We start from the raw sequence: 140,695 nt of genomic DNA on the forward strand, positions 1-140,695 counted from the left end.
GTTACCATGACTCCACGAGGCCGTGTTCTAACACAATGGAATTTTCCGGTGCAGACAAGCTCTCAGGGTGCAATATGTGCGTCAAAGGAAATGCAACCCAGTCTGCACTTTATGGCTTGGCAGCATCTCAGACAGAGTCCTTGGGACCCAAGCTCAGAGCGCTCAGCACCAGGATCAGACCTTTTGTCCTTCCAGATTCTTTAGTTTAATGTATGGGGGGTGGGGGTGGATAGAGGTTGTTTCTGGAATCCATCTTCATTCCTCTCTCCTCCCTGGGACACTCCCCAAGGGAAATCAGGAAGGCTTCTTTGTGTTATTGTGCAGCTGGCAAGAATCCTGGGGGCTGCTGCTGCCCCCGCCCTCTGCCTCCTGAAAGCCCAGAGGGTGGGGAAATCAGGTTCGTTTCCATTTCAATGGCTGGGTGGAATGGAGTGAACTGCACTTCTTTGCAGGCTCTCAAGTGCGCTTTGTCAAGGCAATGGCAGTAAAACAGAGGCCATCTGAAAAAGGCCCCTATTGACAGGCTGCAAGGCGTGAACAATCTTCTCTACCATAAAGGCACCAGCTCGCTGCATGGCCCACGGGAGACAAAGGGAATGAACCAGCCCAGAAAATGCTATTCACCCCTTTTACTTGCAGTGATTAAAACCCATATCCAACCCTGTCTCCCTCCCTCCCCCGCTAAACTCCTGACCACTGCCACCCCTTACACACCAGCCCTGCAAACTCTCCGAGCAACAGACATGCTCACACTCCGTTCCCACATCAACAGCAATCCCCCAGACCACCACGGACCTCTCCATGCCCAGAGTCACTTTCACACCTCTGTGTCTCTATCCTTCCCCACAAGCCCAGCCCTACCGCCCTCCCCATTCAGGTCCTTGGCAAGGCTGGCTAGGGACATTTCCCCAAACCGGGCATAAAAATCAATTGGCCTGCAGGTAAGACCACTTGTGCATAGCAGTGTAACCCACCGAGAGCTGACTAGTGCCCACCCTCTGCTAGTCAGTGCTCAATTTACAGTCACCGCCAGCACTGCCCCAGTCACACACACTCCAAGCCTGGCTCACCACTGCCCTGTGGCTTGCACTTACCCTAGTGCAAAAGGCTGCCTCTGCCTGGCATTCTGATTGGGCAGCATTTTGCACAGGCTGTGCAAGGCGCAGAGCAAGGGAGGAATTGGACCCTCCCAGTCCACTCTTCTGCCTCCTCCACACCGAGACAGGCAGCAACCATCCAAGCTAGCCTCTGCTGGCCTCTCCACTCCAGAGGCTCCACCTTTGCTCTTCTTCTGGCCTCTGGAGCCTCACAGCAAATCCCCCTCTGCCTAACCCACACCAACCTCTGCCACCCACACTGTGCAAAGAGGCCCTGAGCTCATGTTGGCTGCAGAAAGATTAGCCAGATGAGCAGAAGAGATCCATCTGAGGCATGACAAGAATGGCTGTGTGATTACTAGGATGGGGGGGGGAGAGAGGAAGGTGTAAGTGAGCCCGTTTCTGCAGAGACTAGCAGGAACCTCTTCCTGCCCCATTTTGGGAAAGCCTGGAGACCACACTAGCAGCTGTAGGAACTGGAAGGCCGGGAGAGCAGAGGGGAAGGGGGCGGAGAGATGGAGGGGGCTCTGGGAAGGGGCTGCAACAGGAGGGGAAAGGGAACAATGGGTCTGCAACTGCCTGGAAGATGAATGGAAAAGATTTCCCCCGTCACTGGGTGTGGGGGTCCCCCCGCCCCCCACCCAGAGGGATGGTAGAAGCGCAGCGCCAGCACTTTGTACCGGGGATCTGACCGCGGAGTGCACCGGGACCGGGGGGAACATGCACCCGGGGGCCTGACTGCACTGCAAAGTGGGGGCGTGCAACCGGGCATCTGACTGCACCGTGAACCGGATAGCGGGGCAAGCAACCGGGCACCTGACTGCACAGGTCAGCCGGGCGTGCACCGGGCATCTGACTACAGCGGTCACCGAGGCGTGCAACCGGGCACCTGACTGCACCGTGCACCGGACAGCGGGTCTGCGCCAGCCCAACTTGTGACTGGGATCCGACGGCCACTTGCTCTAGGACGGGGGAGCCCGCCACCGGAACCAGCACTGGGCCCTTCGAGTCACCTGGGGACGGCCCGCTCGGACTGCAGTCGAGCTGTGCCTGGCGGAGCAGGCGGCAGCTGTTGCCTGGCCCCGGGGTAGGAGCGCAGGCTGGAGGCGGAGCCGGGCGCTGGAGCGCATGGAGCCTGGGGCGCCGCTCGCTCCATGTGGCTGTTCCTGCCGCTGCTGCTGTGTTGGGGCCGCGCTGGCGGCGGCGCCCCGGGGGAGCCCTGCTGGGAAGCGCTGCTCCGCTGCCAGGACGAGCCGGACTGCGGCTCCGCCTATAGCCAGTCGCAGGCGGCCTGCGAGCCGGTGCTGGCCGGAGCCGGAGGAGGGGAGCCCCCCGGCGGCTGCCCCAGCCACTGCATCGGGGCGCTGGTGCGGCTGAACCGCAGCCGGAGCGGCCCGGCCCTGGAGCGCTGCGAGTGCGGGCAGGACGCGCGCTGCCGCCGGCTGAAGGCGGCCATCGAGCCGTGCCTGCCCCGGCCCTCCCGCAGCGGCCTGGGCTGCACGGCCGCCCGCTTCCGCTGTCAGCAGGAGCCCGCCTGCCGGGAGCCGCTGGACGCCTACTTGGCCCGCTGCGGGCAGCTCTTCAACGGGCGGCGCTGCACGGCCGCCTGCCGGGCCGCCATGGGGCAGCTGCTGGCCGCGCCGGGGGGCCCCGCGCTGGAGCGCTGCGTTTGCGACGGGCCCGAGCGCCCCTTCTGCCAGGTGCTCAAGGCCAACATGGGCCGCCTGTGCTCCGGGCCGCCCGCCGAGCCGGGCCCGGATGAGGACTACCGGGACGAGGAGCGGCTCCTGCGGGAAGAGGACGAGGGGCCGGGCGCGGGCGGCGCCTGGGTGCGCTCCGGGAGCCGCTCTCGGGACGCGCCGGCCTGGCGCGCCCTGGCACTGGGGGCCCTGCCGCTGGGGCTCCGGCTCCTCTCCTGGCCCTAGGCCGGGCTGCTCGGAGCCTGGCCCGGGGCTGACTCAGGGGGGGTCGAAGCGAGCTGGTGAGCAGCACCACGCGGAGGGGCCCCCTAGCGTTGGAGGTGGCTGCCATGAGCTGGAGCAGGGGTCCCGGCTGACACTCAGGGTCGCTAGCCACCCGGAGGGCCCCGTTTAGAGGCGCCTTTCCCGGCACTGGGACTCTGGGTGCTTGTCCAGCATTTCTCCACGGGCTGAGGTTTCCATAGGGGTAGAGGTGGCTGGAGGGGCCGAGATGCCTTTTCCTTGGACCCCGGAAACATCATTTTCTCTTTCACCGGAGGAGAGATGCGGCAGGTGACTAGAGCCTACCAGGGGAGCCCAGCCAGGGACTGAGTCTGTTCTCTATATACTGCTCACCCTAAATTCTCAGTTCCAGGGGAAGAGCTAGTTTGAGGGACACTAGAGGGATCAGAAAATGCTGTAATCCCCATTCTTGCTCTTGTGTGTGGTTCATACCTGTGGACATAGGTATTCACCCAGAGGGGAGCTCTCCATTCCAAACACTAGGGCTAACAGAAGCCAGGAAATCTTCAAACATCTGGTTACAAAGCATTGAATTGAGGATGGCCCCACACTGTCCCAGCTGTTCAGGGCTCATGAGTCAGGCTCCAAGAAATTGAGACTGGCTAGAAAAAATTGTGAGATTTAAAAAACTAGGAGTTATTTTTCTTTGCCTTTGGGTTTTGAGCCTTTCGAGGGTCGTGTTTTTACACCCAGCCACAAGGGCAAGACATTTCCTTCATTAAAGAAATGAAAGTTTGGAGTCTTATGTGATGACAGATTTAAGTACAGCGCAAGACTTGCAATAGTTTTGCAATGAGTTGGCAATACTGTGTTGGGAAGAGAGGGTCTTGTCTAATGCTTAGAGCAGAAGATGAGGAATCTGGATGCTTGGATTCTATTTCTAGCATTTCACTGGGTGAACTTAAGCAAAATTACATAAATTGCACACCAAGATTGAGAGTGGCTTTCAAAGCACATGGCAGCAAAACAGAGTTAGCAGAGGCACATTTTCCAGGCACAGGTTTGCAGTGTCCATAAGGCCCGGCCCTCTCTCTCTGCCTTAGTTTACCCCATCTGTGAAATGGGTTTAATAATAATAATTCCTATCTCACAGAAGTATTGGCAGAATGAACCAAAATAATTGACAAAGCCCTGGCTGAGATGATTTAGTTGAGATTGGTCCTGCTTTGAGCAGGAGGTTGGACTAGATGGCCTCCTGAGGTCCCTTCCAACCCTAATCTTCTATGATTCTAATTACCTGGTTGATCCCCACTAGCAGCCTATGGCAAACATGCTCTCGCAACCTCCTAGTTGCTGGGACCTACAGGGCATGGCATGAAGGGAGCTGAAAGCCCATCAGTGGTGGGCAGCCCCTGACCCCTGTTTGGCCATCACAGACCTAGGGAAATAGGGGAAAGAGGAATCCAATAGCCCAGGGTGAATGTGAGCGCCCTTTTGCCATCCAAGCTGAGCACTTCACTTCTTATTCCCTCCTGCTCCCTATAGTCCATAGCCAGGAAACTTATCGGTATAAATTAATTTTAGCAGAATTTTTATAACCCTGACAATAACTACAGTGATCATGCCAAGGCCTGCAGGTCTATGTAGTAAACCTAGTCTCTGGTACCGTACACCCCCGTGCAAGCCCACTGGGATTGCTTTCTCTCTGTAGCATGCTTCTTCCTTGTAGGCCTGAGCTTTCCAATGACTTCAGATTGGACCCTGGGTGTACAAGTGATACTCTCCTGTGGCTCACATCCTGATGTGCCAGAACAGGGACATCCAGACATGCGGACCCCCAAGTATGCTGGGAAGTCTTAGGGTTACACCTAACATCTGTATAAGCTCACAATTTGTTTTAACTAAAAACCAAATGCAGTGAGTCTCAGAGCCTGGGTCAGTTGACTGAGGTTCGCAGGGCTCGGCTGTGGGGCTCAAAATAGCAGTGTAGACCTTTGGGCTCGGGGTGGAGCCCATGCTCTGAGACCTACCTGCGCTCACAGGCTCTTAGAGCCCAAATGTCTACACTGCAATCTTCAGTCCCACAGACCAAGCCCTGGGAGCCCAAGTCAGCTGACCCAGGCCAGGCCCAGCCATCTGGTGGGGCTTTTAGTGCAGTGTAGACGTATCCATAGCCTCTAGAGCATGCCATAGGGTTGAGCTGGTCCAAGGGTCACCCTCTGGTTACTCATGTTTTGGAGCTACTTAAAAAAACATTTGCCCTCTCTTCTAGGTGCTCCATTGCTTTTAATGCATGCAAAGCCGCAGATCCTCAACTGCAACCAGACTTTGGCTAACCATTGTGAATATGTATATTGCTTGGAACTTCTTTTCCTGCACACATATTTTGTACAGAAAGTAGGGGGCTAACCTGAGGTTATTTAAATTGTAAAATAAGCATAACCCTGTCACTGTAAAATCTTTACTTTTTTCTAATTCATCATTAGAACATGTATTTTTGGTACAATTTCGATAAAAGTTTTTGACAAAGTTACAATATTGGCTTGGGTATCTTGAATCTCCTTAGAATTCTTCTGGAGCTGTGGGAGCGGGGAGTGGACACAGATTAATTGCAGGTGCCCAAGACTGGCTTTTTTTTTTAAGGGGTTCCCCTGGCAAAGTTATTCTTGGAGGCTGACAGCAAATGTGGGCTGGTGGGTTCACTGTTCCCTCCCCAGCTCACAGAGCAGGGGCTGGGTCAGTACTGGGAACAGGGGCTGCAAGGTTCATTAATCAGACCCTGTGTGAACAGAGACGCTCGTCACCTACAAACTGTAATATCTGGTCTGTGTCCAGCTGAATAAATGATAGTTCGGTGTCTGAGCCGGCCACTGAAGAAAGGAACCGGGGACTGGAGTATTTGGAAAGTTATTTAATAAAGCCAACAATAAATTACATTTTCTTTATACGCAGCAGACTTTGAGAAAAGCTCTGAGCAGTGCTGGGCCCATTCACACAGCGCTGCCTCCTGCCAAGCAACTACTGCAATTTACATTCCCTCCCCTACATTTAAAACAAACAGTGCACAGAGCCAGAGGAGCTCACTCAGCGACCCAGCCGTCTACAAGCAGAACAGAAAGAAAAACCAGAATCAAAAATAAGAGCTGAGGTGAGGGTCAGTTCAGTCCAAAATAACGTTGGGGGTTTCAGGGTTAAGTGATGTCTATAAGTAAAGATTGTCACAGGGAGGAAAGGATCAGTCAGGATTGTGGCTCAAAGCAGCTCCAAACAAAAAGACCCAATAAACCCAGTGCTAGAGAGGAACTGGTGGTTAGCAATTCAGCACCCAGTTATTTGGGCATAAGAATAAGGCCAAAGCCTGATCCCAATCAGAATTTTGTCATGACCTCCAGTGGGATGAATTTGGCCCAGAGGCCTGCAGCATTTCAGGGGAGTGCAAGAGGGGGGCAAAGTTGTCAGCATATAGAACATTATATGTGATTAGATTGTATCCTGCAAAGTTGGTGGGGGGGGGGAATGGAATAGAAAGACCTATGAAAAGTTGGGACGGAGAGGCAAATCAAGGTCTGGGAGGGGTAACGGCCCCCTTTGCCCCATAGCAAATGGCTCCCCTTGTCTGGGATAGTCCAGGATCTACAGAAGTAGACAGAAATAAAGGGCATGAAAATTAGTCAGGCTAAATTCAAGCTGGCGTATTTGGCTTCAGACAATAAAGTGCACAGAGGTAGGACCAATGCTCTTAGGGTTGATATGAATCCTTCTGGTCCCCTAGCTTGCTTAATCTCTCCCCAGCCATTTCAGGACAGTGTTGCTACAGCCTGAGAGAATGCTGGTTAGGGACACAGTATTACAGAAAGAGATTGGAGAGGGCACACGGTGAAATTCTGTTCCAAAACGGAGCAACTGGACTGATTGAGAGATCTGATGTAGGAGCAGGGAGCTGACTGATTCATTGATGAAGGCACATCTACAGTACTCGAGTCAGCACTACAGCTGGGCAAATAGATTTTTTTGGTTCACTGGCAAGTTTGGAAGGTCAACAAAAAAATTGTTTTGGGGCAAATGAGATTTTGTTTTGACAAAATCAAACCATTATATTTTGATTTTGACCACGTTCTAATAAAATTAAGAGACAGTTTAGAACTAAAAGCAGTTTCAAACCCATCCCCCCATTTTTTTAAAAAGACCAAAACAATTCAGCAGAATCACCATGAATTCGTGAAACAATTCAGCGTTGCCGAAACTGCATTTTTAACTGGAAAAAATATAAGTTTCTTCGCCCAGCTCTAGTCACGCCCGACCTGGAGTGCTGCACACGTCAGTGCTCTGTACGGCATGGCACATCAGCCTCCACTCAGAGCTCCATTGCTCACAAAAGCATCCAGATCATGGATCTGACCCCAGCCCTCAGGAGCAAACTTGCACCTACTCGACTGCAGTTTTAGCTGTGGTTCGGCTTTCCCACACCGTTGAGCGTTTTCTAAGCAACTGGCTGGATTTCCAATCCAGTCAGTCTTAAAAACAAGCTACTACAGACGTGTCTGCTTAACAGTCAGCTTAGGATCCAATTAAAAAAATAGAGCCCTGAATAATTAAAACAGAATTGGTAAAAGCACAACCACAGAGATCCCAGTCATTGGGAGATGCTCTGGTGTGGCTTTTACCAAGATTAAAGGTGCATAGTAGATAATACTTAGACTATGGGCCTGGTCCATTGATTTGGATCAGGCCCTTCTAAGTGTTTTTCTTCCATAGATCCCCAGGGCCTGATCCTGCAAGTTGCTGAGTGTTCTCAGCTCTCGCTGATTTCAGGAAAGATACCAAGACTCTCACAAGAGGTGCTCAGCTCCTTGGGGCCCCAGGGAGGCGAGCTATATTTGTATACCCCACCCCCACTTCTCTTCCCTCAGGTTGTGGACAGAGAGCCAAGCGCTGGCTGCACTTCACCGGCCAATCAGGAGACAGGATTTTTTTTAAAAATGTGTCCTAGACGAGGATTTGCAAGGAGAAAGGAACATGTATGGCCCAAAGGAAAGATGAGCACATGGTCTGCAGGGGATGATGAAGAGTTTACAGAGGGGGACAGGGGAGGAATCTGCAGGAGTTAAAATTAAGAAAACAATATTTATCCCACTTTTTAAATAGTGAAGGAGATTCGAGGGTGGAATAGGCCATCTGCCGCAGTCACGGAGCCCCTGACTGGAGGGATCGAAGCGTGCGACTGGGGATTAGGCAGAAATACATTCATACCATCCTGCAGCCAGGGGGATGGGACTCAGACCCTTTTCTCAGATCCCCCTCAGCCCCTTCCCAGCCCCTCTATCCACGACTCTCTTGTGGAGAGGCAGTGAGTGTGGAAGGAGCAGCCGCAGGGAGCGAATCCTTAAGGAAGGTAGCGCTAAAGCCCCCTGCCTTCTGTTATCATGTCCCTCACCGGATCCCTAAAGGCCAGTAGTCTACCGCAACACATACAAATGCCCTGTTTGTATGATCAGCCCTTTAAGCTCTAAATCTTGCCATTATCCCCTAGCTCCCCAGGCAGGGGTCAGTAATGGAGCTAGGGTTGTTCCTTGACATTAAATACTAAAAGCTCTTTTTTAATTCTCTCTTTGCTTAACATGTGATGACAGCACATACCCATTTTTTACAATGATTTGTACATATATACTGTGTATATACATACGTAAAATCATCAGACAGTGCATATAAGTGAAACCCTCTAGATAAACTCGTGTTCTGTAACTAACGTGACAGCATGTATATAAACCATCCATGTGTCTGTTAATACACGTACGCAAACCGCCATGCATGCACATGATTCCTGGATGGGAAGTCAGATGAGGAGGCTGGTGCTGAGGAGGTCTGTCAGTATCTGTTGCCTTGGGTGCTGTACTGATCCCTCAGGGGTCCATGCTCACCTGGGTGTTACTGCAGAGTACAGGCTGTGACACAGGAAACAAAGGAGGGTGGGGGGAGAATGGAAGATTATTTGCTTAGCTTGTGAATGCTTCAAGTGCAGGCACTGGGGTGTCACATTGGGGCCATGATTGCTACCATGGAACAACGAAATAATAAATGACATGGCTGAGACAGCAGACTGAATATTTGTTCACTCCTGACCTGCTGGACTCCATGACAATTATTAATCATGTTTATCATGGTACTGCCTACAGACCAACCGAGATTGGGGCCCCATTGTGCTAGACAATGTACAGACAGTGCTTCTCTGAATTACAGAACTCAAAACTGTCTACAGGTTGTATGGATCTGGATTTTTAGCGAGGCACCAGAAAACACAGGCAAGCAAGGAGGTTTTAAAACCAAACAACATCAGGGCCTTTCTATATTATTTCCCAGTCTTGCTGATCATGGAGAGATCTATCTGCAATCAGAAGCCATTGCCTTTAAAACTTAACCTCCAGCCCAACTACTTCAGGAAGAACGATTCTCAGAGCTACTCTTAAGCCTAGCTGTGCTCCCTGATAATGTGGGGAAGGGAGCAGGAACTGGGATGTGAGAAACTGGACAGAGTGACATGCTGCATTCTTCTCCTCCTTTCCATTTTGTAGGGATAGGGGTTCACAGTCAGGAAGGCAGTGGGAGATAAGGACCAGGGAAAGCCATCCCACCACAAGGTTTAGTAGTATCCAAATTAAAGTAAACCCAAGTGCAAGCCACGCTGGTGCTCAAAGGGCCCACTGATTAAGGACCTTTGGAATGAACTAACTTTGATGTTTCTTCATCCAGCATTGAACGGTGCAGGCTGCTAAACCGACAGGAAGAGCGACTCCGCTGCAAAACTGTCAGGAGCTCAAAGGTTATTGCTTGTGCAACGCAATTCACCGCTTTCCATAAAAACACAGCTAATTTCTATCCAGGCCCCACTCACCTCATTTCAGAATCCGAAGGGCCTGGTCCAATGAGCGTCTGCGCTCTGGCTTCAGCGGGTGTTGGATCAGACCCCAGATTTTCTAGGGCAGAAGGGAGAGCCTGGCCAGGGTTGCAGCTGCCCTCAATGACATGCTCACAGCCTGGCCAATAGCCACCTTAACTCAGCTCCTCTCTGGGCACCAGGGGGATTTGTGAGCAAAGGAAGCTGCAGCCCCACAGCAAGCAGATCTTTGCAGAGATAGCTGGCTTGTTGCTCTCTGACAGCACAGCTTCTGCCATTTGCTCTTCCTTCTGCCCTAGGAAATCCGGGGTCTGATCCAACAACACCTACTGAAGCCAGAGCAAAGACTCATTTGCTTCAATGGCCACTGGATCAGGCCCTTAGTATCCTGAAATGGGGCGGAATGTAAATGCAGTGAGCTGGGTTTGGATTGCCACGCCCCCTCAATGGGAACAATCCCAGGAAACTCTGGAAGATTGACCCACTAGAGTTGGGTTAAATCCAAATCATATGGGGCTTTTCCACTGATCTCACTGGGCTTTAGATCAGGTCAACTGCGCTGTTCTTCTTTCGAAAAGGACATCAACATTAAAAAACATCACTTCTGTTGGAAATTGGTTTACTTGCAATTGTAAGTAATGTTTTGGAGTGACAGCTACATTCCAACGAGGCTTGGTGGAATTCAATTTTAGATTTTGATCATTTTGATAGATGTTTATTTTAAAGGTTTTTCAAAGATTTTTTAATCTATTTTTAAATGTTCTCACTTGCGCAAAATTACAGGTTTTCATTTTTTATTTTTTTTTAAACTTTTATCAATTTAAATTGTCCACGTTTTGGGAAATTAGGGGGGGGGGGAGAGGAGAGGACAGTAATTACTGAAGGACAGGAGATGTTGAGATTCAAAAAGTTAATGATTTAGAACTGTGAAAACACAAATTGTCAACATCACATTGAAATATACAAAGTAAATATCCTGGAGTCAAACTAACAATTTCTCAAGCAGCATTTTTTATTTACTTTGCCTATCTATACATTTTGATTATGATTGATGGAAATATTTTTTTGGTTTGTGTGTGTATGGTAAAATCGACATATTTCAACATTTACCAATAAAATCTAACCCTTCCAAGACTATTTCTTATAAGAAAAGGGGGGGAGGGATAGCTCAGTGGTTTGAGTATTGGCCTGCTAAAACCCAGAGTTGTGAGTTCAATCCTTGGGGGGGCCACTTGGGGATCCGGGGCAAAATCAGTACTTGGTCCTGCTAATAAAGGTAGGGGGCTGGACTCAATGACCTTTCAAGGTCCCTTCCAGTTCTAGGAGATGGGATATCTCCATTTATTTCTAAGAGAGATTAGAGAGAAATATCATTCTCTGTTTTTGTCTTCACTTTGCATATTGTGAATAGTCAAATTCACTCTTTAACCTGTTTGGTCAGACAGATTCCTCTGTTTATGTGGGTCTCACACAGCAAAGGGAGGGGAAAAAACAACTTAAATTGGGTTGTATGATTATTAACCAATCACAAAATCTGGCCGTAGGGACTAGGGGCAGGACCTGAAACTACTAAGTCACTTGAAAAAAAAACCAAAAAAAACAGACAAGATTTCAAGCTGACAGTGCTCCTGTAGGAAGTGAATATTTAAGGGTGGTGAAAGGAAACAGAACACCAGCCCTGAAGTCCTCTGTTTATCTATAGAGCAGGTACATCACATGCAGTGCAAACTTCCAACACCCTGTTCCAAAGGGATTCCTGTAGGAGTGACTGGATCATTCGGGTTTCTTAAACCATTCGATTCTTACTAAGGCTGCCAACGAGGCTGCTGAAGCCAATCGCAAAGGCAGGCTCCTGTCATACGGAGACCTATCTGTTAAGAACAGGACTGGAACCAACTTACTTCAGGATATGTAACCAGCTACCCATCAGGTGGAAAATGCTTTTGATCACTTCACCACTGGGCTGAAGATCAAGTGATCTTGAGCTTTAGTGATCAGGAGGGCAGGGAAAGACTCCATCTCTTCTTACCAAGCCTGGGGCTCCCTGGTTCTTTGCTTTTAACTCTCCACACTGCATGTAAAAACATGCAGATCCATCCATACTGATGAGACTAGGCAGTAGAAGATACCCCTATAATACAGCATCATTTTACCAGCTGCCGAGCGGCACTGACCTGAGTTTGCTAAGTAGTGCACCCAGGGGGCAGAGAGCTCTTGTGCACGGATTACCTCAGAGAGAAAGGTGGACGGTCACTTGGAGTCAGTATGCCTGACACACACAACTATTCCCACAGCTGCTGCAAGAGGAGCCTGGTTTATGGCACCATGCCCACTGCAGAGCAGGAACGCCGGAATCCCATGGCTACCCCATTTGACTCCGCTCAAGAGCTTACTGGGGGGAAGATGTAGGATTAAAATCATCATCATAAAATGCACCCTCCAGGCAGGATTTTTATGTCAAATGTGGTGAGCTGAGCCCTTCATTTCCTACCCATCCTAACCTTATAATATACAAATCAAATCCCCACTCCCCATCTGCTCCCGTATGAGGAGAGCTGGCGGTACAGGGCCTGCAGCCGAAAAACTACTCTGCTCGCAAGCTCCATTAGCCCCTGACCTCCTTCCTCCGTCAGCATGTCAGTAAGGAGAGATGGAAGGAGAAAGAGACAGAAGTAGAGGGAGAGGGGAAAATGCACTTCCCTCCCTCCATTCAGTGTTAAATCCACACGCCCCCACTTCTAGGTGCTGATCAATGGCCTGGTCACATGGGGATTGAGGGGTGGTGCACAGAAAGGCTACAGCCCCATTTGGAAGCCCAGCCTCCCATTTTGCAGGTGCAAATAATTGTGGGTGCAAACACATGGGAGCCACAAACATCGTCACGTGAGCATCTCCAGGGTCACTAGTGGTTTTGGGTGCCAGACTCGATGCACTTGAAAGGGATCAGATTTTCAGAGGAGATGCTTAGCACTTCCAGAAAATCCCTTTAAAGGGGTCTCAAGTCTGACACCCACCAAAATGTCACTAGTCCCTCTGAAAATCCTGGCCTTCACTCGTGTCTTCAGATCGGGTAACAGACATCTAAGAGACCTCCACTGAGGGTCAAGCCCCTGTTCGGGTGGGCAAGATGCCACTTTCCTCACTGCACATACTGCAAGGACAACACCTGGGTCCTGCCATTTATATGGCACCCTTCCTTGGCCAAGGAACCCAGAGCACTTCACAGACCATATATATACAATTTACCATTAAATGCAGCCACCTCTGGGGTGGACAGCAGCAACCAACTAGCACGAGCACATTGCACAGTAGCTGGGAGGGGACATTTTGGCAAGAATGTCATTTGATGTAAACAGGAGGCCAAGAATTCATCCTGTGTCATTAAAATATAGAGAAACTCAGGCTGGCAGGCACAGACAGGGCCTGGAAAATCGACAAAAAGCAAGTAACGTGAGTGTGTCACACTAGTGAAGTCAAAGCACATTAGGGCTTGCACTTTCTTCCTCCTACAGGGGTCAGGCTGGGAAAATAAGCGCTGGCAGCCTCCCAAGCTCTGCCCGCTGGTCACTGAAAGAAGATGCCACTTGCAGCAAATTGTGCAGGTCTTCCCTCTCTCTCAGCTGCTTTGATCAGTGGCGTAATAGTTAACAACATGGACACATAAGCCAACATTAGGTTTCAGAGTCAACATCCCCACAGAATTGAATGGGAGCATTCACACTTCTCAGAGCTATTGTTTCAGGCTGCTTGAAGACTCAGGCATACATCGCTACACCTGTTTACACACACTTCACATGGTGAAGGTTTATACCCATAAGGAGTAGAGACTATTTTTCAGCTCATTAAGCCACCAAGAGCTGGCCGAGCAATGGGAGTCCAGGGAGCATGGATCCCTGTTTTGATGTTAGAGTTAGCAGGGTCACAGACTGGAGCAGGGGGAAGCAGCCTACGACCTCAGGCCTTGGCAGAGAACTGAGGAGAGAACTGACCTGTCTGAGCCTGGATCCCATCACGCAGCTGGGATCTTAGACCTGGGGTGAGGGGTGGGGATAGGGTATTTAAAAGATTTCAGTTCACCTCTATCAAAAATATAAATAATTTTAAAAGAGTGCGGACAAGTATCTGCACAGAGCCCGACTCCCAACATGGGAGCATGAGGTGGGAACCAACTAAACATTAAAGGGTTAAATCCTCTTGACACCCAGCCAGGCTTCCCGGACTACTCCTGGGCTGGAGCAGAACTCTCCCTCTGCCGTGCCAGGCTGTCACGCATCTCACAGGCCCACAGCCCCCCTCTTCCCCGCAGCCTGGGGAGCAGCAAGGGAGAAAGGAGCTCGGGGGGTGGGGGGTGGGGGGCGCCAGGTTTGCTGGCCATGTGACTGCGCAGAGCAGGGAGGAGAATCTGTGGGAAGGAGCTCCGGGGTAAACAGGGGGAGAGTGAGTCTCCTCCTGGCTCTCCACACTGCATCCTGGCAGGGAGAACACAGCTCTGATTTTCCAGCTCAGCAGATCACACAGATTTGCTGGACTCCAAGTGCTGAAAAATCTGGACGACGGGTCAGATCAGCCAGTGCAGATACTTGTAGGGACAGCACCCTGCTCGCCCCATCCCAGTCCCAACACATCACCTGGGCATGCAGAAGCCCTGAGCCATCCATGTCCCTTAGCTTCTGCCACTGCCCTGTTGGATCTGGTCCATGCCCAGTGGCCAGTGCAGGCAGGGTCCCTTCCTTATAGTACATTCTCTGGAGCACCGTCCTTTCCAATGGGCCCCTCCCATGGAGACACAGAGCCAAGCGCCTCATGTCCATTTCAATTCAAAGGGCTGCCTCTGGGGGCGCCTCTGAACACCTGCCTGTCCCCCTCCGCCCATCCCCTGTGCCTGACAGGACAAAGGGAGAGGGCATCCCCCTGTGATCTGTCAAGCGTAGGAGAGGGACGCAGGACAGACAGATCCCTGCCTCTCCTTATGGCTCCAGATCTGTTCAAGAAGAAATAAAAGGATCCCCACAGCAGCCTCCTGCCCCCACGGGAAGCTAACAGCCTCTGGGGCAGAGAAATGGTCCCACACGGCATCTTATTCCAATTAAGCAGCCAAGCACAAAGGGGATGGGGATTAGCAGCTACCTGTGGATTCTCCCAAGCTGCAGAGAGATGACACAAAGGCCTGCTTCTACCCCACTCAAACGGGGAGGGGACGATCGCTCCACCTTCCCCATCAAACCGATCCAAATTCAGAGGGGGACAAGCACCAAGATCTTCCCTACACCATCCCCACGCATAGGGATGCCCGCCCTACCCCACTGAACAGAGGGGAGAGCCACAGCCCCTTCCCCACCTCTGATCCCAGGCAGCCAGGAGCGGGGAGACACTGAGCATTCAGCCTCTTCTCTATTCCTGGCTCTGGGTATTGCCGCTTCTCCTGATTCCAACGTAAGGATCCCAGGGTGGGATTTTGAAAAGTGACACGGCGAGTCAGGAGCCTGGAGGGGCGGGGTTGGCCGGGCGCCAGCTCTTAACTCACTATGGGGGCTACTGAAAAATCTGGCCATTCTTTGCCCCCTGGGCTGGTTGTACAGCAGCACAAGGGAGGCGTGGCATTTTAAAGCCAGGTACAGACAACCGTCTCTTTCCCACAGAGCGCACAGTCTCGATTAGATGGAACAGCCTGGGAGGAGACGTCGGAAGGGGCACGGGAACGGTCAGGGGACGTGCCAATTGCTACATGTGCATCTCGCATGCCAGGCGAGATGGATAAAGGGAGAGGAATGGCTTAAGCAGCATTAAGACATTTGAATTTTTGTGCGTGACGTATGAACTGGGACAGTCGGGCGAGGGGCTGAGAGGGATGGACAGCGCTGAAGCTGTGTCTGGAGGCTGCAGAGAGCCCAGGCCGAATCCAGGCTATTCCTGGCCTAGTGGGTGGTGCACGAGGACGTGTGGCGCCACTAGGGGGCGAAGGAGATCTCAGGGACAGCAAGCCGAGGATCTGGCCAGGCAGCAGGTGGGAGTAGGGGGCAGCAGGATCAGACAGGCAGTGGGCAGGATGAACACACATGGGGATAGGGCCCAGAGCAGGAACTATGGGAGTGGCAGATGCAGGGCTGAACGGGGGAGCAGAGGCATATTTGGAAGTTGTTAGCAAGGAGATGGCAATTGGTGGCGTGAGAGCGGATGGGGTCGCCCAGGGACGGAGCATGGCGGGAGCAGGAGGGGACTGAGGATGGAGCCTGACAGGACACTGATGGACAGCAGGACATGGGACCACAGAGAGAGACACTGAAGGAGCATCTGGACAGGCCCAGAGAACTGGCCAGGAGCAGGTCACTGGCTGTCTCAGTGAGAGCTGGGCCAGCGGGGGCGGAAGCTGGACTGCAGAGGATGCAGGAGAGAGCTGGGAGGGGGTCAGGAGCAGGCAGTAGGTTCGAGAAGGGGACAAGGAGGAGGAGAGCGGGTAGTAGCTGGAGAGACAGGAGGGGCTGTGGGAGGACTTTAAGGAACCATTCAGAAGTAGAAGGGAGACGGGAGAGAGGTGAAGATGGCGGGCGGGGGTGGGTCCGTAGTAGGAACAAGCGCAGCCGAGGCGAGACAGCCAGGAGATGGCAGTGGGGTGAGAGGAGCCAAAATCAAATGCTGAGCAGAGGAATCAGGAGCCTGAGACGTGCAGAGGGGCTTAGCCAGGGAGATGGCAGAGGACAGTCACACGGGCCCTGCACGTTCTCCACAGAGACTCCACGGGGTGGGAGGCAGAACGGAGGGAAGGGATGGGAAGGGAGACCCCACGGGAGGTGTTAGCGGGGCAGACACAGCAGTGAGAAGCCAGCAGAGCTGAAGGAGACACAGCCAGGTGGAGAAGGGAGGGCAGTTGGCGTGGAGCTGAGTGCCGCAGAGGGACTGGAAATGTTGCATGGGGAGGGGGGGGGGGGAGGACAATGCTAATGGGAGGCGGTGGGGGGAGCTGGCAGTGGGGACTGGCAGTAGGGAACAGCGAGGGGGAGAGGCCAGTGCTGTGTAAAGCACAATCACACTCACAGCTCCGGACAGACTCCGACAGCATCTCCTTGCCCATGGATTGCGCGTCCCTCATCTGGAACACAGAGGGGAGTTCTCATCACGCTGTGGCCACGGACCGATTGCTGTCTAATCCCCAGACACCCAATTTATCGCCCCCACCTTCCCACACCTGGCAAGTGCCCCAACGCTTCCCCCCCCCATCCCACCCAGGCCATTCTCTTATGTTCCCAAGTATCCATTTACATCCCAGCCCCCACCCCATGCATGAATCCTCCCCAATTCACCCCTCAGCCCTGCTGTACCTTGATCTGCTCTTTCAGGTACTCAGCCCGGCCCATCAGAGTCTGAATCTGCTGGCAAGACACAAACAATCACTCGTCCGGCTCGGTGACCAGGAGTCACAGCTGAGCATGAGCCGGCAGCTAAATGATGCCAGCTCAGGAAGTGGGGAAAGGCTGGCCTGGCAGCTTAGCGGCAGGGAGTCTGGTTTGGGTTCCCTGGGAGAAGGCAACATGGTTAGCCTCAGGAGAGAGCTGGGTCTGACCTTCCTCAGCCAGAAGGGTCACCTGGGAAGGAATTGGGGAGTGGGGGAAGGACAGCTGGGATCTCGGCAACTCTACCAGTGGCTTCGAGGACCACCATGGGAGTGCAGCTGGGAGGTGAAGAGTCAGTGTTAAGGAGGCTGATTTGGACTAATCGAGCTTGTTTAGTCCAAGGGAGGCAGCACTGTCTAGTGGTTAGGGCACCAGCCTGGCACATGGGGGCCTGGGTTCTGTTCCCAGCTCAGCTGCAGACTAACTATATGATTTCATCCCGCCTCAGTTTCCCCATTCATAAAATGGGACGGAACGTGCTCTAGAACAGGTGCTAAGTACTATTATAATCCAGTCCAGAGCATTGCTTTTTATCTGAAGACAACAACAAAAAATCGTCCCACAACCCACCATATCCCACAGTCCTTTGCAGCTGCCAAGGTTTGTGGGCTTGGGGTCCCAGGAGGAAACCAGGGAAGGTGACGGAGGGCTGCTGCTGTGCTGTGGGGCTGTTCCTCCTTCTCTCCACCACTCTAAGAGGCGGAGGCGAGATGGAGCCTATGCGGCTGTTCTAGAACTGAATAGCAGGTAGGAGAGGCAGCAGCCCCAAGTGAGTTCTTCCTTCCATCTCCTGCCCAGGTTCCTGCTAAATCTTCCTGAGCCAGGGATATTGCTGCTTTCTCACCTATTTATCCTCAGAGCTCATGTTTTCTAGACCGTTAATCATTTTTGTTGCTCTTCTCTGGACTTTCTCCAATTTGTTCACATCTTTCCTGAAGTGTGGGGCCCAGAATAGGATACAGTCCTATGATCCACTGAGCTCCCCCTGCAAACCCACCCCTGGCTTACACCCCACCAGCTGAAAGCCCAATCTAGCCTGTTCCCAGGGAGGTCAGAGCAGGATTGTCCCTGACCCAGAACTTGGTCTGGAGTAATGAAACTTCTGCCACTCCCCTTGGCAGAGATCTTGCCACTGGCAAAGGGCTCTCAGTATCCAGCCGTGGGTCATCTCCTCAGCCCTAGCAGGAAGGAATGGAGGCAAATGCTAAAACCAAGGGAGCCTGTAACTGAAATCCCCATTGGGCTGCTCCTCCGGGAGACAGGTGAAGGGAACGACCCCATTGCATACCTCAGAGTGAAGCAGCTCCCGTCTCCTGCCCACAGGCTCTGCTGGAAAGAGAGCAGGCAGCGTTAGCCTCCAGCGCTGCACAGAATAGCAGCATGTACGGTCTCTGTTGCTAAGCAAGATTCCAGCAGCACCAGCTGGAATCCCACTGCAGGCTGTAACTCACCAGCTAACATAAGCAGCAGCTCCCCCAGACTCTGCTGGTAGAGATCGAGTGTGTCAGAGTCATCCTTGCCCTCCTCCTCCTGGAACAGAGATCCCAGGAGGTTACAGACAAGCTCCCAGACACTGCATAACAACAGTGAGGAGAGGCAGGAGAGAAAGCGCATACAATGGTGGTACCAAGCTCTTATCTAGCACTATTCAGCAGTAGACCTCAAAGCACTTTACAAAGGGAGGGCTGGATCATTATTCCCATTCACAGATGGGGAAACTGAGGCACGGGGCGATGATGTAGCTTGCCCAAGGTCACCCAGCACGTCTCCTGAGTCCTGGAGAGAGAAATCCTCAAACAGACAGGGATATGAGCACAGGCCATTCACCTCTGTGAGCACGTGTAAAGGATGATGCCTGTAATATTACATGGCTATTATGTGTCTGTTTGTTTTATGATTACAAAGGGTTAATTCAGGCCTTAGTTTGCCCCCTCGGCAGGAAAGCAGACAGACATGTGTGATAGCCCTCCATTCCCTGACACTTAAAGGGACAATGCAGTTATCAGTCCCTTTGAAGTTTGCCTCTGACCATGCTGAGTTCAACAGTCTCTGGACTGGTAAAGGGGAGAGGGAAATCCAGATGGGAAACGGAAACAAAGAAACTTGGAGTGGATAAAAACTGAGCCCCTGGGGCATAGGGAGAGACAGAGGGCTATGAGGAAGCAGATTGAACCCCAGTTTGAGAAATGGGGGTGTCTGGAGAAGCTAGGCCTACCTAAGCCTTAGCTAAGACAGATATGCACATAAATGGTTCCTTGTCCTTTCTCTTGGTACCCTTTGTTCCTGCTGTTAAGATTAAACAATACTTTGTTTTGAAAAGGCTGCTTTGAGGCTCTGTTTTCACCACAGCTCCCGAAGGGAAGTCCTGCACGTCGCCAAACCCAATCGGGCTTGCTGAGCAATGCCAGCTGGTACACGGGGGGCTGCAGCTGAGATCTGGTCTGAGTAGGAGACTCCAGGAATTCCACCCCAGCCCCGGTGCCGGGAAGAGGCCTGATGCCGGAGCGAGGTGCACGCAGCCAGAATGAGAGGGATCAAAGGTGCAGCTAGCCCTGAACCACGACACTACGTAACACAGCGGCCAGGTGCCCACAGGTCTCAGCAGGGTTCAGACCTGGGATCTTCAGCATCAAACACCCACCAGTAGTGTAGCTAGGGGGGAGTGAGGGAGTGGCTGCTCCCCCACTGAGCACAAGTGGCGCCTTGTCAATTTCTTGGCACTTTTTTACTCACCTGGAGGAGCGATTAAAAAAAAAAAGGCGCCACCTGCTGCGGCGCTTAATTTTACTCACCCGGCGGCGCTCCGGGTCTTCGGTGGCGGGACCTTCACTCACTCCGGGTCTTCGGTGGCGGGACCTTCACTCACTCCGGGTCTTCGGCGGCAGGACCTTCAGTGCCACCGAAGACCGGGAGCGCCGCCGGGTGAGTAAAAGCGCCGCAGCGGGTGGCACCTTTTTTTTTTTTTTTTTTTATTGCTCCCCCTGTTCCCTCCACCTGGCTACGCCACTGACACCCACCTCTCTGCTACTCAAGCTAAAGGAAAGCTTCTCTAACTGTGAGTAAGGACCAGGCTGCCGCAAATGCTTGGGAAGCCACTAGAGGGAGACATTGCTTTCACACACATCTCCCATCCAATGGGAGCTCTGGGGTAGAATAACTAACTGGGTGGTCTCAGCTCTCTTTCTTTCTCCAGTCCAGAAAAATAAGACACAAATCAGTCTGTGCTGCAAGATTAAGTTCAGAGAGGCTCAGATGGCTGTCACCTGGAGTGCACCAATCATGGAAGCTGCACTTCTGTTTCTGCCCCCTCCCAAATTTACCTGGTTTGATATTTTGCAAAGGGCTCTCTGAGGTCAACGCCAAGTGTTGCTGCGTTAAGGGTGGAGCATAAGGTCTGTTGAGTGGCAACTGATTCCCCCACCTGCCATATAACCAACCAGCAATTCTGGGGGAGGGACCAATGGATGCCTTTTAAAGTGTAGCTTATACAATATTTGATATGAAACAATAGCTGCAGCAAGACAATGGGCTGAAAGAGGTCTGCAGGCAAGACAGCAGTTTGTGGCTCTCAAAGCTGATCAGTTTTCCCAAAGCATGGAATACATGGGAGGGAGGTCGCCTTTCGGCTGGACATTGTTGTGAACCCTACAAGAGGAAGCGATGTAGTGGATGATGTCACAGGAAGGGAATTTTCCCTATTGACTGGAGGACTGGGCATTAGAACTCTTAGGTTCTTTTCCTGACTTTGCCACTTATTCACTAGGTTACGCTGGGCGATTTCTTTCACCACCCTGTGCCTTAGTTTCTCCATCTGTAAAATGGGGATAGTGATATGGCTGCTTTGTAAAGTGCTGCATACATTATTATTACTCAAATGCTTAAAGAACCCACCTATGCCCCTCACTGATTTGGGATCCCAGTTCCCACTAATTCCTTCCAAGCAGTGATCTTCTTGCCCAAGCTGGTTCCTAGCTTTGCCCCTATCCGTGTAGAGGTCTTAACTCTGTCTCTAGCCTCCTCCGCTGCCAGTGTATCAGGTGACTAAGGAGGGACAGCAATGATCCTGGCACTCTGCTGCTACCCAGAGCAACAATCCCTGTCCCTTAAGCCCGGGACTCACCTTAGTGATGGCTGCAGATGCCACCTCCAGCGCAGCATACAGGCGGGGCTTGTCCCTGGACATCTCTGTAACGAGAAGTTCCAAGAAAGGGTGAGGCCTCAGAGCAGCACGGGTAGAGGGAATACCCCGCTAGGGGAGGGAAGCTAGGATTCACTACTGCAAGGCAAGGGGGAACTGAGCAGCACTCTCTCCTATGTGCTACAAGCATCCCTGCAAGCCCCGCTCTCCCAGGTGGAGTCAGCATTCTCTCCCCATTTTAAGCCCCACCCCATGCACTCTGGTCACATGGTACAGCCTACATGGGATTCCCCCCAGTCAAGCCATCTTGGGCCCATTCCTGGGGGTGGAAGGGAGGTTTTGCCCATCCAGGGCATTACCTTTGAGGATGTCCCTGGCGGGGTTGCCTTGCTGCAGGAGGGTCTTGTTGTTGGATGTCACCAGCGTCTTTAGTTCCTCCGCTCGTGAGATGTATTGACCCACCTGAGGAAAACAGAAGCAGCAGCAAGCCTTAGAGGTGCCCTAGCATGTTACCCCCCCAGGCTGGCTCCAAGGGCACAGCACCGATAGCTGGCTCTCACAGGAGGGTTGTGTGGAGCAGAACGGAGGCAGCAGGAGACCCCCATACAGAGAATCCCACATGAGGTGCCAGATGTACCCGCACATAGTGCTGGGCCCACTGTTCTGTTAGCCAACCCTCCCTTCTCACCCTCACATAACTCCCAGCCCAGCCCACCCTCCCCATCCATCCCTGGATGTTCCCTCTCACCTTCATGCCAGTTCCCAACCATCTCCAGCCTGAGCTCCCATGAGACCTACCTCCCCTGCCAGCCTCACCCATCCAAGCTGGAAAGATCTATGTAGCTAAGGAAATGGTACAGCCCTCATCACCGCAGTATCTGAGCATCTCACAGTCTTTGGTGTATTTATCCTCACACCCACCTGGGAGGTAGGGCAGCGCTGTTATCCCCACTGTGCAGCGGGGGAAACTGAGGCAAAGAGAGGCTAAGTGACTTGCCCAACGTCACACAGAGTCTGGCTGAACAGGGACTTGAACCCTGGTCTCCCTAGTCTCCGGTTAGCACTCTAACCACTGGACGGACCAACCTTGCTCTAGTGTGGTCTGTCACTGACCTTCGACCGGATCGCTTCCTTCCTGCGAGCGTCAGTTTCATCTGCAGAAGATAAGATGGGGGAGGAGTTCACACTGACAGCTCCAACCCCCAGCCCAGGGAGTCAGTCTCCCCCCTAGATCTAATGACCCTCAGAACATGACCCCCAACCCCCACCCCATGCAGAACACTTGGGGGTCAGGAAGCCCAGCCAACACCTTGGCCTTTTCCGGCCTGCACGGAGCTCCTTTACTTAAGGTGGTTTCCAGGCCTGGGGTGAGTGAGTGTGAGGGCGGGGAGGGGGAGAGGGAGGGAGAAGGAGACCCACACACTAATCAGCCCCATCTGCTTCCAGCTCTCTCCCAACCCCGAATAAGAGTTGCAGCAATCCTCAAATCCCCACTCTTCCCCTGAGAGACCATTCCCAGACCGGTGGGGTGGGGCGGTGATAAAGGCCCCAGAGAAGAAGGGATTCAGGTGGGGGATCACTTTACAGTGAGGATACTTGCACTGGTGACATCATGCAACAGGTGAGCCCTTGTTGCCAGCAACTGCTGTTGGCAGTGTCCCCATGGGGCCCGGTACCGTTCCCACCAGCCACGTGGAACAAGAGGCAGATGGGGGAGAAACAGGTTTAGTCACTCACAGTGCAGGGCAGGGACAAAAAACTCCAGGGCCTTGCAGTAGAGAGAGAGGGCAGCCGAGGGGTCTCCCTGCTGATCCTTCTTTACAGCTTCCACTACCAGGGCAGTCTGGCACAGAGAAGAGGGCAGGGGAGGGGGTTAGAGAGGTGGACAAGGCTAGAATCTGTACTACACCAGCAGAAAGATCAGGCTCAGATCTTGTATACACCAGGTCTACTGCACTGCGACCTCCTCTCACCGCAGTGCCCCGGGTCAGTGCCTGGCAGATCCACAGGGGGCTCCCCTCAGAGCAGTGCCACGAGTGATCTCTCAAAGTCAGTCAGACTCACCGCTTTGCGCAGGCTCTCTGCGCTGGGCATGTGCTCCATGTCCACGAAGGGGTGGGCGAAGAACTCCTCGAAAGAGATGCGCTGCAGCGGGTCCCTCTCCAGGAGGCGCTGCAAGAGATCCCGGCACTCCTGGGAAAGCCGGGGCCGGCTGGGCAGCTGGGGGACAGAGGGATACAACAGGCAGCTACATACAGCGACTTTGAATGGCTGAGGCCTGGACAGCTTGAAAGAGCCAGGGTTACACCTGCAGATACTATTGCCCTTGTACGGGGGCCCAGTGGGGACAGGAGGCCCCCTAGGAGATCTCCCAGCCAGTCCGCTGCTGCCCCTCCACCGATCACTTCTCACACCTGGACACGGTTCTCCAAGGTTACCAGTGTCTCCATCATCAGAGGGAGGGAACAGATCGGGGCATGACAACCTTGCAGTGGTGCCTGACGCAGACGCTGAATCCCCAAAGCCCAGGCCTGCGGATGGCCCTCCCCTTGCTCCGGGCAGGGCCTCTGGAGCCATCAACAAAGTGCGCTCTTTCCCCGCAACCCCAGGGCTCAGCAGGCTGTGCTGCCCCCCTGCCAGTCCTCGCTCACCCACCACCTCCTGTCTCAGGCATGTTCTTGCCTTCCACTGATTACAGGCCTGCCAGTGGACGGCAGAGGCACAATAGGTGGGGCAGGTGGTCTAGCAGCAAAAGGGCTGGGGGGAAGTATCTGAAATCATCATCACCCCCTCATTAAAGAGAACCTCTCAGGTAGCACTGCCATGTGCCGTTAAGACAGCTCTGGGGTGGAACACAGCTGGAGTCTGCACTGCAGTGATGCGATTCCTGCCTAGAAGGCCAGCCAAGCACTTCATGATCCCTTCGGATGAAGGTGAGACAATATCGTCTCCATGCTGACGTGGCTGGTTACCATGACCACAACCACATCCAATGCTTGTGGGATTCATTTACCTCCCCCATGGGACTCTGCTCTGCCTGTAACAGATTTGCTGTCTCTGATAAAGCCCTTGGGTTGCCCTCCAGCAGAGCCAGTCATGTCTTTTTACCCATCAGGGTCACAGACTGAGGATGGGAGTTAGTCTATTTTTTATACAGGCGATTACTTTGAGCAGCAATGAAGGGGTAGGCAGGGCTGGGGCATGCAGCTTGCTCAAACTCCAAGACAGAGGTGAACACGGGGCAGTCTGACTGAGTCAACAGGCTGAGAGATCTCTGTCTGAAAGGGACACTCAGCTTTGCCAACTCTCACAACATCTGGTGTTTTCGTAAAGCCCCAGCACCTGGAGCCGGACAATCATATGAGAATCTCAGCTTTCATTTTATTTTATTCTTTTTTTAATTAAAAAAATCCAGCCCTTTGATGGTGGGGAAAAAAAGCTTGAAAACCCAGTCCCTTCAAGTCACCAAAGCCAGGGGACAAACATTTATTATTGTTAAAAATCTCGTGATTTTCAAGCCAATCTCACAATTTCTCAGGGTCTTGACCGGTGATTTCTGAACCCTGCGGGCTGGTGAAACTGGACGTTGTCAAGCCAAAAATTTGCAGTTTGTTCCAATTGCCTTATCTGGGTTACACCCAAGATTATTCAGAGGATTTTGACACTTCCCACTTGCACTAGTGCTGCCTTTGACCTTTCCCTCTACTAGGCCAATGCAAGGAGATAAATTGCTTCCACTTTTGTTTGAAGGCAGCTTCATTTTTGTTCCTAGTCAGTTTTACTTTCAGGCACCAAGCAGCTGACCTTGCAGACTCCCCAAGGGGAATGACTGCTGGTTTTTAAAACCCTCTTTCCCCTGGAATGATATTTTTTTTAACTTAATAGAAATATTTCTACTGCTCTTAGGTTTGGTAGAAAGTTTTTTGGGGGAGGGGGGAGGTTTAATCACAAAATCTACACTTTGGACCAAATTTGACCCAATAATGTCTCTTTCCAGCCACAGTCCTCTCTCTCTGTCTCAGGACTGGAATGCAGGCCAAGGTCTCTAGAGCCACAGTGCTCCATGGAGCAGCAAGCTACAGAGAAAATCCAGATCAGCAAGGATTGTCTAGCCCTTGGGTGGACACATACTCCTGCTGCCCGCGGAGGCTTCTCGGTGAAAGCAGAGTTGCTTTTGCCTGCACTGAGTTCTCGGCTCTTTAGAGCTTAGATAAAGCATAAGTAGTCTCTCGGCCTATTAAAGGCTATGATCAAGTATGATGTGTTTGGTCTTTTGGCCCCGAGATGAAAGCCTGGTCTGTCTCTTGGACCGTGACGTACAAACATTATCTACTAAGTTATATCTGTTCTTATCAGTATAATATCTGACTGAGTCAGATACATTAGAATAGTCACTGCTGCAGAGTGCTTCCTGTTTGCCAGTTCTACCTACACAAGCTCAGACATCACCCGCCCCCGAGACACCCTAGCTGGCCCAGTGTTACCTCAATCACCCGGTTGCTGCGGATTTTCTCCTCCAGCTCGGCAAATGATTTGGAGAAAAAAGGCGGCCTCCCAAACAGCGCCTCTGGGGAGGTGGAAAGAAACACCGTGGGTTAGTCCTTTCGGTACAGAATGAGGGGAGCGGCTGCTGCCTTATTCAGAGAGACAGAGCAAACATACAGCTCAGACTTGGGGTCATCTGATGAAGGGAGATGGGGAGAGAGGAATCACTGTAAGTTCTGAAGATACTTATCTCATAGAGCTGGAAGGGACCTTGAAAGGTCATTAAGTCTAGTCCCCTGCCTTCACTAGCAGGACCAATTTTTGCCCCAGATCCCTAAATGGCCCCCTCAAGGATTGAACTCATAACCCTGGGTTTAGCAGGCCAATGCTCAAACCACTGAGTTATCCCTCCCGCTAAGGCTGTTTCTGGTGATAAAACCTGAAGGAGATCTCACAATGACCTTGGGATTAAGGGCGGTTTTATGGCTCAGGCACTGGACTGGGTCTCAAGAGACCCGGTTTAGTTCCTGGTTCTACCACAGACTCCCTCCTGTGTGACTTGGGCAAGTTATTTAGGCCTAGATCCTCAAAGTATTTAGGTTCTTAACTTCTAGAGCCCTGCGTTGATACAAAATTTGTATCCACATCTGATCCACCCTCCACAAACATGGTCTGCGGATATACAGTGGAGATCCGCAGATTTGCAGGGCTCTACTTACTTCCATTGAAATCAATGAAAACTTTTGAGGATCTGAGCCTTTGTCTCTTTGCGTCTCAGTTCCCCATCTGTAGTACGGAAGTAATAGCATTTCCCTATCTCGTAGGGGCAAAATTCATCAGTGTTTGTGCAACAAACGCGCACCATAGAAACAGCTACACAGAGAATGGGAAGACCCCAGATCAAGTACTAGATGTTTGTTTCAGTGAAATTTTCAAGAGATCCAGACTTTGGGGAGATTATCCAGACTGAAACTTCCGATCTCCTGGGGTTTGCCTAGCACTGGGTACTGGGTATATAATGGCAATACTAGTAGATCCATGGCTCCAGCAGGTCCTGATGTAACATACAGGCAGCTAGAAGGCAAAGGCTGAAGAATCTCACCTATGCAAACAGAGACTGACCCCTTCAACCCCAGACCAGAGGCAGAGGGACATACCGTAGAGAATGACCCCCACGGACCACAAGTCCACACGGGCATCATACTGCCGTTGGCACACCATCTCGGGGGCCATGTAGAGCGGGGATCCCCTGAGCACGTGCTTCTCATCCCATGGAGACATGTACTGTGCAAAGCCAAAATCTGCGGAGAGCAGAAAGAACTGGAAGGGGGACGGCCAAGGAGACGTAACAGACCACATTAGAACAAGCTCACTAGGGGCAGGATGGATGGCTCAGGGGACTGATAATGGGATATGGAGCCTTTCACCCAGTTCAAATCCAGCCCAGGTTCAGAGTGGCTCAAAGTTATTACCACCCAATGGGCTGGGTGGAACGAGTTGGCAGGTCTCAGTCCAACTACGTAGGACAGTAACCACGGGGCGCTTTGCTGGCAAAGAATCCAAGGGCCAAATGGAAGCCAGAGACCGAACTCCCCTCAGCACGTGGGCAGGGGACGATGTGTGAGTAAGCCAGCACGCTGCCACCCAGGCTCAGTGGAGAGTGGACACAGCAGAACCCGCAAAGGGGTTTTCCCTTTACTGGAAGGGGAAGCCGAGGGCTCTGGCCCATTCCCCGTGGAGATCCAGAGACCTCCCTTCCCCTTAAATCCACCCACTTCCACCCTCCAGGCTCCCCATTACAGCCATCAGCTAAGAAGGTGCCAGACTACAAAGCTTGTCAAGGCCACTCCTCAGCTGGAAGAGTGACCCGAGGCATCTCCCCTTTTCCCAGCTCCTGCCTGCAATTCCAGGGAGCGAGGCCTGATACTATGACACAAACCCAGCCGCCCCTCCCCAGGCTCCTGCCCCACCCAGCTGACCTGCCAGTTTAAGATGAGGATTCTCCACAGAGCTGAGGAGAATGTTCTGAGGCTTCAGGTCCAGGTGGGAGATATTCCTGTCATGAAGGAACTTCAGGGCACATGCTGGCAGGACAAACAGACCCAGTGTGAGATGGGAGGGACATCAGAGCATCATTTCCACCCCAATCTGCGGCCCGCCCCCCACCTCCAAGACTCCACTTCCTTCTTCAATGGCTCCATGCAACCAGTCACTTCCATTCCTTCTTACCCTGCTTTCCCTCCCCACCCTGATCCAAATGCTCCCTGCTTCCCCATTGCATTAGGGACCCCAGGGCATTTGTCACAAGAGCAGAGGCGTTCACTCCAGTGTCCTGCCCAAATTCCAGCACAGAGCAACTCTAGTCAGTTTCAAAAAGCTGCTGCACCTGGGAAGCAGTGAAAGTATCATGCAATTACCCCCTCCCCCAAGGACGAGAGTTCTGCAGCCAAGGACTGGTGGGAGAGGTGGGGTCAGGGGTCCCCTCACCCATTTGCTGCAGAAAGAGCCGTGCCACCTTCTCCGGGAGTATCTTCCGCGTCCGGATGAAATGGGACAGATCCCCCCCCGCGCAGAACTCCATGATGAGGTAAATGTTGTCACTGTCCCACTGCAAGACACACGCAGAGACTGTCACGCTGACGGGTGCTGGGTTATCTTGTATCCAAACGTGACAATAGGGATGGGGAGCAGGAAAAACCAACCTGTAACTCCTAGGTGGGGGCACCAGGCATTAGCCTGTCTGACTCCTGCTTCTCCCGGGCTGCAGGCAGGGGGCCTTGCTTCATACACACTTACACCCCAGGGAAGCCAGTGGGGTTGCACTGGGCTTGTATATGTGGCAAACCACAAACATTGCCCAGGTGCCTCCCGCCAACCAGTCCTTGGAAGCGGCAGGGCAGTTGGCTCAGGAGGCCCCTTGCTCCAACACTTCAGTCCTGAGGCGCCAACTTCCCCAGTTCCCAGGAGGTGCTCGGCCCCCACTCCGCCCCAGGCCCCGCCCCCACTCCCTCCCTTCCCCCGAGCTCCCACCCTGCTTCTTCCCGCCGCCATTCCACCCCTTCCTGCCCCACCCCGTTCTGCTCCCTCCCCCTGCCTCTTCCTGCTCTTGCTCCTCTCCCTCCCCCGCGCCTCCTGAACAGCTGATCACAGCGGGTGGGAGGCACTGGGAGGGAGGGGAAAGAGCTGATCCATGGGACTGCCGGTGGGTGCTGAGCTCCCACTATTTCTTTTCCGTGGGTGCTCAAGCCCCGGAGCACCCGCAGAGTCGGTGCCTATGCTTCAGTCACACATCCCCCTATCAAGCCCCTAAGCTGGCCCTCCGAGTCCTCAAGTCTGGAGAGACCCGCTAGCCAGCCCTCGGCAACCCCCGCATCTCCTACGAAGCCCCAGTCAGCCCTGGCACTGCTGCTCTTCACCTGGAAGTCCTTCAGCTCCACGATGTGTGGGTGGCGGATGGTCTTCAGGATCTCGATCTCTGTCAGCAAGTTCTCCACCGACGCCCGGTTCAGGCTCCTCTTGTTCACACACTTGATGGCCACCACTTCCCGGGCGTTCTTCTGGAAAGGGAATGGAAACTATGCAGGCTTCCTGCATGACCTTGGGCAAGTCACTGAGGGTCTGTTAACACCACATTGTAAGTCTGTAGGACACGGGCTTGTAGACTCATTGTTTTCAAGCCCATGCTTGAGTGTCCACACTGCACTGTAGACCTGCGTTTACAATTGCTGGACCCGGGTCTCACAGCCGTGCTAACACATCCGCCATACTGCACTACGCAGACCTTCTGACTCAGGTGTGCGGCTTGAGCTGCGCCACACTGCAAAATGACAGGGCGTGGGCCCGAATCACAGTGGGACTTGGGCTCTGACCCACCCTCCAGCAGGACCCAGATCCTGAGTACTTGCTGACTTGAGTCAGACTGATTTGTGTGTGGATGGAAGCGGGGCTTGGGCTCAGACTGAGGCAGCGCCTGGCTTAGTGTGCAGTGGACATAACCTTAGCGTCTCTGTGCTTAATGTCCCCGTCTGAACAATGGGGATAATAGCACTGCCCAACCCCACAGGGGTGTGTGAGAATAAATATATTAGCGAGCCTGAGGTGCACAGGTACTGCGGGAATGGGGCATGTAGTACCTCAGAGATTCAATCCCACATCAGTCATCCATACCTCCTGAGTCAATCATACCACATGGCACCTGCATAACCCAGAGGAGCCCCGGCTCAGCTGCCCCTCAGCAACCACGGACAGTGCAGTGCTGGGGCAGGGAGGGGGGGTGATGGAGAAGAGGCAGGATTCAAGGCACTGTCTGGTTTAGAAATACAGCCTCCAAGAATGGGGCAAGATGGGGCTCTTGACCAGGAAACCTCATGAGGAAGGAGAGCCCCTGTTCCCACAGAAATGACAGTAGGGGGGCAGCAAAATGGAAACACCTCCCCATAGGGTGTGTGAGTCACGCCAGGCAGGCAGGCATTCCTCTATCCATAACACTCTGTCCCTCTATAGCCCCTTCCCCACGAAGCTCTCACAGGGCATCGCAGACAATAACAATACACATGGCCTCCCTTGGAGAGTATCATCATCTGCTTTTCCCAAATGGGGAAACTGAGGCACAGGACAAGACTTTGCCCAAAGTCACCCAGAAGAGTCAGGGACTGAAGGAGCAGCCCTGCTCTAGCTAGCTCCCTGCGCTCCCTGCCAGTGTGAAAGTGCTTTAGCTCCGTGCCAGGGAATGGGTTTGTACTGCCAGACCAGCTGTCAGGGGCTGGGGAGACAGTTCTGGTCACAGCCCGACTCCTTGGTGAGGCCCCCATGGCAGAGCCAGAGAGGCTCCCTTGGGAGACACGGCCTGTTAGCGGGGGCTATTTAAAGCATGCTCCCACTCGTGCTCTTCCTCCCTCCAGCCCCCAAGATCCCCCTCTGGCTGTGCCCTCTCCCAGCCCATCCCCCTCTGGCTGTGCCCAGCAGCCCGATTACCTTCCTGTAGGCTTTGTAAACAGTAGCATAGGTGCCACTGCCCAGCCTCTCGGTCAGGATGAACTCATCCAGGCGTGGCGGTGCCCAGCCAGCCCCTGCCATCCCGCCTGCCCCATGCACAGCCCCCGGAGGCAGGGCCCCAGCCCCTCCTGGAGCACAGAGCCCCTGCACACAGAGCTGGAGCTGATCCCCTCCCAGGGAGGGACATGCAGAAGCAGGCAGCTCACTTCCTGGTTCTCTTAAAGGGACCTGACAGCACAGAACAGAGACAGGCTCCCAGGGAACCCTCTGCCCTGCTCCCAGCGGCAGCTGCAGCGACTGCAAGGGGACATGAGAGCCCTTAGCAATAGGGTCCTGGAGCATTCTCTGGAGAGGGCCTGACATTTCACAGCTGACTGGCAGTGATGACTAGCCACCCCGGCAGCAATCACAAACCCGGAATCTGGCATGGGACAGCTCGCAGGATCAGGACCTAGGGGCCCAGTTTTGCACATGGCCCCTTTACTCATGCGTTGAAGTCAATGGGACAATTTATGTAATCTGCATCAATGTTTGCAGGGTTGGGGAATAACTGACAAGGGGGCAGGAGTGAAACTGACTAGACAAAGGGCTGGCACATGCACAATGTAAACTGGAAAAGAGAGAAATCTCCATATCATCTCTTGCAGTTGCACTGAATTTAGGTGTTATTTGTAACAGCAGCAAATAAAACATTCTCATTTTGCCTTGGCAGTTAAATGGACTGACATATTCAAAGACCTGAGCTTTACGTATTTAAATATGTTAGATAAGGTGACCAGATATCCCGATTTTATAGGGACAGTCCCAATTTTTGGGTCTTTTTCTTATATAGGCTCCTATGCCCCCCACCCCACCCCACACAATGTCCCGATTTTTCACATTTGCTGTCTGGTCACCCTAATGTTAGATGCCAACCTGGCAACCTACCTACACTGTTAAAGTTTGAAAAATCCATTTTTTAAAATCATGCCCCATTTCTATGTATATAGTGTCCTGTAAACACCACCCCATCACCCTCTTATTAAAGCCCCCCCCCCCCAAACCCTGGACCTAAAACAAACAAGTGTCCTTAGACTAGAGTGAGAGGAAATTGTGTCTGTGAGAGTGCATTGGGAGCAGGTAGAGAAGGGTTGTTAGGAGACAAGGAGGGATTCTGCTGAAATATTTTTGAAATATTAAGTAACCACTATTTTCCCCACTGTTGCTTTACAGCTTGCCCACCTCTCATCTCCACCACTAACTCAGTGCAAAGCACCAGTGCTAGCAACCTGACTAGAAAGTGGTAAGATTAGTCATAACCAACTCATTTAAAAGCCAGGAAGTGTCACCTCGTTAGAGTGGGATTAGTGCTGGACCCAAGGCATAGTGTTGCAATCAGGGGTGGCTCTATGTTTTTTGCTACCCCAAGCACAGTAGTCAGGCAGCCTTTGGCGGCATGCCTTTAGGAGGTCCGCAGTCACGCGGCTTCAGCGGCGTTTCTGCTGGTGATCTGCCCGGTTCCGCAGCTTCGGCGTACCTGCCGGCAAAACCGCGGGAACGACGGACCTCCCGCAGCCACGCTGCTGAAGGCTGCCTAACTGCCGCCCCCTGCGGCTTGCCGCCCCAGGCATGCGCTTGCTGTGCTGGTGCCTGGAGCTGTCCCTGGCTGCAATGAAACACGAGGGCCATGAAAGCAATGAGAGCTGGTTACATTCGTACCCTTGGCAAGGATAGCACGCAATGCATTGAGCCATGGTATTTACTCCTTTCTCTCAGCACCCCACCTGTGCATTTGTACTCTCCGCCTTTCCTTCAAAAAAGTGCCGTCTTCTCTACTTAGTCCTGTTGGGTGGGTAGCACCTTCCAGTCTCTCACACATATCATAGACCAGTGGTTCTTAACCTAGGGTGCCCCCCCCCGGGGGGTGTGAGCCATGCCAGATTTGTTTAGAAGGTAAATCATCGAAAACACAAATTAAGCACAGACATGCAAGTACAGTTACTTTGTTTAATCAAACCTATGTATTTATTAACATACTTTTTTTTAAACGTTACTGTAGTATACAAACAAAACATATATCTAGGTTTAAGGGGTGCAAGAACATATTTTGAGAACCAAAGGGATGCAGGCTGCAGTAAAGGTTAAGAACCACTGCCATAGAACTACTGCAGAGACTGGCCCTAAGGGTCGTGGAGCATCCACTGCTCACAACTGAGCAGAGACAGAACAAGCTTGAGCCCCACTCTTTGGGAGAGGGATCCCAGGACAAGGCACCCATGCCCCTGTAAGAAACAATACCCCAAGCTGCCTAACCTCTCCCCCCTCTTACTCCCTCTTGAAGGCATGAGGGCTGCAGCATGAGAGGGTTGGCCCCCTCCCCCTCAGCACTGAAGATGGAGAGACTAATTTAAGTTTTCCTCACATCTCCTAGCAAAGTTAACTTTTCATAGGCTTGTTAGACACAGACTAATAATACCAAGAACACTAAGTTCATCTGCCATGTTGCTAGGTGACTGTTAAAGCAGTTTTTAGAAGTAAGCAGAAGATGTATTTAAAGATGAGCAGATTACGCTCCCATCAAATGCTCTGTGGCAACCTTTTAGCTTAAGTAGTTGAATCCTCTATGTGTCGTCAGTGGAAGGAGGATCCAGTTCCATCCTCTCCTTTTAAACTTAGGGTCATGTTAACTAGCATGGATTTAATCTCCCATCTCTTCCCTTTTACCGATTCCTCAGCTAGGAGGAAGATGGTGGGTAGAAGTTTGGGAGGTCAAGGCCACGGTATCCATAGGGGCAACACCAGATCATCACTTACAATGCCACGGTTAGATGGAAGAGAGCTCTCGCTCCCTTAGACCAGGCCCTGATTCTTCATCTCTATGCGTCTTGTACAGCCATTTCCACCCACGCAAAATGGATGTTACATGCCATCGTATCGATTTGGCAGCACTTTTCATTTACTTTGGGCAGGTGTCAAGGAACGTCCAGGGAGCCAGGCCCTGGAGCATAGGACTGTAGAGCAGCGACTCCCAAACTTTATTGCTTGACGTACCATAAAGTATCATTGCGAAGTGAATGGATGGAACATGGAGCTCACATATACAGTTGGCAAAGCCCTACTCTAGAGATCTTCGGCCATTGTGGCAGAAACAGCACTACACCTATTTCTTCAGGAGCAGAGCCGCTAGATCTGTTTTCATCGGAACTGTTTTTGTCCATGGCATTTTGATTAAACTGAAATTGTTCACAAATTTGTATCAATCAACAATATTTTGTTCATAAAAAAAACAGTTTCAAAATTTTCAAAGTGTCCCATGTTGGTAATCAGAACTTTTTGTTCTGAAACGAGTAAAAAAAAATTAAAAAGATCAAAATCAAAACCAAAAAAATTGGATTGACCCAAAATGAAGATTTTGCACTTTCTATTGGGATGAAAAAAATTGCAAGCCTCAACATTTTTTGTGGGATAGAAAACATCACTCCAGACTCCGTCCTACCCACTTTTGCTCCGACATTGAGGGCAGCCTTGTGCATCCGAGGTGGTTAATGTGGCAGAAATGTTACGCAGCGAACCCAAGTCACCATCAGAGCCACGTTTTGGCCATCATTAATTAGGCCAGAATTGCTTGAAGCGTGGGGCGCCAGATCAGAGGCTCAGGAGATGCCATGCGGTGAAGCTGAAGTGAAGGGGGCACAATCGGGGCTTGTCTACACGTGGAAGTTTACTGAAATAGCTATTCTGGAATTGTTTTGGTATTAGCCCTGTGTGAACACTGAACGGAGTTTTCCCTGAGACTTGTTAAGACAGGAATTAACTCAGGGAAGTCCTGGGGCTTGTGTAACACAGGTCAGGCTAGATGACAATGGTCCCTTTTTGGTTGTAATCTATGAATACCAAAACTAGAGGGTTCATGCTACAAATAACTACTCCAGATAATTTATATTATCGTAGCACCTAGCAGCCCTACTCATGGACCAGAAACCCCTTGTGCTAGGGGCTGTATACATACAGAACATTCATTCTGGAGTAGTTATTCTGATAATTTTCCAAGTGTAGACAAGCCCTTGGTTTTATTGTCCTGACAGTGGACTTGGCTTCCCTAAACATGGTAAACTCTGAAGCAGAGGCAGTCTCAAGATTGCACATGTGGGCAGAGTGGGAGGAGGGCTTCATTCGCAATGGATCCCAGACACCACTGTGCTCTCCGCAAGCCAGCTCAGTGAAAATAACATTTCCACTTCAATTCTCACCACCTGACCAGTGTGCCAAAGAGTTGCGCACCCAAAATGCACAGCACTAACAGCAACATGCTTCAGATGAATCTTCATATTGCTCTCCTCTGAGCTAGCCTCGGACTTCTGTGGCTAACGTATGGAATGGACATGTGCAATCACTTCTAGTTGAAACATAAGAACAGCCATATTGGGTCAGACCAAATGCCCATCTAGCCCAGTATCCTGTCTTCCGACAGTGCCAATGGCAGGAGCCCCAGAGGGAATGAACAGAACAGATATCAAGTGATTCATCCCATCGCCCAGTCCCAGCTTCTGTCAGAGGCTAGGGACACCATCCCTGTCCATCCTGGCTAATAGCCATTGATGGACCTATTCTCCATGAACTTATCTAGTTCTTTTTTGAACCGTTATAGTCTTGGCCTTCACAACATCCTCTGGCAGAGTTCCACAGGTTGACTGTGCGTCATGTGAAGAAATACTTCCTTTTGTTTGTTTTAAACCTGCTGCCTATTAAGTTCATTTGGTGACCCCTAGTTCTTGTGTTATGAGTAAATAACACTTCCTTATTTACTTTCTCCATACTAGTCATGATGTTATAGACCTCTATCGTATCCCTCTTAGTTGTCTCTTTTCCAGGTTGAAAAGTCCCAGTCTTATTAATCTCTCCTCAGAGGAGCCATTCCAAACCAGCAGAGATTCCCAGAAAGGCTGGGGGGTTAGGTTTATTTTGTTTTTTATTTAAGCACAAAAGTGACTTGACATATACATTTTTACACAAAAAGATTAAAGGGGGAAATACATCAGAAAGGGGGGATTTTAAAGTCTAATTTTTCCATCATCATGTACATTCAAAAGAGTGAGAGGCTAGAGGAAACCTCACCAGGTGCACTGGATCAGCTCAAACAGACCTGGTCTGCCATTACGCTGGAAGGGGGGTGGTTAACGACAACCCAGTCACTTTTTCCATATAACACACACCGTGGAAACTAACCCCTCCTTTGTTCACATGAAGGTATCAAGCACTTTGCTCCTCCCAGTTTTTCCCCTGCCCTTCATCTTCCTCAGAGCCCACAAACCAAACAGACTTGGCCCTAATCGGATAGGGATTAACTAACTATGTTTTGATTTGGTTAACCAGATCAAATATGGATGTAAGCAAACCCCCAAGGGTCCCAATTCCACAGTAGAATCCCCCCCTCTGCCCCAACTCCACTCAATCCCTCTGCAGAAAGGGCAAAATTCTCAACAGACCGGGTGTCACGGACACCAATGACAGCGACAGAAGGGAGCAAACATTTCAGGGTGCTGGAGGCTGGCGTTTTTCTCCTTTCTAGACCGACTGAATAATTACTTTGAACACACTTCAGACTAGGAGCTGCCAGATGCACTCAGCAAGCCCTGAAGAGTTTCTGTAGCCTCTAAAGAGAGCGGCATCAAGGCTGAGTCTGGGGGAGGAGTTTCCGCATTGCACAGCCACACCAATGCTGCCATCATCAATTATAAGCATTTTGCAAATAATCACACCATTATTTTCAGGGCGTGTCCCCCGTCCTTCCCAGAGATCCTGGATTTCTTCAGTGCACAGGAGCGCTCCTGCTTTCCCCCTCCTAATCCCTTTTCAGCCTGCTGGTGAAGTGACTCTCCCCACTTTTTCCTGTTAGAAAAGGGGCTTGTGAGACCGGGATACTAAAGATTCAACACCCAACAAGAGGGGGGAGAGAAAGCAGCTGGTGAAGAGCGGGTACTTTTTTCACTGTGAAAGTCACAAATCTAAAGAAAGTGCAGGCATCGCCCCGCCCCCCCTCCCCCAGGCTCTCAGGAGTGCCCCTCAGGAACCTACCAGTTGCTCAAGGTCAAACACAGCAAACTGTCACCAAAAACCAGACAAATGGACTCAAAATCCAGCCACACACGATCCCCAGCAAAACAGATGTGTGATCTTAAGTGAGGCAGAGTAGGGGGGTGGTTATCTCCTGAGCAGAGGCATGCAGTCCAGATAAGGTGGCACGTGCTTCCAGCAACACCCCCGAGAGGGCTTTGCGCAGGCACTGCTTTCAAAAAAGGAACATGCTGCAACCAAGACTCCTCTCTCTCGAGAAACCTATGAATTCCCCCTGGAGACAGTCCACGCACCCCCTGGAATCGCAAGCTCCGTAGGACGATCCTCTCAAATGTGGAGAGCAAACTGGCAGGGAACAGGAAGGGCCAGCTGCAGGCATATGTAGTGTTCTGAACCCGGCACCCCACTCACCAGGGGCTGAGCAAGCTGTATAAAGTCTAGAGCACTTCCTCTCAAAACTGGTTTGCTGGCTCAATTCCACCCCCCCCCCCCCCAAAACCATGGGGCACATACCCCCCACCCTGCGGGGCCCCCCTGCACCCCGCTGGCCCCCAAAATGCGCCACCGGGGGGGGGGGGGGAAAAGAGAGGACCCCCCCCCCCCCCCCCAAGATTTAAGGCTATGGTGAAGGCTGCACTCCATTAATTAACCCTCCATGCAGCTCCTGGGGGCTACAGGAGTAAGACTCCATAATACAATCTTGGGTAGGACCCTCACCCCAAGGTGAGAAAAAACAAGCGGGAGAGAGATTTGCACCATGATGGGATGGCAAAGAGCAGTTTCCCAACAGCCCCCTTTATGCCACATGTTAACCAGACCCCACGGGAGCCAGGCAGTAAGAGGTCAAGAACTAATTAGAATAAATGTTGCAAACAAAGGGCAGCTTCCGCCCTTATTATTAACACCCACCTCATGTAAGTTACAAAATAAATCCTTCAGAGCAAAGCCCAGTGGAAGAGTTGCTAAAAAGTGACGAGATTCCTCTCTCTATCACAGGAGCACGGGCAAGCAGGAGAGGTAGTAAAAGAAACGTCAAACCTGTCCTGGATAAGGAGAGCTATATTTGATTTAAGAGAATATTTCCCTACCTAGCCCCCCACCCCAAAGCAAGGAAAGAAGAACTAGTCGCCAGAAATGCAGACGAGCTGAAGCTACGGAGACCTCTTCTCATCTCCGCAGCTGGCGTCGTGGAGTTAGCATGGTGCCGTGGAAAGTGCATCTTAAGATCAGGTTTTGATGAAAAAGGAAGGGGAAGGGAGCACGGTGGTGGCGCCCATGGGAAGGGCTAGTTTCCCCGGAAAGCGCCCTGTGCAGCTGAAGAAGCGGCCCCGGCAGCTGCGTTCTGGAAGTTCCTGTTGGTGAGGATGCCATGGGAGAACTCTTCCTGAGCCCTTTGGAAACTGGCTCCTGTCCGGCGATACAAAGAGTGCACCTGAGAAAGGAGAGAGAATCAGTCAGCCAAAGGACTCTCCCTTTCGCCCCAACACCACCTCTCTACGGGATTCTCCAGGACCTCCGGCCAGCACACAGGAAGCTAGCAAATCCCTCTCTCCCTAGTTCCATAGCTAGCTAGCCTCGCAGGCATGAAGGGATGCCAGCAGCAAAAAAAGGGGCTGGCAGCCAAATCACATCCAGCACAAGCTGTGGAAGATTGAGGAGGAGGAGATCCTCACACGTTACATGTTAGAGCACTCAACTCAGCGGAGGATGAATAATCAGGGACCCCCATGCAACTGAAGGATGGTGTGTAAGCCTGACCCCTGAACACTGCGTCACACAAGAGACCTGGGTATGCTGGTACTTGGTGTCACAGAGGCAGACATCATCCCAGGAGTCATTTAGGACTCAAGGAGGAGGCGACTACGGAATTCACTCGCGCCCCCCCCCCCCCCCCTCCAAGATGCCCCAGTTGCCTTTGATATCTGGCAAACTTTCATCCAGACACTGCAGGAGGAAGGCAGGTGGGACATGTTTGGAACAAAGTTGGGACAGCAGGAGGGAACTGGTTCGTGGCTGCAGGGGGCAGACCATGGTATAGTTTAAATGGGCACCATGTGGTAGTGATGGTTTTGAAGTATTTGGCAGAAGAATGTAAGAATTACTTTCCCAGGTCAGCCCAGTGTCCCATCTCCAAAACTGGCCAGGACCAGATGCTTCAGGGGAAGGTCCAAGAAGCTTCTTGATGGGCAGTTATAGAATAATGTGCCCATAATTGATGAGCTAGGAAGAAGCTAACAAGTGGCACATTACCCGAAGTGGGAAGATTCACAGCCCTTATATATTTTAGCCTATCTAGTGTAACTGTGGCTGTTCTCACGATCCATGTAAGCGTTTGATCTTTTCTGAAATTCTACTTAGCTCTTGGCCTCATTGAGATCTTGGGACAGTGAACAGGTCAATTATGCACTGGATAAAAGTGTGATCAGAGAGAGATGAGATTTCTGTTCTCTAGCCCATTCATTGTTTTGTCTACCTCTACCACATCCCCTCTTTAGACTAACCAGTCCCTATCTTTTCACTGACTCTTGGTATGGAAGTCTCTTGAACAGCTGTAATCTTTTCCACCCCCTGCTGTACCGAGCCAAGCACAGTACTGCAGGCCAGGCTGGACCATTTACCTCATTCACAGAGTGGCAGGATCCTGCCGATGTTCTTTTCTTTCCTATGCTTTATGCATCAGGGCATTGTTTGCTTTTTTGACTGAGTAAAGGCCTTCAGTGACCCATCCCCAATGAAGCCCAAGCTTTCCTAAGCGGTTACAATTAATCTAGAACCCAACAATGTCTAAGACCAGTTCATGCGATTCCTGGCAGTTTCACTTCCCTGCATTTGTCAATGCTGAATTTCATCTGCCCTCATGGTACCCAGTCTCCTACTGTGTCTGGGTCCCTCTGGACTTCCTGACAATCTGTTCTAGTCTCAATTCATCTAAATGGCATCTGCAAATCTTGCCACCTCACTGCTTTCCCCTGCTTTTCTAGATATTATATGCTGGTCTTGTGGGGGCCTCCCCTCCCTGATAACCTTTTGCCGTATAGAAAACAGACCACCTATTCTGTTTTCAGTCTCTTATCTAGTTTCCCATCCACATGATTACTTATGTTTCCATCACAGCTTCTTGCGAGGGACTTTGTACAAATCCAGGAGGAGGAACAGGAAAACATGCTTTCCAAAAGCTCTTGACAAACTTGCTACTTTCATCCTTCCTTCGATACTAAGCTGGTTACGAACCACAAAACTCTAGAAGAGACTATGATTCAATACCTGGAAATACTTTGCTACTGGTGGTGAACTGCCCTAGGATGCAGGATCTAAGTTGGAGCTGCTCTTGTCTTTCAGTAACTTACCCGCTTTAGGAGGAAGAGTGAGAGGACAGCACACAGCGTGAAGAATGCGGCCACCACCATCATGACTATGGACACAGCCCAGTTATTTCGTGTCTCGTCCAGAGCTGCAATCCAACCACTGCAAGAAAGAGGGCTCATCACATGAAGAGTACCAGGTATACACAGGGACAAGAGAATAGACAAGACTCTGGGAGAGCGCTAGGTTACTCGGGTTATTTGATGACAAGAGGACTGAAGGACCATAGAGGACATGCAGCCAAGTGGAGCTGCTGCAGGAATATCAGATCACAGGAAAAGTTCCTTACTGAATTTAGTCTCATGCAGGAAGTTACCCATTCCAGATGCTAGACTAGCTTTGAAAAGGATCACTGAGGTGCCTTCCCATTCCCTTGTGCGGTTCCCTTCTCACAGTGCAGTATGTGTATGTCTATACAGCAATGTAAGCCTAGGGTTAGTGGGACTCGAGTCAGCTGACCTGTGTCAGGGAACCATGGGCTTCGGTGTCTACACTGCATTTTCACCCTAGGTTAAGGATTTTCAGACCCATGCTCAAACCTAGGGCTCTGGCATCCACACTGCAGTGTACGGACCCGAGTCAAAGTAACCCTACCCCAGGGTGCCTAGCTCCCACCCCCTATGTCAACATTCTAGCCCTAGAAAGGTGGTGCATTGTGGGAACTCTACTGCCCACCCTGTTTCCTAATTGTGGTGTTGCTATTGATGGGACTCAGTTGCCCATAAGGAGCACAAGTACATCAGCTCATAATTAGCTCCTCTCAGTAGAATGACTGCAGTGTGAGAAGGCTTTATACTGAACTACCATCGAATCTGAGAAGTGGGCTCTAGGCTGAGTCACAGTGGCAGAAAAATCCCCAGGTGCCACTGTTCTGAGGATAATTAGGACATCAGGTTCCAGGGCTGTCAAACTATTAAACTGAAACTTTGCAATTCTTAACTTTTAAAATGGGCTGTTCAATGAAGGTGTCTTTGACTGGTTGGTTTTATTTGTTTTGAAGTTTGACATAAAATGTAGGTTTCAGAGGAAAAACATGCCCCGCCCCGGCTGCTGCTGGCTGCGGAGCAGTGAAGTGCATCCCTAGGGCTTGGAGTGCAATGTGCCAGTTCAGGGCTGCACTGCACACACAGTAAGTCATGCTTACCTGTCCCCCCAGCCAGGAATGCCGACTGCCTGGACGATGTAGATTGCAATTTGGCAGAAAAAGACGAAGAAGAACACAAAGAAGCTGAAGGAGCTGTCAGACCTGCAAGGTGAGAGATAGGGTGAGTGAAACCCAGGACAGACGCATGATACAAATCACAAAAGCATTTTGTAAATAAATGGGCAACAATTGCAACGAACCCTTCTCCAGCTGAAGATTGCATGAGGGGTAGGGATTGCGGCACCAAGAGGAAGCCGTGCAGCAAGAGAATGATCAACCACAGTGGCTGCAATATGCACTCACTCATTCCGTATGGTATGTAGGATGGTACTTCCTCAATACTTGTTATATAACCAGTCTGCTTTACTGGGCTACTACTGTCAAGAATTTTCTGAACATGAATAGTAACTAGGACCAAATAATCAGCTGGGGTTTGGACACTGGATCTATGTTAATGTCTCATTGACAGGCATTTCCCAGTTACGTTAGGTTTCTACTGTATCTAATATGGTACATTTAGCCGCAGTCAGATGATTTTTCACTACATCCATCTCGATAAGTTGTAGATTTTAAGGTGAGAAGGGACCATTAAGATTATCCAGTCTAAGTTCATCAGAGTGAGTAAAAGATCAATCTCTCTTCCACACCACCAGCACATACCCACAACATCCAGTCTGTAAGGGAGATTTTGGTCTATCTAGTGTACTGAAGACTTGAAAAATCCCCCAGGCAAACACATTATGATCAGATTAAACAGCGCGTCCTCCCAGTAACAGCTGTATCCCTGTTAAACTGAAAAATGGTACTTGCCTGAAAGCCTTGTAGATGGGTCGATACCAACAGAGGAAAGCACAAGGGGTGAACAAAATAAACCACAGAATTGAGAGACCAAAGTCTACTCCTCTCTGTGGTTTGTCGGTGAACCATGCCAGGCAAGCAAGCAGGTTTAGAAGCAGGGTAACTGAATGAACTGTTCAGGATGGGAGAAAGAAAGGAAACAGATTAGCAATCTCTCAGAAAATCCACAAAGTGCCAAAGCATCACTGCCCTCTCATGGACTACAATGCACAACATTGTCTATAGAAATGAGGTAGCATGTGAGCCATAGTTTCAGCATTTCCCTTCCCTGTTGAGGGCCATCTGCATGGAAAGGTGGATCTTACTGTAAGGGTCCCATCTGATACTGCTCCTTATTACTCCAGCCTAAAGTCTTAATTCTTCTTAACTGGCTGCTGGGGATGTGATTACAACATCCCACATGATTACTACTTTCGGTGGACAGACTGATAAACACCAAGAGGGGAGCATAGCTTGGGTTACCTGATGCATTATAGTTAAACACATCCACCATCCTTTCAGATTCATAGATTTTATAGTCCAGAAGGGACCATTATGATTATGTAGTCCTACATAACACAGGCCATAGAATTTCATCTAGAAATATCTGCATTAAGCCCAATAATTTGGGGTTAAACTAGAGTCTTTTTTAGATTGGTCTTTAAAAAACAGAGGACCAGGATTTTACAGCCACAAAGGACACCTACAGATGACTTCAGCATCAATAGCTACTATGGAAAAGTCAGCATTTGATAGAAAGCCTCCTGAGAAAGAACCATTCCAAATTTTCCTTCCAGCCCAACACTATTTCCCCTACTGTGCCAGTTATAGGTGCTTACTCACACATCCACAAGTAATACAGCATCTTGCATATTCGCTGGTAATCAGCTGGGATGTCTGCAGAGAAGTCCTGATAGAAACACGGCTTGATTGGACACTTCTTGGGAAAGGGTGGCCAATTGTTCTGTCTCGCTATAAAAGGAAACAAGGAGAGATCCTTCAAGAGAGTTCCCTGGTTCGACAGACTCACTAAAGCACGATAATTCACAAGCAAGCAGACTAATAGTCAGTATATATTAAGACTGGACCCTTGGAAGATGATGTAGCAACCAGACCATGGCAACAAATTTCATTTGAATAGTCATCCTTAGAAGTGAACCTGCATCAGGGGCCTCACTCATGGATGTATAAGCACTGCTAGGAACCAGCAAGTTGAAATGGGTCAAGTGTTGTTTTAGAGGCCTTGATACAATGGGGGTCAGCCGAGACTGTGGAACAAACCCCCACAGGGACAAAGGACCATCACAAACCTCATCATCTTCCGCTCCAAGTGCGGAGCACACTTCTTGGAACTGCCTTCAACACACACAGCAGGGAGTACACACAAAACCCCCCTACCAGAATCTAAACACTACGATACACTACACACACAATTCTCATCCTTAGCCACACGTGACAGATGTCACCCACTTTGCTTAGTGTGCTACTGGAAGGTACTCATGTGAGACTATATCAAATTACATTAAAAAACTCCAATAAAAGAACATTAAGGCTGCAAAGTCAAACATCCAAGTTAGGAATTGTCAGAATTAAGGTTACCTATGCAACCTTAATTTGGTATTCCTGTGTGTATGCATTACAATAGTCTTTAATTACATGATCACATACTATTTTTCCCCGCCTTGTTCAGTGAATGGGTATTCAATATTACTTTGTATTGTCCTCATTCAATGTGTGGCTGTCACATTAATTTATCTGCACAACACCCCTGTGAGAAAAGGTGGTGGCATTATTTCCATTTTACAGTTTGGAAAATGAGGCAGAGAGATTAAGGCCAAAGTTGTCAAAAGTGTCTAATAATTTAAGGCGCCTAATGTGAGACACCTAGGGCCTGATTTCCCAGAGTACTTAGCATTAGGGCCGTCATGCGATTATAAAGATTAATCGCACTGTTAAACAATAACAGAATATCATTTATTTAAATATTTTTGGATGTTTTCTACATTTTCAAATACATTGATTTCAATTACAACATAGAATACAAAGTGTACAGTGCTCACTTTATATTTTATTTTTAATTACAAATATTTGCACTGTAAAAAAAGTATTTCAATTCACCTAATAAGTACTGTAGTGCAATCTCTTTATCATGAAAGGTGAACTTACAAATATAGAATTATGCACAAAAGATAACTACATTCAAAAATAAAACAATGTAAACTTTAGAACCTACAAGTCCACTCAGTCCTACTTCAGCCAATCGCTCAAACTAGTTTGGTTTCATTTGCAGGAGATAATGCTGCTCACGTCTTGTTTACGAGGTCACCTGAAAGTGAGAACAAGTGTTCGCATGGCACTGTTGTAGCCGGCATTACAAGATATTTATGTGCCAGATGCGCTAAAGATTCATATGTCCTTTCATGCTTCAACCATATTTCCAGAATATGTGTGTCCATGTGGATGATGGGTTCTGCTCGATAACAATCCAAAGCAGAGCAGACCGATGCATGTTCATTTTCATCATCTGAGTCAGATGCCACCAGCAGAAGGTTGATTTTCTTTTTTGGTGGTTCGAGTTCTGTAGTTTCCACATTGGAGTGTTGCGCTTTTAAGACATCTGAAAGCATGCTCCACACCTCAGCCCTCTCAGATTTTGGAAGGCACTTCAGATTCTTAAACCTTGGGTTGAGTGCTTTATCTATCATTAGAAATCTCACATTGGTACCTTCTTTGTGTTTTGTCAAATCTGCTGTGAAAGCATTCTTAAAATGAACACGTGCTGGGTCATCATCTGAGACTGCTATAACATGAAATATATGGCAGAATGCAGGTAAAACAGAACAGGAGACATACTCCCCCCACAAGGAGTTCAGTCAAATTTAATTAACACATTTTTTTTTAACGAGCATCATCAGCATGAAAGCATGTCTTCTGAAATGGTGGCCAAAGCATGAAGGGAGATACGAATGTTTAGTATATCTGGCACGTAAATACCTTGCAATGCCAGTTACAAAAGTGCCATGCGAACACCTGTTCTCACTTTCAGGTGACAATGTAAATAACAAGTGGGCAGCATTATATCCCATAAATGTAAACAAACTTGTTTGTCTTAAGTATCAGAGGGGTAGCCGTGTTAGTCTGAATCTGTAAAAAGCAACAGAGGGTCCTGTGGCACCTTTGAGACTAACAGAAGTATTGGGAGCATAAGCTTTCGTGGGTAAGAACCTCACTTCTTCAGATGCACTTCAGAAGTGAGGTTCTTACCCACGAAAGCTTATGCTCCCAATACTTCTGTTAGTCTCAAAGGTGCCACAGGACCCTCTGTTGTTTGTCTTAGCAATTGGCTGAACAAGAAGTAGGACTCAGTGGTCTTGTAGGCTCTAAAGCTTTACATAACTGGACACAAAAACAAATCAATGTAACAAAAAAAAAAATCTACATTTGAAGTTACACTTTCACAACAAAGATTGCACTACAGTACTTGTATGAGGTGAATTGAAAAATACTATTTCTTTTACCATTTTTACAGTGCAAATATTTGTAATAAAAAATAATATAATAAAGTAAGCACTGTACACTTTGTATTCTGTTCCAGGTTTCTTCTTCAGGGTGGTTTTTTTTTTGGCCAAAAATATTCACCAAATTTGCAAATAGTTTTGGTGCCCCAAAAAATGCATTTTTCAAGGAATTTACTGCTCACCACAAACATTTCATTCCAGCTGGTTTCAGTTGCAGTGGTGTGCTCTCAGCACTTCTGTAAATCTGGCTCTAGGTGTCTCATGTTGTGCATCCAGAAAGTTGAGGAACACACAATTAGTGGGCAACTGTGAAAAGCTTGTTTTAAGTGACTTGACTAGCATCACACAGAAAATCTGTGGCAGAGGCAGGGATAGAATATCACCATGGAAAAATGGATTGTATTTCCTTATCAACAGGACCACCTCTCTTCTCCTGCAATCCTCTGCCTCATTCACTATATGTACACAGTGTAGTTGTAGTCATGTTGGTCCCAGGATATGAGAGACACAAGGGGGGGGGGTGAGGTAATCTCTTTTACTGGACCAACTTCTGTTGGCGAGAGAGAGAGCTATGTAGCTCAAAAGCTTGTCTATCTCACCAACAGAAGTTGGTCCAATAAAAGATATTACCTCACCCACCTTGTCTCTCTCATTCACTACACACGTTCCAACCTCTACAACAAATAAGGCAAGTGTCCCACAGACAACGGTCTCCTTCATTACACACAACCCTGCTGCATTCCCAGGGCACCATCAATCATAGAATATCAGGGTTGGAAGGGACCTCAAGAGGTCATCTAGTCCAACCCCCTGCTCAAAGCAGGACCAATTCCCAACTAAATCATCCCAGCCAGGGCTTTGTCAAGCCGGGCCTTAAAAACCTCCAAGGAAGGAGACTCCACCACCTCCCTAGGTAACGCATTCCAGTGCTTCACCACCCTCCTAGTGAAATAGTGTTTCCTAATATCCAACCTGGACCTCCCCCACTGCAACTTGAGACCATTGCTCCCTGTTCTGTCATCTGCCACCACTGAGAACAGCCGAGATCCATCCTCTTTGGAACCCCCCTTCAGGTAGTTGAAGGCTGCTATCAAATCCCCCCTCATTCTTCTCTTCTGGAGACTAAACAATCCCAGTTCCCTCAGCCTCTCCTCATAAGTCATGTGCTCCAGACCCCTAATCATTTTTGTTGCCCTCCGCTGGACTCTTTCCAATTTTTCCACATCCTTCTTGTAGTGTGGGGCCCAAAACTGGACACAGTATTCCAGATGAGGCCTCACCAATGTCGAATAAAGGGGAACGATCACGTTCCTTGATCTGCTGGCAATGCCCCTACTTATACAGCCCAAAATGCCTTTAGCCTTCTTGGCAACAAGAGCACACTGTTGACTCATATCCAGCTTCTCATCCACTGTGACACCTAGGTCCTTTTCTGCAGAACTGCTATCTAGCCATTTGGTTCCTAGTCTGTAGCAGTGCATGGGATTCTTCCGTCCTAAGTGCAGGACTCTGCACTTGTCCTTGTTGAACCTCATCAGGTTTTTTTTGGCCCAATCCTCTAATTTGTCTAGGTCCCTCTGTATCCGATCCCTACCCTCTAGTGTATCTACCACGCCTTCTAGTTTAGTGTCATCTGCAAACTTGCCAAGAGTGCAGTGCACACCATTCTCCAGATCATTAATAAAGATATTAAACAAAACCGGCCCCAGGACCGACCCTTGGGGCACTCCGCTTGAAACCGGCTGCCAACTAGACATGGAGCCATCGATCACTACCCGTTGAGCCCAACGATCTAGCCAGCTGTCTTTCCACCTTACAGTCCATTCATCCAGCCCATACTTCTTTAACTTGGCGGCAAGAATACTGTGGGAGACCGTATCAAAAACTTTGCTAAAGTCAAGGAATAACACATCCACTGCTTCCCCCTCATCCACAGAGCCAGTTATCTCATCATAGAAGGCAATTAGGTTAGTTAGGCACGACTTCCCCTTGGTGAATCCATGCTGATTGTTCCTGATCACTTTCCTCTCCTTTAAGTGTTTCATAATTGATTCCTTGAGGACCTGCTCCATGATTTTTCCAGGGACTGAGGTGAGGCTGACTGGCCTGTAGTTCCCCGGATCCTCCTCCTTCCCTTTTTTAAAGATGGGCACTACATTAGCCTTTTTCCAGTCATCTGGGACCTCCCCCGATCGCCATGAGTTTTCAAAAATAATGGCTAATGGCTCTGCAATCTCATCCGCCAACTCCTTTAGCACCCTCGGATGCAGTGCATCCGGCCCCATGGACTTGTGCATGTCCAGTTTTTCTAAGTAGTCCCGAACCACTTCTTTCTCCACAGAGGGCTGGTCACCTTCTCCCCATATTGTGCTGCCCAGTGCAGCAGTCTGGGAGCTGACCTTGTTCATGAAGACAGAGGCAAAAAAAGCATTGAGTACATTAGCTTTCTCCACATCCTCGGTCACTTTTTCCACATGCCTCCCTCATTCAGTAAGGGGCCCACACTTTCCTTGACTTTCTTCTTGTTGCTAACATACCTGAAGAAACCTTTCTTGTTACTCTTAACATCTCTTGCTAGCTGCAACTCCAAGTGTGATTTGGCCTTCCTGATTTCACTCCTGCACGCCTGAGCAATATTTTTATACTCCTCCCGGGTCATTTGTCCAATCTTCCACTTCTTGTAAGCTTCTTTTTTGCGTTTAAGATCAGCAAGGATTTCACTATTTAGCCAAGCTGGTCGCCTGCCATATTTACTATTCTTTCTACACATCGGGATGGTTTGTTCCTGCAACCGCAATAAGGATTCTTTAAAATACAGCCAGCTCTCCTGGACCCCTTTGCCCTTCATGTTATTCTCCCAGGGAGTCAAAGTCTGCTTTTCTGAAGTCCAGGGTCCGTATTCTGCTGCTCTCCTTTCTTCCTTGTGTCAGGATCCTGAACTCGACCATCTCATGGTCACTGCCTCCCAGGTTCCCATCCACTTTTGCTTTCCCTACTAATTCTTCCCTGTTTGTGACCAGCAGGTCAAGAAAAGCTCTGCCCCTAGTTGGTTCCTCCAGCACTTGCACCAGGAAATTGTCCCCTACACTTTCCAAAAACTTCCTGGATTGTCTGTGCACCGCTGTATTGCTCTCCCAGCAGATATCAGGGTGATTAAAGTCTCCCATGAGAACCAGGGCCTGCGATTTAGCAACTTCTGCTAGTTGCCAGAAGAAAGCCTCGTTCATCCTATACAGTGAAAGGGGCAGAGGTCCCATAGAAAAACTAGTACGTGATTATGTAATTAAAGACTATCAGTGGGAATGCACAAGGGGGCTGAAAGACAGTTACACAGGCAACCTTAATTCTGGCATTTCCTAATCTGAGTGCTTCACTCTGTATTTAAAAAAAATTGTTAAAAGATTAAGGCTACAATCTCCTAATTTTTCAAAAACCTGAAAAAAATCCCATTATGCGGAACCATACTGACCACCAGCTTGAGTCATCAGCAGGCTTCAAACCTTTAGATCTACAGAAGGGACCTCTACCACTTGAGCTAACAGTGTAACTGGAAGTAGTAGCAGGCTGTTATCCTCTGTGCGGACCAGCTACTAGAAGGGAATGAGACAGAGACTTTGCCAGTGAGTTGTGCAGTTCTTTGCTGACAGCAGAAGAACAGAAACTCAGGGCTCCTGGATGTGAAGTCTAGTGGTTATAGACCCTTCTTTCCTTGTGCCCTCTGGCTGCCTTCCTCCTACGCCCTCTCTCTCTGTGGGATGCAGTATGCTCAGTACAGACTCTTCTGAGAATTTTGCTGCCAAACTAACAAGGCTCTATTGAACATGTGCCAACAGTTTTTTCAGAGGCTCAAAATTGGCCAAATTTTAGTGAATGTTAACTATCCTGCTAAAGCATGGAGCAACAGAGCTTCCTAACAAGACAGTTGCAATAATATTTTAACATGGGTAAAACAAGGAATTTTTCCTGAACCTCGTTCTCAGAAATCACTGAATCATTTTAGCTAAAACTTTCCAAAAAATTTTAGCCTGAGGCACACACCCAGCACGGACAATTTTAGCCTGAACAGTAAAAGTTTGGCAAAGTTATAAGCAACTGAAAACAGGATCTTATAATGCAAAGTGTCAGGCAACCTTAGCTATGGATGGTACCACAAACTCCACCTATAATAAAACAGCCACTTATAGGTGAGTGCCTGAGAACATCAGCATATGTATGAGACAAATGGGTAAGAGGTGTCACATGCTCTAACGGAGATAGGTAGCAGTACCTCCCCCACACCCCACAGACACACACCCCATTACAGGAAAAATGAAGCACAAAGTCCAATTGGATCAAAGTTACACACAGCTGGTCTCCTGAATCCCAGCCTTTAGCTTTTATCACTCTCCCCCTTGTGGGATGCCTCAGAATTGCATTAAAACAGTGTGTGCAAGTTTCCATTGCTGTGACACTTAGACTCAGCCCCAGCACAATATAATGGGGTCCGACACCCTGCAGAATGCACAGGACAGGGGAACTCTTGTACACTCGGGCTTAGACAGGTGTGACTCACAGAATGGATTCTTAGACAGGGAAAGAAACACTACTCACGGTTAAAGGCTGCTGCATTATTCTGCAACTCTCGCTCCTTCCTCTCCAGCTCCGCTGCTTTCCTCTCCAGCTCCTCCTGCTGCTGAAGGAGTCCAGCCTGGGCTGCTGAGGCTACAGCCTGCATGGAGAGTCACCGAAAAGCAATCAGAACCAAAGAGCCATTCAGTGGGGAGAGGGTCCCTTCCTAAGGGAAAAGGGGATGCACACACACTAATGAGCGTTCCAGCAACATTCAGAAGGCTGAGGACATCAGAGAAGCAGAACATTCATGGTTGGTCTGAGATCTCCTTCAGCTTTCTGCCTGCTTCATGGTAGGATGTTAGTAATAGATTTCTACAGAATCCACCAGCAGTTCCCTTCTCATTTCCCAACTCTTCCATGAGGGTGACTGACAAAGTGGGAATCTTCTGGAATATTTTTATGAAGCCTGTGTGTGCCTCAGTTTCTCTCTCTACTTTGCATGACTACCCAATGGGGGAAAAAGGGTTAACAATACTGCTGGAACTGCATAGGGGAGACAGGTGTATGTGCCACCTCGCTTCTCTGGGAGGAATGGAGTCGGTAAGGAACTATTTGAAATCGACTCAGATTAACAAGGGGTCCAGAGAGACAGTTCAAGCTTCAATGACTCATGCATGGCCCTGCCTGAAGAACAAAGACTGGGAGATGACCAGCACAGAATACAGCACGGGCTTCTGGTTCTGGCTGCTCTCCTGGGACTGACTATGGAGGTCAGGGAGAGAGAGAGAGCGCGAGAGAGCCTGAAATGGAGTTCACTACAGCTTGGCTATGAATCGGGCTGGCTTGGCCAGAACGGTTTCAGCTTTAACCTTCATTTCTCTATGCTAACCTAGGGACTTCCAGTGCTGTGTCCCAGCTGACTGAAAAAGGGCATATTGGTGGGGAAAGCTTGCACTGCTGCCCTGCCCCCCCGGCCATGGATAACTAGAGGGCTTCAGAGCTGCTAATCTGGGACCTTTCACCAGCACTAAGATAATTTAAACAAAACAAAGAAGATAAAAACTCCCTCTCCCCAAGAGTCTCGCTCATTACCCATTTTGGATCCTTTCCAAATTAGCACCAATTTGTTTCAAGAGCCAGGAGCCCAAGTCTGCTCAGGCGGTGAGGGGTAAAGGCAAAGCTAAGAGGTCCTTACAATGAAGGGGAATAGAGAGTGGGCTCCTGGGGTTTACGGAGTATGGCAATAGCACTCAGATTCTAAAGAGAGGGAACCTCCCAACCTGGGATAGGGGATTTTGGAGGTCCAAGAAAAAGGCAGTGAAGCCCCCTCTCTTCTCTGTACTTTGCCTACCTCCCCCTGGATCTCTTTTACCTTGTTGCTATTCTGAGAACTGAAATCTTCTAGCAGCCTCTGTCTCTCTGAATTCCTGCTCGCTGAGATGAACCTGGGCGGCAGGTACTTGCTGGTCTGTCTAAGCAGCAGCTGCAACACACAACTGCACTGTGTCCACACTCACAGAGCAGAGTGTGGCTGTTCACTCCCTGAAACTAAGCTAACATCGTTAACAAGTTATCGGTGGCACTGTGCAAGAAGGCCAAGCAGAATGGGACAAAAACCAGAGTCAGGTTCTGTAGCAGAGGGAAAGACATGGGGGCTTTACGTTGTCTACTTCTCTGAATTATTTGCAAGGCTATTAAATATTCCCCATTACAATGCCAATCAATGTAATAAATACAAATGAGGGCAGAGTTGGTCAGCTGCAGCCTCCCATACCCCACCCAAATGAATCCAATCCCTATAGAAAAGTCTTGTTGATGGCCTGTAAGACGCATAGAGGCTCATTTGTATTCCAACAGTTTTGCTTAGCAGAAGCCACAGCGTGAGCTCTCCAGACATTCAGCAGAACGGAGGTGGCTGGGTATACTACCTGTGGAGTGGGTTCCACAGATGGCTGTAGGACAGCGGGTTGCGAAGGGCCAGCAGGCTGCGTCGCTGGAACTGTCTGAGCTCCATTTGTCTAGACAAAGAGAGTGACACAGCAAATGAGCATTACACACATTGCTTCAATTAGCTCTGGGAACTGCTGAACACCAAGTGCCTTCAAGTAGGTGTGTGCCATTGGAAGGCAGGCCTGGAGTCCCAGGAACACCAGGCACCATCCTGCATAAGCATCTTTATTTTTTGTTTCTGAACCATCTGTCAGAACCTCTTTCAAAAGTTTACAACTGAACATTGACTTAATGCAGCTTTGAAACTTTACTATGCAGAAGAAAAATGTTGCTTCCCCCGCCCCCTTTTTTTTTTAGTAGTTTACTTTTACCACAGCACTGTACAGTATTTGCTTTTTTGTCTCTGCTGCTCCCTGATTGCGTACTTCTGGTTCCAAATGAGGTGTGTGGTTCACTGGTCAGTTTGTAACTCTGGTGTTCATAACTCTGAGGTTTTACTTTATGGAGACTGATGCCTCCCAAGTATTATGGGTAACATCGCATGCCAGAGAAGAGACCAATGGCGCTTTGATCTATTGTTTAAACAGTGATTATTGGTTTTCTCCAGCGTCCCTGCTTGCTACTCCACACCCCATACCCACAACAGTACTGGAGCTGGTCACTGCTGCGCCAAACCACCCAGCTGGCACTGATATCACAGCAGTAATCCCTCTCCCAACAGAGAAACTGATCTTGACTCTTATGTCTAGGGCCCTACCAAATTCATGGCTGTGAAAAATGTGTCACGGACTGTGAAATCTGATCTCCCTGTGAAATCTGGCTAGTGTAGAGGAGGGGCCGGGCCGGGGGCTCTTACTGTGCACTGGATACTAGTCCTGGCCAGGCCGGGGAAGGATGGGACTTCCTCTTCCCCTATAGGGGTCGCTCCCAGGGCCAGGTCAGACCTATCTCTGGGAACCTCCCCCAGCTGCAGGTAGCTCTGCGGCTGCTGGCTAGGAGCCCAGCTCTGAAGGCAGAGCTGCTGCCAGCAGCAGTGCAGAAGTAAGGGTGGCAATACCACAAGCCCCCTACAATAGTCTTGCCCTCTATGGCCCCCTTGTGGATCAGGATCCCCACAGGTACAACACTGTGAAGTTTCAGACTTAAATATCTGAAGCCATGAAATTTACAATTTTAAAAATCCCAAGACCATGAAATTGACCAAAATGGACTGCGAATTTGGTATGGCCCTAATTATGTCCCTTGGAATGAGACTGGTTCTGTTTCACACTTTGGGATTGCTTTGGTTGTGAGAATTCCTGCAGGTAGATCACCAGTGCTCTGCTCTTGGGGGTCTTATGAGAAGTGTATTGTGCATGTAACACGGTCACTGTCCAGTAGGAACAGATCTAGGAATGCCTCATTCATCTTATAGTCCCCTCTATCAAGGGACCCAGCTGCCTGATACAACAGGTATGTAGATATTGGTGCAATCACATGAGACACATACCAGCCGGGAGTTCTCAGAGAAGGGATTGAATTCATCCAAGCCACCTTGGTTAGCATGTGTCAGCTGTGTCACTGAGGGATCCTGAAAGAGAAAGGGGAAAGGCGCTTAAGACAAAGGTAGGAGTTAAAGGGAAAAAAAGGCACAACCAATTCCACATGTTCCTTACATTTGTCAAGCTAAACAAAAACCAGTGACTGATCAGAGCTTCCGAAAATAATACCATGTCGCAAACACTTAGTGAAATTGAGGCAGAGAGAGATTAAATTTGCCCGAGATCAGTCTTCAGCACAGTTGCAACTAGGACCCAGATTTCCTCTCATCCCTGAACTTTACCCACTACACTACAGCTACTCTGAAGTCTTTTGTAAAGCTGAAGAAACTGGTAGTCCGTGCTGAGATGACGCTGCAGTCTGCCTTCACATAAGGCTCCAGTGTCCTCAGGATGACAGAGTCTCAATCAAGTGCAGCAGAGTGCAGCTGAACAGGTTTTCAGGTAGAAAGGTATGCTAGGTGACAGACATCAGCTACCACAAACTGCTTTCATGCAGCCCTCTTCTGGACTACCGAACTATCTCCCAAAGTAGCCATTCTGACAAGGCAAAAAAGCTATGAAGAGTGAGGCTACGATTTCAGGTTAACTGAACACACTATCATACTCGAAGGTTCAAATCCTGATTTCTGTTGGAGAGTCAGTTTCTTTTTCCTCCCCTCAGTACCAGTCTCCTTTTGGTCCCTTCTCATAACCTTACTGCTATGCAAAACCTCCCTGTATCTCTTCTGAAGACAACTTTCTTCCTCCCTCTGTTGCACATTATTTAACCCAAGTCTCGTGTGATGCAGTTTGTATGAAAGCAGGTATATAAAGCAAGGCTGTGCTTTGCTAAAGGTTCTCCCTTTAATAGCCAGACACTGACTGCTGCTGACCCTGAAGCATTCTTTCTCCCAAAGGTAGAATGAGGTACAGTTGCTTCTCTGTAGAAGCTTTGCTCACAAATGGAACAGCCATGTAATTTTATCTCTGGAGTTCTGCTTAAGCAAGGTGCTTTCTCCTCTCCAGAAAACTCCTTTCTCCTATCCGCACAAGCCATTTTATTTTTGTTGTTATGGGGCAAAAAGTAATTGCTAGGCTGGGCAGGGGAGGAGGAAGAGCGGATTCAGATATGTAAAGGTTGGTCAAGTTTCCTGTTGGGTAAGCTCCATAACATCAGAGCTGTAAACCCTGGGAAAGCCAGTTGACTTGTCTCAAACATACTGTAGATAGAGGTCTCTTGCCTTCCAGTACAGCTTTCTGATCAAATGTGTATAAAAAGCTCCGTTTAATGAGTAACTTTAGACATCCCTAGAGATTAGACACTCCCTGCCTAACTGGTTACACAAGTTTATGAATCACTCCAGGATGAAGTCTCAGAAACAGGTACAGGTTCTTAGATGCTGAATTGCATTCACCAGGCAGAATAGGGTTGCAGAAACATTCCAGGGAATCTATATACGTCAGCAATTCTGCAGGCAGGGGATTCTCAGAACAAAGGGTGCATGTTCTAGTCATGATCCATAGGGTGAAGCACATGTGGAAGAAAAGCACCAGTTTAACCAAGTGTGCTGACAACCCACCTTCACTGGATTTAACCACAAATGCCCTGGAGAGCTGGAGGGGTTGGGGGAAGGAAGGAGCCTAAGTCCTCAATTTCTGCAGCATTTAGCCTTTTTTAAAATCGAAGTTTCAATTCCTATTCCTTTGTAATCCTAAGAAAACCTTCCACACGTGAACTCTGACAGTGCTGTCTTCCTGAGTGCATGGACAGGTAGTCCTACCCTCTCTGCATCCGTTCATGGCTTTCCCAAGTAGCAAAGTGAAGCTAACAAGAATCTGGTCAGCTTCTACCTGGAGAAGGAAAAAGAAAAGTTTCTGACTTGTCTTTCCTTTCCAGACTACATGGATTCTTGTCTAGACTAGGACTTAGGTGTGACATGGGGATGTGTTAGCTCCCCCCACACTTTAACTTGACCAGTTTTACACACCTGGTAAGTGTAAATTCAAATTTAGGCAGTATGCCTTGTCTACACTGGACTTTTAAAACATGTTAGTTAGCACATGGTAGCTGCCATGTTCTAACAGCTGCCATGTTCTAACAGCTAACACAAACTAACTATAAGGTCCAACAGATGGCTACCACATCAGGAACAAAGTTTTTAGGAGCATGGGAAGGTAAGACTGTTCAAAGAACCTGAGCTATCCATCTGGAAAAAACTTCCTATACCTCAGAATCCCTATCTGGGCAGTAAAAAGTGTTGGGTTTCCTGTCACCCACCCAAGGCTGATGGGGCTGTAGTGCTGCAAAGAGAACTGAGCTGCCTCAGGATAGATTCGGAGTTGCAGTAAAAAGCTACAATTTTGATCACTTGCTGCTGCAAAACAGTTTGAGTCGATTTTGAGAGAGAGAGAGAGATGACTTTTAATATTATTTTATAGCCTTTAAAAAGTGCATACTTAGTTGTGGTTCCCAGGGGCAGGCAGTTTAATTTGCAGATCAGAGTTGTTTAACAACTATAGATGTGAAGACTTGGCTAATTTAAAATAAACTGCAATGTGTTTGGGTTTTAGGGGGAAAAAACTCTCAGGCAGAGGATACTACTGAGGGTTCTGGCTCCTATAAGCCTAAAGCACATGGCAGAGTGGAGCATTGTTAAAACCTGTTAAAAGTATGAGATATTTACACCAGCGGTTCCCAAACTGGGGTATCTGAGTTTGATGTTCCATCAATTCACCTGACAATTATTTAAGGTGGTATGTGAACCAATAAAGTTTGGGAGCTGCTGATTTAGCAAACACTTTCTAGAAGTCATTGTAAGCGATCCCTAGGTTTCACATCCGAAAGATGAAATTCTTGGTAGTTCCCAGAAAGTACAAGAAGAATTTGATAATGTCAGTCCGTTGAAGCGAGAGTACGAGTTTTTCATTCCCCACATGCTGCTCACGTGAAACGCATGGAAGCAAATGGTGTCACTTTGTTCACAAGAAGCATATTACTAGATTGCTCTGTGAGATGCACGGAGGAGACTCAGATTTACTTGTTTAGCTTTCCATATATAGTCAATAAAAAAGGATTTTAGTTCTTTACATTACACTGCAGTTTGCAAGCCCCAAATGGCCTTGATCTTGGACCAAACTCTACTAACACAGATTAAAAAGCTTTTAGAGACTCAGTTGCAAAGACTGTGTATTTGTTTTAAAGGCAAGCCTCACAAATACATACAAAAAGCTAGTTTTATTACTGTGCTAGCTGATGGATCCAAAAACTTCTGTGGCTGAGCAAGAATTAGAGTACATCAGGTTTGTGCAGGACAGGAAACTTGTACTCTCTTCTGGTAAGACCTGGAATCTGGGTCAGCTGATTTATTAGCTTTGTGATTCTGACAGCTTTAGGAGTTGTGGAGATCAAGGCGGAAGAGCTCACATCTCAACTGGCTGGCTTGAATGTAGAGGTGTTCATGTAGACCAGGGGTCGGCAACCTTTCAGAAGTGGTGTGCCGAGTCTTCATTTATTCACTCTAATTTAAGGTTTTGTGTGCCAGTAATACATTTTAACGTTTTTAGAAGGTCTCTTTCTAGAAGTCTATAATATAGAACTAAACTATTGTTGTATGTAAAGTAAATAAGGTTTTTGAAATGTTTAAGAAGCTTCATTTAAAAATTAAATTAAAATGCAGAGCCCCCTGGACCGGTGGCCAGGACCCGGGCAGTGCGAGTGCCACTGAAAATCAGCTCGCGTGCCATAGATTGCCTACCCCTGATGTAGACAGTGCGTAAGCTCAAGTAAAGGCAAAAGCCTCCTCATGCTGTTATTGACCGTGGCATCAGTCACAATCTTGCACTTGCTATTCTGTATCTCAAAAGATTATCCCACCCTCTTAAGAAATTTAAATTTATTTTGACTATAATTTTAAATGTTATTTTTTAGGTCCCGAAGGATGCTGGAGACTTCAAGCTCTTATCTACACCTTTGAGGCAAACATGCGCTACGCTGGAGCGATCTGCCATGTATACTGGGTTGCCAGGGCAATTAGCAAAAGTCATTTGGCTGTCATTTATGTGGCATATACCACAGAAAGAGTCAGATTTCAGGAGATCAAATCAGGCACATCTGTGAGTGTACAGTGCATTTCACGACTGACCTTCTCAGTACTATGAATTAAATCTCCTACTTATCAAGGAAAAGATACCTTGTTGTTTGAGGGTTTGTAAGAGCTAGGAAGTGCTGTGCAGAAACCAGAACAAAGACAGTCCTGAACCTGACTCCTGAGGCCTAAAATGTATCCTTCGGCATGACAAACCCAAAGGGTAAATAGACTGCTGGGGCTTCAGGGGCAAAGCTGCAGAAAATTCAGGACTACGTGTCCGAAGCTGCTATTGGGCAACCACCACCATCATATACCTGGTTTCAATTATTTGAATCCACATACTGGCTAAGGGATTAAAAGTATGATAAAGAATTGGCCCATTAACGCAATATGTGAATTGTCAAAATGCCAAACTGGACTAGTGCTATTCTGCATAACCATGATCTAGATTTCAAATCAGATGGACAACGTCTATAGCTATTTGCAGTGTTGTGGTAGCGGTGTTGGCCCCAGGACATTAGACAAATAAGGTGGGTGAGGTAATAACTTCCGCTGGACCAACTTCTATTGGTGAAAGAGACAAGCTTTCAAGTTACACAGATCTCTCTTCAGATCTGCGCTCTGTGTAATTCCAAAGCTTGTCTCTTTCACCAACAGAAGCTGATGCAATAAAAGATATTACCTCACGCACCTTGTCTCTCTAATGTCTATAGAGTTATTTAGCCATTAGAGTTTTTACTTGAAATTGAAATAAATTACATAGGCTCTCTTCTGAGTCCATCAGACGGCTGGTGGCAGTGGCATTTTCATCTATATTAAAGCAACACAAAACTGAACAAACTCAAGTAAGAATCACTCACTTTAGAAAACAGAGAACATGAATGAGAAACCCTGACCCAACAGTCCAAAATAGAACATGCAGAATGCAAAGAAATGTCCTTAGACAACTACAGCAACAACTGTGAAGATATCTGTACCCTTGCTTTGAATCTGTAATAGGAAATCAGGTTGGATGAGGGCTGGGGAAAGTTGTAGGCAGAAGTTACAGACAAGCTTAAGAGATAATGCTATTTTTCTAATTTCAATAAAGCTCTTTGTTCAGTGTTAGAAAAAAGTGACTTAATTCTTTGCTACAGTCACACTATAATATTTTGTTTTAGTTTACTTAATCATACCAGACTTAAAATTAGGATGAGCACATTTTCTTGTCAGACAACCAAATGTGAAGCCTCAGCCGCCCGTGGACAAGTGATCAGAATCTTTCCCCCCAGCTTGCTCACTACATTAGACACAGCATGTCCAGAAAAGTTTATATTATACTAGTCACATGAGACAGAAACCCCCCCACCCCCAAAGAACCCCCACAGTGGATGAATAAGAACCCCACTGGAAAAAACAGACAATTGAAGCTAATTTTGACTGCAGGGAGAGAAGGAATGTAAGAAACTGAAGTTATTCATCAGGAATGGAAAGCATTCCTTTGGCAGACACCCAGCACACATACACACCTCTGACTTCCTCTCTCACCTGCTTTACGTGGATTAGAAGACTGCCATCCTAGAGTCACCTGGCTCTAGATTATATCTATCTTATTGTTTGAACAATGGGCTAAACTCAAGCACAGCCCGGTCTGGTCAATGATTCTGTGGCAGCATGATGATGCACAAACCAACAGAGTATTTACGTGTCCCCAGTGTGCAAATGGACAATATCCATATTTCCAAGCCACTAAATTTCCCCAATAAAGGTGATAAAAAAAAATCACGAGCCACTTCTAGTTCTCAAACACACCCCAGCAAATATTTCTGTTTTCACTTGGGTATGCACAAGATTATTTCTGCTTCCTACTCCCCTTGGCTTTATAATGAAATCAAAATCTTTTGTTATTAAGATTTTAATTACTGCTGGCTCACCAGATTTCAATACCATAAAAGCTGTACATAAAATAAGAGGATATGCACCGAGATACAGCTTCCTGTTATGCCTTGATACTTTTCCGTCATGTAATAAAGGTAAAGAACTTTTTTTAGATTTCTGAAATGTGAAGTGTTAACATCCATCTTCACATCTACAGCCATGTTACTCAGGGTCAACAGACTGTTTTTGGAGCCCCCACCAACTCCCTAGGTAAATAAATGCAGGTCGTAAGCGCACACAGACATCAACTCAGCATAGAAAGAATCAGCCAACAAGAGTGTGTGCAGGATCCCAAAGCACCTCAGAAAGAAGTCCTTTCTCTTAGGCTGCCAAGGCTAAACCTCTGTTAGAGTATGCATTTAACTCTGTATGCTGAGCAGTATTGCCAGAGGAGAAGGACCCCTCTAGAGCATATGGACATAACATTGCACAAGTCAACACAGAATGTGAAACAAACCAACAGTTGTTATGCCACAGTACAGCAATGCAACTATCTGAGAGGAATATTTAACACATCTACAACTCTGTCCTGACATTTGCAATCCAGTGTTGCTAGAGCTTCCTGTACCACAGTAACTGACACCATGTCACGTACACCCAGAGAGATTTTAATGTCTCATTCACTCGTTAGAATAAGTTCTGCAGAAAGAAAGTGTGCGCTCTTTGAACCAAGAGCATGGTATGTACATTTACCACAAGAATATGCACGTAGCTCAGGCAATGCTGGTACACTATGAGCCTCGATACTACGTCCTAATGAAAAAAGAAGAAGAGGAGTACTTGTGGCACCTTAGAGACTAACAAATTTATTAGAGCATAAGCTTTCGTGGACTACAGCCCACTTCTTCGGATAGTCCACGAAAGCTTATGCTCTAATAAATTTGTTAGTCTCTAAGGTGCCACAAGTACTCCTGTTCTTCTTTTTGCGGATACAGACTAACACGGCTGTTACTCTGAAATACGTCCTAATACTGTCCCACGACTGACTCCCATTCACTTGCACATACTCATTCAATGGGCCTGATTCTCCTCTCACTCACACTGCTGTGTACGCTCCAACGTAGAACTGGTTACACTAAGTGGAGAATGTGGCACAAGGTATCCACGACACAGCTTGGCCAGTTACAAACCTTATTTTCACCATATGGTGGGTGACTTCCAGCATAACTGAATGGGAGACAGCATGCACTGGCTGATACAGCCAACATATTAACCTAATAAGTGGAAATAGCTGCTCAAAAAGATTGGGAACCACTAGCCCTTGAAATACAAAGAGACAGTGATCATTCCCAAAAGGGGCCACAGGACACCGCTGCATTTGAAATACAGTGTCTGTTCTTAATAAAGACTATTTCCCAAGATAAGCTTCAAGAAAGTAAAAGAGGAAGGACAATCTTGTGTTTAATACATGGGACCTGAGTTCGGTTCTTCCCACAGACTTCCTGCATAACCCTGGGCAAGTTGCTTAACTCTCTGTAAAGCAGGAATGATACAACTACTTTTCTCCCACACATTGTCTGTCTGGTCTATTTAGATTGTAAACTCTTTGGAACAGAGAACATCTCTTACGTGTATGTAATACCAGAAAGCACAAAGGAGGCTCTCCTCTCAGCAGGGGCCGTAATACAAATAATGCGTTATCAGATTAATTTAGATCAGTGGTTCTCAAATGTTTTGCCTAGCTGTACTTGTGTATGACAACTAAGGCCTAATCCTGCCATGGTTGCAACATCCAGAAAAGCAAATGGGAGCTGCACCTGGAACCACTAGCAAAACCAGGAGCCTGTCACTGTCCCAGCCAGTGCCTACTTCTCCCAACCCACCGGGCATGCCCTAACCCAGGACTGCGACTTGGAGCTGTGTCCTGCTGGGTTGGGGCTGCAAAAAGGGGGCTTCTGAGTTGCATGGCAGGTGAGTTGCATGGCACTGCTGGGCGGGTGAACTAGGCCCCGCAGACTGTACAGACCAGAGAGGGGAGCGCACAAGCAGTACACACCAGGCAGACTGTGGCGCTAGGGGAGGGTGGAGCACGGGCCAAGTGGCTCCCGAGGGGGGAGTGGGAGGAATGGAGTCTGGAGAGCAGATGGGGCAGACCCGGGGCACTGGGAGGGGGGTGCTCTGTCCCCCCCCCGACTTATTGTTGGGCCCCGCCTCCCCCGATACGCGTCGCAGACGTGGGGCTCCCAACGGGCTGGCACAGCCCCACAGGATCGGGCCTCCCCTACACCCCCATCAGTCCTGCCCTCTCGCTCCTGATTGGGCGGCGTGGGTCAAAGCGGCCCCACCATTGGCAGGCGGCCCCTCACTCAGCGCCACGTCCCGGCTGTGGGGTACGGGACGGGGAGCCGCGCGGCCCGGACGCGCTCTCCTACCTGGAAGGGATTCACATCCACCGGGTCGGCGAACGGATTGGTGTCGTAGGCCGACATGGCAGGGTCCGACTCCGTGCCTGCGCCGCCCTCCCCGCTACTCGCTTCCTGCTCCCTGGGAACGGGACACTTCCGGGAGCGAGACTGCGCGTGCGCCCGGCTCACAGTCCAGGAGGGGCGTCGACTAGTTTCTGTCACGTGATAAACAGAGTTTGTGACCTCACGCGCTGGATAAATCCTGACGCATACGGCGCGAGGAGGAACAGACGCGACTAGGCTCGCGGCCAGTTGTAACGTCTGTCTGACGGCGCGCCGCAGTGTGCGGGTGCCCCCAGTGCCTGAGGGAGGGCGGGTTGCGCGCGTGGGGGAGGCACACGGACGTCTAGGGGCGGAGCCTGGCGTTAAATGAGAGGCGGGTGTGGTAGGGCGGGAGGTTGTTATGGGAAGGGCCGGTACGCCTGGGTGGTTGTGTACACCCGGGGAAGGAGGTTGCACACGTGGGGCTGCACACACAATAGGTTACCAATAGTGGGGAAAGGGTTGGGCAGGTCGGGGATTGCACACAGGGGGCGGGTTGATATGGTGCGAAAAGGGGCTGCGCGCACTGGGGGGTTGCATATCCTCCGGCGGAGCGGATTGTGCACAAACGGGTTTGCACACAGACTCCATAGAGTGGGGAAAGGGCTGCACACGTATGGGGGGGGGGATACACGTGCTGGTGTATACAGTGGGGAAGGGGACTGCACACGAGGGTTGCACATATGCTGGTGTATATAGGGGGGGCTGTGCACACGGGGTTGCATACATGGGGATGTGTATAGTGGGGGAGGGGATTGCATATGTGGGGAGAAGGGCTGTGCACAGAGGAGTCTCTATGCATCCGAAGAAGTGAGGTTTTTACTCACGAAAGCTTATGCCCAAATAAATCTGTTAGTCTTTAAGGTGCCACCAGACTCCTTGTTGTTTTCACAGAGGGGGGTTGCACATATGCTTGTATATATAGTGGGGAAGGGGGCTGTGCACACCGATTGCTCACATAGAGGTGTATATAATGGGGAGGGGGGGCTGTGCACACATGGGGGGTGTATAGTGAGGAAGGGGATTGCATATGTGGGGAAAGGGGCTGTGCACAGAGGGGGTTGCACACGGGGGAGGGATATAGTAAGGAAGGGGATTGCATAGGTGGGGAGAGGGGCTGCGCGTACAGGGGGTTGCCCCATGCTAGGGCAGGACGTATCTGGGGGAAGGGTTGCCCCCGTAAGAGTCTGCATGCACAGAGCAGGCTGTTCCCAGGTCCTCACGAGGGCCCTGCCCAGGCTGGGTGAACAATGGGTCCTGGCGCCACGCCTCCAACTCGAACCCTGACTGGGGGCCGCGTGGACCGACGACACCGGGCTCCACCCCATCCTCCTCCCGGCGCTGCTGGGCTTCAGGCAGGGAACTACCTCTCCCAGCGTGCCCGGGCCGGGAGGGGGCGTGCCCGCCGCTCTGTCCCGGATCCCTTCTCGTTCGGTCGGCGGGGCGGTGCAGGCTGGGGAAGTGGGCACCAGGCGGAGCTATGGCGGAGCTGAGAGGTGAGCGGCGGCCGGGGCCGAGCCCGAGCCGGCTCCGGCGCGGATGCCGGGATGAGGGTCCCATGGCATTGGGGAAGGGGCTGCAGGGGGAGCTGGGCTAGAACCTGGACCAGCTGCTCAGACACTCCCCGCCACGGGGATGCGCCTTCCTCGCGGCAGCGGGCGGCTCCCCGCAGAACCAGGCACATGGCACCTCCTACGCCGGCAGGGAATCCGCCAGCACAGGCACAGCCAGGCTCCTAGGCCAGGCGTCCCTGGGGCTGGGGCAGGACCGCCCTGGGTTCTGTAGGGGCGGGGCTGGGGCAGGACGCCTGGGTTCTATTCCTGGGTCTAGCATAGAAGGTTTATTGATGGGGGAAGGGCTGAGAGGCAGGTCTCCTGGATTCTCTTGGTGAGTGGGAAGGGAAGGGAGAGGGCCTCCTGGGTTCTATTCCTGTCTCTGGAAAGGGAGTGGGGTCTGTTGGTTTGTGGGGAGGGGCTGGGGGTCTGGATTCTTGGGTTCTATTCCTGAGTGCTGCTGATTTCCACATGTGGTGTTGGTCCAGCATGTCCTCTGTACTTCTGTTTGTATATGGAAAATGGGTATAATGGTCCTTGCCCACACCTCTGCCAGCCACAAAACTACCAAGCGAGAGACAAACTGTAGCTTGCTGGTTCAGGCACCCCACTGGAAGGTGAGAGGTCCTGAGTTCAGGCCCCCTGCTCCAATCACTCTTTAATTATTTATCCACAGTGGAACAGCTTGAACAGGAGAGACTGAGGGAGCCCCTCTATCTATCTATCTATCTATCTATCTATCTATATGGGGTATATCAGAATATCCCATAGCTCAGTGCTCATAACTCCGACAGGTGGGAGATGCCTGTTCGCATCATTTCTTGTCAGCATCTCCCATTGATAGTTGTAGGCGGCCTCTCACCTAGTATGTCGGCTTTTGTGGATCGCATTCTAAGGCGCCTACCTCCACTCGTTGTATAGGAGCCTAGTGGCCCAACAGCTTTGTGGATCACAGTGTCGTTCCTGTGATTTTCTAGGTGCCATGATGATCAGCTTGTCTAAGTTCCTTTGTCGCGCCCACCCTCTTTGTCTATCCAGGCTCTCATGTGGTCCCCATCATTGTAGCATCTGAGGGTTAAAGAAGTGTTTGTTTGTTTGACGAAAGCTTAAATTCTGCAGGAATCAATGGCTTTGCTTACTCCACCCTCCTCTTCCTTGTCCCTTTCCACTTGTTAGGGAAAGTTTCCTGCTTAGCACTGGCAAGTAGAGTTTTCAAGGCCTACCAGGGATGCCATGCCCTGCGTGAGCACTTGATGAGAATGCAGGTTCAGCTAAGCCTGCAAAGTCTGCTTAGGACCCTGAAGATTAAAGATTCTGCCATCAACAACATGGTGCATGAGGTGGAGTGGAAGCCAGCTCACTTTCTCATAACAGTATGGGCTGTGCAAATGACAGTAAACACACATTTTTGTCTGGCTCAGCAGGCGTGACTCAAAGACGAGTAGGGGGCAGATCTGGGGTGTGAGGATGCCGTATTTACCCAGGGACACTTTAAACCACATTGGGGAGGAGGTTTGGCCAGGTTTGGAGCTGGAGGCTCTTGGAGTAGTTGAATGTCTTACGCTGGGGCACAGATTTTTCACCGTCATTTGTTGCTCTGTCTAAACTGAAATCGTCTTGTAGTGAAACATACTGGACTTTAGGTAGTGGACATGTGTGGAACTGGACTGTGTGGTGCAAGACCAGAGCATGTAGGTTTGGACTGGAGGGTATTGAGGTAAAATCATGAATGGTGTGGAGAAAATGAATAGGGAAGTGTTATTTACCCCTTCATTTACTACGAACCAGAGGTCATCCAGTAAAATTAATAGGCAGCAGGTTTAAAACAAACAGAAGGAAACTTCTTCACACAACACACAGTCACCTTGTAGAACTCGTTGCCAAGGCACATTATGAAGGCCAAAAGTATAACTGGGTTCAAAAAAGAATTAGATAAGATTATGGAGGATTGGTCCGCCAATAGCTATTAGCCAAGATGGGCAGGGATGCAATCCCAAACTCTGGCATCCCTAAACCTCTGATTGCTGGTACTGGATGACAGTGGGTGAATTGCTCTATAACAGTTCTGTTCATTCATTCCCTCTGAAGCATCTGCTACTGGCCACTTTGGAAGATAGGATACTGGGCTAGATGGATCAGTACGGCCGTTCTTATGATCTGACTTGGAGGAGCTGTAGAACCATGCCATTAGCATGTGCTCGATGCTGTGCAAAATGCATCACTGCTCCAAGAATCGTGTGCTCTAAATTAGAGATGCAGGAGTGTTCAGACATATGGCAATGGTCTCTCCCGGGCCCCTAGGGGCTACTGTAATACAACTAATCCTGATAATCCATCATTTTCTCTGGTGGATGTTGTTTAAAAGTCTTAATGGAAGAAGTGAGTTTTCAGGAGGGGAAAGTGGTTGGGTGTATGGGAGAGGAAGACTGTTTTGAGTGTGAGGAACTGCATGGGAGAAAGCACGAGGATGAGCGTGGGAAAAGGACACAGAGGGCAGTTAGGGGTCAGAATAAGTTGTGCAGAGACCTAGAGATGATGAGCTTGAATTTGATGGAGGCCCTGAAAGAGGAATGGGGATGGGATGGTGCATTGATCTGAGCAGCAGCGTTTTGGAGGGGGCAGCTTCCCAGAGGGGAGAAGGTTGCAGCAGTGGAGGCAAGAGGGAGCGGGTGTCAAAGTATGGACAGGAATTTTAGCAGGGGTGGCCGGGAGTTGGCAATGTCAGGCCATTTTGTGAGCCGGTGATTTTTGCCTGTTGTGTCCTTGGATAACCCTTTGTTTTTGTGTGTTTGCTTAGTGTTTCCCCTTTCCTGCGTTGTGCAGAAATATGCCTGGGGGAAGATCGGCTTGGACAGCGAAGTGGCCAAGCTGCTGGCTAGCAGTGATCCACTGGCACAGATCGATCCAGACAAGCCATATGCTGAGGTAAGCCCCCAGCTCCCTCCCTCTGCCAGTCTTCTGTGGCGCAGGTTTTGCTGAGATCCCAGAGTCAGTCACTTTCCCTCTCCTATCTCCACCCTCATGACTGAGGCCAAAAGTTGGCTTCTTCCTTTGGAACATTGCAGCTATTACGCACATGAATAGCATCTACAGTGGCAGTGGCAAGTATGCTCTTGATCCTCATGCTTCAGGGCATAAGCAGATCACCAGCTCGGGTCAGGCAGGAATTGGAATCCCTTTTCCTTGCACTTCACTGCAGTGCAATGCTGACAGAATCTGCAAAGGGGTGGGTGGGGATGGGGGGACTTCGGCTTTGTTTGAAGCATTGCATAGCTGGATTGAGCACCACTGTGTCAATTCTTGTGTTTCAAAAGGTACTGAGGAGAAGATCAAGATCAAGCCTGGCAGATTGGACCTCTGTATACTTTGACGTAGCTGGGAGATGAGGAAATAATTATAGGTGGGTGGATGGGAGAGATGCGCTTAGAAGCTAAGGGGGATGCTGATATTCAATCTGAACTGTAGCAGGAAGTGAGAACTGAGAACTCAAGTACAGACAATCCTACCTCCTTTTACCCTCTCCTTGAACCTGCCTATTTGGCCTGTCTTCTAAGCCTGTCAAGAGCCATGCTGGAGATGTTAATGGCTTTGTCCTGTCCCTTTTTTTCCACCCCACAAATGCCTGTTCCAGCTCTGGATGGGAACCCACCCTAGGGGCGACGCTGTTATTCTGGATAATCGAATTCCCCAGAAGACTTTAGGACAGTGGATAGCAGATAATCCTGGATGCCTGGGATCCAAGGTCAAGGAGACCTTCCAGGGCCAGTTGCCTTTCCTATTCAAAGTGCTGTCAGTTAACACAGCCCTGTCCATCCAGGCCCATCCCAACAAGGTAAGAAGCTGTTCTGAACCCCCTCCAAGTGCACTGCTGGGTCCTTGCAGGCAGCCTCTCTGCAGATGTCACTGATATAAGCTTTGCTGCTGAGTCGGGCCTGCTCTCGTGGCATGACACTCATGAGTGCACCACATTCATGGTCCCCTACTCACTGAGTTCTGGAATGGTTGCCATGGTCCCCTACCCACTGAGTTCTGGAATGGTTGCAGATGCTGCCAGCACCTGGCTGTTGCACTCCATGCCCAGAGGCTGCTAAGTACCTGACAGAGCATAGCTAAAGCCAGACCTTGCTCCAAAACCAGTGCAGATACAAAAACAAAACCCCCTTCATCTTGCACTCATCCAACCCCACTGGGACGAGACGCACCTTGCGTCTCACCCAGATGGGTGCCACAAACATGCTGTGGTGGCTGGAGGGGAAGAATACGGTACGGCCTCTAGGTCTTGAGAAGGGGCCCTGCCGTGTTGCCGTCAGATCATATTGTATTTTGACCCCATTGATTTCAATGGCTGTGACAGAGCATGGAGCACATGGCAGAGTAGCTCTATGTTAGAACAGGTCATTCAGTAAAACGCTTTCACTGCTTTTCCCAAGTTGCCTCCCTCAGTATAGGGACACGCACAGCGCTATGGACAGAAATAAAAATAATGGGAAGATTATTGTCTTCTGCCCTGTCTAGAGTCTACACAACAGGCTGCAGTTGAAATAGTGCCCATTCAGGTGTAATGTGGGGCCTAGGTGTCTACTTCAGCATCAGTCTTCTTTGAGCTTACAACCTTCCCAGTGAGGCCACCTGAGCATCTAGTGCCAGTCTGGCATGTAGAGCAGTAAGTCTGATCTGGCTCTGGCAGTGCTCCTATGTACGCTGCTGCTTTGTATGACTCTGAATTGTAATAGCTTAATGCAGATCAGCCAGTGGAAGTTGTGTACAAGGGGCTTTAAAAATAAGGCAACAGTTCTGTTGATCATAACCTTTTGTTAAGCTCTTTGTACAAAATCTAAATGTTGGGCTTGAATCAGCCACTGGGTGTCATGGCCAGATCTGATTGCTCAGTTGAGGAGCTGTTTTATTGCTCCGTAACAAGAAAAGGGCATTAGGGCAATAAAATGTTCCTTTTTGCGTCATAAGGCTCAGCCCTGAGATGTTTGTTCTCCACCCATTTCCTGGGGAGAAAATAACTCTGACTGAAGCATAGGAGAACTCGTCTTGGGCAGAATATGGGCCTGGAGCTTTCACTGAGGGGGTGTTAAGTGCTCTGATCTCAGCAACTGGTTCCCATCTGATACCAAAAAGCAGCTTTAAATTAGAAACACAGAAAGACTCATTGGACAGGAAGCCGTCCGCTCAGCAGCAAGTGCCACTGCCTACTGCTGAGACCCCTCTGTTCATCCTGGTTGAGATGTGCACAGTGGAATAAACCCAGGGGACATAAGCCCAGCCTTTGCTAGCATGTGCTTGTATCCCAGATCTGCTTGGTGCTGCAGTGTTGCCATGTCTGCTGGCTGCACTTGCATTTCCTCAGCATCCTGTGTTTTTAAATGTGCAGTCGCTGTGCTGAAGTGTCCTGGTGGGGACCGCAGCGGTGGGCAGAGAAGGGAGGTAGATGGGGGGGATGTTTAGCTAGTTGGGCATTCAGGCTGAAGCCTGGCACGTAGCTAGCCGTAGCCCCTCTCTGGGAAGCCAGGAGGATGGTGCAGTGAGGGAGCCCAGAAAGTGAGAATTCTGACAGGAGTCACTCTGATCCCCTAGGCAGGACTGACTTTCCTCATTGAATCCATTTGGTGGGATCTCTTCCGCAGGATGCAGCCTCCCAGCGCGTGAGCTGGTGCCGAGGGACCTGGCTGTTGAGGGGGCATTGCCCGGACTCTGACTCTTTTTGTCCTCGTCTCCCCTCTCTAGGAGCTGGCGGGGAAGCTTCATGCCCAGTTTCCCGAGCACTATCCAGATGCCAATCACAAGCCAGAGATGGCCATTGCGCTGACCCCCTTCCAGGGCATGTGCGGCTTCCGGCCCGTGGAGGAAATTGTGGCTTTTCTCCAGAGTAAGTACCAGGTGGCGCTGCTGGCTGGGGATGTGCTGGGCAGGGCAGGAGAGGGAGGATAAAGAGATCCCAAGCTTGGGGCTGTTGGCTTGAGTGACAACATCCGAGTCAGAGGAAAAAGGAAGGGTCAGATGCTATGGGGCCGGGGGAGGGAGGGCTGAGCACTTGTAAGGATTAATAAGATCCCCTTCAGTGTATCCTTGCAGGTGGGCTGGGCATATCCTCCTCCAGCCCCTGGCGGTGTCGCTCCAAGCAGAGCCCTGCAGGGAGGAGAAATGCCAACGCATAAGGTCTGGTGCAGTGGTCCCAGAAGCCGAGCTCCGGGCCCCAGGCTTGCACTCTCCTCTTGCTGGGCCTGCCTGCGGTGGGCTGATCACTCTGACTGTCCAGCCGCGATTATGGGGGCTGCTCCATTGCCGAGCCCCTCGCCCCCAGGGGAAGCTGCCCTCTGCTGGATGTAACGAGCAGCTTCGTAATGCAGATCAGCACCTGGGAAAGGCTCAGCGGGGCAGCTCGGAGACACTAAGCCAGACAAGACCTGGGGCTAGCACGTCCGTGTTGGCAGTTACTTTATCCCTTCTCCAGGCTTTTCAAACACAGGTGCCTAAAACAGAGACTGAAATGCCTAAGTGTGCACCAGAGTGCAAAGCTGGGCCCAGGGAATGCAGTGATGGGGCAGGGGCTCCTGGCTTCTATGGCCTGCTCTGCTGCTGCCATGCTCTGTGACCATAAGCCAAATGCTTTGTAGAAGGGGGCGTGGTGTTAGCAGCCCATCCCTGGCGGGTAGCTGAGTGGGTGGGTTTGCTCCTGCTATCCTACCCCAGCCCAGGCTCCTGACAGGCATCTGCTCTTTGCAGAGGTCCCCGAGTTCCGGGCGCTGATTGGCAACGTGGCAGCGGAGCAGCTGGAGCGCAGTGTGTGCAACGACCCCCGAGGCGTGTCTGCCGCGCTGCGGGTCTGCTTCACCAGGATGATGAAGAGCGAAAAGAAGGTCTTTGTGGACCAGCTGAACATGCTGGTGAAGAGAATTTCCCAGGAAGGTTTGTTCTGTGTCTGTCTGTGACGTGGAGAGTCCTGCGTTCCCGGGGGGGTCGGGGATGTGGCTGTCCCTTTTCCTGTCGGTCCAGGAGAAGGAATGTCCCTTGGAGCCGGGACAGCTCAGAGGCTGCCTGCATGGATCCTTGCCCCACGCTGGCCCTGGCAGTTCCTGGATTAGTGAATGGGATGGAGCTGCCATGGATCTTTGGGAGCAAGCAGGCATCTTGGAGTGGGTTAGAGGGGGCAGCATCTTTGTAGCCACTGACCGGCTCGCACTTGTCAGGGCTTTTAACACCACCCTGCTAGGTGGGACCAGCTGCCCTGGCTGGGTGGGTGATGGTATTGGATGTAATGACTGGGTTCCCTAGGGGGATGCTGCAGGTGGAGCGGGCGTGACACACGGGACAGAGTGCACATTTCACTGCTAGCTCCTCCCCAGCTCCATCCTCCCACAGTGCAGTCACCTAACCTCGCTCCAGAATAACCGAGGGCTGTGCCCTTTGCTTGCTGCTGATTGGTCTTGTGAGTGCTAGCTGAGGCTGTTACATTGTCAGTTGCCTCCCTGCAGGAACAGCACCTGGCACCATCTCCCTCTGCCGTTCCAATCAAGGCAGAGCGCTTTGGGGAAAACCTGTTCGCCTTCAGAGGCAGGAAACATCCCCTGAAGTGCACACAACTCCCAGCTCTACACTGCTCTGTTCATGTAGGAGAGAGTAGCTGTCTGCTGCTTGGCCAGTGATAGTCTGTGAAATGGGGAGTTGCTACAGAATGTGCCTGTCCTGTATTGCCCCCTGCTGGCCAAACGTGGCCCTGCTGGCATTCCCTGCCTCAGTTTCCCCTCACCAGGGTTTCCTGTCTGTTCTGGAGATTCATGGATTAATCCTCTGGCTGGGTCACTCTGAGTTCAATCCCCTTCTGGGGTAACAAAAGTCCAAACAAAGTTCTTTCACCTCACTTGGGCTCCTCTTCAGCCCGCCTTCTGGACTCCCTTTATCCCCGAGTTGAGAGACCCAAAGTGCTGACTCCCAGGCTACTTCCCTGGTGTCCTTCCAGCCCTATGTCAGGACTTGCTACCTAGAGTTCCTTCACCAAACTAAATTCTCTGCCCCTTTGTGAGGCCCAGGTGCTTATCACGCTGCCACCTGACCCCCAGTAGTCCTGAGAGGGCGGATCAGCTGAGCACACGGTGGGAGGTGTGGTCCCTCACTGCTTGGGGGCGTTAAAGATCCTAAGTCACTTGTGAGACGCATGTATAGCCCTGGCGTGCTGGCTGCTATCAGTCTTGGGTAACTAGGCTCCACCCTGTGATTTTTAGCTGGATCTGACACCTCTTCACTGCCTGCCCTGGGAAGCTTTGTTGGTGTTCACAGGCCTGAAGTGGCTGCAGTTCAGCCCCTCCCCCTGTATTTGAACAGGAGCCGTGTAAGTTGCCCTGGAGCGATACCGCCAGGAAAGGCTTGTGTGAGTTCAGCACTGAACACGAGTAACGTTATGGCCTGGGGACAAAGCCAGAGCTTCAGATCCCGCCCTGTGTATAGTTTACCCAGTAAAAATAAACTGAGTGGAGCAGCCAGGTGGGCCTGGAGGGCACATGTGTATTTATACCGAAGAGTAACAAGCGTGGAGAGGATTTTGCCTCCTGCCCTCCCTGCTCCAGCAGGGCAAAGCTCTGAGCACTCTTGGCTGGAGCTCGTTATATCCCAGCATGGTCTTTCCCGTCAAGACTGATCTGCTCCTCGAACCAACCCAGCGAGTGTTCGCCCAACAAGCAGTAGGAGAGGAGCGTCTGTCTTTCTGGCATGGCCCACGACCGTGAATGAGGGCAGACTGTCAAGAAGCAGGGCACAAATCCCGAATTAGCTGAGTTCTATACTTAGATTTCACCAACCACCTAACAAATCTGAACTCGTAAATCCCTAAAACAGCCTTAACATGGAATCTCAGACAGTCCCCTGGGGCACTCCGGTTTATCTTGCAAGCCTGCCTTATGCCAAAATTCCCAACAATATCCAGGTTACTCCCAGTCCTAAAGGACCAGTCACTTATCCCAGGTCAATTGTACCTTAGATCTCTTACCAGAGGCAATGCTTGTAGCCATCCTGTGATAAACTAACCAAAGATTTATTAAATAGGAAAAAGAAATGAGTTATTTACAAGGTTAAAGCAGGTAAACAAAGACACACAAATGAATTACAGTTTTAGATTTCAAATGGTAACAGATGCGTGCTGTAATATGCAAGCTCTATATGTCCTTTAGGGCTAACCCAAGCTGAGCATAGCTTGCTTATGCTTAGAAATATTACCCTCTGAATTCCAGGCAGCATAGTGATGATTCTTCCTTGGCAGGGATTTTTATGCTCTTCCCCCAGTTTTGAAGCTGTGATGGGATGAGGGCTTGTAAACATCCCCTCTTCACGGGCGTGGGAGGAGCAATCAACAAAATCTTTTGTCGCCTGATGTTGCACAGTGGCTTATCTGGTGTCTAGACGCCAGGTTGGGGAGAGATGACCCCTCTTGTGGTAAACTAGCACTTCATGCTTGGTGATGCATCTCTCCTGACTGGGTTTTTTTACACTTACTTACCCATTACCTTAGGGGGGGGGGGTAGAGATACTACAAGTAGGATTAATGCAGGCAGCAGCCTACAAGCATGCCATACAATCTAAACCAGGGGTCCCCAATGCAGTGCCCGCGGGCACCAGGGCGCCCGCTGGGGCATCTAAGTGCGCCCGCGTACTGGCAGCGGACGAGCATCTGCCGAAATGCCACTGACAAACGGCATTTCGGCGACAATGCCTCTGGATGATGGTGCTTCTCAGCAAGTGGCGTTGCCGCTTGTCAGCGGCATTTCGGCAGATGCTCGTCCGCCGCCAAGGTCCTCTGTGGCTCGTCGTCTGGTGCCCGCCAGACGAAAAAGGTTGGGGACCACTGATCTAAACACTAACCTCATTCTTAGACTCTAGGATCTGTTTTAACTATCGTAACCCACAGGGGAGCCAGACTGGCTTCCAGCTCTGCATTTGTCAGTGTGCAATGAAGCCTGGGCCTTGGCATGAGTTGGCCCCCAAGCTTATGCCAGATCTTCAGCAGTCTCTCTTTCCTCGGGTTGCTGGGGCTCTGTCGGGGATGCTCCCAGAGTGGAAATACAAAGGAGCCCTTTTATTCCAATGGAGGGGAAGCGTGAGCCAAGCCAAAGAGGCCTCCTTTCTAATGAAGGAGTTTCAGGTCAAGTGAGGCTGCCCCAGGCTCTGCTCCAGCAGGAGGGGGGAAGAAGGAGGATCAGCTCCAAAAGGATACCCCCTCCCCCACCCCTCAAACGGCCATTCTTGGGTGGGGGAGAATGCCCCTTCTGACCTGCTCCCCACTGGAAGAGGAGGGAGGGGCTGAAGTAGAAAATGGGGGGTGGGATATAGAGATGAGTATCTGTCCCTGGAAGCCCCCCTTCCTCCTCTCCTTCCCATGTCCCAGTCCTCCCAGGGAAGGAAAGGATGGACCTGTTGGATGCTGGGGAGAGTGCCTGGGGAAACCTGGGCGTAAGACAGGGAGAGGAGTGGCGGTGGCATGTGTGTGGAATGGGCAGGTGGGTGGAGGGTTTTGGAAGTGGAATGAAGGGGTGGGTCCAGGTGTATGGTGATGTATTGTAGCTGGCAGGGTTTGTGTCTGGGGGGGTGGGGAGTAAGCATTTCTGCTATCCAGGAGATGCCCTTGTGGGAGAGAACAAGCCACTGGCAGTCTCTCTCGACTGCGATCGATAGTTGGGTTTAGTGAGACAGCGTGGAGTGGGTGGCCTGTGATGTACTGGAGGTCAGGCTAAGTGATCAGTTCCTTCTGACCTTATACTCTGACTGTATGATCCTGGTGTCCCAGGCAGTGGCATGGGAAAAACCAGCCATCCCACCCATCCCTCCCCTGGAGCAGAGCCTGGGGACATTAGACCCTGTGTCTCTGGAAGTGGACGGATCTGGGTGAGTCTCATGTGGCTAATGAGGTCTGACTTGTAACCACACCCAGGCAGGTTGGATCCTTCGTTGGCCACCTCTCCTCACTCGTCCCATCTCTGGGGATCTAGAGGGACTCGGATGTGCAGCTGGACCTGCCTAGGCCTGCTCTGGCCTCCTGATGAGGAGGGTTTGGGGGAACCCCAAAGCCGCTGGCGGCGCTGGGTGCCCCACTGGAGGGCTGTAAGCAAAGCAGTGGCTCTCGCCAAAGGGACTAAGTTGTGGGGCTGCTGCTAACCTGGCTTTGCTCTTGTCCCCCCACAGTTGCTGCGGGGAAGGACACCTCGGGGAGCAGCGGGAAGCTGCTGCTGCAGCTGCACTCGCAGTTCCCGGGAGACATCGGCTGCTTTGCCATTTACTTCCTGAACTTGGTGATGCTGCAGCCAGGAGAGTCCATGTTCCTGGGAGCCAACGAGCCTCATGCCTACCTCTATGGAGGTGAGATTGAGTGGTGGCTGGGCAGGTGGGGCGGCTGCTGTGTTCCTGTGCTAAGCCAATGCTATTGAGACCGTTCCGAATAATAGCATTTGTGGTTCCACTAATTCAGGGGTTGGCAACCTATGGCGCGCGAGCCGATTCCGAGTAGCACGCTGCTGCCCACTGAGAGGAGGAGGGGCGGAGGGGCCGGAATGCACCACGCTGTGGGAAGAAGGGGGAGGGGGAAGCTTGGCTGCCGCAGGGTCAAGCTTATGTCTCCTGCCCCCACAGGGGAGAGCGGTGGGGAGGGGGTCCCGGCCTCGCCCCACTCAGCCCCCCCGCCCACCGCTCTCCCCTGCGGGGGTAGAAGGCAGAAGCTTGGTCCTGCGGCAGCGCCGCTTCTTCCCCCCCCCCCCGTTTCTTTCCACAACGTGGTGCATTCCGGCCCCTCCTCCTCCCAGAGGGGCAGAGCCGAGCACAGCGTGCTCGTCGGTAGAGCAGGCAGAGAGAGGTATGGACGGGCCTGGGGAAGGGGGTGGAACAGGTCATATCCCTCCCAGCCCCCTGCCATGAGCCACTCAGGGCAGGGGGCTGGGAGCACCCCCACGAGCCGAGCACCCCAGCCTTCTGCCCTGCCCCCCCCCCCCCCCACCCCCCCCCCCGCCCCCTTGCCTCCCCCCCCCCCCACACACACCCCCGCCCTCTGCCCTGACCTCAAGTTGCCCCCAACACCCAGGCTTCTGCCCTGCATCTCCACACACACCCCAGCCCTCTGCCCTGACCTCCCCCCAACACCCAGCCTTCTGCCCTGCACCTCCACACCCCCCAGCCCTCTGCCCTGACCTCGAGTCCCTCCCCCAACAGCCAGCCTTCTGCCCTGCACGTGCACACACCCCAGCCCTCTGCCCTGACCTTGAGTCCCCCCAACACCCAACCCTCTGCCCTGAACCACCCCAACACCCAGCCTTGTGCCCTGCACCTCCACACACCCCAGCCCTCTGCACTGAACCCCCCACCCAGTGGGCTGAGCAGGCTGGTGGCGTAAGATCAGCATTTTAATTTAATTTTAAATGAAGCTTCTTAAACATTTTGAAAACCTTGTTTACTTTACATACAACAATAGTTTAGTTGTATAATATACACTTAGAGAGAGACCCCTTCTAAAAAAAGTTAAAATGTATTTCCGGCACGCGAAACCTTAAATTAAAGTCAATAAATGAAGACTCGGCACACTACTTCTGAAAGGTTGCCGACCCCTGCACTAATTGGTGGATATTGACTCCTATAATGGAATGGGCACTCTTCTAACCCTGGCTACGGTAAGACTGCCACTTCCAATCATCATGATCCATGACTTATGTTGATCTCCAGGTTACATCTTATCTCAAGGACCCTGCCTTGTCCATTGTGGGACCTGGGATACCAAACTAGGTGGCTCGTTGGCCTTTTCGAGCATGGTCACCACTAAGTGTCTCCATGGAGGATGGAGTGAAAGGCCGCCGCTTGGATCGTGCTTTCTCGGATCGATGCATTGTGGAGGGAGGTGTTTCAGGCTTAAGATTGCCACCTACTCCCTTACCCCGTAGGTGCCCAGCCTGGTGTTGACTGCAGCTGTTTGTGGGGAGGAAGTGTTAGCTGTGTTAGTTTTGTATCAGCAAAAACAACGAGGAGTCCTTGTGGCATCTTGGAGACTAACAAATTTATTTGGGAATAAGCTTTCATGGGCTAGAACCCACTTCATCAGATGCATGGAGTGAAAAATACAGGAGCAGGTATAAATATATGAAAGGATGGTGGTTGCTTTACCAAGTGTGAGGTCAGTCTAATGAGATAAACCAATTAACAGCAGGATACCAAGGGAGGAAAAATCTCTTTTGAAGTGGTAAGAGAGTGGCCCATTACAGACAGTTGACAAGAAGGTGTGAGTAACAGTAGGGAGAAATTAGTATTGGGGAAATTAAGTTTAGGTTTTGTAATGACCCAACTACTCCCAGTCTTTATTCAGGCCTAATGTGATGGTGTCCAGTTTGCAAATTAATTCCAGTTCTGCAGTTTCCCATTGGAGTCTGTTTTTGAAGTTTTTTTTGAAGAATTGCCACTTTTAGGTCTGTTATCGAGTGACCAGAGAGATTGAAGTGTTCTCCTACTGGTTTTTGAATGTTATGATTCCTGATGTCAGATTTGTGTGAATAGATATGTGGACAGAGTTGGCACCGGGGTTTGTAGCAGGGTTTGGTTCCTGGGTTGGTGTTTTTGTTGTGTGGTGTGTAGTTGCTGGCCAGTCCTCGCCCACAAACAGCCCCCCAACCTGAAGCAAATACTCACCAGCAACTACACACCACACAACAAAAACATCAACCCAGGAACCAAACCCTGCTACAAACCCCGGTGCCAACTCTGTTCACGTATCTATTCAAGGGACACCACCATAGGACCTAACCACATCAGCCACACCATCCTGGGCTCGTTCACCTGCACATCTACCAATGGGATATGTGCCATCATGTGCCAGCAATGCCCCTCTGCCAGGTACATTGGCCAAACCGGACAGTCTCTACGGAAAAGAATAAATGGACACAAATCTGACATCAGGAATCATAACATTCAAAAACCAGTAGGAGAACACTTCAGTCTCTCTGGTCACTCGATAACAGACCTAAAAGTGGCAATTCTTCAACAAAAAAACTTCAAAAACAGATTCCAATGTGAAGCTGCAGAACTGGAATTAATTTGCAAACTGGACACCATCAGATTAGGCCTGAATAAAGACTGGAAGTGGTTGGGTCATTACAAAACCTAAACTTAATTTATCTCGTTAGACTGACCTCACACTCGGTAAAGCAATCCCCATCCTTTCATGTATTTATACCTGCTCCTGTATTTTTCACTTTATGCATCTGATGAAGTGGGTTCTAGCCCATGAAAGCTTATGCCCAATAAATTTGTTAGTCTCTAAGGTGCCACAAGGACTCTTCATTGTTTTTTCTCTTACTCAGTGTCTCTGACATGATGGGATGGCATGTTTCCCTGAGTCAGGCATCCCTAGTCTTTCCCGCAGTGGAGGGACGGAGGCTTTTCCTCCTGCCTGAAGCCTGCTGGAGCTGAGTTTAGACACCTGGCTTCCCAAGAGATGCTCTCTGATCGGGAGGGTCCCACCTTTTGCACTGACACTGAGCTTCCTTGCTCCCCAGACTGCATCGAGTGCATGGCATGCTCCGACAACACTGTGCGAGCTGGCCTGACGCCCAAATTCATTGACGTGCTCACCCTGTGTGAAATGCTGAACTACACCCCAGCACCCAGCAGCTCCAAGGTCTTTGCCCCCACGCAGAGCCGCTTGGATCCCTGTGTCTACCTCTATGACCCGCCTGTGCCAGACTTCACTGTCATGAAAATAGAGGTGAGTGGGGACCCTGGCTCAGCAAATGAACGGGGGGGAGAGGAGCCTAGTAGCAGCATCAGACCTCTCCTCCGACGGGAGCAAACAGAGACCGCATCCTTGCCTTTGGATCTCTCTAGCAACTTCTCCATTCCTGTCAACAAGCAGCAGTAATTGGCTTTCAAAGAGATAGAGCTAAACCTAAGCCTTCCTTGCCAAAGGCCATGTCACTGTGATGTGGGGTGGGAGGGAAGAGACTTCCCAGTCAAGGAGGGGAAAAAAGCACATCCATCAGTTGGGCTGCCCATTAACATCCGACTCTTATCCCCTTCCCTCCAATGCTGTGACCTGAGATGAGATCACTGCATCCCCTCCCCAGCCTATTGGAGTTCACCCTTCCCTCCCACCACCTGTACTAGAGGTAGCATCACGGGGTAAGCTGAACCTGGGACAAGCCATGCTGTGACTTTGAGACCATAAGGCAATGGGATTAGGGGAGCAATGATACTCAGACCTCAGTGGTTCAGGACCCACATTAGCGACCAACATTACCGAAAAGAGCCATAGTAGTATCTGGCTATAATACTCTATAGTCCTATTTAAACAGTATGATGGGAAATATTTAGGTTTTTTATATATAATATTCTCATAGCAAATAAGTTGTTAATTTAGTGCAAGTTGATAACTGAATTGGTTAATAACATAGTAAAAGCATCCTGATTGGTTAATAACTTAGACTGGCTAATAATTAAATCAGTGTTTTAATATCAGGCCCTGCAAAGAGCCCCAGGAGACATGTGAAAGCCACTTGTGGCTCCCGAGTATCACTGGACTCAGCTAGCCGGCTCTGGGACAGGTGCCGGACTGTGTCTGCCCAGCCTGCCCCCTGAAGCCAGAGTGTCCCATGTCCTCCAGTGAGCTTTGCCTCTGGATCCTGCTCCGTTTCCCCCTCCCCTGGCCTGCTGCTGCAGCTGGGGTTGGCAAGTTTTGCTTTGCTTTGAATGCAGAGCTGGGGGAGATATGCCCACCTCTTTCCTGGGTCACGTTATCCGCTCGTCTGCCCGGGCCTGAAAGTTGCAGCCAGAGGGGGAAGCCAAGCCCCAGTCTGAGCAGCGCTAGGATGTGCTAAACAAAGCAAGCATCTCTCTTTGCTCAGTGCTTGGCATGGGGTAGGAGCTAGAATGCCACGCAGAGCTGAGACCTGGGGGTGTTTAGCTAGGCCTCGTGCTTGCAGTTGAGGGAGGTGATGAGAGGCAGCACTGCTGTTGGTTTTTCCCTCTTCCTGCTGTGTTCTACCATTCACTTGTCTCCCTCCCTCTCCTGGTGCTCTCTCAGCTGCACAGGCATCGCTGCACCATCGTTGGCTGCTCACCTCTCAACAGGGTGGTGGTGAAGGAGCTAGAGACTGACTCCAACAGCTGGAGCTTGGCTGCTCTGAGTTATGCTGTGATCTCCCAGGTCTCATGGGGCTTGGGCTGCTGTGAGCAGCGGCAGGCTCCAGCGTTAAGACACTGTGCCATGGGTCGTCTGAGATACAAGTGCCTCCTGCGTCCTTGAGGAGGCAGAAACTTGCATAGGAATTTGAGCCAGACTTTGTTTCCATGGCGAATGTGTTTCCATTGCAGATTCCCTCCTCTATTAAGCTGTACCTCATCTCAGCCATCGACTCTGCCAGTATCCTGCTGGTGATCCAAGGCACGGCCGTGGGCACCTCCACCGCTGCCATTTCTGAAATGACCCTGCGCCGGGGCTCAGTGCTCTTCATCTCTGCCAATGAGAGCGTCTCCCTGCACCTGTCCTCCCTGGATGGAATGCTACTCTTCCGAGCCTGCTGCCTCCTCTAGCCTGGGACACTTGGCACCTACCCTGCTGTGACTCCACTTAGAATAGATAGAAACTGGCCTCTGCAAACTAGACTTGAGCATGACGGGTTAGCTTGAAACTTGCCCACAAACTACTGTGTCTAAACCTAAAGCAGCAGGGTCCCAATCTGTAGAAACAGCAACTCCAACTCCCATCCCCTGACTTGCCTCTCTTCAGCTCCCAGCATTAAATGAAGTGCTGGGAGGAAGAGTCCATTATCTTCCCCCCTCCCATTATGTAACACTGTAGAGGCAGCTGCTCTCATGTCTGCTCCAAGTGGATATGGAGAGTAATAGGTGAGTTTCCCTAACATAGTGCATCCTGTAGTGCCAGCAGAGCATTACCTGCACTGTGACATCTGTTCCTTTCGGTCTCAAGTGGGCCATGGAGTTGTAGCTGGAAGGGGGTGGGGGGGACGTGGTTGGGATTTGTATGGGGGTAAGATGCATGTATACTATTAAGATAGGAGTCCCTTTCGGAGCTACCACAACTGGAAAGCACAGTACTGCAAGGGAACGCTGGTGAGTTCCTGCTCAAGGGATGCTGTGCCAACCTGTCTGGGGGGAAGCTATAGAATAAGATTGTTTGGTTGTTGCAGGAAACTCTCAGTGCTTTTTCTCCTAGCTCGTCAATTTTCATCCCTAGTGATGCAGTTTCAAGCCCTGTGATCCATTGTTCGCAGTGGACCCCTTACCCTATTAGCTGGGAGTAGCTTATTCCCCAGCCATAAGCAGATCCCAGTGCTGTGCAGGGGAGAGATGAGATGGAACCTTTCAACAGAGTTCATTTGAGCAAGTGGCCTTGATCATCTTGCTGTCCCTTACGGACACATTGTATTTGAAATAGGTGCTGGGTATAATGGAGAACTCATGTGGCTCTCACCCCAATCTGTCCAAAGCAGGTCCTGCAGAAGATAGGCTGACAATTGGGATTGAATCTGTGGCTTGTCAAAGTTTCCTCTGTGCCTGCCACATGCTAGCATTGACTCATTTTCATGAACAGCAAGTGCATCTGTAAACCCAGCAGCCAGCAAAACCCCCTCTCCCATGTGCCCGCTTTACTGAGCCCCCTGATCTTTGGCCTAAAGCCCTAGTTTGGAGATGGGTATTAGACATTCTGCAGCTGCTCTTCCAAAGGCTGCTGCTCCTACCCCCATCCAGTTGTTTCTGGGAATGATAGTTAGTCCATTGTGTGTATGTGCAAATTAGACATTTCTCCTATGGGTAGAGGGTGGAGGAGAGTCAGGGATGGAGTAAGGCTGATAGAGAGCCTGAAGTGACCAAATGTTTTTTTGGCAATTAAAGGGGAAAGGGGTGCAATCCTGAGCTGTAGTGGATCAGCCAGACTCCATTTGTGCCTTCCTCCACCACTGACAACAGAATTGCCTTAGGCTTAAACTTCCTATCTTCAGAACAACAAAAGGAGAGGGGGCTGTGAGACTCCTCCCCTCCAAATTCTGCCACAGCAAGGCAAATTCCTTAAAGCAAGACAGCAGAGGGAGTGAACTGTGCACTTTTAAGATGGGAAAGGGCCTATCCTGCTCTGAAGCAGGCATCTCAGAGACTAGATGGATGTGGTGGCTAGGAATTAGAGCAGTGGTCAGCATCAGAGCTCCTGAGTTTTATTCCTGCTTCTACCTCCCTGTAGGATTGTCAGCAAGTCACTTAACTTCTGTACCTCCAGTCCCTGCCCTGCGAAATGAGAATAACTGATCTACCTCACAGGGGCGTTGAGGCTGCATGGATGAATGCTTGAAGTGCTTGGAGCTCCTTGGCTGAAATGTGCTATATGAGTAAAGGATTATCCTTGCCCTTCATTGCGTCACGGGGAAACAGTCTTCGCTGTCCCACTCTTCTCAGCCAGACTAATCCCCCCTAGCTCTGCTACACTGGAATGGTGTTTAGATTGCTGAAGGGGGAAGCTAGAAGGGTGGTTAGTTCAGTTTGCTGGACCTAACAGCTTGCTCTTGTTAGATTTCATTCTGTTGGTTAGCCATGACTCCCATGTTCACAGGTTAGTGCTATCTGTTATACAGGGCCAGGCTTTCTACAGCCCCGTACTCTGCCCTAGCAAGACTGTGACACTACCTAAGCCTGGTGCTATTTCAGTGTGCCTACAGCTATAGATATAGACTGACACACAGTCTAACAGGAGAGGTCATTCCTACAGGGGTAGTTGGTTGCTATGGCATGGCTGGCTTAAGCTTGCAGGTGGCAGTTGCTGGCATTTTTGGTGGGAAGCAACCTGGTTGCATCATTCCACAAGCGAAGAGATGTGCACCTACTCTTGGTGCTAATGCTAAGAGTAGCTTAGGCTTGATTTGTTCACATCTTAATGGCAGTTCTAATGTGTAGCCCTTGAACTGTCTTTGCCCCCAGGTGACTAGGTCAGGCAGCGGCACAGTGACATCAGTATTAAAGAATTCACTTTAGTTTTCCAACCCCAGAATGATCTGCTGGAAACATACAGGCTGCAGCAGCCAGGCTCATGAGGTGATGCATTGGTGGAGTTAATCCTTGTTCTTTCACCTACCTGTTGCTCATTTCAATCTTTTAACCATGGAGACTCAGCCAGGGCTCTGTCCCTCTTCAGTTCCTTGTTCTGGGGTGGGGGGAGGGGATCTATCACTGAACCTAGATTAATCTGATAAGTACTTCCTCAGGACCCAGTCAATTACACAGCATCAAACTCTGCTCCAGTGGAATAATCCCCCCTTTGTTTGGCTTTAAAGAAAAACTTCTATTTTGATGTAATATTTTAGGTAATTCCTCGGTGGAGAGGGGAACACAGTGTTTGTTGTACAATGAAGCTGAGCTCTTAATTAACTGGAGTCATTCTGGAGCCCCAAGGGGTCAATAGGCTCTGCTGGGGTGGGGAAGGAAAGCTGCAGCAAGAACTGAACCCAAGGAGGAGCTAGCCTTAGGTATAGAACCTGGATTTATGAACTAGGGATGAGTGAGACTTTTCTCCCAACACACCTGGCGGTGCTGGTTTGACTTGTGCACCATATGCTGCTCTACCAAGAGCTATAAATCCATTTAGCAGGGTGGCGCAGCAGTGACAAAGAACCTTGCAGCATGGTATGTCAACAGCTAGGGTATATTCATGGACTGGAATGTTGTAACAAAGAGGAATAAATAAAGAGTCACTGCAGAAGACAAGCCCTGGGCATTGTCTGCACTTTATTTCAAAATGGGTATTAAGAAGATAACCAGAATGTACCTGTGACCCCTAGGGGGGAGGAGGGTATTCTCTCACCCAGGATCAAAGCTCTGAGCAGTCCCCCACCCACTCCTTGCTTGTAGTACTTCATGCCAGTCATAAATAGCTTCCAAGAGACCTAAGCCTGGCTGAATTCTGCCCAGTTATCTATTAAGTCAATCAGGAACTCTCAGTTGCACCAAGCACTGAATGCGATTGCTCCCACCTACAGTAAAACACACTGCTTGTGTAACACAAGATCAAGTTTATTATAAACAAACACTTCCCTTGACCAGAAATATAAAACTTTGTCATAGTTCTCTGTAGCAATACTTAAAACGTTAGATTTCTTTAGAAGCTGGTTGTCCTCTGCATATCACAGCGAGACTGATTTAAGGCAGCTTTTTAACTTCATGTCAGATAGAGCCCCCCTTGACTTCTGTCCTTGCCCCAAACACATAATGATCTGCTCACTACTTAACATAGAGGTTCTGGACTAAAGACTACTTCATAGCCACAACTCTCTTGTATTGTCGTGGTAGTTGAACAAGCACCATTAAAGAACGTTAGACTAGAACAGAGATTAACTTTGAGCTAAAACAGCTCCCTGGAATTGACTGGGAGAGTATTTTCCACAGCAAAAGGATCTGTAATTCAGGCCCTGAGATTTAGCAGGAAAGGGCACAGCATCATATTCCAACTCCCTGTTTTAACAAGTGAAAGGCAAGTAGGAAGTTAAGCACAGAACCAAGCACCCAAACCTTTCAGGCCACTACTAATGTGAGTGCACCTGTGCTGATGGGGAAGTAAACCCTCCATAACCTCCTCACTGCTGCCAATCAAACATGGACTTGGTTGCAACATATAGCCCTAAGTAAGGCAGCACACTTGGTGTGGTCCACAGCTTTAGAGGTGCCATGAAATCCAAGCTCATTTATTCAACTGCTGGGATCAGGAAAGTGCCACTGAAAGCAGCCAGAGTCAGCCAACTTCTAGGCCCAGCCCGTACAGGTACTTACAGAACAACCCTCTCCTCAAGGAGAAGATGTAAACAGAATGGGCTCAAGTGCACTGGTCTGGGACCATCCAGCTGAGAAAAGGTCACAAGGGGAGGGAACTCAAGACACTTCATATATAAATTTAATCCGCTTCAGCCAGCAGAGACAGGAGCCTCAACAGTTGGTGACATGTGCCATCCAAGATTTTAGCATCAAGACATTCTGTCCTTGAGGCCTCTATTACATCCAGGAATCATTCTGGCACCCCTCTAGGCTGCAGCATTAGTGTCAGACTATGCTCAGTCCCCAAGATCTACAGAATGACCAAAAGGCAACAGTAACGTGGAAACTGCTCCCTCCTCTGGCCATGACACCACATTCTGGACAAGAATGCTTAATCACAGCACACAGCTGAATACTAATGAAGACACAGTATAAAGGACAGGGCTAGGACAGCGGTGGTAGAGAGACTACACTCCAGAGCTCAAAGCTTCACTGCCAGTCAATGAACATCTGACTAGCAGAAAAAAATAAATAACATTTAAATATAAACCAAACAGCCCTTCAAGTGCTTCCATAGCATCATAATCTCTACATAAAACAATCCACTACAAAGAATTACTGTTCGTGTGCACAGTAAGCCAATGGCAGGGAAATCACAGTATTGGTTGCTACTCCTGTTCTGAAGGGCAAAGAATTAATAATGGAATTTAACTAATGCTGAGCATCATGGAAGGAGGCTCAGAATCCTCAAGCTACTTTGATGCAGGTTGGTTTTTTAAAAGAATTAAATTTCCTTAATTTTTAGGATGAAGACCAAATCCATCTTTATGAACTTTGCCCTTTTAGAGGAAGTCAGTTCATTGTATCATAATGCTCTAGGAGATCACATCAGCACAATGGATATATTTCAGGACTGTTTCAACAGCCCACCATATTTGGGATTGGCTCACCAAAAAAAAAAAGCATGAAGGAAAGCAATCCTGACCGTATGCCGCGATGCAGAGATTCATAGTTGACAGGATGAGTAAGAACAGCACAAGACTCTGTTCTGATTTTGTATTTTTGTAACTAAAAGGTTATCAGCCAAATTCACACTAAAACTTCTCACTCCTAAATTCAGACCTTGCATGGCAGAGTAAAACTATTATGACCTAGTCAGAAGCCCCTAAAACTCACTAATAAACAGAAATTGACATGTCCTACAAGAGATGTTAGCAGTGTTTCTATATAATACGGCGTGCCACTGGTCCAGTCAGACAACTAGAAACCAGCCACCTGATTAATCACATCAGATGCATGGAATGTAGAGCGCTCTCAGTAGGCAACATGGAATCTTTAGCAGACAGCCTCTCAACTAAAGCAGCTCAAGATCCTGCCCACACCTGCCATGACCCTCATCTCCACCACACCCAGTCACCTCACGGTGCCTGCCTTCGTACTCAAAAGGAGCAGCAGGCTTTGGTTTTGATCATTACGTATAGATTTAGTTCAAAGCAAACCCAGAGCAATTATAGAGGCCATTACATCCATTAATCTAACTAGACACTTATTAGGCAGCCCTCCTCCTCCACTAACCTCTGCTGTTTCTCAAAGGAATTCCATCTCAGCTGGTCTACCTCAACCTCTCTGTCCCAGAGGGGGCACCGCTGACTTCAAGCCAGGACTAGTGAATACACCAAAGAAAATAAATAAATAAATGCAGACAGTTTGTTAGGTCACCTCTACAGAAGTGGGGATTAAAGGCCAGGGCCTGAAGTTGCTTAGAGATACACTCAGAAACTGTAGTGCTGTGGCAGTAATGTTACCATCCAGGATCGCACAGCAGCTCTAATCACCTTGAAAGCCCCTGGACAAAGATTTTTTGTTGTTGTGTTTTTTTTTTTTTTTTTTAAATAAAGGACAGTCAATGCTTTAGTTATATCATAAAAACAACCAGTTAATGAGATGAACCCCAAAGAACGAAAGCAAATCATTTGAAATCCCACAGGATTAACAAACCGTGTGAGCAAACTGGATCAGAGTATTCAAGAGCCTTTCAAGTAGCTTGTTTCAACATGGGGGAAATAAAAGTTCCTTCCTTTTCTGCTTACCTGCTAGATCCTGAGTTCAGAGTCTATAAGGACATGGCAACCACCCAAGGCAGCACCAGATCCCGAACCCCAGCCCTGGCAGATGAGGAAAAGGAATGACTGTTTGCAGACACTCAAGTGCCTTCATTTGCATTTCTCCAGCTTGTTAGGTTACTGACTTGAGACCTTTGCTGTTTCCCTTTACAAACAGCTTTGGAGTTCTCCTTTAAGAGTGAGAGTACCCACATGTTCTCTCTTCTCCCTCTTCCCACAGCCAGCATGAAGCATCTTTCCACACTCCAACACTGCATGAGGTGACCAGTCGCATCCAGGCAACCTGAATAGCTACACATAATATCTATATATTATATCACTGTATGTAACAAAAAGTAGCTTTGGGATAATCAACTGTTGCTGCTCAACTTGAGCAGGTGCCAATAACTACAGCAGTGGCAGCGTCCCATTCTTCAGTCACTGAGCCCATTTCAGTTTCTGCCAATGTTCAGTGCTGAATGTAGTTGCCTCTATCAGGCATGCTAATGTCCTAAGAAACAAGGTAGAAAGTGCTGGCCCTTGACTTGTAGTGTGCAGCCCCGGTTGAGCAGTGCCTACTGGATTGTGCAGGAGAGAGACTCCCCAAAGCAACAGGGACAAGGTGATGAGGCAACAGGTTTTGGGGGAATGAGATCTAGGTCCTCATCGTCCGGGATCTCATCTAGGTGGTACCCGTCCTGCAGAAGCTGACGGCTCAGATCTTGGTTCACCTGCTGAGTGGGCGACAGAAGAGATAAGAACTCCTGAAGTATGTCAGTCAGTTGGGAACACTGAAGCCCTCCACTGCTCCAGCTCCAACGAAAAGATGTTCCCTGTACTATGTGATGTCTATCATACCCTCTCATGGTTGGGGTTGTAGTTTGCAAGTTAATTTCATTTGCATTCTTATTACACGCACACCCCCTCAGGAGCCATGCAAACAAGGTGGGCTGGTTAGAGGGGTGAGAGGAGGAGAGGGTTGATTTAAACTGAAAGGAACTTTTAAAACTAAGATCAAGTCTTAGCAAAAAAATACTGATTTAAACTCAAAGAGTTCCAAGTTTCCTGTGTTGCTCCTGATCCCCAGCTCCCAGCCAGCAGCTTCTCACAGAGGAAGCAACACCAGCTGAGCAGAGAAAGTGCACAATGGAGGAAAGAGCTTTAACTCTTGGACTGTAGACACTGATGAACACTACACAGATCAGTGTTAGGGTTGCCGCTCAAAGTCCTTTACAAAGCTAAGCTTGGGACAAACTGCTTCAGGGTCTGGAAAGAGACAGGGTTTACATACCTGAATAGGAAATGGATAGGAATTTTTAGCAGTATCAAAACTGTGGTTGATTTGTTTTGGGGTTGGGGATGGAGAATTAAGCATCCCCTTGCAGTTTTTGGCACCAGAACAGCATTATGCTATGGCAGGAGAATCGGAAATTTGAAACTGACCAGTCTAGTTAACTGTCCAAGCTCAGCAAAGTCCACAAACAGCTTTAGAGGAGTAAAGTAAATTACATTCCACATACTGAACTCTTTGCCATCAAGTACATGGCAACTGGACAAAGGGGATCGTTAGGGGTGGGGCAGAATGAGACTGGATCCATGTGAATCATACGGGGGTGTGAGAAATAATAAAACAAAACACTCTGGACTTGCCTCTGCAGAGGAGTAACCGGAGGAACATCTTGACTCCAGCTCCCCATCACTAAGAGAAGAATGCAACAGTCAGGTAAGCAAGAGAATGTGTGAAGCGCATCAACTGCTGCATCAGCTCTCAGTCAGTGGGGTGTATACGACCTCCTCCCCTTACAGCAAGCAGATAAGGGGATCTTTGAAGTGAAGGAGTGGAGAATGGCTCTTTACATTTGCACTGCTAATGAGTGTTTCAGCAGGGACCTCAGTATCAGCACTGTCCTGCTGAAACACTCATTAGCAGTGCAAATGTAAAGAGGGTCCTGCATCACCCTCTCCAACAGGTGCCCACATGAGCCTAGATTATAGGTCAGCAATGCATCAGTCTCACAAAGATGGGAATAGAATTTGCAACTCAGGTTGTTAACATGTCCAAATCCCTCAGGGTTGTACTGCTGGGGGCAAGCAGACTGGTCACAAAGGTGGCAAGTCAGCCACTTCCCTTTACGTTACAGCCCCAGGTCAGCTCCCTTAATGTAAGTTGACTTCTCTCCCTTCAAAAAGGAATCTCCATATAAATAGAGGCTGGCATAGCTTAGTCAGTTAGTAACTTTGTGTCTTGAACAAAGTGTTGCTATGCAGGGGCTCAGATCCACCAAGTAGGCATCACTCAGTACCCGAGTACACCTACCTCAAAGCACCAAGCCACTGACACACACAAAGCTCTCACCTGTCTGAATCAAGGGACACCAGGTTCTCATCCGCTGTCTGGCTGAGAGCAGCATAGCCCTTGTTAAACTTCACTGACCTAGAGAGAGGTGCACAAATGAGCCTGCAACAGACATCTAGATGGGGAAGTGTGATCACAGATCTGACCGTCTGCCAGGCTAAGAACACAGGATAGGAGGCATGGCAGTGGACACTAGAGATGTCCTCTCACTTTACTGCCTAGGTCAGGGGTAGTCAATAGGTGGATCACGGGCCAAATCTGGATCACCTGATGCTTTTGATCAGACCCCAAAATCTTTTTATTTACTTATTATCATTATTATTATTTATTATTTTCTCTGGAGTCTGGACCTTGACCAAGAAATTTGAACCTTGACAAAAAAGAATTGACTAACCCTGGCCTAAGTATTGCTAATCTCGACTCTCTCAGCCACTATAGGCCATAGCAGCTGGAAATTAACTCCACCTCCAACTCCAGGTGCTGCAATAAATTTAGCTGCTTAATTCCTCAAAGCCAGACTATCCCCCAGACTGAGAGGAGAAATACGTATCTTGTTGAAAGGATTTAATGTTTGTGAATGTGCTGGATTGACAGCTCTAGGGCAGCATTTCCCAACTGTTGGCAACTCCTCATTCAAAGTCAACCATTTTCATAGCCTGCTTTTTTACTCTTCCTTTTACAATACATGTGTCAATGCTAACAATTATAAGCCTATATAATTTGTGTGTTGTGTTTTAAGAGGCTAACAGGAAGGATAAAGGTGTGCAGGGAGTGGGGGAAGTGACATTTTCTTTGCTTAAGATTGTAATCAAGTTTTCAATACTGTGTGACCCCTCTGATTGATTTTTGTGATCCTATGGGGGTTGCAACCCACCAGTTGAGTTGTTCTAGAGAGTGATGTCCTCTGTTTAGCCACAGAACAGTTACACCATAGGCAGCAGCATCACAAGCTTCCTTAAGCTGCCCCTTGCCAATGAGCCTCATGCCTGACCAGGAGGGACCTCCTCTAGGAACATTAAGGCAGTTCAGGCAGTCATTTGCCTCTTAGCTGAGGCTGACAACAAGGGGGTAGGGAGAGGAAGAGGGCAGCACACAATTAATGTGAACGGTGATCACTGGTTTGTGATGTGAACACACACTGGGAACTGACCGGAGACACTAAACTCATTTCACATATAATGCTGACCTATCAGTCACTACACACCTGAGCTGAATTAGAACGAGTGACCTAGAGGTCAAAGGCCCCATATCCTGCTCCTAATCCTCTGAGCTATCCGGTCTCTCAAATATGAATTTGAAAATACAGCTTGTCAACAGTGAAAAGAAATGGGCTCAAACCTCTTTGCTGCTGGCTTTGGTTGCTGTTGAACGGTTGCCCCCAGGATGCCTTTCCTCCGCAGCACCGCCTTCGCCATTTCTCGATGCTTCTCTGAAACCCAAACAAGGATACTTACAACCCTGAACCCAACTGACCCGTACTCCTGGGGCAAGTTGTCATAAGTCATCGCTAACAAGAGCGCAGCTGCTTTACAATGCCTTTCACATGCAGTATATGGTACAGAAACAATTCCAACATGTCAATTCTTATCACTGATTGAAAGAGGCAGTTGATTTTGTTATCCATGTAGTCAGACGCACACGGCGGTGTCTTCCATTTGTTTAATTTAAAAGCCCCCTTTCCCCTGCCAGTCACATATGCTTTGGTGCCGAACAATATTAAACACATGATTTGCTGACTAATGCCAACATTAGACGTATCAACTGCCATTAATCTACATGTTGCCCTCAAAAATACCCCCCACCGCTACAAAAGCCTGGGGAAACAGATTTGCCTTCAGAGCTTAATATAAAGCCTGAGAAAACATCAGACCGGGGTGGGTGGGTGAGTGGTGGTGAAGCAAGTTCCAGAGTCAAGAGCCCTCCACCAAGCATTCCCCATCTCCAGTCCCCACATGTTCAAATCTAGGGATGTCAGCAAAAGCACCTCAGCTGACTTCTGTTGCCTGGGCAGTAGACAGGCTCAGCTAGCCAGGACCCAACCAGCGTAAGGTTTTGGCAATCAAAGACAATACCTTGAATTGCAGCCAAAAAAGCAAGCAAGGAGAAGAGTCTGGAGAATTAGCGCAATGAGCTCCCTGCAACTCAAGCTGCCGAGCAATCAGGCATTTACATTCTCCACCATCTATAACTCCTCGGTGCACATGGCAGTTACCTAGCTTGGAAGATACAAAGGACAACCGTAGCAAGATCCACATCAGAGAAATGGTGGCAGTCACTTAGCCAGATGAACACGAAAGGCACTTTTGGCCACAGATGTTTCTGAATTTTTAGATAGCAATTGGGTTCAAAGCCCCCAGATTTGAAAGTCTTACGGACAAATGGTGGATGAAACTATCAGTCATGGGGCCTAGGCAATCACCATAAGAGTTTCAAAATGCTTCCCCTATATTAAGGGCAGTCAGTTTTGATTTTAGTTTATGTGGAAGTCTTGAGCTATTCTGTCCCATTCAAATTATGACCCCTTTGTTAGTAATCCAATGGCAACATTCTATAGGCAGTCACGACAGAATTATGCAATACTACTTGCCTAGAACAATCCAAGTTGATCATGATAAAAGATAGAAGTTTTTTTTTTTTGTTTGGTTGGTTTTTTTTAGTACAAATGGTTTAATTTGACCAAAACTTCCAGCACTAAACAGAAGATCTAGTTGACCAGTTATTCTAATTAAAGGGAAAGATCTAGGCTTTAACTTCTGATTTAAGGAGAACATTCCTTAGATGGAAAAAATTATTACCAAGCAGTGCAATGCATAACTTGAACTCCCTCAGTGCAAGGTTTACAATGCGAGGGACCCATCAGTCTCTGCAGTGGGCTACTCATGTGCTTCTCTTTTAAGCCATATTTTGAGCTGGCATTGGGATTGGGAAAGAACTCGACTGAAAGGCCTGGAGACAGAAGGCTTTATTCACAAAACAGGCATGGGACAGGCAGTGCTAGCTTCTGCCATGCAGTCCACCAATGGACTGTCACCCATCCCTAGCACAATCACCTCCAAGGGAGGCAGGCTCCATGACCCATTCAGTCCCTGGCCTCTCTGCTGAAACTGTCAATAACCATAGCAACTGCAGTGATAGAAAACCACAAAATGTTTACTAAACCTGGATTAATTTTCAATTCAACTCATTTCACACAGATGGTACAATTTACAGTCACTACTGACCTGGGCTGAGCTGAACCATTAACCTGGAGGTGAAATGTTTCATTACCCTCCCCTGACCCTCAGATGGGAACTTGCTAGGGAGATGGGGACTCTGTGGCAGCCCAGGCCATTACTTACGCAGTTTGGCATGAATGGAGGAAGCTTTGGTCATGATGTATGGGCCCCTTTTTTCCACTGCATCACTCTCCCTGTTTATCCTCTTGTTCTCCATCTGGGCCTGCTGGAGAGAAAACAAGCAAGAGCAGAGCAGGTCAGCCAGCATCACTAAGATACAAGGACAGACAGATGCTGTTCAAGGTGTCTGCAGTTACTTTCAGTATTTCTAGGGAACCCATCGCTGTAATAACATACTCTAGGACAACAGCAACCTCTCGCCACAGCAATTCAAGAGAGCTGAAAGGGGTAAACCTTACTCTCTTCCAGGCCCTGTGCCTTCTGTGAAACTGGAAAGATGGCAGAAGTGTGGGAACAGAGAGAAAGATGGTCCATCAATAAATGAGATTTTTGGGAGGGGACTGGAGATGTTAAATAAAGACAACTCATATGGCTGTGATAATAAGCTTCCTTGTAAATCTGTCTTCAACAAAAAATATGGAAAAAGGGATTTCACAATTGCACTGTAGCCAACCCAACCATTCAAAAATCATGAGATCTTTAAAATCTCATGATTTTTAAAGCCGGTTTGGGGTTTTTTAGTCTTTTCAAGCTTATCCCCACCCGGATAAGAAAGCTAAGTTTGTAGATCATTTAAAAAGCAAAAGTGAGATCTCATGTAATCATACGATTCCAAGACCAGGGCCTTAAGGAAAAATGCCAAATGTGAGATTTGTGACAAAAATCGTAAGAGTTCGCAACAAAAAGAAAACTTTGCAAAAAATAACTTAATAAAAAGCAAGTAGAGAAACACTTGGAAAATGTGACACTTATAAATCAGCCAATCCAGATGATACATATCCTAGCATATTAAAGGACCCAGTAGGGCCGTTCTTATGAACTGACTAATGCAGGGGTTCTCAACCTTTTTCTCTTTGAGGATCCCTTCGACATGCTATAAAAACTCCAGGGCCCAGTGCGGGCAGAGGGGCCTTGGGCATAGGCATAGTTTGACTTCTATTTTGGGTGAGCAGGGGCCAGCGGGGCTCAAGCCACCTCCACATGGCAGGGTCCAGGGAGGCAGCACCACCTCCACCCTCTGACTCACCTCAGCAGGCCACCCAGCCTGTCTGGGTTGGGGGGAGGGGGACACAGAACCCTAAAATTACAACTCAAAAGTGGGGGGCTTAGCTCAAAAAGTTTGAAAACAGCTTAGGGTGCAGGGAGGGGTAGCTAGGGGCTGTATGCAGAAAAAGGGTAGCTCAAGGTGCAGGGAGGGGGTAGCTGGGGCTATGCGAACACAGAGGGTGGCTGTGGGTGCAGGGAGGCGGGTGGCTAGGGGCTGTGTGTGGGCATTGGAGGTAGCTCAGGGTGCAGAGAGGGGGGTGGCTAGGGGCTGTGTGCAGGGAGGGGGTAGCTCAGGGGACAGGGAGAGGAGTACTAGGGGCTGCGTGCGGGCAGGGGATAGTTCAGGGAGTGTGTAGGTCAGGGTGTACAGAGCGGAGTATTAGGGGCTATATACTGAGAGGACTCCCTGGCAGTCCCTGTTCTTGGAAGGGTCTGCCAGCCACAGAGTCAGGTCTCCCCATCCAGTGAACTCTTATTGGTTGCCTCTGTGGGAGCAAAGGGGGCTGGGAGCTGAGGAGCAGCTTGAACCCGGGAGACCAGCAGGAGAGGAGGGAACACTGCCTGCTCCATGGCACCAGCCAGAGCAGCAGCTGCCCTGCACTGCCTGGCTCCAGCTTCCCGCCTCTGACCTGACCAGACCAGGGGCAAGGAGAGGAGATGGTGGGGAGCTGCCTCCAGGACTGCTATGCTCTTGCACTGCAGTTCTTTTTTTGGGGGAAATGCCCTCCATGTCCCGAACTCTGCCCATGGGCTCAGGGGTTTTGCACGACAGGAAACACCTCCCAGCTTTAGCCCCGCAGGGGGGGCTGGGAATCGGGGCTTCAGCCCTACAGCTCCCAGCTTCAGCCCCTCAGGGGGCACCAGGAATCGGGGCTTCAGCCCTGCGCCTCCCAGCTTCAGCCCTGCAGGAGGCACCGTGAATCGGGGCATTAGCTCCATGCCTCCCAGCTTCATCCTGCAGGGGATGCCGGTAATCGGGGCTTCAGCCCACGGGGGACGCCAGTAATCGGGGCTTCAGCCCCACGCCTTCCAGGTTCGGACCCACAGGGGGCGCCAGGAGTCGGAGCTTCAGCCTGGGGCCCCACAGCTCCTTGAAAGGGCTCACAGTTCCCAGGTTGAGAACCGCTGGACTAATGAATAAAAACATACAGTAACTCTGTATCTTAAAAAAGATGTGGAGAAATTGGAAAGGGTCCAAAGAAGAGCAACAAGAATGATTAAAGATCTTGAGAACATGACCTATGAAGGAAGGCTGAAAGAATTGGGTTTGTTTAGTTTGGAAAAGAGAAGACTGAGAGGGGACATAACAGTTTTCAGGTATCTAAAAGGGTCTCATAAGGAGGAGGGAGAGAACTTGTTCACCTTAGCCTCTAAGGATAGAACCAGAAACAATGGGTTTAAACTGCAGCAAGGGAGGTCTAGGTTGGACATTAGGAAAAAGTTCCTGTCAGGATGGTTAAACACTGGAACAAATTGCCTAGGGAGGTTGTGGAATCTCTGTCTCTGGAGATATTTAAGAGTAGGTTAGATAAATGTCTATCAGGGATGGTCTAGACAGTATTTGGTCCTGCCATGTGGGCAGGGGACTGGACTCGATGACCTCTCGAGGTCCCTTCCAGTCCTATAATCTATGAATCTATGAATTTTGGCTGGGAGATAACACTAATTCTTGATGTAACTGTGGTTTTTGATGCTAGCTCTGCAAACACACATGTGACTATCTTTATGCATGTGAACAGGCTTGGGAGAAACTGATTTTTTAAAATAAATTTTGATGGATAATATTGATAGTTATTTTAAAGCATCCACCCCCCCCCCCCCCCAATTTTCCATCTGTTTAAATTTTCACCATTGTTGGAAATTATTGGGGGAGGTCACACAATTATTATTTAATGACAGTAGAGACTGAGATAAAAAAATCAAAGCTTTATAACAAAAAACATACAACACAAATATTCTTAAGCCAAGCTCTTGTTCTCGAGCTGTGTTTTCTCTACTTTGCCTATAGGTAAGTTTCGTTATTATTGACTGAAGGATCTGTAAGTGAATTTGACGTTTACGGACAAAAGGCTAATCTCTCTAGGCCTACGCAGAGACAGAGCCCGGTGAGCTAATGGCACTAGTGCTAGCACAAATAAGGCCCTGCAAAGAGCCACTATCTCCAGGAGCGCCCCAGCCACGTTCGATCGGGAGTAGCCGAATTCCCCGGAGCGGGCAGACACCGCCCACGCGGGGACTCGCCGGGATCAGACGCGCTGGCCGAGCCGGGCGGACCCCGCTCCCAAGGGGAGACGCGAACCCGTGACGCTCACGAGTGACCCGCGCGGCCTCGGCTCTGCTCGCAGCCGCGGCGCCTCGGGTCAGCAGGGGGAGGAAAGCGGGGCCACCGGGGAGGGGCCGCCCCGTGAGGGCGGTGGTAGCGGAGCTCCCCGGGCGGACAGTCCCCTCAGCCCCCACCAGGGCCGCGGCTCCTCACCGTCCCGGCGCTGGAACCGGGCTGGGTCCCGGGAGGCCGGCTCGCGCCGCCGCCAGCCCCCGTCGCCATGGTGGTCGCTGGCGGAGCCCCACCCCGTCATTTGCATACTCGCGGGTCATGAATAATTAACCAGCCGCCGTCTCACCTGATCGTCCTTGACGCACAGATCCGAAAGCGAGGCGGCCCATTCGCTTGCACGGCGGAGTCCCGCCCCCGCCCCCTCAAACCAATGTCTATTGGCTGCTGTGGGACAAACAAGCCAATCCCAGATGACCAATGTTTTTCACCCGGAAATAGAGAGGCAACGTCCTCATCACCCCTTCTGGAAAGCCGGGGGCAGGGAAAGACTGGTAGTCTTCCTATCCTATAGGAATAGGCTATCTATAGTCCTATAGACTATCTGCCTGGTGCGGCTGTCTCTGGGGTGTCCCCCACGCCTTTCCCGGGCTGGGACATGTGCGTTCCTCCTACGGGGCAGCAGGTGGCGCTGCGGGCCCTGCCTGTGGCTGGCTCCTCCCTACCCCTGCCTCGGGGCTGCACGTGGGGGAGGTGAGAAGGGGCGGGGCAGTTCGCACACGCGGGCGCTACAGGCTGGTTCCTGGCTGCTGCTTGGGGAGCATCTAACGCAGCCCGGGACTGTTGAGGACGGGTCGCCAGTGGGGTGCCCACTTGTGTGTGTGTGTGGGGGGGTCATTCTGCACGAGGAACTGCCTCATCCCTTACTGTGTAGGGGGGTTAACAGGGCGTCGGGGTTCAAGTGGTGTAGGCACAGCAGAGAGGGACCAGCAGCCGGTGAACTGCCAGGCTCCTTGCCTCTCAGCTTTTCCTGTCCTGTGCTGCTCTTCACTGCTTATCCAGCTGCCAGGGAGGGCCGGCTGGGACTTGAATTTCTAATGTAAACAACATGCAGAAAAGGTTCTTCTCTATACATGATTCAAATCTAGGGTTACCATATTTAAAAAATAAAAAAAAGGCCCTAGCCCCGCCCCTTTCCCTCCCCCGCCCCAGCCCCAACTCCGCCCTTTCCCTGCCCCTTCCCCAAAGTCCCCGCCCTAACTCCCCTTCCTCCCTCCCAGCCATGCGGAAAGGGCTGCCCAAGCGCTACCGGCTTTACGGTTTGCCAGGCAGCCTCCAGTCCCTGCGCCCCCGGCCGGCGCTTCCCCAGCGCAGCTATAGCCCGGGAGGCAGGGCCGGCTCCAGGCACCAGGCACCCAAGCACATGCTTGGGGCGGCACCTGGTAAGGGGCGGGGGGGGGCGCTCCAGCAGCACAGAGCTGGAGGGGCGGGCTCCGGTTGCGCAGGGCTCAGCAAGGGGGCAGCGCAGGGCTTGGCGCTGGGGGGGGGGCTCGGGGGGGCGCCGGGCGGGGGGGGGGGGGGCGGCGGCCGGGGGGGGGGGGGGCGGCGCGGCGCTGGGCGGGGGGGCTCAGGGGCGGCGCTTTTTTTTGCTGCTTGGGGCAGCAAAAAAGCTAGAGCCGGCCCTGCCGGGAGGGGAAGCACCCAGCCGGGGGCGCGGGGTCTGGAGGCTGCCCAGCAAACCATGAAGCCGGTAGCACTCGGGCTTCGGGCAGCCCCTATGCCTCCGGACCCTGCGTCCCTGGCCAGGCACTTCTCCTCCCCGGCTCCAGCTGCTCTGCTCCTCCCCGGACTCAGACTTCGGCTCTGTTTAAGAGCCAAGCTGCCCGAGCCAGCGCTACCGGCTTCGGGCAGCCCCCTTGACTCCGGCCCCCAGCCGCCGGCTGGGCACTTCTCCTCCCTGGCTCCAGCTGCTCTGCTCCAGCAGCACAGGGTCCGGAGGCACGGGGGCTGCCCGAAGCCGGTAGCGCTGGCTCAGGCAGCTTGGCTCTTAAACAGAGCCGAAGTCCGAGTCCGGGGAGGAGCAGAGCAGCTGGAGCTGGGGAGGAGAAGTGCCTGGCCGGGGGCTGGGGTTCGGAGGCACGGGGACTGCCCGAAGCCAGTAGCACTGGCTCGGGCAGCTTGGCTCTTAAACAGAGCCAAAGTCGGAGTCCGGGGAGGAGCAGAGCAGCTGTGGGAGGGGAAGTGCCCGGCCAGTATTTTTCCCGGACATGTTCGGCTTTTTAGCAATTCCTCCCAGAGGGGGTTTGATTGCCGAAAAACCAGACGTATGGTAACCCTATGATAAAGTAGCACCAAAAAAGAGGGGAGGGGTTCTTTTATGGTTTCAGATCCCCATTACACTGCTCCATCCATCTCTACTGGGACCACACTCTCCTGGGTATAGATACAATTCATCCTCCTTTTTTTGCTCACTTCTAGCCTTGTTTCAGAACTCCTCAACACTTACATAGAGTAGAAGGCACTGTATCCATTCTGCCCTGGTCTTAGCATAGTACAAATGCTGAACTAGGTTGCCTGTTGTCCTGCAGAAATGGGCTTCTTTAAGGAATATAGAAATATATTATGATTCCTGCTGGCTGCCCAAGTTTCCAGAAAGGTGGGGGAAGGAGAGAGGATGGTTGGTTGACTAGAGAAGAGCAGAGCTGCAGAAAGCCTACTGAAAGCTCAGGGTAGCATAGAAAACAAACCATCATGCCCAAAAGGATTGTTACTGCCCCATTGGATAGCAATATTACATAAATATTTACACAGAGGGCAATTAAGGTGCAGCTACTTAAGGAAGCAACAGATGCTTCCACCCATGAATGTATCATAAAAAGTTTGAGCTGTATTTGAAGAAAGAGACATGATAGACTAAACAGGCTGGATAAAGATGTCAAGGGACCATGTGACCTCATTTGTCTTCTCTAGGAAACCTTCTGGTTAAACAGGATTGTGAGAAGTTGTTAGCTAACAATGCTGTTTTTGACCAGAGGGGGTCTCCCCTCATCCTTCATGTCATGCTGGTAGTTCATTAAATTTCTGCAGTAATGGAAGGAAGCGGTAATATAAGCATTTTCATATTTTCTTTCCTATGAAAACTGCCATAAACAGACTGAAATGCATTTGTGTCTGGCCAATAAAAGGGTGGATCTTTATTTAACTAGCCCATGGCTCTGTTTCACAAAAAGTGGTGCTGAATGTTCGGATTATCCAGGGGGGTTTGGATGGTTAAGCTTCATAGCAGCAAGCAGATTTACCCATGGTGCAATTTCCAAAGTGAATGCTAACAGAAGTTACATGCTCCTATAACCTCAGTCCCAGCTATGATACATTTTAAATTAACCTACCAAGATGGACAATCCACAGTGCAGACAATTTTAATCTTAATCCTTTGAGGAAGGCTGGGGATCAGGCGATTTGAAAGAGGGTTGCTAAATTGAAGGGAAGTCAATAGAAGCAACATACAAACCATTTTACGCCTGATCGATCCTGAGACAGGCTAGGGTAGGATCTGTTTGTATATTATTACTTTTTATTTTTTTAATATCCTCTGCAACAAATGCTTTCCAAGAACATAAATTACATCTTATTCTTAGCCCTGTTACTGTGTATCCCATTCCTCCCAGGCTCCACAATTTCTGATTTATAAAGCATTAATAAATGCCACACTTGTAAAACTGTGTCTCACACATAAGGATTTAATCTCTCTGAGAATCTGTGTTACAGACAGAACTTCTAGATCCCATTAGCTGGACTGACAGGAGAGTGTTTGAAATAGATCCTATACATACTTAATCCCTTATCTCACTGCAAGACAGGCCAGGGAGTTTATGCCATGGTTATAGTCTCAGCTTTTAAAGGACACTAAGCACTGAACAGTTGTGGTCTTGAGGGATCTGGGGCACATATTTTCTGATTTTCAGCTTGGTCACTTCCCAAATAACAGGCCTAGTCTCTTTTTCTTAGCCCACCTTCCACTTGCTTTTTTGCAACCTTCTGTGGAAAAGAAAATATTCTACAGTAACTGTAGTTCTTTGAGTCAGTGTAGATCCTAGTGTAGGATGGGATGCACACGAGATCAGATTTTTTAATAAACCTTGCTTGTCAGGGCTGTGCATGTCCATTGTGCCCCCTTGTGGCTGAAGAGTAAAGTGGTCACGACCCTTCCCATGTTCCCTCACCATTCAAAGACCATGGCAGGTAAGGACTCCAAGGATGGGGGTAGGTCTGGGATCCACACTGACCATCTTGAACTAGTTACCATGGGGTAAGTAACTGTTCTCTCTTAGAGCTTGTGTCAGTGTGGATCCTAGTGTAGGTAACTGACAAGCAGTATCCCCTCAGGATGGTGGGAATGAGGAGTTCCAGCTGCATCAGTTTAACACTGATTGTAGTATATTGGTCTCCCAAACTTGGCATCTGACATAGCCACTAATTTAAAGGTACAGCACTTGGCATAGGTCAGCAGGTTACTCTACATCATCGCTGATCAGATCTCCCATACTGGTGCTTTTCTGGAGCAGGTGGAGGATGTCGTTTATGACCCGGTGGAGTAACCCTTGATGTTCTGTAGGAGAGGTGCATCAGCCAGCTGGTAAGCACAGTGAGATACATTTGTGACATGTCATTCCATATTATTTATGAAAATATGCTTATGATATGAATGATAACAGATATACTTTATGCAAGATGGCTCATGTGAGATATCATGGGAAAGATTATGATTTACTGAATGTGATTAACCAATTTGTTTGCCTGTATCATTTCTGTATCTGAAGTTAGGAATATTGACTATGTATCTATTTCAACTATGCCACTTTGGGTGATGCCCACTGCCAACACTTCAGGTACAACAATGGAAAAGCCAGTCAGGGCAGATGGCCCATCAATAAGGACAATGGACTGTATAAGAGGTTAGTCTTCCTGTGAATTTGTGGGTCAACCTGTGAAGAATGGCTACAAGGGCCCTACCGAGTCAGGTGATCTTGTCATCTGATACTAAAACATTACCTGGGACTTCTTGTAACTTTCTACTGTAAGAGAAGGGGGGTCAAACTAGGAAACAAAGGACTCCTGCCTAATGCACATCCTATTTAAGGGTAGGGAGGGAGGTAATCCTGGTCTTGAGTTCTCCCCTACTACCCCACCCAAGATGACTGCTGGAAACAACAAAGATTGAACAGGGAAAAGACCTGGACCCAGGCTGGAAGGACATCTGGCCTGTGAAGATGATTATTAGAACCACATTTAGGGTGAGAACACACATGTAACCAGTTTCTTTAGTGTATTCAGTTTAGTAATCTACCTTGTTCTGTCTGCTACCTCCTTAACTACTTAAAATACACCTGAACGGCTTGGTCCTGACAATATAATAAAGCAAAATCCTGACTACATATAGCGCGTGTAATTTCTTTTTACCCAGGACTGAGTGTGGCTTTGGGAAGAAAACAGTAGGTTGATTGGTGTATATGAAAATCTGAGACCAATTTAGGAATGAACTTTGGGTAATATCTTTGCAGCATCTGGTCCCTATGGAATGTCACATGGGGGTTTAGCCATAAGAACCTGCAGCTTATTCACCCTCCTGGCTGAAGTGACAGCTACCAGAAACAGATTGTAGAGTGAGGTGGGGTAAGGGACATTCTGAGAGAAGTTTGAACAGAAGATCCGTGAGCCTCAGAAGGTCCCAGGTGCGTGTGTAATAGCCATCTGAAAAACTTCAATACCATGGAGTAAGAGATGATCAAAACTGTACAGGCAGATGGCAGGCTAAGACTGCTGCGGGGTGGACATTAATAGTGTTAAATGAAAGGCCGGCCTGTTTTAAGTGTAGTAAGTAGTTGAGGATCTTTAGTATCAAGACCTGGGCTGGGTCCAAACCACATTGGGCTGTCAATATCGAGAATCTCTTCTATTTAGATAAATACATTCTACTGGTAGATGTTTTTCTGCTCTGTGTCAGGATTTCCTGGATCTGTAGGGAGAAGTTCCTGTCCGTAGTACTTAACCACCCTGCAGCCATGCCATGAGGTGCTGTAACTTTGGTCTGGATACAGCAGGTGGTTATGGTTCTGTGAGATCAGGTCTCGATGGTCTGGGAGCTAAATTAGAGTTTGAATGGACATATATTGCACATCTGTCAGCCAAAACTGTCTCAGCCAGTATGGACCTATAAGAATGATTGTGGCTTTCCCTCTTGATCTTGGAGAGTACCCTGGGAATCAATGGAAAGGCATAAACAGGCTTCTGCTCCACTGCAGGAGGAAGGCATCTAGTAGCAACCCTGGACCCAGACCTCCTCTGGAGCAAAAGTTGTGACACTTGGCATTGTCTTTGTGCAAAGAAGTCTATTACAGGGAATCAGCAACAATGGAATATCAGTCCTGTGATGAAGCTATGCAAGGTTCATTTGTGATTGGTCAGAGATCGCCTACTCAGAAAGTCTGCTAAACTGTTGCTTACCCTCAGGAGACGAAAGGTCATCAGGGTTGCCCCATTCTGATGGGGCCAAGTCCAGAATGTAATGATCTCCAGGCAGAAGGGTGAGAAGTGGGCACCCCCCACCCCCATTTGTTCAGGCAGAGTATAGCTGTCATGTTGTCTGTGAAGATTTGGACTCAGTTCTGGAGGATAAGTAGGAACATCATACAGGACAGTCGGATGTCTCTGAATTCCAGGATGTTCATGTGTAACCCCATGTCATCCAGGGAACAACTTCCTTGAATTTGCAGGTGGTCCACATGAGCTCCCCAACTGAGGTATCCATGATCACTGTCCCTTTCCATGCACTTGTAGGATCTGACCACATCAGTTCTGCAATGACTTAATGTGGCACTGAAACCTTCCTATTTGATAGGTTTCAGAGTAGCAGCCGTGTTAGTCTGTATCCGCAAAAAGAAGAACAGGAGTACTTGTGGCACCTTAGAGACTAACAAATTTATTAGAGCATAAGCTTTCGTGGATTAGTCTCTAAGGTAACACAAGTACTCCTGTTCTTCTTCTTCCTATTTGATGTCTCACTGGAAAATAGACCACCCTGAGCCAGAGCTGAAAGGGTCACAGGTGAAGTCTGATGGAATATTTCCTAGAGTATCATCATTTCCATGATGGGTACTCTGGCTGATTGGTTACTGGTATGTTCACATTTCCCAACAATAAACAGCTTTTCATTATTCTCTCAAAAACAGAAATGATTGAACTCAATGACTTGTATTTCAGGTATGTTACTTCAAGCTAGTCCCATTACAAGCCTTCTACAGTTCATACTATTTTTTAGAGAGAAAAGAAAAATCTCTGGTTTTCCTCCCAGCCAGTTGCAGGAGCATATGTAATGTGACTTCTCTCTTTAGGATTTTATAGATCTAGTAAAAGGTATAGATAAGTAAGCATGATTGGTTACTGGCATAGAAGACGACAGAGGTCATTTGCTTGGACAGTGCAATTTGAGAGAGCTAAGACAGCTTTTTCTTAACCCAGTAAGATTGTCTCGTCATTAAGGTAGTATTCCCACTCTGAAGGATTGTTTGTCTTTAAATGCTTTTGATGTGATTGACTCAGACAGAAGTGGCCCTTCAATGGGACCTCAAGCAGCCAGCCACATGAACTCTGCCAACCCAGGAACTCAATCTTAGGGCTCTCGCAGCGCTGTACGTACTCCACCTCTCCGAGGGGAATAGCTTGCAGCGCTCCAAGCGAGTGTGCAGCGCTGCAGGCACTGATTACACTGGCGCTTTACAGCGCTGTACTTGCTGCGCTCAGGGGGGTGTTTTTTCACACCCCATGAGCGCAGCAAGTTGCAGCGCTGTACAGCACCAGTGTAGCCAAAGCCCAAGTAAAGCTAGCTTATAACCATTCAAGCTGTTAGTAGTAAAGCTGGTCACACACATCTCTGGTTATTCATTCTTCAGGACTCTCAGAACAGAAATGTGGTTTGGTGCTTTAAAAAAAAAAACGACATCTGAATTTAATGCTCATAAGAAATGAGACAATATTGTCTGGCGACAGACAGGATGAGTATGATGTTTCAGACAGCATGACAGTTTTAGGCTTTTCCTAGATGAGGCTACAGCCAATAGTGGTAAGTTTTATTGTGAACAAACTTTCATTAGAGAGCCCCCAGAAATTATCAAAACTGATTTTTCATCATGATGTCATCTGAACTGCTTCTAGCAGTGGAAACGTGTGTATTAAGCTTATTTCCCCTCTCCTGCCCCCCATACTAATAATTCCAAAAAGGTGGAGTTGGAGGTCAATAGTGAGAATAGAAAGAGGTACTAGTAAGAAACTTGAGACCCCAGGAATGTCAAAAGGAGGATTAATTTTCATGGTCTTCCTTTATGAGTCCCGTTCCTTTTACAGTGAAGAGCCTTAATGGGGGTTAGGTTTGCCATTCACAGAAAGCAGCCACTGAGCACGGACTTCATTGGACAAGGCTTATGCATACAGAGCAGGGGTGGGCAAACTATGGCCCACGGGCCGGATCCAGCCCATGGGATTGCCCCCTGTGGTGCTGCGGGCCCTGCACAACTCTCAGAAATGGCCAGCAGCACTTCCCTGCAGCCCCCAGGCAGGGGGGCAGAGGGCTCCATGTGTTGCCCTTGCCTCCAGACACCACCCCCCACAGCTGCCATTGGCCAGGAACGGGGAACCGCGGACAATAGGAGCTTCAGGGGAGGTACCTGGAGGCATGGCAAGAGTAGTGCATGCAGAGCCCTCCCTCCCCCAGCGCTTCCTGAAGCGGCATGGCGTGGGGCCAGGGCAGGCATACAGGGAGCCTGCCCTGGCCCCAGTACGCACCGCTGCCACCCTAGAGCCACTTTAAGTAAGCGGCACTGGGACGGAGCCCGAACCCCACCCCTTAACTCCCTGCCCTAAGCCCCCTGCTTGTACCTCGCATCCCTCCTGCACCCCAACTCCCTGCCCTGAGTACCCTTGTACACCCCAATCCTTTGCCCTGAGCCCCTTCCTGCACCCCCCCCCCCCCCNCCCCTCACCCCCCCACGTCCCCCCGCCCGCCCAGCCCCACGCCACCACCACCCCCCAGCCCCCCCCCACGCGCCCACCCCCCCCCCCCCAGCCACCCCCCAACCCGCCACCCCCCCCCCCCGGCCCCCCCCCCCCCCCCCCCCCCCCCCACACCCTGCACCCCAATCCCCTGCCCTGCATACAATTCCCCACGCAGAGGATGGACTTCCAGGTGAAAAGTGGACAGTGACCACCTGAGTCTTATTTTTCAATGGTGACCAAAACAGATAGTGACTACGATACCATTTTTCTACAGTGAGAGGGTCAACAGAGTCCAAAATAAACCCATCTGATCAAATCTGTAGTTTTTCTGTTTTGTTTTTTAAAACGTTTGGTTCGTTCCCTCATGAAGATTTCCCTTTGGACACAAGTCTTCTGGCAAAGACTACACTGATTTGGTCAAGCAGTTCAAGTGTATGTGAAATGCTTTGAACAAGCCTACACTTTGGTTAGCCTAGTCTTGTTCGTTGCATTTTTTAGCTGTAAAAGCCTGGGCTCAAAAGATGATTCATGAAAGGATAAATTCCTTCTAGTAATATCTTCAGGTTACTTTTTCAGTTCTTTGCTATAGATTTGTGGACCTCCAAATACGGAGGAAATACCTTCTCAGCTGTAACAACTGCTTTTCTCGCCTACACTCCTGAAGTCAGTGTTATCTCAGCACTGTTTGAAAAGAAAAACTGTTTGAACTGGCGTGGCTCATTCCAAGAGCCCAGCAATAAATATAAGGTGTGGTATTAAATATTCTTGCTGTTTAATTTCCCTTATCAGTCTGTTTTTGCTACCCAACTCTAATCTGGCTAGGATTGCCTGTAAGCAGCTGTTGGCTACAGTTACTCATTCCTTCATGTGGAAGGGGCTAGCACTCCTGTGCAGGGGCAGAGAGAGTATGATTGAGAAAGTGATCATATTATACAGAGGTAGATGCCCCAATCTCCCCAGTGAACAGTTCTAGAATGTATGCACACTCCTTTTTCATATTAAACATGTTTTGCTGTTTGGACTGTACTCCAAGTCAGATTCAAGATGCACATGTCATTGCTTCAGGCCCTCTGAAAGATTCCATGCTTGGCAGAGCAGCAGGTGAGGTCATCAGGGAAGAGTTTTATATTGATTGTTTTTTGGGAAAGGGAAATAAAGATTCCTAAAGAGAGGAAAAACAGGTAAGTGGCACTATCTGTATTGCCATATCACCTCAAAGTCCTGGTCAAGATTGGGACCTCTACTTTGTACAACACCTAGCAAATGCAAAGATGGGATTCCTGCCCCGAAGAGCTTATAATTACCATTTTATGTTAAAAAATAAAACTCAGCAGGTTAAAATTGATGTCCCTAAAAACACTTAATGCCACGTATGTTCTCTATAGGAGAAAAGAGGCCCTGATTTACTGAAGTTCAAGCATTAGTGTGAGTAAGCATAAGTCACACACAACAGACTTGGGTCAGCCAGTGGTCAAGAAAGCACACAACTGATTGCTTAAATTACATCCCATTCCGGGGTACAACGAAACCAAGCAAAAGCCTCCCATGCCTCATTGCATTAATCTACATTGCTAGGTAGTGCAGAGAGGCCAATTGACAATACTTTTATCTTTAGAATTCTAGTAAACTTCACATGTTGTGAATATAACATCCCATTTAGGAACTCTGCAGCTGGCCTTGGAAACCAACACTGTTGCTGGATGGATTCAGGGTGGGTTATACAGTTAATAGCAGGCTGGCTCTATCCAAAGTGTATTTTCGCTACTCACTTTGCTCTTGGGAAATTTCATTTTTTGGTTTTCCTCTTCAATATTACCACAGAGGCAACAAGGACCAAGCTCGGTTCAAACCCATTTCTCCTTTATTAGTTCCAACTTCACATTACATACATTGGGGCTCAATAAAGAAAGAAGATATTTCAAATAAGGTAATATTTTAACATCTGTGTCTCCAGGCGACTGTGTACAATCACTGAGCATTAATAAAATGCATGTGCAGCCCATCTGGAAGAGAACAGATAAGGGATTAGTTTAAAAAAATTACTTTAAGCAGGCCAATACTTCCACACCATTTTAGGTGGTCTCAGATCATATGGTGTTCTTCCCATCACTCAATCAACACATTGCCAGGTTTAACAAACAGTCTAATTCTTCAGGCCCAGAAGAGCAGTACCCGCACCAGTGACCCAGCATTACCACTCCACCCGAGAGGGGTGGGGGGAAATGTTAGAAACGCAGTTTTTACCCCTTTAAACAGGCCAATTTGTTGAAGTTTTTAAAAGGGTGAAAATGCAAAGTTTGAGATGCTTTAAGGTTACATATATCTCAGCTTAAAAGCTCAGCCATCTTCTGTATAACCCATTATTTTCTGAGAGTGAAGCCCATTTCTAATAAATTGATATGCATCAGTTGCATCATCACTGAAAGTCGTGTTATGCTTCACTCTGGTCTACGTAATAATCAACATTTACATTCAGTGGCTGGAGCTTATTTGCTATTGTGATAGATACCCATTGGCCAACTGACAGCCTTTTGGTACCAAGCTGTCAGCCAGTGATGCAGCAACATAAGCATTAGCTAATGTTAGACAATGGGAAACTTATTACTTTAAAACAGGATGTAGATTCCCATTCAAGTTGTATTTGAATTTGAGGACAGATACCAGCTTTCAAGCTTAACCCTAAAAACAGATCCATCGCCTTTGAAGCACTGAAAATACCTCCCCCAAGCACCATTAAAGAACGTTAGACTAGAACAGAGATTAACTTTGAGCTAAAACAGCTCCTTGAAACTGCGCTTGAAACTACTGAAGCCAACAGGAGTTTTGCCCACCGAGCACATAAGCCCTAGCTACGCTATGAAATTGACCTGTCCACTATGTTGTAAGCAAAGGGTTCCCCCAAGCCAGTGCTGTGCTTTTTGAACAGCTGAAGGGGACAGTGCTATTTTCAGCACTGGGTGGAGCCAGATCACACTTTTGAAAGATGCAGAAGATTTATCCCTTCTACATCAGCAGCTTCAATCCTGCGGACAGTTGTTGCCAGCAATGGGACCACTTCCCAACATAGGGAAGCACTAGTGTCCTGTTCTATCTTCTGTTTAAAAGGGTTAGACAGACTGAGATGTTAAAGTAAAGATTAGCACCATTTCATCTGGGATGATCCTTCCATAGGGAGGGAAAGAGCTTCTTGCAAAGACTGCTGGGAAGCAAAAATTTTATATACTTCTGAGCAAGTATGGTAACAGCTTATTGTCAAGGCAACAGACTCAAAGCTGCAACACTGAAAAGAAATGAGGATTCTTTAAAGACCAGTAATTGTATCAATCAAGCAAACATCTAGAACACTGAACATTGCCTCTTCCCCTCACTGCCTGCCCTCCAAGCAGCAGAAACACATTATTAGATTTTAGTAGTACTACAGCTAGGTGATCAAAATTATCAACACATGAAAATGTTTCTCTCCACATATCTTCTGTCTTCTTGCTGTATTTGGACAAATGCATTTGATAGGCCCTCTTTTACTTTTATTAAAGGCACCATCTAAAGTTTTCCATTTAGGAATGGAGTCTAGGATCCTTGGATTTAAAAAGACATCTGTCAATGTTAACCTCCTTTCATTTTCAGGATGCATTAGAGACTCTAGGGGAAATATTTCAGTAACTGAATATTACGATTTCTGTTACAAAAACCTCTCTCCACTTATTAAACCATGCTCAGATTAGTCTACCACACCAGTCTCTCACCCACAGCCCCTTTGATTTCTTTTCACAGAAATCATTACAATTAGGAATTGGACTTTAGACACCCTCATTCTGTATATATAACTAAAAAGAGAACTCTGAACTTTTCACTGAGCATAACCTTACTGTAGACACTACTGAATTGTTTTCCATTGCCAGGTAGTGCAAGTCCCAAAAGTCTTACCTATGAAACATGCATTCCACCACCCTTCTCTTTAGGGGTTCCTTATATCCAAGGAAGACTGCTATATACCCTTAAAAGGAGTTTTAGGCTACGTAGTCCCATCTCAGGGTTCTAGGAAGATACGGTTCCCCTTACCAATTATGTTTATGCTTTGTCCAGGCCCAGTTCCTCTGGAGTGGAGATTCCCAATTCATTCAAAGTTGGTCTAAGTTCCTGGATAACATAAGGGTAGATTTCCTTGTGAGGGCCTGCCTTGTCCTAATCAGAAGAGGAAAAAATTAATTCAATAGCAAAGAGATGGCAAAGAAAAATCAATATTGCACTGTATGCCAGACTATGTCTGCCTGTGTCTGAGAATAACGTACTCACAACAGGATCTACAGCTTGATCCACTTATTGCTAGTGATAAAATAGTTTATCCCCAATAAGATGGAAAGGTAACATTGTAGCACTGCTTAAGAACAAACAAAACAAAAAAAATCAGATGAACCTTCCATAGAATATCTACACTGAAGTCCGCTAATCACAGCTTGTACTTATTTGGCTGGAGTCAAGTACAAAGAGGTAGTAGCTAAATTCATTCATTTACTGCAGTGTTTTTCAAGTGTTCATAATGTGGACTTCTTCCAACCTAACCACAGTTATGTGGACTACCCTCCCGCATTCACTATCATGCAGGCCACCTCATTGCCTATTAAACCACAGCAGTTGCTTACATGGAAAATAAATGGGTGGTGTGAGATTTTGTGCTGCACAGAACTCCCACTGGAAGCAGAGTTAGGACAAAGCTGAGTGTTTCAGAAACCCCCCTCCCAGACTATCTGTAATGAAACATACAAACTGAATACAAGGAAAAACAGCACTAGGTGAACAGCTGGCTCTCCACACATCTCTAGATGCTCTGCAGACCAGTTTGAGGGCTGCCTGTTGATTGCTTTGGCAAAAAAGAGCAAGAGATACACGAATATCTAAACAAGTCCAAAGAAAGGGTCAGTTTATAAAACATAAAACGTTAGTTTCGTGTTTCTTTCAGGGGTTAAGGAGAAGTCACCCCCACAAAAGCCTTTCAAACAGGGTTTTAGGGGAGAAGAGAAGTTTGGGAGGGGGGTTATAAACCAATCTGATCCCCTACATTTCCCCCAAAGGAAATATTTTCAAGAATCATCTCAGTGGCCAGTCATTCTGGCATAGAAGGAAGGAGGAGGAGAGCAAAAAAAGACAGGGTGCAGAGAAAAGAGAGACGATAAGTTTAGCATGTGGTCATCTTTGTTAAATTCCCTGAAAAAATGCTACAGTTGTACAGAGCTGTTTGACTTTCACAGCCATGCTATTTATATTCATATGTATGTTTTAGATGATTTGGTGATAGGCAAGGTCTCAGTTTGGTCTCCCTTAAAAGATATGTCCAGTATAGACACTTCTGAAAGTCAGGCCACATTAGCACACGATTCTCCTACAAGTTTGCCTGGTGAAGAAAAGGGGACGACATGTTCCTTTTCTCATATTCTACAGTGTGGGCGGCAGAGGCTCACCTCTTTATTCTGTTCTCTTCTAAAGAGGAGGGTCAATAGAGGGGAAGGAAGAAGTACAGCTGTATCCAGTGCATTTACACCTGTGATCCTATACAGGAGGGATTTTCTGTTGGTACTTAAACAGCAACAAATTAAAACTGATTTTGGCCATGCAATCTTAGTCAAACTACTAGTTCCAGTACCATCAGGAAACTGGGGGTTTCCCCTGCTTAGGTGGGTGAAAATACAACATGAGAAGCTAGGAGACTCATCTCCATTTTAAAACCCTTTCAGCAGCATGAAAGCACAAGCAGCAGCATTTCCAACATACCCCAAGTCACCACTATACGGACCTTTACAACTTCTAGGATGCGGACCGCAGTAGCAAAGTCATTTAACCGTCTGCATGCTCTCAAAGCAGCATCGATGATTTTTGGTTCTGGCACCAGATCGTAGCCCACCAACGTGTTCATGCCTGTCAGAAGAAGATAAGAATGACAGCCTGAGGAAACCCTCATTATTTAATAGGTAAAAGAAGGGTTAGAACCTGTTGCGAGAGTTCTTTTCAAAGTTCAGCCTAGGGTCTCCCTCATCATCCACTTTCCTTCCATCTCCATGATATTTTTAACATGATCATCATGGTGATAAACAAGCACCATCAAAATCAATTTCAATCTTATCTCTTCCACATTCCAGAACTATTTTCCCCCATCTGTTCCTTTCACTCTTTTCTTGCCATTGCAGTATGATGCTAGTCACGTGATCTCATTATTTACAAAAGCTTTAACAAAAAAGATCGGGCAGCCCCTGGGCCAGCAGCAGGAGTTTGGGTGTGTGGGAGGGGGCTCAGGGCTAGGGGCAGGGAGTTGGGGAGAGCGGGGATGCCTACCTTGGGGTAGTAGACTCCCCAGCTCCTACCGGCATGGCCTCCCTGCAGCTCCTAGGCAGAGCAGGGGCGGGAAGTCTCCGCACCACGCACTGCCTGCAGGCGCCATCCCCGCAGCTCCCATTGGCTGCAGTTCCCAGCCAATGGGAGCTGCGGCAGCCAGTGCTTGTTGCAGGAGTAGCAGAGCCCCTGTCCTGACCCCTGGCTCCACCGCCTAGGAGCTGCAGGGACGCAGAGACAGTAGGAAGGCCCTGCCAGCCACAACCTCCCCCCCTCCCCCAAGCACCCACACACACCCCGACCGTGTTTTTGCCCCCCCCCCCAAGAGCACCCACGGCCGCCCGCCCGCCCAGGTTTTAGTCAGGGCAGGTATTTTTAGTAAAAGTTATGGACAGATGATGGGCCCGTGACTTTTTGTTCACAGCCCTGCGACTTTTACTAAACATATCCGTGACTAAAACGTAGCCTTAGCTATAAGAAGTGAACTCCAGATCTATTACATCAGTGTTTTTCAAAGTTTGGGTTGTGACCCAGTGTTAGGTTGCGGCACGTAAGGCACTGGGTCGCCTTGCTCAGCACCCAGGGACCCTAGCGGCTCTGGTGAACACTGCCGAGTGGAATGTTAAAAGTCCCATTGGCGGGGCTGCCCAGCTAAGGCGGGCTAGTGCCTACCTGTTCCAATGCTGCGCCCCAGAAGCGGCCAGCAGCGGGTCCAGCTTCTAGGCAGTGGGGCCACAGGGCTCCACTCGCTGCCCTCACCTCATGCACCGGCTCTGAACTCCCATTGGCCGGGACCTAGGAGGCGGTGCCTGCGGGTGAGAGCTGCGCGGAGTTGCTTGCATGCCTCTGCCTAGGAGCCAGACCTGCTGCTGGCCACTTCTGGGGCGCAGCATGATCCGCGGTGCCAGGACAGGCAGGAAGCCTGTCTCTTGCACCCCAGCTGCGCCACTGATCGGGAGCCACCAGAAGCAAGTCCGTGCCCCAACCCCTTCCTGCACCCCAATCCCCTCATCCCCAGCACCATCCTAGAGGCTGCACCCCCAGCCCAGATCCCTGACCCCCCTCCCACACCCCGACCCCAGCCCAGAGCCCCCCACACACCCTGAACCCCTCATTCCCAGCCCCACTCCACAGCCCTCACCCCAACCCTCTGTCCCAGTCCTGAGCCCCTCCCACACCCCAAACCCCTCATCACCAGCTCCATTGGGTTGCGGGCATCAACAATTTTCTTCAACTGGGTCCCCAGAAAAAAAGTTTGAAAGCCACTATACTACATCACTGACCATCTTAACAGTGCTGATACAGCAATCACAATGAAGCAGCAAGTCACACGGATTGCACTTGGACTACACAAGTAACCCCACTCCTTAATCTCAGGTGTCTACATTCTAGAAAAGGCAAGACCCCATCACCCTATGCCCTTGATTAGCACTCAGTAAGTTAAGACTACACTGGAGGTTCCTGGGTTCTTTTAACTCCTTCACAAATGTCTAATATTACAGAGTAAGTGTAGTAGTTTGTGTCATTCAAGGTAGTTTAGAAAACATACACCGACCGTACAGTTCAGTATTATGGAAGTGAATTTTGGGAGAATTTCTGAGCTCTCTGCCTATAGCACAGCATATCTGCCCTGCTATAGCATAAACTTTTACTTTCTGACATAGCTGTAACGTTCAGGGGTCATAATATTTCAAAGCAGTTTAGGTTTCCCCATATTACCATAGCCATGAGTATTTCAATATCAGACATTCCTTCCTTCCCTTTTAACACACCTTTCCTTAGCTCCCAGGCATCAATATCTGGTTTGTTGAAGTATGTCACCCAGCGAGCATCAAATTCTTCATCTGACTCTTGTGTCCCATGAGAGTAGCAACGAGCAGGCAACACAGCTGTGTGAGGAAGGAAGAAGAAAGAGTTGAAGTGAAAACAGAAGAAATTTAGTTCAAAAACTTAGGCCAAGAGACTGCAGCTATGACGTCGTCATGTCTACACAGCAACTAGATACCCACAGCTAGCCCACGCAAGCTGACTTGAGCTCATAGGGCTGTGTCAATGCTGTATAGACTTCTGGGCTTGGGCTTTAAGACTCTGCGGGGTGGGAGGATCTCAGAGTTCGGGCTCCAGTCTACACAACGGAACAGCCCCGCAGCCTGAGTCAACTGGCATGGGTCAGCTGTGGATTTTTCTTTGCTGTGTAGACATAACTTTAGTCAGGATGCAGCAAGTACATAATAGATCTGAGTCACTAATTCAGTACATTTAAAGTCCCAGTGATGTGCTCTGTGGTAAGACGGTCCAAGTAAAGGCCTTTCAAGTAAGTGTTTGCTCTCCCTTTGAAAGAGCAAATCTACAAAATGTTTACAAACTGGATTCAAAATTGTAGTTACCAGCTCTCAAAAAAGCACTAGTTTATGCTTAATAAAAGTGATCACCCTGAAATTGTTAGAATCTGTTGTTGAACAATTAATTTTTAAAAAGGCTTCCAGGTCCCCAAATAGAAAAAGAAAAACCACTGCAGTACCTTTGCTCTGCAGCAAAGGAGTAAACCAGCCAAAAATGGTAGTCAACATTCAGGAAGCTCTATTTACAGTATCTAGTTGGCAACACTGTCATCATTTATGACTTCACAAGGATATTTGCCAGCTAACACTATGCCAATTTTTGCATCAAATGAAATGGTGGGAAAGCAGAAAGTGAACTCCACCATTCCTGCCTCCTAAGGGCTTGTCTACGTATGGAAATTGACCAGAATAGCTATTCCACAATAGCTCCTTATGTAGACACTTACTTCAGAATAAGAGCATTCACCCAGGGAGTTGTTGCAGAATAGCTATTGTGTTTCAAATTTACACTCTACTTTATTGTGGAATGATTTCCCCATGTAAGCCCTACAATTGCTAAATAGTTGGTTTAGTAATCTAAGGGAGGAAATGTTTTCTAGTTTCTAAATCCTATTTCTAACAGTAAGAAACACTGAGAGGGTAGGACAATTGGATGACTCAGAGGGAGAAGTAGCAGGATACACACAAGTCTGGGTAACCAGATTCAATAGTGGATGAAAGCTAACTTTCAATTAATGGCTGTTCAGTGGCCTGAGTAAAGTGACTTGGTAGCATTTGTATAGTGCCTTTGTGTACAAGTGTCCAGTCCCCAAAAAACACCTATGCTGTCTCCAGCGGCATCCTGGAGGCAGAACTACTCTTACCCCAAGAATAGAATAGTGAAGCCTTGTGGTGGAAATCTACATTATCACTACTACAGCTATTCAATGAGTCAGCACAGAACCTCAATCTTTGGGGTTGTCATCAGCACTAAGTTTCCATTGAAACTTGAGTATCTGACAGTTTCTTAAAAACATTCATTTAAATTTAATAAAAGTGGGCTGGTTTCTAAGATGAATTCAATTAACATGGTTGTAATCTAGTTTCCTCCCCTAATACTGTTCTTTATCACAAGGGGTTTTCTGAACACTAAACAAGGGATGAACAAGTAGCCTTTGCCAACAGCAACTAACAGCTATGGGACTAGCTGCTGCGCAAACAGGCAGTTAGATCCGTACTCTCAAGAGTAAGTGCTTCCCCAGCTGCTCCACCCACAGATGATAAAGATGACTAGGACCCATCAATTTCACTCTATGATTGGTACTGTTGAAAGAGTAATTGCACTCAGGAGCATGGCACTAATTGCCAACCTAGCCTACCCTAAAGACAAGAGTCTAGGAGAAAAGGGAAAGAAGTTAAGACTCATTCCTTTCTAACTTAGATGCAACACATTATTTTGTTCATATTGACCAAAGTTTTATTAAGTTCTCTGGGGCGGGGGCATGTCTTATTCTATGTTTTGTAAAGTGCTATCTGCATCTACAGCACTATATAAATGTTTAATGTGTGTTAAAGACTTCTGTGCTATACTTTGGTTTGTTCATGCTGACTAACCATTTTTTTTCTAGCTTGAAGTGACACTAGGAAATTTACCATTAAGCATGAAGCAAATATAATTTTCCTAAAAACACAATATGGACTTAAGACAATGGATCCTAATTACAAAAAAAATTGCAAAATACAAAGGAATGTTCTCCTAAACATCACTCTCTCCAATACATAGTCAGACTAAAGTTACGTTTAACAGAATGGCCTGAGTGCAACAGATTCTTGCCAGACATTGATTCAGTACATCATTTGAACAAAGCTTTCACAGTGTATTCAATGTTCCCCAAAACGTAACAGATTATTGCATCATTCAAAATGTAGATTATGAATTACTGATTTAGAAATCAAAGAGTTCTCTTAAAAAGATGCATATCTCTCCACAGTATTACAATGCCTTCCTAATAGAATGGACAATGAACACCCTCAGGTATACCACTCAATTGTAGCTAATTGGAAGTCAATTGAAACTCATTAAATTTGTCTAGAATGACTGACAACCCTTCACCTTCCAGGTACACAAGTATTCAGGGATCTGGGAGAAAAGAGTATTCTGAACTACTTTGTAATAATCAGACCTTCACTTGACATATTCTTGATTTTTAATGCTTTAAATGTGGTACACCTCTATAACGATGGCTACTTAAGTTAAAAAAATGCTGTCAACTTAATCATATTTCAAACAATGTTCCTTGTGTGTGGGCGTACTAAATTTAAGATTAAAAGCGTAAATTTTAAAAAACCAATTTCCTTTTCCTCTCCCCTTCTCCCCCCCCAAAATCTCAAGCTGGAAAATGGAAGTATTGGGGAGAGTTTTCTCAGGCATCAACCCAAGACTGTGGAATGAGCTCTCAGAGGAACTAAGGACCATCACAAGAGCGGCCATACTGGGTCAGACTAAAGGTCCATTTAGCCCAGTATCTTCCATCAGTGGCCAATGCCAGGTGCCCCAGGGGGAATGAACAGAACATGAAATCATCAAGTGATCTATGCCCTGTCATCCATTCCCAGCTTCTGGCAAACAGAGGCTAGGGACACCATCACAATCTTCACCACCTTCCACTATAAGCAAAAGGCACATTTCTTTGACTTTGCTTTTTCTGACATATATAGCAACATATGTATTATAAAAAATTCCAACATATGATAGTCTACTACACACACTTCTCCAAGGGAAAATATGACAGTACAAATACAACAGCCATATAGCTTAATGCATTACTAGAAGTTGCTCAAGTATTACGGTGATGAGCGTGGTATTACAACCTATATAGAAGTCAATTAAGTCATTTTCACTTTCAGATTCTTACTGCCTGTGTTTTGAGTTGCAATTACTGAAGATTAAACTATGTTTTTAAGGAAGTGTCATGAAAATATGTCCATTGGTTTTAGTTTTTATAACTGCATGTTTACAAAATTATATGTTACAGGCCAATTAAGTTAATAACATCCTTTTAGAAATAGATACTTGTGCACTTGAATATTAAGAGCTAGGAGCTAGAACTCAAAGCTTCCAGGATATATTCCTAACTCTACTGCTGACTTGCTTCGTGACCTTGGGCAAGTTACAGCTTCCAAACACCTTGTCTACTTATAGGTAAAAGTGAATAATACTTACCACCTCCCTTTTATAGGAGATATTCCAAAATTGACATATTTATAAAATATTTAGATCCAGCTGGAATGTGATATAAATACTAAAATTATACTGTGACGAAGAGCTGTCAACATACCCACATTTAGAAGGGGACGGCCTCAAATTCACTGTTACCCCTCACTATCCAACATACTCATCTCTATTTGGTGGTCAAGCCAGACTTGCACTCAGCTGATCTCCAGAGGAAGATGGGGACACAACAAAAGCAAAAGTAAAACATTGGTAGAAGAAAGACAAGGTCAGAAGAGTGCTGGGGGACAGGGGAGAGGAAGTGGAGGTGTGTATATATAAAAAAGGACCATTTAAAGAGATTAATTTAAAAAAATAAGTTTGAGTGAAGACATGCCCAGCAACAGAAAACAGGACATTGTACACTACACTCAAGTGTGCTAGGCATTTCACACAAAAAAGAGACAGGTCTCTGTGCCAGGGAACTTACAATCTAGAGATGCACTTGACAAAGTTATACAGGAATGAAGCACACACCAGAAAGTGGGAGGAGGGAAATACAAGTTTACAGATACTCTTATGCCATTACTCAGTTTAGACAAATGCATCTTGGAGGCATAATTTTTTTAAAGCATGAAACATTTTGTGGAGGTGATGCTGCAAAAGTGGGTCTTGGGAGTGATGTGAATGAGATAAGGATGGAGACTTGGAAACATGAAAGGACATTCCAAGCACATAGGGTAGCAGAGAGGGTAGCACACAGACTTTTGTGAAAGGCTATAAGAAGGTTAGCATTGATGGAATACAAAAGACGAGGAACCAGAAGAGGTGTATGAGAAGGGAGACAAGGGGCTTGTTTGTATTTAAGATACTACAGTGGCACAGCTGTGTCTCAGCAGCACTTGCATAGACACTACCTATCCCAATGGGAGGGATTCTCCTGTCTGCATAGGTGATCCACCTCCTCAAGAGGCAGCAGCTAGATAGATGGAAGAATTCTGCCATTGACCTAGTGTTTTCTACATAGGGACTTAGGTTGTTTTAACTACGCTATTTGGAGGGGAGGGGATTTTTCACACCCCTGACCTACATAGTTATGCCAACCTAATTTTCTAGTGTAGACCAGGCCTAGGTCAGAGATTTAAACATAGGCGCTTGAAAGCAATCAGAGAAAGCTTAACCTTGATGAGCAATTCAACAGAGTGAACATCAAGATACAGAATTGAAGACCAGGAAGAAAAGGAGGAAGATACAGCAACAAATTTTACATAAGCATTCTTTTCAAACTTATGATTTAATGGTAGCCTGGCTGCTTTTAGGAAACCACTTGAACACTTCAGAATATAAACAGGGATGCAGCAATATCAACTTCCTCAGTCCACCTTCATTTTCTTTTTGAAAAAGCAAAGATACAATCTATCCCAGGAATGACTCCTGATTTAAGTTTACTGTAGACACAGATTTGAGTTTGCAAGTGGTACATTTTTGAAACCAATAGCCTTAGAGGCCTAGTAATAATTTCAGACAAGAGCATGATATGCTCTTTCTACAGCAGTGGCTCTCAACCTTTCCAGACTACTGTACCCCTTTCAGGAGTCTGATTTGTCTTGTGTACCCCCAGGTTTCACCTCACTTAAAAAACAATTTACTTACAAAATCAGACATAGAAATACAAAAATGCCACAGCACACTATTACTGAAAAATTGCTTACTTTTTCATTTTTTACCATATTATAAATCAATATAAATATTATTTACATTTCAGTATATAGTACAGAGGTCAGCAACCTTTCAGAAGTGGTGTGCCGAGTCTTCATTTATTCACTCTGATTTAAGGTTTTGTGTGCTAGTAATACATTTTAACGTTTTTAGGTCTCTTTCTAGAAGTCTATAATATATAACTAAACTATTGTTGTATGTAAAGTAAATAAGGTTTTTAAAATGTTTAAGAAGCTTCATTTAAAATTAAATTAAAATGCAGAGCCCCCTGGACCAGTGGCCAGGACCTGGGCAGTGTGAGTGCCACTGAAAATCAGCTCGCATGCCGCCTTTGGCACACCTGCCATAGGTTGCCTACCCCTGGTATATTATATAGATCCATATAAACAAATCATTGTATGAAATTTTCGTTTGTACTGACTTTGCAAGTGCATTTTTCATAGCCTGTTGTAAAACTAGGCAAATATCTAGATGAGTTGATGTACCCCCTGCAAGACCTCTGTGAACCCCTGGTTGAGAACTACTGCTATACAGACATTCTGTCACTGTCCTACTAATCTGAGGATTAGTAAACCTTAACACTTGCACTCAAGATTTGTTTTCCCTTTGGTTGCAAGGCATGTGAGATTAACCAGAACATATATTTTTCATAACACTAGGAGAACAAGGAAAGCCTACTAGGCTGGTTTACACAAATCAAGATTTGCATGCCACAGACAGGTTAGTTTTGTTATAGAAAGGCCCATATCGTGGCTGCAAGTGGTGCCAACTATCTTCAAATCTGAGTCACTGCAGAAATGCTAGACAGCGAGTGGAGAGAGACAAGCATGAAAGAGGAAGCAAAACGGGCAACGGAGACAAAGGTAGCGGCATTGCGAAATAGGCCAGCTGGGCTGGCCCCAACTAACCTAGCCCCCTTTGCTGCCCTTCCCTAAGGAGAGACCTACTCCCCATCAGGGAGGTGGGGGCCAGAATCAGGGCCGACACTACCTCCTCTCCCTTGCAGGGAGGCTAGCACAGGTGCCCGTGCAGGCTTCACCTCCCTCTCCCCTTCAGCCAGCTCAATGTCACCTTCCCGTGGCGGCCACGGATGCAGCCATCCCCAGCGCTCCTTGGCGGGCGCGGCTCCCGCTTCGGCACGCGGGGGACCCCGGCGCAGGCACCGGAGGCTCGACCTGAAGGCGATAACTTTGACGGAGCAGGGCGGTGTCCTAGCCCGGGCCCTCCGCTCATGCCACGGGGCGGCGCGAGGACTTCGGCCGAGGCGCGGGGGGGACGAGGCTACCACAGCCGCGGCGGGGGAAGGGGGGACCGGAGTGAGGCGGAGGAAGAGGGGACGGGGTGCGGGGGAGGGTGCGGGGGGCTCACACTAGGCCGCAGGTGCAGCCAGTCCTTGAGTGACACCTCAGGTCACCGCAAGGACACGGCGCTGCCGGGCCGGCGCAGCCCCCCGGGGCCCCGCCGCTGGGCGCGCCCGGAACTGGGCGCCCCCACAGCCCCGCCCGTGACCGCGGAGCCGAGGGGGGCCGGGGCAGGGCCGGGGGCGCCAGCGCGGCCGGGCTCCAGCGGCCCGGGGCCAGCGCCGAGAAGCGGGAACAAGGCGCCGCTCGCTCCTCCGCTCATTCACTCACCGGCGGCGGCGGGCGGCTGTCGGACCCGCCGGGCCAGGCCACGGAGGCCGGCGGCGGTGCAGCGACGAAGGAGCAGGGCAGCTCCCAACATAGCGACACGGGCTGGGGAGCGGGACGGGACAACCGGGGCGCGAGGCTTCCTCTCGCCGGCCGCGCTCAGAGGCCACCACCACGCGCCTGGATCGAGGGCAAGGGGAGGGGCAGCGGCTACGGCGTCGCCGGGGGGACAAACCGCCCCCGCCACGTGACAGCGAGGAGCCGCAAGGGGGCGGGGCCTTGCGGAGCGGAGGGGAGGAGGGGCGCGGGCGGCCATTTTGAAGGGGGGCCGGCGGGGAGCGATGGCTGCTGATAGCAGAGGGACGGGGCGGGTGAGTAGGACAGGCTGCCCCCTCCCCTTGCCCCCCCATCCTGCCTCAGAATGGGGCAGATCGGAACAGGAGGGGGACTTGAAGTTGCTCCCCCAGGCCAGGTGGGGGGCGCTGCTCTCCTAAGCCAAGAAAAGGGGGGAACTGGGCTTCTCCCTTGGACTGCGTCCACCCCAGGAAGGGCCTGTTCCTGCCACGTGGGGGCTAGTAGGTGGTAACTAAAGCCGCAAAGGTATTTAGGCTCCTAACTCCCATTGAGTTCAGCGGGAGGTAGGTGTGATGGTTTGAACCCCCTTTCTGGGATGCACATGATGTCCTGGGATTTAATGGAACCTGCCTGCTCCGCTAGCCTGGGCTCCCTCTCTTGCTGAATTAGGCTCTCTGGCCTTTGGCAGCACACATGCACAGGTAGGGTCACATCAGCTGTAGAATCACACAGAGTCTGCAAACAGCTCTCTATGAGAAGACTCAGCTAGGAAATCACCCAGCACGCAAGTGCAGCTCTTCTCTGGAGAGTACACCCAAGATAATACCATCTTGTACTGTTTTGAAAGCTCCGCACAGTACAAGCTCATAAAAATTCACCCTCTCCCTCAATGTGGAAAGAGATATGCACAACTTCTCCCTCCCCCCTCCCAGTTATAAATTGCACAAACTGGGTTTAATAATAAAAACAAGTTTATTAACTATAAAAGGTAGATTTTAAATGATTATAAGGGATAGCAAACGGAACAAAGCAGATTACCAAGCAAATAAAACAAAACACACATACTAAGCTTAAGATCTTAAAGAGACTGGTTTCAAGAAATTGGCAAGTTGTAAAGTTTCTGTAGCTTAGAGTTCTAGGTATTTCTCTTTACAGACTAAACTCCTGCCTTGTCTACACTCCCACTTTACAGCGCTGCAACTTTCTCACTGTGAAAAACACCCCCCTGAGCACTGCAAGTTTCAGCGCTGTAAAGTGGCAGTGTAGACACTGCATCAGCCCTGGGAGCTGCATTCCCAGTACTGGGAGCTACTCCCCTCATAGGGGTAGTTTTTTTACAGCGTGCTGGTGCCATGACTACACAGCCATAGAGCTTTAACATTGCTTGTGAAGACATACCCTTAGACTGGACTCAGCCCTTGCTTCTCCCACAGTTCAGTTCCTTTGTCCCTTCAGGTACTGTCAGCAGTCTTTCTTCTTGGGCAGGAAGACAATGGAGAAGAGTCCTGTTTGCCTTCCTCCCCAGCCTTAAATAAGATGTACATAAGGTGGAGATCTTTTGTTCCCCAGTCTTGACCTCCCCTTCCTTTTAGTGGAAAATTACTAGAAGTCCAAGATAGTGTTTAGTACTAGGTGACAGGACCACCTGACCTAGTAGTGTCACAGCTAAGTCCAGGACACCTCTCAGGAAGGAAAGAGATTTATTGTTTCTTCCTAAAGGCCCATCAAAGCTGATGACCTGTTGTCTGGTGGGTGTCTCCCAAATACACACACAGTTGCAATTGTTACATAGTCAATATCCCTAACTTTAGATACAGATTTGATAATCACATTCAGTAAATTATAACCTTTCCAATGATATCTGACATGAGCCATCTTGTATAAAATATATCTTAATTATGCCAAGGCCTCCACCTCAAACCACTGATATTGAAGTCTCTGTTTCTGTAAAGATTTATGCATATGCGTGACTTTAAGATTGTGAGATCTTGGTGGCACTGCTCATGTGCTTTGTGTATGTGTAAGTCTTTGCAGGATCGGGTCCTAAACAGACACCCTGCAGAAAGCAAAATGGGAACAGAAACAATGAGATTGAATAGGGAGGTTATGCGCACATCTTGCTAATTTCATGATTTTTGTATGGTTTTTTTTGGTAATATCAAACTATTCAGGTTTGCATCCTGCACTCATCATCCTGGTGTCTGATTCCCTTGCAGAGGTGATGTACCACATACTTGCTGGAATAATAAAGAGGATTTGGTTCCCACATGTTTGTATGAATAGTATTAATTTTGAAACTGTTTCTTCTGAAAATAGATTGGGTGAAAATAGGGTTAAAATGGAAGTAGAATTGTAACCTCAAATACAGCAAAAGTGCTAACATACACTAGGAGACAGGATGGCCGATGGAATTGCTAAATGGAGATGGAGCTTTTCACCTCTAGGTCACCATTTTGAAGCCACCTTGCATGTTGTGACAGAAAACGGTTACCACTTGGTTTATATCTTTCAGGGAAACCACTTGACAGCTTTACTTCAACTTCCTAGCAGGCAGGTGTCCAAGCCACAAGAACAAAATGGTTATGAACAATAATTGGCCTCTGTCAGCAGTCTGCAGAGCTCCAAGGTTCAGCAGTGATCAAAAATGAGCTATCCTCGCCCCCAGTATGGCCCTTCTAGGTCAGAGTTAAAGCATGTTGGTGGGGAAAGGTTGCACTGCCGCTGTTCTTTAGATAGAGGATTTCAGTTTCCAAAGCTATCAGTTTCAGCCCAGATTCTCATAACCTATGGAAAAAGAAAGAAACCACCCATCTGATATTGACCACTATGGGAGACAGGATATTGGAATAGGTGGGATCACTGATCTGATTCAGAATAGCTATTCTTACCTTTGCAAGGATAGAGTTGGGCTTTTTAAAAAACAGATCTTTGGATGGTGTGAGTATAAAGCTCAGAGTAGCTCCATTAAACTCAACAGAACTACAATACAACCTCAGAGTTACAAACAGCAGTTACAAACTAACCAGTCAACCACACACCTCATTTGGAACTGGAAGTACACAATCAGACAGCAGCAGAGACAAAAAGAAGCTAATACAGCACAGCACTGTGTTAAATGTAAACTACTAAAAAAAAAGGGGGGAAAGTTTAAAAAAAAAAGATTTGACATGGTAAAGAAACTACTTCTGTGCTTGTTTCATTTAAATTAAGATGATTAAAAGCAGCTATCAAGGTTTCTTCCCCACTCTGAACTCTAGGGTACAGATGTGGGGACCTGCATGAGAACCTCTAAGCTTAACTACAAGCTTAGATCTGGTTTTGCTGCCACCACCCAAATTATTTATGAGTTATTTGGGAAACTCTGTCTACCCCCCCCCCCGCAGAATATCTCCCTCCCAAGTACCATAACCCTTCCCTGGGTAGCCTTCGGAGACTTCTCCACCAATTTCATATGATCCAATGGAGAAGGTCACTTGGTCCCTTTCTCATAGTGGGAGAGAACGATGTCACTCTGGCTCACGTCTCCTGGTACTGTCGGTGGCTGGTGATGTGCCTGGACCATTGGATGGTGTCTGAGACCATGAGGCACCGCATGAGCCATGCGTAGCGTCGACTGATCCCGCAGGTCCGCAGCACACGCTCGTTACAGGGGTCCCAGGCACCCAGGGCTCCGACAATCAGGGCGTCCATCTGCACCTCGTAGCCCTTCGCTCTCAGGGTGTCAGCCAGGGAGGCGTACTTTTCCAGCTTATGAGCTTGGGCTTCGCGAAATGCCGGGGGCCTGTTCTCAAAGGAGACCGTGCCGTCGACAAGGATGATCTTTTTCTGGGCCTCGTTGGTGACGACCACGTCAGGTCGTAGCTGGCTGTTGGTACCAGGGATGGTGCAATTCATGGAGATCTCCCCCAGGCGTGGCATGATGGCTTTCACCAAGCGGTTCTGGATGGCGTTGTGGCGCAGCTGCCAGGCTCTGGAGTGGGGTTTGCAGCTGCACAGGACGTGGGGCAGGGTCTCGTTGTAGTAGCTGCACTTCCTGCAACACTTGTCTCGGTTCCCGTGGCGGACGGCTCCGTTGAGCGGGACGCAGTTGAGCTGGGCACGGTGGATGAACCGCCAGTCGGCGAAACGGGTGAAGCCGTCCCCGGCGAGGAAGTGGTTGCTGGCGTCCCACTTGCTGGTCAACTCAAAGGCTTTACCATGGTCCGGTTTACGCTTCAGGATTTCCACGTACAGCGAGTGGATGGCGGCCTTCAGAGTCCTCTTCAGCAAGCCCCTGGCGCTCGGGGTGATGATGGTGTCGTCGGACCTCATCTGCGGCACTCGGACTCCCAGCTCCTGGCGCTCCTCGCACCACTCCCAGCGACAGCCAATGCGCTTCCCTAGGCGACGCGTGGCATTGCGAGTGCAGGACCACAGTGAAGCGATGTCACGCCCGTCCCATCAGCATTCCCCATCCAGGGAGCCGCTCAGGAAGGTGGCGATGTCTTGATTGGAGGGGGCTCTGCCGATCCGCTTCTCTGTTGCATCATACAGTGCATTCGCTGCGATGTTCCTTACTGTGGCATCGGGACATGTCAGCAGGCAGAAGGCGTGGGTGATCACCGCGATGTTGCACAGGTCACCCATGTGGGGGACGTTGGCGCCGCCGTGCCTGTGGGCGACGTAGACCAGCTCGTTGCTGGCTCTCTGGGGAAGGAACAGCCACTTCTTCACCATCTTCCGGATGATCTTGTCTGCCTTGTTGAGGGGCACCTTCGCCAGGGCGGATCCTCTTAGGGTGAACGAGATGTGTGGGATCAGGAAGGTGTTCAGGGCGTTTATCTTCTGCCACGGTGCCAGCAGGGAGGCATCAATCTTGGCGGCGACATGCAAGATCTCCTGGATGGTGTCCTCGGGTGTCTGCCAGACACAGAAACCTGTTGGCGTACCCAGGTTCTGGTATGCCTGCCCCTCTGCCAGGGGGATGATGGGCTTACCCTGGATCTGGAACCCCGTTGCCTGCACTGAGTCCCTTTTGCCTCCGTCAATGTGCAGAGTTGCGCACTTCTTTGCATTGAAGCGGAGCGCCATCCAGTCAGTAGCCCGGCTGGTGGCGTCTAGCATACCTTGGAGGCTCTCTGGGTTGTCTGCGGTAGGACCAGATCGTCCGCGTAGGCCAGAATGCTGATTTTCTTGCCATGCAGGTCGAAGCCGGTCGAGCCGCTGGAGATGGCTCGGATGAGCAGTTCCATGGCCAGGTTGAAGATGATGGGGCTAAGGGGGCATCCTTGTTTCACGCCACGGCGGATGGGGATGGCATCCGTCTGTCCGTCTGTGGCACGGATGGTGGTGATGCAATCCTTGTAGAGGTCCCGGAGGATCTGGATGAAGGTTTCTGGCATCCCGAACTCTCCCAGGGTGGCAAAGATGTGATGGTGGGGTATGGACCCAAAGGCGTTGGTCAGGTCAAGCCATGCTACGGCGTACTGCCTCTTGGACCTCCTGGCCTAACTGCCCCTATACACTGCTCTGCATAAACACAGGGGGTCTGCCTTGCACGGAGCAGTTTGCAGAATCAAGGTGCTAACTGTTATTATTAGCAGTAGCTTCAAGTGTTAAGGTGACCATAATACATGACCTTGTGCAGTAGGGTGACCAGATAACAAGTGTGAAAAATTGGGATGGGGGTGGGAGGGTGGGTAATAGGTGCATAAGACAAAGCCCCGAATATCGGCACTGTCCCTGTAAAATCAGGACATCTGGTCACCCTACTGTGCAGCCAGATGCCTGCAGGCTATTTTTAAATGCTTTTTATTTTTGGTTATAGTATTTAAAAACAAACAAACAATTTCCTAATGCAGGGAATCCTTGGTACGGGGCCAATATAGTGAAGGATTTGAAATCCCCAGGCTCCAGTGTTGGAAGCTGTCTGCATATAAAATTAATTAAAAATCAGTTAAAACATTAAGCAAGTATTGAGGAGAAATGATTTAGAGGATGTTTTCTTTTTTGTTTTCCTGCTTGCCAGGAGCTTGCCAGATATAAGACAAGATCCTTAACGTAGGCATTCAGCGTCTGTGGTGGTGAACACAGGACAGATGGCTAGACAGATCTTTGGAATCTGGGTTTGGCAGTCTGAGAGGTCTTGACACAGCAGGGAGAGCGAGAAAACAAAGGCTCAATGCTGCTATCAGATATTTGGACACAAGTCCCATTGATTTCAGTATTTGTGCCCATGTATCTGAGGGCAGAATTAGGCCCCAAGAGCCTATCCAAAACCAGTGGGGAAATGGGCAGAAGAGTCTCTATGGGGGTCGGAGAAAGTAGAGCAAGATGTATAGGAAGGGCCTGATTTTCTTTTAAATCTGAGATTCTGGTTGACGTGGGTCCTGTTTAATCATAGCCCATGCTGCCCTCTCCTCCAAACCATCTCCAAATAATTTGGCGTGACTGAGAATCCCTGTTTGGGAAAGACTTAAGCAGGGCTAGACTTATAGAGGCACAACTGTGCATTAGTGGCACTTCCTCTCCAAGCCATATGGCAAAATGAAGTGTCATGTCTAAGATGGCAAGGAATAAGCATAAGCCAAATAGCTTGCGTAGTACCAGAGAATGTCTAAGTGCTCAGCCTGGATGGGCTTGGGCCTCCTTCTCCCAGAATCAATAGCCACTGGGAGCAGGTTCAGAGAGGTGGAACTGATGGCTATTGGGGTCCTCTGTCTGCTGTGAGCATTCCTAGTGGGAGAGCTCCACAACAAGTTGCTTATACTCACAGGTGATGAGCATAGCCCATAGAAGGGCCCGAGATTTCCCCCACCTCAGCCCCTATTGGTCCATGAGCTGATACAAGGGCACTGAGGTGGGCAGAGGGGGATAGCAGTTATGGGAGGACACCTTAGCACTTCCCCAGGTCGGTGCAACTTCACCTTCTTCCAGAACGTGCTCGTCACTTGCAAGCATTGCCATGCCAGGGCTGGTGCTGGACAGAGGCTGCTACCTTGTATCAACAGCGAGCTCTGCAGGCAGGAGGGCAACAAAAATGATTAGGGGTCTGGAGCACATGACTTATGAGGAGAGGCTGAGGGAACTGGGATTGTTTAGTCTGCAGAAGAGAAGAATGAGGGGGGATTTGATAGCAGCCTTCAACTACCTGAAGGCGGGTTCCAAATAGGATGGAGCTCAGCTGTTCTCAGTGGTGGCAGATGACAGAACAAGGAGCAATGGTCTCAAGTTGCAGTGGGGGAGGTCCAGGTTGGATATTAGGAAACACTATTTCACTAGGAGGGTGGTGAAGCACTGGAATGCGTTACCTAGGGAGGTGGTGGAGTCTCCTTCCTTGGAGGTTTTTAAGGCCCGGCTTGACAAAGCCCTGGCTGGGATGATTTAGTTGGGAATTGGTCCTGCTTTGAGCAGGGGGTTGGACTAGATGACCTCCTGAGGTCCCTTCCAACCCTGATATTCTATGATTCTATGACTCCAAGGTTGTTAGGCTGAGGCATGCGCTCAAAGAGAAGTGCAAGTGTCTCTGGGACCATAGGGAGCATCACATGAGGCTGAGAAAAGGAAGCATTCTTCAGTACTGGGAGAGAGCACAAGACACTGTGAGCGTGGCTAGGAAAGGTAATTGATTGATCTGAGCCGGGGGCTCAGGGTAGGGGGGAAGGAGCTGATTGAACTGGAGGAGTTTGCAGGCAGAGGGACTGGTATCCCTGTCCTACCGTAATTCTCACACAGCCTCTACAAATATATAAGACCAGCTCTAAAATGTCAAAGGGAACCTGAGATGCACTGGCAGAGCTGGGCTGAGGAGTGTGCTCAGCACCAGTCCTGCACAGATTGCTCCTTTCTCTTACCAGTGCTAATCGCTGCATTGTGAAAGCCTGAGCAGTAGCGGGTAGGGGTGGGGTTGTTTCTCTGGCCATGATCTCTCCTCTAGCTTCTGACTTGTGATTTCACAGGCCTACACCTCACCTGTTGTTTTTTCTTCTTGGATGCTTGTCATTGTTACACCAAACCACTCCTTTTTTGCACCGTGTTTTCCTTCTTTCCCTCTCTCCCCCTTCACTTCTCCTTGAGTATCTAGACTGAATTTCACTCAGCTTGTCTTCCCAAGTGCCCCAACTTTGCCGACAGACTCCACTCCTCCAGTGGAAAAGCATCCGTCATTTCTCTCGTTGGTGTCAGAACAGCACCATCCAGCACAAATTAAACCCATCAATCAGTTCAGCTCGATCTTCCCGGTAGTTCAACAGAGAGTAATGAATAGCAGGGAGGGGTTTGGGGATTCTAGAGTTTCTGTCACTTTCCGGGGAGGAAGAATGAGGATTTTGTATAATTAGTTGTGGTGGGAAATGGTGGGCAGGTGGCTTATTATATGGTAATGAACTGACCTTTATCAATGGAACCAGAACTGCTCAGACATCTGTGTATCATAGGCCCTGTACTGCTAACACCTAAGTGGGTTTCTCCTTTTGCTCAAGTAGAAGGGTCTGTGATTTCAGAGCAGGAAGGTCTCAGCACTAATTTCCACTGCTTCTGTATACCTCTGAATGGTCGTGATGTTCAGCATAGCGATAGCCCTGAGGTTCCTATATATGTTCCAGTATACTGATATATCTGAACTCTCTCAAGCATGTTGCTTTGTGAGTGATATAGAAGAAGCTAGGTTGGACCCTGAGACAGAAATCTTTCACCCGAATTCAAAACACTCAAGTTAGCACTGGAGCTGACATTAATAGCTCATTAAGAATTGAGCTTTCGTGGACTACAGCCCACTTCTTCGGATTTCAGTCACCAGGGCTGAAAATCCAGCATCTAAAGCCATTGATGTATAAAGAGACAGGAGAGCAGCAATCCAGCAACTGAAGTGATATTAGACTCTTATTCAAACTGGAAATAAGGCACAACTTTTTAACAGGGAGGGGAACAGACTGCCAGTGGGAATGGTGGGTTCTCCAGCTCTTGATGTCTCCAACCAGAGTGGATGCCTTCTTGGAAGATCTGCTTTAGCCAAACCCAAGTTCCTAGGTTCAGTACAGGAGTAGCTAGATGAAGTGTAATGATCTGTGATATACAGGAGGTCAGACTAGTTTGATCTAATGGTCCCTTCAGGCTTTAAACGCTATAAAGCTATGAAATCATATGAGGGAATACTTCAACTCCCCCTGCAAAGAATCGTCTCCAGTCTGCATTATTGGCCTGAGCCCCAACAAACTCATTACATCCACAGCTGTTTTTCAATTGCAAAGCATTTTGTCCCATCTAGGCTGGGCATGTTCATTCCTGTGTCCTGGTCTATTTCCCAACCCCTCATCCCAACTCCTCTTCCTCCCCACAGCCTGGAATATGACAAAAGGGCCAAGAGAAGAGCAAAAAATAACAATCAGAAATTAATATTCAATTACACAGGCGTCAGATAAGTGAAATGAATCAATCTGTGCCACAGGCAGATAAGCGACTGCCTCTGGCCCTGAGAAGCAGCTGTCTGCTAAGAGATAAGGAGGTCAACCTAAAACAAAACAATTTCCTGCATCCTCCCTCTGGTACATCCCCTCGTCTGCCTCGCTCCCTGTTTCTCTTCCTTTTCCTTCCATAGTCATTTCATCTCCTCCATTACAGCAGCCGAGATTCAAAGCGAGCCCTGCAGAACCAGAGCGAGACAAAGGGAGAGCTGAAAAGAAAAGGTTTCCTTCCTTCTGTGCAATGTGACTGTTGCCTCTGTGTATCCCCTTCCAGATCTCTGACATCTTTTCCTAGCAGCAGCTGCGCTGCAGAACATAGCTGGACTGGAAGCCAGGGGAGAGGCAGAGAGATAACGGAGAGATACAGAGACAGCGAGGCAGAGCTGAAGGGATTTCTCTCTTGCTGCAGGCTCAGGGTTTACAGAGAGAGTTAATACATTTGGCTGCCTGCAGACACTGATAGGAAAAAGCCATTCAGGGCTGGCAGCAGAGGGGAGAGGATGGGGGTGAAAAGACTGAGAGCTTGCGGCATCTTTGACTCCCTTTTGTATTTAGCCCTTGTGAGCTGCCCTGTAATCCTGCAAGACAGAGATCGGTGGCTACTGTAACTGCAGCAAGCGCGTGAGTGCTGATGGAGGAGTGAGCAGAGGTTCATCCCCCCAATCTCTGTACATCAGGCTGAAAAACAGCAACCGAGAGCTGTCTGAACAGCTAAGTCTCAGTCGTGGCCGACATCGCCTGTGCATCACAATGAGCCAGGGCGGAAAACAAACCCAATATCCATTGACGCCTCTGAGGGCCTCTCCTTGTTCTAATATGTTTGGCAGAGAGCGTGTGGCTGAATCCAAGAGCAGCAAATGCATTTTCTCTCCACCGTACCGTGCTCCTTCATCATCTATCCATCCATCACCGGTTATTAGGACTGGCCTGCCGCGTCAGCTCCAATAGGCCCTGTTCCGGACGAGAGACCAATTGAAGGCTTATTTAAATATTTCCCGACAGCTGCCTTTTGGGTGAGACTGCAAAGCCTAAGTCCTGCTCCTATGCAGCTCTGAAAGGGCACATATTGCAAGGGTAGGGCTCGCCACCCCAGGGTCCTGGCCGAATTCCAACTCGGTTCATTGCACTGTGCCAGTCCCCCGTTCCTCTGCTGGGTCAGCTGGATGCAGTGGCCAAGATTTCAGAAGTGGCTAGTGCTTTGGGGTGCCTGGGGCTGTGGGGCTTCCAACCAGAGACACTTTAAAGGGGCCTAGTTTCAGAAGGTGCTGAGCACCTTGTAAGGCGCCTCAAGCTGGGCCCCCCAATATTGAGGTACCCACAGACACTAAAGTCTTGGCCACTATTCTGAGGGCTGGTTTCAGTCAGTTTCTGGTCCTCTGCAAAGCTGTTAAATTGAGCCCCCACTGCTGCCACGCCCAAGATTCAGTGGATGACCTTCCCCACTCCACACACTCCTCTGGCTTGCCAGCTAGGGGGAAATTCAGTGCCAGGTGGGGGATGGGAAGGCCAATAGGGAATGTGTCCACAACTGGTGCAAGTAAGGGCACCTAGGAGCACAGCAAATTGAGGCCTTCTGTCCAGACACCACAGTTTCCCCAAGCAGAGCTCTTGGGCAACTTATGCGCCACACCATGTGCCAGTTGGCCAAGAGCACTGACTATTAAAACACTAGTATTTCAACATGGTCTACATAGGACTCAGGAAATCCCATGCCCCACCACAGACTGCATGTGACTTGAGCAAGTTACTTAGTCCCAGAACCACAAAGCTATTTAGGCTCCAAACTTCCACTGATTCCTAAGTCTCTTAGGCCCAGATCCTCAAAGCTCCTCAACTTCCATTGATTTCAGTGTATGCAGTGTAGTTGTAGTCAGTCCTTCTGATCTAAAGAAGAGCTCTGTGTGTCTCAGAAGCTTGTCTCGCTCACCAACAGAAGTTGGTCCAATAAAAGATAATACCTCCCCCACCTTGCCCTCCATTGGTTTCAATGACTAAATACCTTTGTGGATCTATGCCTCAATTCCTCAGTTGTAAAATGGGGAACAGCTCTTCCGTGCCTCTCAGGGGCGTTGTGAGGATGAATACATTAAAGATTGGTATGTGCTCAGATACTAGGGTCATGGGGCCCCTGTGAGTGCCTAAAGTAGGATCAGGGCCCCTCTACATCATGGCAGGGAGGTGTCTCTGTGATCTGAGCTCCTGCTGGTTTGACAGCTCTCTTTGCCTTCTTCCCTTCCTCTCCTAAGCTTTTGTGTAGTGCTGCTGCAGCTGTCGCGTTACTGAGTGTTGTTGCTGTGTTTCAGTTCCAGAGGTCCGTGCATCAGTTTGTTACGCTCTTTGGGATACTGTGTAAGTGTAGAACCACAAGCGGAGGCTGACTGCTTAGAGGATTGTTCACTGGGGACTTGGAGCTGCTGGCTCAAAGCCAGACCAGGTGGGAGGCGATCAAAAGTCGTTACCATCTGATGCCTTTTTGATGTGAAATGAGATTGATGGACCCAGTCCAGTTGCTCATGGGCAGGTACACAGTGCTAGTCTCTCCAGTGAATGGGCTCGGGAGAATGAACTCCCGCTCCAGAGTAGGGTGGAAGTACATGGGTGGGGCAGCGTGGGGGAAGCTAGCACTCCTGGGATCCACGCTGTACCCCAGTCTCTAGGGCTATTGATCCAGCATCATTTGCCAGCACTAAATCGACTCTAGACAGAAAAAAAAAATAGTGATTCCTAAATTATTTGCATGGATTTATGACTTCATGCCTCTTTTAAAGGCTCTTCCCCACACGGTGGCATTGGGAACATGAACAGTAACGCTTGCTTGCCAGGGTTAGAAAGAACACGTCCCCAACTCTTCAGAGGATAGATCCCCGAGTCTTCACAAGAGAGCCTGATCTGAAAGGCCCAGGCTCAAAAATCACAGCTAGCTCGTTTTAAGCTTTTTTTTCCTTTGAGATTGCATCAAGGTCCATGCATGGTTTTCTGTTGCCTTCAGTGAGAGCAAAACCAGGCCCATACTCCTCATGGCTTGCATAATCATTCCAGATGATTTTTCCATTTCCCTGGAGAGAATGCAGTGCTTGGATCTCTTTGAGTTCACCCACTGCCAGCAGTTGGACAATTTCAAGACGTGCCAGCACTGAACATGGGTCAGCCTGGGATTCAGAAAGATCGGATATTTCATCTAGGGCACTGCTATCCCCTAGTGGCAAGCTGGAAAAGTGACGTCTCCCTGCTGCTTTAAACCAGGAAATGATATAGAGAGGGTGCAGACTGAATGGCTAAGAGTTATTTACCCCTTACACATATATATATTTCCTGTCCCTCACGTGACTGCAGATGATCTTGGACATACAGAGCAGTCTGGATTATTGAAAAGAGAGGCAGATAGCTATGTAAAAAAGAATTTTTTAGTTTACCATCAGAGAGTCCCTGTAGCTTTTAGAATATGGGGTGGGTGGAGGCTGAATGCCTGGGTGGATATGATCTCCTCCTTGTCTATTAGAACCTGGATGTTATGCCATAAATCATCAGAATCAGATTTTCTCTAGGTCTACAAGAATTTCTCAGACTTGACCTTGATGCACAGAGAACACTAGATAGGCAATTATTTTAGATAGAAATAAGGCCCGGCTTGACAAAGCCCTGGCTGGGATGATTTAATTGGTGTTGGTCCTGCTTTGAGCAGGGGGTTGGACTAGATGACCTCCTGAGGTTTCTTCCAACCCTGATATTCTATGATTCTATGATAAAGAGAATTAATGATCTCTGTACAGTCAGAGATGAGATGACCACCATTTTTTTCTTTGTTGGAGAGTGGCTAGAATTTTATTAATTTGAGTTTATCGGGATAGTGGGAAAAATTCTGAAAAGCACATAAGTGACTTGAGAGCCTAAAGCTCTTTGATTTTTTCAATGGTATATGGGCTCCTAAATCCCTAATGTGCATTTGAAAATTTTGCTCAATGACAATAATGTTATTTATCAAGCCTCCTGCCAAAGGAGTTGGCTGTTGTATTGTATATTAATTATTACTTTAATTTGTATTACAGTAGCACCCACAGGGCTCAAGTGAGATAATGGTCCCATTGTGCTAGGCACTGTACAAATGCATGAGAGAGTCAGTGACCCAGGGAGCTTACAATGTAATTAAATGCCCATTGAAATAAATAGACTCTTCCTATTGACTTCTGTTTTAATTGAATCTGGCCCTAAACAGACAAGACAATAAAGCGATTTTAAAATACAATTAAACACAGAGTACAAACAGAGATGTGACTGGCACAGGGCAAAAAGGGGAGGAGCCAAGTGTAGGCGATTATCCCTGTAGGGGGGCACCAGATGGGGCTTAGAGATGGTTTGCACACTGCCTTTCAGAGGCACGTGCTCCTGAGTAGCTCTGCAACTGGGTCTGATCAGACAAGAACCCCTCAGAACCATCACTCTGAGAGTCTGAACTGAGTTTTGATTAGTGGGCCCCCCACCTACTCTAGTTTCTAGCTGGGTGGAGGCCGTGTGAGAAAGCCTCTTCCCATGAGATCCCCAGGAAGGAGAGTTTTGAGAGGCTTGGGCTGAACATTCAACCAGTTGAGCACATACCAAAGCACTCATCCTCATGAGCTACACCCAGCCTGAGTAATGCTGTGGCTTTGGCCCTCTTTCCCCGCCAGGCCCTGACAGCTGATGTCCCAGCTGCCACTGCTTTCCCTGTCCTGAGGGAGAGATTCGAGGTCCACCAATGAAATGTAAAGCAAAAGCTGCTGGAGCGGCAGTTCCAGCTGACAAGCTGAACAGGGAGGGAAAGCGGGAGGCAGTCTGGCATCTGAGAGATTGCTTTTTTTAACTCTGAAGAGAAATTGGCCAAGCAGCACATGTGCCCTGAAGCGGTTTTGCTGCTTCAAGCTCATTTGCGGATGAAGGTTCCATTCTTTCAATCATCCATCTCCTGTTCCATACAAGTCCTGGTTTCCCTGGAAGTTTTGGTTCTGATGAGCACCTCAAGCCCCCTTGTTTCTTCTTTTCCAATTGGCACCTTGGCTTTTTACTGTTAAAAACTGTGGGTTTTGAGCCTCTTCCCAGCCTCGTTTCAGAGTGGGGGGAGCAATTGGAAAAGTTGGGGCACTTATCTGCCTTACTGGGGAGCAAGAGCAGCCTGGAATTGGAACAGGAAGTTGATTCATTTCTGTATCGCCTGCACCTCTCCCTCTGAGTGATCCTGCCATACCCAGAGAGGAATTGTGTCCTACTGAACTCATACACCTACCTGCTCTGCACCATCTCTGACCCTGGACTGCCCAACAATGAATTGAGTCCTATTGCATCCTCTCTCTAACCTTGCCTGCCAAATAAATGTTCATGCCCTATTGCACTTTGGCACCAGCCTGGCACTGCTGTACCTCAGTATTTCTGGTCTGATGCCGCAGAGTTAGGTTCCACCTGGGCACTTGGCAAGATGTAAGAGCAGCTTGCAGGAGACATCTGCATTTGATACCATCTCCTTTGCTCTGAACCCCAGTGAAGAACGAGAGGCCGAGCAGCTCAGTAATATAGAACAAGTGACAGTTTGATTTGTTCTGATGTTAGTGAGAAGCTTCTTGGACTGCGTAACAACACATCCAGCAGCTCTCCAAACAGGCAGCATCCATACAAGCCTGCATTAGGAGCTCCTGCGTTCTAATCCTGCCTCTGTCACTAACTCAATGTATAGCCTTGGCCACCTCACTTAATAGCTTTGTGCCTCAGTTTCCCATTTGTTAAATGGAATAATTATCCATATGTTCCTCATTGGTAGAGTCTGGATCCCCCTCAAAGTATAATGTGATTGGGACCCAGGCTTGGAAGAGGGAAGGATGGAAAGAGTTACATTGCTCTCTGATAATCTAATTTAAAGTTGCAGTAGTGCTATCTTCTTTAGAGTTAGCCAATGACCTATGAGGGAGGGAGGAAGGGAGGGAGGATCAGTGACTTGCCTGAAGTCACCCAGGAAATTTGTGGCTGAGTCAGGAACTGAACCACGTCTCCTGAGTCCAGGGCCTTAACCACAAGAGCGTCCTGCCTTATTCAGTGGGATGCTGAGATGGTATTTACTTCGCACTGATCAACCCACTGAGGGCCAGATCCTCAGCTGATGTAAATTGGCGCTGCTCTGCTGAGGTCAGTGGAGCTATGCTTATTTACAGCAGCTGAGGATCTGGCCCTGAAAGTTACAAAAGAAATAGCTGCCCCTGAACAGGTCTGAGCATATGTCCTGATGCCCCTGTGCTATGCATCTTGCAGAGAGGTGTCGCCTGTTAGGGATTATTCACATTCATTATTACCTGGCAGAGACAACAGTCAGGTACTGGAGCAGAGGCCTCCATGTGTTTGCTTAGAAATGCCCTAAGTTTTGGCTGCCTGCCGGTAAGAGATACCTCATGTTACACACAGACGCCTTAAGCAAACACAGAACACTCCACATACACACCCCACATGACAAACTCACAAAACGAACACACAGACAGGAATGAAAAATCGTGAACCCCAAGCAAAGGGAAACACTCAACATTTAAAATACACGAGACCAGATTTTCCCTTTACAATAAAAATGTGAGCAGGGCAAAAGAGGAGCAAAGCTAGAAAAGAGTAAATTGCATCCTGTCCTCCCACTAAGAATTTCCAATAGGGCAAGACAGATGTTTCATAGAAGGAAAAGGCGACGTTTATTCAAATGCAGTAAAAGCAGCCTCATTTATGGCTCCTGGAGACTCAGCATGCAGCTGTTTGCCTATAACATAGCAATCATCTCAAACGGGAGCTCCCTCTTGCTATGTCAAGGGAGCGGGCCTGGGAGCCAGCAGGAGCATTCACACAGGCAATATGAGAGTGGGACTGTGGTGCTGAATCCTGGCAGAGAGGATAACTTGTGACAAAGGCCAGTCTGAAGGGGATAAGAAGAGCGAGTGCTGTCACTCTGTACAGTAAGGGCCTGATATTTGGACGTGCTGAGCAGCCACATCTCAAATGGAAGTCCCTGGGTGCTGAGGAGATTTGTCCCCTCTGAAAATCAAGCCCTACGTGTAGAGAGAGTGCTGCATGCTTTATCTAATAGCGCTTCCCATCTCAATCCGGCCATAATCACACATACCTATTAGCTCCAGAACAGCCGTCTCGCAGATGCTGAAGTTGGAAAACAGTGGATTGTTTTGTACAATCAGTAGCGTCTGCCGCAGAGTTAAGCTAACAAGGCTTATCTCCATCACGAGCACCCAGCCTGTTCAAAGTCAGTCAGCTGGAAACCAGAGCTCCTCCATTCAATAACGTTAACCTGAACACCAAAGAGCTTATGGCCTAATGCGGAGGGGTTCAAGCAGGACCATATTGCCAACAGATGTTAAGCTTCATGGGGCAGAGGCTGTTTCTTCCTATGTGTTGAACAATGTCCAGCACAACAGGGTCTTGATCTGTATTAGAAATAAGTCAATATATATTATCAATATGACATGCATATCACTAGAATGGACTATTTTCAATTTGGCATCAGCCTATTCAGCAAATACATTGTCCCCCAAGGACCAATAACCTCTCATTAGCGGCAGTACTAGATACAAAGAGGAGCAAAAGGAGAAATTTATATCCATTCTAGGCAAATACAGGGAACATGTCGAGTTCGGGATGTAGCCCTGGCTACATCTCCTGTCGGGAAAGCCACACACACTTTTCCATACCAAAAGTGAACTAGCCACTTGTAACTTTTGGTGTAACTTGCACCAATGGAATTCACAACACAGCCAGACAACACATGGAAATGTGCGACACCACATACCCACAAGTGCATACAGAGCACAGAGCCAAGCAAGGCCAGGTCTACACTGGAACCTTTTGCTGGTATAATCGCATCAGTTAGGGGTGGGCTTTTTTTAATGACATTTCAATACTTGCAAAAGCCCTAGTATAGATGCAGTTATACCGGCTAAAAAGTGCTTTTGCTGCTATAGCTTATTTCACTTGCCAAACCAGGATAAGCTATGCTGGCAAAAGCATTTTTTGCCAGTATACGTTGCATCTACACTAGATGGTTCTGCAAAATAGCTATATGGGCAAATCATCTCTAGTGCAGATTTGGACTGAGACATGTGGGAAGCACCATAGAGGGTTTGGTGCTGCTGGAGCAGAGATTGTGTTGTGTGGCTGGTGGTGGCCATCTCACCCCATACCCCAGAGACAGCAGGACCAGTGAGGGGAGAGAAAGCTTTGGTATTGGGGACTGTGCCTTTAAGGGATGAGCGTCCTAGATAGAAACACCTGAGGTCACTCTCCCTCCATGAAAAACCTCTTTCAACCCAAATTGAGAGATCAAGCCCCTCAACAGGAAAGACTCTCCTCTATTTTCAAGCCCCCCCATCCGTACTTTAAGACTGTCATAGTAGTATGATGGATAAAGATGACCAGAAAAAAAAATAGTTTTTTTTTTAATTTCCTTTTTTTTCAATCTCAGAAATATCAGGAATGTCAAGCCCCCTCTTCCTTAGTTATGTGGGAGGACTTCTTGGGAGATTCACATGTGCTTACAAGCACTCAGCAGCTTAGCTTAGTGGTTCTCAATCAGAGGTATGTGTACCACTCGGGCTAAGCAGGGTCTTCCAGGAAGTACATCAACTCATCTAGATATTTGCCTAGTTTTACAACAGGCTACAGAAAAAGTACTAGTTAAGTCAGTACAAACTAAAATGTCATACAGACAATGACTTGTTTATACTGCTCTACATATTATACACTGAAATGTAAGTACATTTATATTCCAGTTGATTTATTTTATAATTATATGGTAAAAGTTAGAAAGTAAGCAATTTTTCAGTGATAATGTGCTATGATACTTTTGTATTTTTATGTATGATTTTGTAAGCAAGTAGTTTTTAAGTGATGTGAAACTTGGGGGTACGCAAGACAAATCAGACTCCAGTAATCTGGAAAGGCTGAGAGCCACTGGCTTAGCTGAAGGTGTTAACAAAGATGTACTTTCTCCAAAGTGTTCATTGGGCATTGAAATTAGATTAATAAAACAGAACAGTCTGATGAAAAATCTTTCCCCATCCTAATTGCTCAGTCTCCTGTGATGTCATACTTTCACCAATTCTTCAGAAACTTCCAAGGGAGATAAGACCTGATTTTATAAAGTAAAAACGGATTTGATTTTTTTTTGTGTGTGAAAAATCTTTCAGAACGTCTAATCAAAAAGACAGAAGCCCAATCTTTGTTTCTTTTACAGGTTAAATTTAAGCCGTGAAAGGGACAGGACTGGATCACCCAGTGGGTTTACTAACTCTCTAACAAGCTCAGATGTCACAGTGATGATCGTTGGACAGATAGATGGGTTAGATGTGCTCGCTCACCTATCTAAGACAGAACCAGAGAGCTCTCCTCAGTTTTCCAGGCTGTAGGATCATTTCCCCCCAGTTTGGAGGCTGAGCCATACTGCTGTCAGGAATTATTTGTGTTTATGACAATAATGGGCCCAGTGCTGCTCTCATTTATAACAGTGTAAATCAGGAGTGAGCCCACGGCAGCCAATAGAATACACAGGTGTAAAGTCAGCGTGAGAGCAGAATCAGCTCCAGGGTAGTTAGTATGAATAAGAACAAAGAGCAAAGTTCTCTGCTGGTATAAATGGGTAAAACTCCATTGAAGTCAGGGGAGCTGCAACAATTAACAACAGCAGAGAACTTGGACCAAGATTTTGATGAGAGACTCTCAGACTCTCGGTTCTCTTCTCACACTGGTGTAAATAGTTCCTCTGGAAAAGTGTGAAAAAACACTGAGAGCAGAATCAGACCCTTTATAATCATTGGTATTACTGTACGAGAGGCCCTGACCGAGACTCCATTGCAGTAGGTGCCATAGAAACACATAGCAAGAGACAGACAAAGGGTGGGAGGGGAAAATGAGGCACAGACAGGAGAAGTGACTTGCCCAAGGTCACACAGGTCAGTGGCAGAGCCAGGAACAGCACCCAGGTCTCCAGAGCCTTAGCCTAGGGCCCCAGCCATTACATCACACTGCTTGGCTCAACCACAATTCCATCACATACAACCATAGCATTCGCCCACATTGGATCAGTGGGAGGGTTTGAACCATAGACCTTCAGATCAGCCCTGTATTACTTAAGCCATCTTCCTTTCCTTCTTGCTCAAGGTGGAATCAGTACCTTCCTTGAACAGCTGAAAGATCTTCACAACGTAAAAATCATGATAATACGTAGCCCTTGTATACTAGCTTTTGTGTGAGGTTCCCAAGAAAGGAATGCAGAGGATAGCCCAGCTTCAGCTACTTCAGAGCGGAGTCCAAAACCATACAGCACAAAATAAAACAATTACTGAAAAATACACACTAGAGAGGAAGAAGACACAGTGGTTTCAGATGCATCATTGCCCTGTGGCTCACAGCTTATGGAAAATGGAGAGCTTGGTACTCAATAAATGGTGAGAGGAGAAAACAACCCATCTGCTTGTTTGTGTGTTTTATTCAAAATGAATCACAGAGCCATGAGTTGCTGAGCCCTCCATTAATAACCCTGACAGCTCCTCTCCGTCTGTAATTGAAGCAGCTCCGATAATAAAGGTGTTACTCCAACAAGCTTCAAGCAAACCATCTTTCCTGATGTCTCATGGTGGATCTGACAACCCCCAGACACTGTGCATGGAGGAGTCGTGACTAGCAGCTTTTGTATTCCCTACAACACCCACTGCGGATGGTTTGATTCTTTCCTGTAGCATTAGGTGCGGAACCTCCATATAGTCCCACCTACAAAGCCCCCAACACTGGACTCTGAAGAACATTCTCTCCCAGGGCAGGAATTGTCTCCACATCCATGTTTTCCTGTGCTTCCTCACACTGCTTCTCACCTTCCCCAGCTTGGGAGCCGTTTAGTCTCTAGAGCTGCCCAGTGTTAGGTGTCCACAATGCTTTACCAATGGACTCCACCCCGGATATGGAAGGACCACATCTCCTGATGTTAGGGACCAATCTTGCAAGGTACCGAATACCTCAACTACTGTTCACTTCCCAGGGTCAGGGAAGACCTGAGTTACATGTTTATTCATTACAGGTCTTTAGCCACAGTGCTCCAGAAATGGACCCAAAGCCTATAATGGAGAAAC

At 48.8% G+C, this 140,695-nt stretch overlaps 6 protein-coding genes across 13 annotated transcripts; 2 read left to right on the forward strand and 4 right to left on the reverse strand.

The window, feature by feature from the left end:
• Positions 1–1,649: 1,649 nt before the first annotated feature.
• On the forward strand, positions 1,650–5,713 carry LOC117883815 (growth arrest-specific protein 1-like). The gene has a single exon (XM_034783597.1). It carries the CDS (start codon positions 2,252–2,254, stop codon positions 3,020–3,022), a length of 771 nt encoding a protein of 256 aa, XP_034639488.1. The 5' UTR covers positions 1,650–2,251; the 3' UTR covers positions 3,023–5,713.
• Positions 5,714–5,915: 202 nt separating this feature from the next.
• On the reverse strand, positions 5,916–31,096 carry ULK3 (unc-51 like kinase 3). 4 transcript variants are annotated; one of them, XM_034783596.1, is made up of 16 exons: positions 30,897–31,096; positions 29,339–29,479; positions 28,410–28,530; positions 27,902–28,006; positions 27,080–27,223; positions 25,922–26,004; positions 23,502–23,657; positions 23,175–23,280; positions 22,551–22,591; positions 21,797–21,899; positions 21,420–21,484; positions 18,751–18,829; positions 18,588–18,625; positions 17,228–17,275; positions 16,944–16,998; positions 5,916–8,961 (listed from the first exon to the last, which is right to left on the reverse strand). In XM_034783596.1, the coding sequence occupies exons 1-16, from the start codon at positions 30,996–30,998 to the stop codon at positions 8,945–8,947; spliced, it is 1,404 nt and encodes a 467-aa protein (XP_034639487.1). In that variant the 5' UTR covers positions 30,999–31,096; the 3' UTR covers positions 5,916–8,944. The 4 variants fall into 4 exon arrangements, with proteins under 4 accessions (XP_034639487.1, XP_034639486.1, XP_034639485.1 ...); XM_034783595.1 differs by having other exon boundaries at positions 17,228–17,278; XM_034783594.1 differs by having other exon boundaries at positions 18,588–18,628.
• Positions 31,097–37,561: 6,465 nt separating this feature from the next.
• On the reverse strand, positions 37,562–62,414 carry SCAMP2 (secretory carrier membrane protein 2). 2 transcript variants are annotated; one of them, XM_034784288.1, is made up of 10 exons: positions 62,232–62,414; positions 53,824–53,904; positions 52,313–52,402; positions 51,727–51,867; positions 50,424–50,541; positions 43,159–43,287; positions 42,289–42,448; positions 41,479–41,580; positions 40,319–40,436; positions 37,562–38,403 (listed from the first exon to the last, which is right to left on the reverse strand). In XM_034784288.1, exons 1-10 carry the CDS (start codon positions 62,286–62,288, stop codon positions 38,257–38,259), a joined length of 1,143 nt encoding a protein of 380 aa, XP_034640179.1. In that variant the 5' UTR covers positions 62,289–62,414; the 3' UTR covers positions 37,562–38,256. The 2 variants fall into 2 exon arrangements, with proteins under 2 accessions (XP_034640179.1, XP_034640178.1); XM_034784287.1 differs by lacking the exon at positions 51,727–51,867 and having other exon boundaries at positions 62,232–62,288.
• A 1,287-nt stretch (positions 62,415–63,701) lies between these two features.
• On the forward strand, positions 63,702–83,593 carry MPI (mannose phosphate isomerase). The gene is made up of 8 exons (XM_034783050.1): positions 63,702–63,802; positions 66,657–66,784; positions 67,491–67,691; positions 69,596–69,737; positions 70,595–70,777; positions 75,038–75,211; positions 78,382–78,590; positions 80,195–83,593. The coding sequence occupies exons 1-8, from the start codon at positions 63,787–63,789 to the stop codon at positions 80,411–80,413; spliced, it is 1,272 nt and encodes a 423-aa protein (XP_034638941.1). The 5' UTR covers positions 63,702–63,786; the 3' UTR covers positions 80,414–83,593.
• A 285-nt stretch (positions 83,594–83,878) lies between these two features.
• On the reverse strand, positions 83,879–96,302 carry FAM219B (family with sequence similarity 219 member B). 4 transcript variants are annotated; one of them, XM_034783054.1, is made up of 6 exons: positions 96,156–96,302; positions 92,431–92,533; positions 90,431–90,521; positions 89,093–89,170; positions 88,387–88,435; positions 83,879–87,470 (listed from the first exon to the last, which is right to left on the reverse strand). In XM_034783054.1, the coding sequence occupies exons 2-6, from the start codon at positions 92,522–92,524 to the stop codon at positions 87,312–87,314; spliced, it is 471 nt and encodes a 156-aa protein (XP_034638945.1). In that variant the 5' UTR covers positions 92,525–92,533; positions 96,156–96,302; the 3' UTR covers positions 83,879–87,311. The 4 variants fall into 4 exon arrangements, with proteins under 4 accessions (XP_034638945.1, XP_034638944.1, XP_034638943.1 ...); XM_034783053.1 differs by lacking the exon at positions 96,156–96,302 and adding an exon at positions 96,011–96,102 and having other exon boundaries at positions 92,431–92,530; XM_034783052.1 differs by lacking the exon at positions 96,156–96,302 and adding an exon at positions 96,011–96,102 and having other exon boundaries at positions 83,879–87,467.
• A 10,394-nt stretch (positions 96,303–106,696) lies between these two features.
• LOC117884143 (cytochrome c oxidase subunit 5A, mitochondrial) lies at positions 106,697–120,266 on the reverse strand. The gene is made up of 5 exons (XM_034784293.1): positions 120,058–120,266; positions 112,948–113,064; positions 110,643–110,764; positions 108,914–109,036; positions 106,697–106,857 (listed from the first exon to the last, which is right to left on the reverse strand). The coding sequence occupies exons 1-4, from the start codon at positions 120,146–120,148 to the stop codon at positions 108,923–108,925; spliced, it is 444 nt and encodes a 147-aa protein (XP_034640184.1). The 5' UTR covers positions 120,149–120,266; the 3' UTR covers positions 106,697–106,857; positions 108,914–108,922.
• Positions 120,267–140,695: the final 20,429 nt, after the last annotated feature.

The sequence above is a fragment of the Trachemys scripta genome, chromosome 10 (genome assembly GCF_013100865.1).
Source record: "Trachemys scripta elegans isolate TJP31775 chromosome 10, CAS_Tse_1.0, whole genome shotgun sequence".
Lineage (NCBI taxonomy): Eukaryota > Metazoa > Chordata > Testudines > Emydidae > Trachemys > Trachemys scripta.

What these genes read in the sequence shown, in the direction of transcription:
- LOC117883815 (XM_034783597.1), top strand. Translation starts at nt 2,252, where the DNA reads ATGTGGCTGTTCCTGCCGCTGCTGCTGTGTTGGGGCCGCGCTGGCGGC.
- ULK3 (XM_034783593.1), bottom strand. Translation starts at nt 30,998, where the DNA reads ATGGCAGGGGCTGGCTGGGCACCGCCACGCCTGGATGAGTTCATCCTG. An exon ending in TTTTGTCCCTGCCCTGCACT is followed by an intron (nt 22,592 to 23,174) that starts GTGAGTGACTAA and finishes TATCTTCTGCAG; the next exon opens with ATGAAACTGACGCTCGCAGG. An exon ending in CATCTGCAGCCATCACTAAG is followed by an intron (nt 18,830 to 21,419) that starts GTGAGTCCCGGG and finishes TCTCTGTTCCAG; the next exon opens with GAGGAGGAGGGCAAGGATGA.
- SCAMP2 (XM_034784288.1), bottom strand. Translation starts at nt 62,288, where the DNA reads ATGTCGGCCTACGACACCAATCCGTTCGCCGACCCGGTGGATGTGAAT. An exon ending in TAATGCAGCAGCCTTTAACC is followed by an intron (nt 43,288 to 50,423) that starts GTGAGTAGTGTT and finishes TTCCTTTTATAG; the next exon opens with CGAGACAGAACAATTGGCCA. An exon ending in ATTCCTGGCTGGGGGGACAG is followed by an intron (nt 40,437 to 41,478) that starts GTAAGCATGACT and finishes TCTTTCTTGCAG; the next exon opens with TGGTTGGATTGCAGCTCTGG.
- MPI (XM_034783050.1), top strand. An exon ending in CAGACAAGCCATATGCTGAG is followed by an intron (nt 66,785 to 67,490) that starts GTAAGCCCCCAG and finishes TGCCTGTTCCAG; the next exon opens with CTCTGGATGGGAACCCACCC. An exon ending in GAAGAGAATTTCCCAGGAAG is followed by an intron (nt 70,778 to 75,037) that starts GTTTGTTCTGTG and finishes GTCCCCCCACAG; the next exon opens with TTGCTGCGGGGAAGGACACC.
- FAM219B (XM_034783051.1), bottom strand. Translation starts at nt 96,079, where the DNA reads ATGGCGACGGGGGCTGGCGGCGGCGCGAGCCGGCCTCCCGGGACCCAG. An exon ending in CTCCATTCATGCCAAACTGC is followed by an intron (nt 90,522 to 92,430) that starts GTAAGTAATGGC and finishes TTTGGGTTTCAG; the next exon opens with AGAAGCATCGAGAAATGGCG. An exon ending in CCAAAGCCAGCAGCAAAGAG is followed by an intron (nt 89,171 to 90,430) that starts GTTTGAGCCCAT and finishes ACCTCTCTCTAG; the next exon opens with GTCAGTGAAGTTTAACAAGG.
- LOC117884143 (XM_034784293.1), bottom strand. Translation starts at nt 120,148, where the DNA reads ATGTTGGGAGCTGCCCTGCTCCTTCGTCGCTGCACCGCCGCCGGCCTC. An exon ending in ACAGCCGCCCGCCGCCGCCG is followed by an intron (nt 113,065 to 120,057) that starts GTGAGTGAATGA and finishes TTCCTCACACAG; the next exon opens with CTGTGTTGCCTGCTCGTTGC. An exon ending in TGCCTGGGAGCTAAGGAAAG is followed by an intron (nt 110,765 to 112,947) that starts GTGTGTTAAAAG and finishes TTCTTCTGACAG; the next exon opens with GCATGAACACGTTGGTGGGC.